Source organism: Sarcophilus harrisii, chromosome 6 (assembly GCF_902635505.1).
Source record: "Sarcophilus harrisii chromosome 6, mSarHar1.11, whole genome shotgun sequence".
NCBI lineage: Eukaryota > Metazoa > Chordata > Mammalia > Dasyuromorphia > Dasyuridae > Sarcophilus > Sarcophilus harrisii.
The window spans coordinates 245,942,414-246,086,592 of record NC_045431.1 but is presented as its reverse complement, the minus strand read 5'-3'; the positions used below and the strand labels follow the sequence as shown (position 1 = coordinate 246,086,592).

General features: G+C 34.9%; 5 protein-coding genes and 1 pseudogene across 5 annotated transcripts in view; 1 reads left to right on the top strand and 5 right to left on the bottom strand.

The window, feature by feature from the left end:
* Nucleotides 1-33,382: 33,382 nt before the first annotated feature.
* LOC100923287 (olfactory receptor 14I1-like) lies at nucleotides 33,383-34,336 on the bottom strand. The gene has a single exon (XM_003773999.1). It carries the CDS (start codon nucleotides 34,334-34,336, stop codon nucleotides 33,383-33,385), a length of 954 nt encoding a protein of 317 aa, XP_003774047.1.
* Nucleotides 34,337-42,640: 8,304 nt separating this feature from the next.
* On the bottom strand, nucleotides 42,641-57,691 carry LOC100923023 (vomeronasal type-2 receptor 26-like). Its single transcript, XM_012552737.2, has 6 exons — nucleotides 57,447-57,691; nucleotides 55,255-55,546; nucleotides 51,326-52,126; nucleotides 47,153-47,371; nucleotides 45,878-46,001; nucleotides 42,641-43,545 (listed from the first exon to the last, which is right to left on the bottom strand). The coding sequence occupies exons 1-6, from the start codon at nucleotides 57,689-57,691 to the stop codon at nucleotides 42,641-42,643; spliced, it is 2,586 nt and encodes an 861-aa protein (XP_012408191.2).
* A 5,551-nt stretch (nucleotides 57,692-63,242) lies between these two features.
* On the bottom strand, nucleotides 63,243-80,778 carry LOC100921727 (vomeronasal type-2 receptor 26-like). Its single transcript, XM_012552972.2, is given in 8 exon segments — nucleotides 63,243-63,407; nucleotides 63,409-63,651; nucleotides 63,654-64,159; nucleotides 66,683-66,806; nucleotides 71,320-72,120; nucleotides 76,705-76,989; nucleotides 77,165-77,199; nucleotides 80,550-80,778. Coding segments are annotated over 8 exon segments (2,388 nt in total).
* A 6,522-nt stretch (nucleotides 80,779-87,300) lies between these two features.
* LOC100921466 lies at nucleotides 87,301-104,570 on the bottom strand (annotated as a pseudogene).
* Nucleotides 104,571-108,362: 3,792 nt separating this feature from the next.
* Nucleotides 108,363-135,268, bottom strand: LOC100921989 (vomeronasal type-2 receptor 26-like). Its single transcript, XM_031943668.1, is given in 8 exon segments — nucleotides 108,363-109,330; nucleotides 111,710-111,802; nucleotides 111,805-111,832; nucleotides 112,986-113,201; nucleotides 117,730-117,938; nucleotides 117,941-118,526; nucleotides 132,799-133,090; nucleotides 135,024-135,268. Coding segments are annotated over 8 exon segments (2,637 nt in total).
* A 6,088-nt stretch (nucleotides 135,269-141,356) lies between these two features.
* Nucleotides 141,357-144,179, top strand: part of LOC116420101 (vomeronasal type-2 receptor 26-like) — a 15,552-nt gene continuing 12,729 nt past the window's right edge. The window contains 1 exon segment of the mRNA XM_031943666.1: nucleotides 141,357-141,500. Coding sequence (XP_031799526.1) covers nucleotides 141,357-141,500 — 144 coding nt within the window.

Below are 144,179 nucleotides of genomic sequence, written 5' to 3'. Positions count from 1 at the left end.
TGCCAAATGTTTCACATTCTATCCAAAAATATTAATGTAAAAGTGTATATCAAATACAACAGATTAAGCAAATATTTATTAATAATTTACTACATGAAAGACACTGCTCTTTATTCTGGGAGAAGAAAATTCAAAATGAAAAGCAGTCCATTCGTTCAATAAAACTGCCCTTTATGTGAAAGATTCAACTTATTTACAGGAAAGAAGATAGACGATAATTTGAGAAGTAAACAAAGGAAAAGTAGAAATGTTTTAAATTATAAGATAAAAATTGAGAAAGAAACACCCCTAACATTTAATATAATAACTGATGGTCATTTATAATTCAGCAAAAATTCTCAGGATGATATTAAGTAATATGTTTGCATAAGACCAACCAATATTTGCAGTGCTTATTTGACTCATAAAGTCAAATAGTGGATTAATATAGTGTATATAGATAATCAGAATACCCAACAACATAGAATATACACATTAAAGATATATAAAATTGTTAAATATGATAAGAGAAACAGAGTGTGAGAATCACAGGGATTTCTATTCAGTTCACTAAATTGATTAATGTTCTATAATGTGCATAGGATAAAATTAGAGAATTTATCTGCTTTTAAATAGCTCCTGTTTGATCAAGAAAAACCCAGCATGAGTATGAGGTGTTATAATGGAAAAGACCCTGATAAGAGGCACAAAATTTTTTTTTCAAGGTGTAGGAAAAAATGATTTTAAAGTTTAATGTTCATGGAAATCTTTGAAGAGTTCACACTTTAAATGCCTGTTGAAAAATAAAGTTTTATAAATAGATGAATTTAATGGAATAACTGACAAATTTTTGAAAAATGTGAGCAAATAATGTGAGAAAAACATAGAATAGTTTTAAATTAATGTCTTTCACATTGATTCTGATGTCACATTTTGGTATCATTTTCCTTTCCTGTCATATTAGCAATCTTATAGATAAGAGTTGGTATCTCAGAGGAAACTTTTTCTAATCAAAAGTGATTATTTATCACTTAGGAGATGACTTATATTCTTATAAATTTGACTCATCTCTCTCTCACTCTAGATAGATTTTAATTTAATCAAAATTCTTCATTTTACTTTATGTAATCCCTTGTATTAGAAACAATGTCTATATTTTTATAATTAAAACTTCAAATTGTGCAAGTTGAAACACACATGATCACTTCAAAAGAGCTATTAGTTGTAATAATTGACTTAACTGTATGCTATTAGAAAGGGAATCCACCAGGAGAGAAAAGGCATTTATACTTCTAGATGCAAAAGTAAATGCAGGAAACATGAAGGGAAAAATATATATCTAACAGATGTACACATTTGTTTATACATATACATATACATACATATACATATACATACATAGATTCACAGTCATATATGTATATAATCGTTCCCTGGGAAATTAAACTCTTTGTTCCTCAATTTGCTCAACTATAGTCAAGTAAACGACAATGAAGAAAAGTTAGGAAGAAAAACAAAAGCAATTCAAGAAATTGAATTTCTTATGAAAAGAAAGCTAATTAATTGGAAAAAGCAATACAAAATATATATTTTTAATAGCCTTTTATTTACAGGTTATATGCATGGGTAACTTTACAGCACCAACAATTGCCAAACCTCTTGTTCCAATTTTTCACCTCTTACCCCCCCACCCCCTCCCCTAGATGGCAGGATGACCAGTAGATGTTAAATATATTAAAATATAACTTAGATACACAATAAGTATACATGACCAAAACGTTATTTTGCTGTACAAAAAGAATCAGACTCTGAAATATTGTACAATTAGCTTGTGAAGGAAATCAAAAATGCAGGTGTGCATAAATATAGGGATTGGGAATTCAATGTAATGGTTCTTAGTCATCTCCCAGAGTTCTTTTTCTGGGCATAGCTGGTTCAGTTCATTACTGCTCCTTTGGAAATGATTTGGTTGATCTCGTTGCTGAGGATGGCCTGGTCCATCCGAACTGGTCATCATATGGTATTGTTGTTGAAGTATATAATGATCTCCTGGTCCTGCTCAAGAAATACAAAATATTAAGGAAGAAAACAACTCCTTGAAAACCAGAATTCAGCAAGTAAAATCAAAAGATATTACTTAGAAATAATAAATCTTACATATCTGACATGTCAAATATTTATTCTTCAGCATTTTTAAGTTTTCAAGGATGAATATTTCTTGAGATAAAATATTTTCTTAATCATTTTGCCCATGGCAGCTGTGACCTTCTTGTTCCTCAGACTATAAATAAGCGGGTTCAACAGTGAAGGCAGTGTTGTGTAGGCCATTGCAGTTAAAAGGTTTTGGATAGGTGATGTGTCTGATGTGTCCCTGAAAACTGCCATCATTGAAGAAGAGAGAAATAACATGATGATCATCAACTGAGGGGAGCATGTGGAAATGGCCTTGTAGCGTCCTTCCACAGAAGGAATCTTGAGCACACTGGAGAAGATGCGAACATAGGATGCGATTAAAAAGGCAAAGCAAAATAACAAAAAACATGAACTTGCTACAATTAATACAAACTCCGTATTAAACACATCAGAGGCTGAGACTTTTAAGACATGAGGAATATCACAGAAAAACTGGTGGATCACATTGGATCCTGAGAAGGGCAGGCGGAACATGTTCCCTGTGTGTACAGCTGAATAAAGAAGCCCACTGAGCCATGAGCCAGCTGCTGCCCAGAGACAACGTGCTGGAGTCATGATGATGCTGTAATGGAGGGGCTGGCAGATGGCCACAAAGCGGTCATAGGACATGGCCACCAGCAAAGCAAACTCTGTGGCTGCAAAAAGGATAAAGAAGAACATCTGGGCAGCACAACCCAGGAGGGACAGGGACTGAACACCACATAAGGAATTCACGATGAATTTAGGAAGCGTGACGGAGATGTTGCCGATATCCAGCAGGGATAAGTTACTCAGGAAAAAATACATAGGACAGTGAAGGTGTGGATCAGTGATAATTGCAGCACAGGTGAGAAAATTCCCCAGAAGGGCTGCCAGGTAAATCAGCAGGAACAGCACAGCGTGTAAGATCTGCAGCTCCCGTGTGCTAGAAAATTCCATGAGGAGAAATTCAGTGATGATTGAGAAGTTGCTCATCCTGCTGCTGTGCTGTAATTTAACTGAAAATAAATGAAAATTTAAGTATCAGGGAGGCCCAAAGTGTTGAAAAGAAGAAACAATTAACATACTTGTTCAGATAGAATTGGAAACTATTTTGTCCCATTAAACCTGAACAAAAGCAAAATTACATTGTAAGGTCAAAATTAACTGAAAGTAGAGCTTACAGCAGAAACAATGAGGTTAATTCCAATAGTCCCCAAGCAGAGTTTTAAATATTTAACCTTGCAGTGTGAAGACTGAGTATTTTAAAATCAGCCGGAGTCAGGAATTCAGGTTAGGGGAAAATTGTCAGTCTTTATTTTCAGTGAAGAAAGATCAGAGGCGGAAGAGAATGGGCAATAACAATGTATGTAGCTGAGTCAAGAAGCTAGCTAGACCAGCAGCCACATGACCAGCAGCTAGGAGTATGGAACCCAGGGTCCATCTCTCCCAGCTTCTCTTCCTGTCTCTCTCTCTGCCTCCACCCACCAAAATTGTCATTTCTTATACAATACATCAGGACTTGTACAGAGAGTGGGGGGGGGCATTCTTTATCCAATCATGTATATTAATAGAGTATAGACCAATTACTATTTAGCCTCATGTGCTTGGGATCTCAGTGCATCAACTCAAGCCTCAGCCCATTACATTGCAGAATGACCAGAGGAAATTAAACATGGTAAACATTAGGAATGTGAATTCCTACAAAGATAATAGAGAGAACATCACCCCAAAAGGAGAAATAGATTTTGTACAATGTACATACACACAGATATATGTGAGCATATATATATATACATGTATATATATAAATACATGCAGTTGTTTACATAAATCTCTATATAGCTTTCTATATATATATAATATATACTTCTATACCTATACATTTATCTATATATAAATCTTAATTTGAATGAGAGTTTGAAAGAGTAATATAGAGAGAAAACAAGAGAGAGAAAGACGAGGGGAAGATTATCTTTTTAATTAATATTCCATAAACTTGTTTTCACAAAATTGTTTTCAAAGCACTCAGACTTTATATACAATTAAGTTCATATTATTGGTAGTATTGTTCACAGGATAATAAAGCAAGGCCCAAATTGATTCAGTTATTTTGTACAAAGTATCTGAAACCATTATTTGTAAACTCAGAACTTGAAGCCAGTTATATCTCTAAATGCATTTTCCCTCAAAAAGTAAAAAAATACTAACAGTTATATTGATGTTAAGTCATTTTTCAATTGTCTCCAACTCTCTATGTTCCCATTTGGGTTTTTGGAGGCAAAAATATTGGAGTGGTTTGTCATTATCTCCTGTAAATATAAAAGATAAGGAAATAAGGTAAACATATTTAAGTGATTTGCTCAGGATCACACAACTAGTAAATATCTGAGGTCATATTTGAATCCATGAAACTGAGTCTTCCTCATTTCAGGCCAAGCACTCTTTACAGTACTCTCCATCTGCTCAATTACTTTGTCTCCCAATTCAAACATTTAATATATATTGTTTAAGATTTGTGTCATAGGCTTAAATTAAAGAGAAATTCACACAGTAGAAATGTCATTTCTTCCAAAATGAGTCTCATATATTTGTTTCTTTTGTTAACTCATTTCTCTAGTTCCGCCTTTTATGCACTTGATGGGCATTTCAAAGGTTCTGATTCTGAGTTTACACATAAACCATTTTACTGCTCGGTTGTGTCTCTTCATTCTTGCTAAGACAGTCCACATTAGGGACATGACTTTCTGAAAAATCAAGCAAACAGATGTCTCATTTCTGCTCCCAAACTTGAAGTGTCATCTTCAGCAGGTATTTTGTTCATCAGGTGAAAAATGCCCAGCTGAATAAATTCCCCTTTTATCCTCACTTCGAATCTTTTCTGTGACTGAAGTGGGTAAAATTTCTCCTTGTTCTTATGAGAGCATCTTTCCCCTAGTTAGAGAAAACCTAGGGAAAGGCTACCATGTGTTTCTGTCTGGATCAATGATGAGAAGATAGAAAAGGGAATTCAAGAAATATGATTTTCACAGTTAATTTTACCCCTTCCTAAGAATTTCACTGCTACTCTTTCATGTTTCTCTCAGCACCAAATTAAGCATCTAGAAAATTAACAGTCTTGACAATATAATCTGCACTGCCCCTACCAAAGCCAACATTTATGACTGTCATTATGTCTGTGTGATATTTCTCAATGTGTAAAAGGAATCTATTTCCCCAGGTCAGTTCTATGAAGATGAACTAATTTACTTTGTGATTTTATGTCTATATTAGGATTAAGGACAGTGATGGAGAGAATCTATGTTTATCAATGCAGATGGACAAGACATGAGAGGATGATAGGATAGAGATTAAGAGAAATAGATATAGGACTAGACATGTGGATATAGAAAAACACTATGGAGAAAAATATAGAGAGAGATAGATAACAGAGAAATAAATGGATACATATATAGAAATATATATATTACTGTATAAAGTTAGATATATGAAATAGTATTTACATACTCATATATGTATGTTTATATATATGAATATTGTAACTAAGTGGTGATTGATAAATTATATAGATGATTAGATAGGCAGGATGAAAGATGGATAATAAATTGATCAATCCGTATTAACCTTCTACTTCACAAACATACTTCTAGATCTCAGCCCCTTTCCCAAATCTTTGTTCCTAAGTCAACATTAGAATTCATTCTCCAAACTTCAAATACCCCATCATTTACTCTCAGAATTCCACCATTTAGACAGTACTGCCAAAATTCAGTACCCCTGAATTCAGTGACTATCTCACCTCCTGTCCTATAGGTATAACTATAGTCATTGACCTGTAGCAGACATACAGCTATGCACAATCATACACACACACACACACACATACACACACACACACACACACACACACACGCACACACACACATACACACACACACACACACACACACAAACACTCAAACACACTCTCATCAATACATAACCAAAATACATACTGTTGTGCGTCAGGCTTTTCTTTTCCTCATTATAACTAAAAGTGTAACAAAACCCACAGCCCCAGAATTCTTAAAAATAACATGCTAAAGCACAAATGTACAATGTTTCAGGTCATATGAACAGTCTATAAATTTTAATTTTCATTGAGAAATGAGTAATATTTATTTTATTTCATTCACATTTAATTGTCTATTTTCCATTCAAAAATTAGGAATTCTAGCATGTCCATCAAGGCAATGAAATATGGTTTTTATTTGAAGCAATTATTGAAGGTCTTATATCTTTGAAAAGATCTGGGGAATTCCTGAAATCCTCAGTTAAGTCCATCCTCTTTATTTAAATATCTCTTTCAAATATGACCATAGGAACAGAAACCCAAAGTTGGAAGGAAGCTTAGAACTCACATATCCAAGTATTTTATTTACAAAGGAATAACAGAAACATTCAGTGATTGACTCTAAATTCTCCAGTTTGTAAATCACAAAGCCACGTTTAAATAATTGTCTTCTGCTTCCATATTCAGCACTCCCTCCAGTAAATTTATTCAAAAGTCCAACCCATCTTTTCTGCAACAAAAATTAAGTTAAAGATGAGGGGATGAAATAGATGTCAAGTTAGAACTAACACTTACTTCCCATGTCCTTCAGTAATTTTTGAAGTGCTCCATCATAAAGATTAAGCTACAGATAAACAAAGTATAGCAAGGAATTGTCCCTCTTACCTAGCATTCCTTGTGATCAGCTTCAAAACTTTGCAGTTAATTAAAGGTAGAACTGGGGTCTATTATTATAGAGCAAAAACATAATTTTGACATTTTTATAAGATTTTTTTATATTCTCAAGATATGTTACATATATCATCTCTGATAAGTCTCAGCATGACTTCGTGAGCTACAAAGATAATACTATCTACATGTTACAACTATGTTAAGGAGGCTCAGAGAGGCTGAGGCTTATAAATAGTCATGTTACAGTAAGTTAAGAAACACTTCTTAAGTCCTTATTTTGTGCCAGACAATGTGGTTAGCACTGGCCTCTCAAAGAGAGGCAAAGAGTCCTGACCTCCACAAACTTACTGTCAATTGGGAGAGAAAAGCAAGTAAGTAAGAATGTCCTAATGATATAGACAGAAACAATTGGACGTACTCTCGGAAGGAAATCAAAATCACAAAAGATCCAGAAGCAGAACTCAGATTAAAGTCTTGCTTAATTCCAATCTACCATGCTGTCCACACCATGATGTGTAGACTATCTCTTAGAAACTCTCTCTCAGAAAAAAAAAAGAATTACTGAAAAATTATTCCCATGATTTTGATTTCAAACATGAAGTATCTGAACAACCTACCAGTCACAAAGAAAAATAATCATAACCAACATAAAAATGACAATACCTGAGTTATTTTTTCTGATGTGCATCATTTTCAGTATATGTTGTCATTGTCCATTGGGTTCTCAAACCTCTAAATGTTTCTAAAAATAATCTGAAGACTATCTCTTTCCTCACCAATTCATTCCATTCTAACCAGAAGACTCAAAAAGTATGTCAAGACAATCAAACTCTAAATCTGTTAATCTGCAAGCATTGTAAAGCTTTTTGGTGATTCTTATGTCATAGAATTATGTGAAATATATTGTCCAATATTTTTGGTGATGGTGTTAAGAAATCACTAGAGTATTCAAGGTAAATATCATTATGCCTTTGGTTTCTATGGATTCTCTGACCCATCCTTTGAGAATAATTAGATATGGCACAGTCTTTTTCATAAACAACACAGTGAAAACTTTTCTCCCTTAATCTCATTAACTATCAGTCAGCAAAATGTTTGCAGCAGCTCTTTTTGTAGTTACAAGGAACTGGAAATTGAGTGGGAAAGCCTCATTGGGTAATGGTTGAATAAGTTATGATATATGAATGCAATGGAATATTATTTTTCTATAAGAAATGAAAATCAGGTTGATTTCAGAAAAAGTTGGAAAGACTTATATGTACTAATACTTAGTGGAATTATCAGAGCCAGGAGAACATTGTACATCATTAATGGCAACATTGTGTGAAGATCAACTCTTCTCCAAGATAATTACAATTGATTTGGGATGGAAAATGTCATCCATATCTAGAGAGAAAACTATGGAGACTGAATAAAAATAAAAATGTTTCATCTTTCTATTTGCTTTTTATTTCTCATGGCTTTTTCCCTTTTGGTCTGATTTTTCTTTCACAACATGACAAATGTTGAAATATGTTTAAAAGGATTGTATATGTTTAATTTCTATCAGATTGCTTGCTGTCTTAGGGAAAAGGAAGATAAGAAAGGAAGAAAAAACTGGAACACAAAATCTTAGAAAAAGAATGTTGAAAACTAGATTTGCATGTATTTGCAAAAATAAAATATTTTTGAAAAAATATATTTCTCAGTCCATGAACTGAGTCTATTGGAAGTCTCTCAGATCTTAGTCAATAGTCAATAAATCGAATGTCTACTATATGCTAGACATTCTATTAATTGTAAAGAAAAAGAGGGGAGGAAGAAGGTATACAGGCCCTAGCACAAAAGTATGAGGGGGAAATACAAAAACAGATCAGGTAGAAAATGAAGAGAAGACTGTGTTGTTCTCCCACATTAGATGAAGGACTTGGAGATTATGGCTTTGTCTTCCAGTTAGGAGGTCCAATTAGAAGAACAGAGACTAATAATTAACATATGAGTTTTATGATTTATTCAATTTTACAGGATAGTGTGATTTCACAATAGTTGTTTTTTAATATTTTTATTTTCCCCAGTTACATGTAAAACATTTTTTTAAAATTGATTTTAAAATTTTGGGTCCAGATTCTCCCTTTCCTCCCCACATTCACTCCATTGAGAAGATCCATGTGAAGTTCTGTAAAACATTATCATAAAAGTCATTTTGCAAAAAAAAAAAAACTCTCCAGAAAAAAAAAAGTTGAAAATAATGTGTGTTTCAGTCTCTATTCAGACATGATCAGTTCTTTCTATGGTTAGGCTGAGTTGCTTTTTTAAAAAATTAATCTATTCATTATTCATAATTCACTTTTAAAAATTTTATTATTTTACATTACATATTTTTGGATCTCTATCTCAAACTGATCGAAGAAAAGGTAAAGAATTTATGCATATAAAATATTTATAGAAGGTCTTTATGTCATGGCAAACAATTGGAAACTTGGGGAATTCTCATTAATTGAATAATGACTGAACATACTGTGGTATATAATTGTGATGGAGAACTATTGTGTTATGATAAATGATGAAGGGAATTCTTTCAGAAAAACAATGAAAGACATATATGAACTGAAAAGTGAAGTGAGCAGAACCAGGATGTGATTTTACATAGTATCAGCAATAATGCCATTATAACTATGATAGACTTAGTTATTCTCATCTATACAATGATTCAAGAAAATTTCAAAGGATTCCTGATGAAGGATGTTATCTACTTTCAAAGAAAGAAGTGATAAATTTTGAAAGCCAAGCTATATACACATTTTACATGATTTCACATGTATAACTGAGATCATGTTGCTTGCTTTCTAAATTACCACTGAAGAAGTGGGAAGAAGAGAATTTAGAACTCAATTTTTAAATGTTAAAAATAAATAACATAATGTAAAATATTTTAAATACCTGTTTTCCTGATTACCTTCCATTCCCTTTGAATTATTTTGTGTGTCTCTTTTCTTTTTTCCTGAAATTTTCTTTTTTTTTCTTTTTAAAAAAATAATTATAGCTTTTTTATTGACAGAGCCCATGCCTGGGTTATTTTTTTACAACATTATCCCTTGCACTCACTTCTGTTCTCACTTTTCCCCTCCCTCCCTCCACCCCCTCCCCCAGATGTCAAGCAGTCTTATATATGTTAGATATGTCACAGTATATCCTAGATACAATATATGTGTGCAGAATCGAACAGTTCTCTTGTTGCACAGGAATAATTGGATTCAGAAAGTAAAAATAACCCGGGAAGAAAAACCAAAATGAAAACAGTTTACATTCATTTCCCAGTGTTCTTTCTTTGGGTGTAGCTGCTTCTGTCCATCGTTGATCAACTGAAACTGAGTTAGATCTTCTCTTTGTCAAAGAAATTCACTTCCATCTTCCTGAAATTATCTTAATAACTTCTTTGAGCACAATAGTATTCCATTGCAATTCAATACAACTTGTTCACGTTCAGCCATTCCCCAATAATGGGCATTCCATCAATTTCTAATTCTTCACCATTGAAAGAAAGCTGCTATGAATATTTTTGTACAATTCAGTTCTTTACATTTCCTTTTTTTTTGTCATATAGCTCTAGAAGTGGTCTTGCTATTGTATAGACCCTTAAACATAATTCTAAATTGTTTTCTACTATTCGTGGAGCAGTTTACAATTCAACCAGTGGTACATTAGTGTCCCTATTTTTCCAGTTCCCTTCCCTTGTTATTTTGCTTTTCTGTTACATTAGTTAGCCTGATAAACATGAAGGGAATTGGGTTTTAAATCATTTTTTTCTAATCAATAGTTATTTATAAAATTTTTGTAAGACAATACTACAAATGACTGAATAAAAACAAAGCTTAATTTGTCATTTTTACAAATACACAATTCACCATTTAAAAAAATACTTGACAAATATGAATTTTCCATTATTTATAGTTACAAATATATCATCTTGCCTTGTATTTTCCTGAGAGCTATGTGTCAGGGAAGCTAGGTGGCATGGGAGATATAGTGCTGGGCCTGGAGTCAAGGAGTCTCCATATTTCTCAGTTAAAATCTGGCCCAGACATTTACTCTCTCTGTGAATCTGAAAAAAATCACTTAACTGTATTTGCCTCAGTTTCCTCATCTGAAGAATGAATGCTTAAAGAAATGGCATATCACTCTAGTATTTTTGCCAAGACATCCCTAAATAAGGCCACAAAAGTATGACAATTAAACAACAACAATTCCCTTGTAGTAATAGGGATAAGGAAGGAATCTCCAATTTTATTTGAGACAGAGAACTTTAAGCTGAAGAAAGTCCTTCTGCTAATGCAAGGCCACAGCTTCTTTGCAACTTGTATATTTAAGGTGTTTTCTAATGTAATCAAGGTCATATGGCCAATAAGAGTCAGAGGCAAAACTTCATTTCAGGTCTTTCTAGCTTCCATAGCAGTTCTTTTATACTTCACCACATTGCCTTTGTGTTACAAAGAATGATTAAAAATGAAAGAGCTTGGGGGAAAAACATAGTTTAACCAAACTAAGGAGCAAACCAGTTGTATCTGAAAATATATTCTATATTCATAATCCTCTACTTCTTAAAATAAAAGGCAAAACATTGCATTTTCCCACTTTTCTCTTTTTAAAGAAAATGCAATCCTTACAGTGATCCAGAATTCAATTTCAGTAAATTTGGAGCTTTGGGGTGGTTCAGTGTATAGGATGTGTGACTTTCAAGTAGAAACACTTCATCTTTTTACATTCAAATCTGGCCTCAGACACTTAGCAACTGTATGAACAAAAAACAAGTCATTTAACCCTGCTTACCTCAGTTACCTCATAAGCTGGAGAAAGAAATGGAAAACCATTCTAAGTTATTGATAATTTAAATTCAAACTAGATATTTCCCTTGAACTGGAACCAATTTGTATATTTTTACAATTGCAAGATCAAATTATGCCAGATGAAAAATACATGATCACTTCAAGAGAGCCATTATTTGTATCAATTGACTTAACTGTATGCTACTGATCAGGTAACAGAGCATCCACTGGGAGAGGAAAGGCATTTGTGCTTCTAGGTGTAAAAAAAAATGCTAAAGTAAAAAAAAAGATAAATAATGTAGAAAATTTGAGGTAATGAAAGATGACTTACAGCTTGAGGGATGAGAAAAGATTTTGTGGAAAATCATAACATCAAAATACAGGTGGAAGGATTGTAGTAGTCCCTCTCCCCCCAATTTGCAATTGAGTCAACTGAAAAACAAAGATTTTAACTTCCCATGGAATTACCATGTACATATTTGAATGTGTGTATAAATGTATGTATATCTGTGTATATGTATATATTTGTAACTATTAGATATATATTGAAAGGATGAATAGATTTTCAACACGCAAAGAAGGAGGAAGACATGACCATCATAAGTATGACAATGAGAAGGCAAGAAATGTGTTGAAGAGAAGGGAGGGAACAGCACAACAGATAGCTGCTTTTGATTAAGCTTATCTACCAATGCTCACCTATAGTAGATGTTCCATCTACTCTTTTAATGGCACAGTTGCCCAAGGCAATGGACTGGTGTCATGATAATTCCACTATAGACAGCAACCACTTGGAGAGATGGGGGTCTATTTTATAGAAAAGTTAGTAATGGATTCACTCCATCCCATGTAACATTTCATTTAGAAAGCTTTTTTCCTGGGTCCTATTATTTTTGGGGCCATTTCTCCCTGTTTCAGGCTACTTTATGTGTTACCTTACACATTTTACATGCCAAATACATATTCTTCAGTGTTTTTATGTTTTCATGGAATAAGATACCTTTCTCTAGAAAAAACACCCTCTTGATCATCTTGCCCATGGCAGCTGAGACCTTCTGGTTCCTCAGGCTATAGATGAGAGGATTCAGCAGGGGAGGTATTGTTGTATAAGCCATTGCAACTAAAAGATTTTGGATAGGTGATGTGTCTGATATGTTCCTGAGGACTGCAATCATTGCAGAAATGAGAAATAACATGAGAATCATCAACTGAGGGGAGCATGTGGAAATGGCCTTGTAGCGCCCTGCCACAGAAGGAATCTTGAGCACACTGGAGAAGATGCGGGCATAGGATGCAATTAAAAAAACAAAGCAGAATAACAATAAGGATGAACTTGCCACAATTAATAGAAACTCAGTATTAAACACATCATAGGCTGAGACTTTTAAGACATGAGGAATATCACAGAAAAACTGGTGGATCACATTGGATCCTGAGAAGGGCAGGCGGAACATGTTCCCTGTGTGTACAGCTGAATAAAGAAGCCCACTGAGCCATGAGCCAGCTGCTACCCAGAGACAACGTGCTGGAGTCATGATGATGCTGTAATGGAGGGGCTGGCAGATGGCCACAAAGCGGTCATAGGACATGGCCACAAGCAAAGCAAACTCTGTTGTTCCAAAAAAGAGAAAGAAGAAAATTTGTGCAGCACATCCCAGGAGGGACAGGGACTGAACGCCACGCAAGGAATTCACAATGAATTTAGGAAGCGTGACGGAGATAGTTCCAATATCCAGCAGGGATAAGTTACTCAGGAAAAAATACATAGGACAGTGAAGGTGTGGGTCAGTGATAATTGCAGCACAGGTGAGAAAATTCCCCAGGACGGCTGCCAGGTAAATCAGCAGGAACAGCACAGCGTGTAAGACCTGCAGCTCCCGAGAGCTGGAAAATTCCATGAGGAGGAATTCTGTGATGATTGAGAAGTTGCCCATCCTGCTGCTGTGCTGTAATTTAACTGAAAATAAATCAAAATTTTGTCAGAAATGGACAAAGTGTTTTAAAAAAGAAAGAATTAAAATACTTACTTAGATAGAACTTGGAAGCTAGTCTGTCTGAACCTGAACAAACTTAATTTTAAAATCAAAAACAGCTGAAGACAAAACTTACAGTACAAACAATGAAGCTAATTCCAATAGCTCTGGAACAGAGTTTTAAATATTTGGCCCTGCAGAATGATCGGAAGAAGTCGAAAGTGATAAAATTAGGAAAATAAATCCCAACAAAGATAATAGAGAGAACATTACCATCAAACCTAGAAATGAATTTTGTGCAAATGTGCCTACACAAATGTGTGCTGAACACATACATATATAAATAGATCTATTTGTGTACATAAATCTATCTGTATAGCTTTTTCCATATATATATACATATATATTTCTTTATACATTTATCTATGTATTTATATCTATCTATAAATCTTAATTTGAAAGAGACAAAGAGAAAGAGATGGGGGGGGGAAGCACAGGGAGAGGGAGAGGGAACAAAGAGAGAGGGGGAGATGAAGATCAGGGAAAGATTGTAATTTTAATTCACCATAGAGTTGTGTTCACAAAATTGGTTTCAAAGCACTCAAACTTTCTATACAATTAAGTTAATATTATTGGTAATATTGTTTCACAGAATGGTAAAGCGAGGCCCAAATTGCTTCATTTTGTACAAAGTAACTAAGACAATTAATAGTAAAGTCAGAATTTAAAACAATTATTATGACTATAAATGCAGTTTCCCTCATAAAGAAAAATCTAAATACAAATAGCTATGTTGATATATTAAGTCATTTTTCAATTGTTTCTCATTTGGATTTTTGGAGGCAAAAATACTGGAGTGGTTTGTCATTATCTCCTGTAACTCAGTTAACAGATAAGGAAATAAGGCAAACAGAGTTAAATGAATTGGTCAGGATCACACCACTAGTAAGTACGTGAGGTCAGATTTGAACCCGTGACATTGAGTCTTCCTGATTTCAGTCTAAGCATTCTATAGTGCTCTCCAGCTGCTCACTCAGTCCCCTAATTGAAATAGTTAACATATATTGTTTGAGATTTGTATCATAGACTTAAACTAAAGAGAATTTCACAGAAAAGAAATGTCATCTCTTTCAAAATGACCCTTATATATTTATTGGTTTCTTTCCTTTGCTAATGTTATCTCTGTAGTCCAACCTTTTATGCACTTGACTGGCATTTCAAGAGCTCTGATTCTGAGTTTACAAGTAAGTATTAGTCACCACTTTACGGCTCAGATGTATGTCTTCTTTCTTGCTAAGACAGTCCACATTAAGGACTGGGCTTTCTGGGAAAAATAAAAACAACAACAACAAAAAGATGTCCCCTTTCTGCTCCCAAACTTGAATGGCCATCTTCAGCAGGCGTTTTGTTCATCAGGTGAAAAATGCCCAGCTGATTAAATTTCTCTTTTATCCTCACTTTGAATCTTTTCTGCAATAAGGTAGGTAAGATTTAACATACCTTAGGGCATCTTTTCCCTACTTAGAGTAAACCTAGGCAGAGGCTAGCACATGTCTCCTCTCTAGTTAGTTCAATGATCAGAATGTGGAACTGGAAATTCAAGAGATCTACTTTTTAGAGTTAATTTGACTTCCTCCTAAGAATTTGAGTGTTGTAATTATGTCTTTCACTCTTAGCTTCAAGCCAAGCTTCTAGAAAATAATTGACAATATAATCTGCACTGTCCCTACCAGAGCCAAAATTTATGATTACTATAATCTCTGCATGATATTTCTTATTGTGTAAAAGGAATCAATTTCCCCAGGTCAGCAGCTATGAAGATGAACTAATTTACTTTGAAAAGGTATCAGTAATGACTTCTTGATTTTATTTCTATAGGCACCTGATGAAGAGAATCTATGTTTACTAATACAGATAGATAACACATGAAAGTCTGATGGAGAGGCTAGAGATTAAGAGAAATAGACATAGAACTAGATATATGGATATAGAAAAGACATATATATATATATGTATATATATATGAATGATAGAGAAATAAATGAATAGATATATAGATGGTTGCAACAGACTGCATTAGAGCTATTGATCAAATGACATAGAAATATAAATATGTTGAAGAATGTATCTATATAAACATATATGTGTGACATATATTTATATATATAAATCATGTATAAATTTAGATAAATGAAATAGTGTTTATATACTCATATTGTGTGTTTATGTGTATGGATGTAGTAACTGAGAGGTGATTGATAGATTAGCTAGCTAGCTAAATAAATAGATAGAGCAACCTGTATTATTACATACTTCTAGATCTCAGTCACTTTCCCACCATTTTCCACAAAACTTTATTCCCAAGTCAACATTAGAATGCATTCTCCAACCTTTCAATTATCCCATCATTTATTCTCAAAATTCCACCATTTAGACAGCATTGCAAACTTCACTGCCCCTCAATTCAATGCCCCTCAACTGCCAAGTATAATCTAACATCCTGCCCTATTGGTGTAAATATATTCTTTCACACACATACACACATACGTACACATGCATGCACATTCATCCATACATAAACAAATTATATAGTGTTGTGCTCCAAGCATCTCTTTCTCTCACTATAACAAAAGCCCCAGTCCTAAAATTTTCAAAGGATAGCTTGATAAAGCACAAGTGTTGAGGGTTTCAGGTAGTACCAGCAGTTGATTAATTTTAATTTTCATTGAGAGATGATTGACATTTATTTTATTTCCTGCATATTTAACTGTTGATTTTCCAGTTATAAGAAATTAGAAAATTTAGCATCTACGATAAGCCATTCAAAAATGTTTTTTAAAGGAGTTACTGAAGATCATATATCTTGGAAAAGAGCTGGGAATTCACGAGATCATCAGTGAAGTCCATCCTCTCTATTTGACTATTTCTTTCAAATATGATCATAGGGCCGGAAACTCAAATCTGGAAGGAAGCTTAGAGTTCAATTATTTAATAATAAAGACATTCAGTGATAGACTCTTAAGTTCCCCAGTTTATAAATCATAAAGCCAGGGTTAAATAATTGTTTTCTGCTTCCAAATTCAGCACTCCCTCCAATTAATTTATTCAAAAGTCCAACCTATCTTTTCTTCAACAAAGATTAAATTAAAGATGAGGGGATAGAGGAAACAGAGAGGAAGTTAGAACTGACACAGAGTTTCCATGTCCTTCAGTAATTTTTGAAGCGTTCCATCATAAAGGATAAGCTACAAATAAACAAAACACAGCAAGGAATTATCCTACTTGCTCTGCACTCCTTGTGTTAGCATTAAAATGTTGCAGTTAATTAAAGATAGAACTGAGCTCTGTCATCATAAAGCAAAAACATACTTTTGACTCATGTTTCCATAAATTTTTGATATTCACAATGTATGTTATATATATTATCTTTGATGAGCCTCAACATGATTCTGTGAGCTACAAAGATATTATTATGCACATGTTCCAGCTATATAAGGGGGCTCACAGAGGCTCAGGCTTGTGAATAGTCAAGTTACAGTAAGTTAACAAGCACTTATTAAGTGCCTATTCTGTGCCAGACAATGTGGTTAGCACTGAAGTTTCCAAGAAAGGCCAAGAGCCCTGACCTCCATAAACTTACTGTCAATTGGGAGAGAAAAGCAAGTAAGAATGCCCTAATGATATAGACAGAAACAATTGGACTTACTCTCAGAAGGAAATCAAAATTACAAAAGAGCCAGAAGCAGAACTAAGAACTAAAGTCTTACTTAATTCCAACCTACCATGCTGTCCACACCATGATGAGTGGATTATCTCTCAGAAACTGTCTCTCAGAAAAAAAAGAATTACTGAGAAATCATTCCCATGATTTTGACTTCAAACATGAAGTGCCTGAACAACAGAAAAACAATCATAACCAACATAAAAACGACAATATCTGAGTTATTTTTTCTGATGTGCATCATTTTCAGTATATCTTGTCATTGTCCATTGGATTCTCAACCCTCTAAACATTTCTAAAAATAATCTGGAGACTATCTCTTTCCTCACCAATTCATTGCATTCTTACCTGCAGACTCAAAACTATGTCCTCAAAATCTAACCCTCTGAACCTGCAGGCATTGTGAAGATTTTTGGTGATTTTTATATTATAGAACAACAATGTGAAATATATTGGCCAGTGTCTTAGGGAGAAGGTGTTGTGAAATTACCAGAGTATTCAAGGTAAACATCGTCATGCCCTTGGTTTCTATGAATTCTCTGAACCTTCCCTTGAGAATAATTAGACAGGACACAGTCTTTTTCATAAACAACAAAGTGAAAACTTTTCTCTCTTAATCTCATTAAATATCAGCCACAACAATGTTTTTAACAGCTCTTTTTATAGTGACAAGGAACAGGAAATTTAGTGTGTGTCCATCATTGGAGAATGGCTGAATACCTTAGGGTATATGAATGCAATAAAATATGATTTTTTATTTTTAAAGCTTTTTATTTTAAAAAAGTATGCATAGTTTTCAATACTCACCCTGACAAAACATTGTGTTCCAAAATTTTTTTTTCTTTTATTTCTTCCCATCCCCTTCCCTTAATGGCAAGTAATCTGATATATGTTAAATATGGGCTATTCTTCTATTCATATTTCTACAATTATCATTCTGTACAAGAAAAAATCAGATAAAAAAGGTGAAAGAAAACAAAATGCAAGAAAGTAATAACAAAACATGAAAATGCTATGTTGTGATCCACATTCAGTCCCCACAGTTCTCTCTCTGGATACAGATAGCTCTCTCCTTCACAAGACCATTGAAACTGGTCTGAATCAATTTGCTGTTGAAAAGAGCCACATCCATCAGAATTGATCATCATATAATCTTACTGTTGCTGTGTACAATGTTCTTTTGGTTCTACTCACTTCACTACTCATCAGTTCATGTAAGTCTCTCCAGGCCTTTCTGAAAATCATCATGCTGATCGTTTCTTTTAGAACAATAATATTCTATAACATTCATATACCATAACTTATTCAGCCATTCTTCAACTGATGGATGTTCATTCACTTTCTAGTTCCTAGCCACTACAAAAAGGGCTGCTACATACATTTTTGTACATGTAGGTGCTTCTCCCTTTTTTATGATCTCTTTGGGATACAGGCTCAGTAGAGACATTGCTGGATCAAACAGGATGCACCACTTGATAATTTGGGCACAGTTTTGTTGTTTTCAGACTAGCTCTTTGGAGGATCTCGGAACAAGCCCAAGTCCTTGGTCTTAGAAGAAGAGTGATAAGGTGAGACTCACGTGGATGGTCAAACATGGAGTCCATGTATTTTAAATTCTCTCACCCTTATGTACCCTAAGACCCTTATATAACGAAAGCAAAACTGTGCATGTATTAATTATATACTGTGCATGCAGGATCACACAAACAATTTGCTATTGTGTGTAGATGACTCTTTGCCACTTAGTATCACTCTGTTTCAACTACAACACAGGTTGTCACTGCCTTTTGATTTCTCAGGAAGGCTGAGAACCCTTAGGAGAGATGAGAGCCAAACCAGACATTGTCAGCAGGTTTCCTTTGGGCTGAATGGGCGTATACCTCACCCAGAGTTCCCCTACTATCTGTGATCCTCTACATCTCTCCCTTTCTTTTGTTTTAATAGAAGCAGGTATACATCAGTGGTTAAGTCCATCAGCATGGGAGGAATCCCACAAACAAGTAGTAAAATAACAAACAATATGAATAACCAAGGTACGGTGAAAGACTTCCATGAGTTCCAGAAGGAAGGCATAGAAAGTAACTATCAATTCACAACCACACATACACCTCCTTCAAAAGCCAAGAAATAGTCCAAAGCCAATTTATTGTCTCATCACTTCATGTGTCAAGGAATCCAATGCTTCCTGCAGGTTTTGAAGTCCTGCATCAGTCTCACTAATAATTATTTTTATGGTAATGTTCATGAGTTAATTGCCATACACATAGGGTTACCTGTCATGTTCTTCAGTGGTAGGCACAGTCAGATATGGAACCATCTGATGTTTCTTGGGTCTTCTCCTTCATTTCAAGGGTCTTCTCTTTTTCTATCTCTCTCCAATGGACAACATGGATTTGGCTCATTAGCATCCATCAGATTCCTTCCCCATCCACAGAAACACAAGCAAACCCTCTGCCCCAAGCAGTTAGTCTATCTGGTCCCTTCCATTCACCACTTTTTGGATCTCTCCATATCACCTGGCAATTATCTAAAGATACTGGAGCTGCTCTCACTGGTCACTGCTCTTCCAGCAGGTTATAAAACCTATCTGCTGGAGTCAGTGTGTCCTCATGTGTCCTCATCAAAAATAAAAAAAATTAATAGTATAAAAAGTTAAGTTTGGAAGTTTTCTAGGGTTGCTGGTGGCAGTATAAAGGGTTACATTTAGAAATTCTCCAGGATTACCTGTGGCAGTATAAAGGGTTAAGTTTAGAAGTTCTCCAGGATTACCTGTGGCAATATAAAGGGTTAAGTTTAGAAGTTCTCCAGGGTTACCTGTAGCAGTATAAAGGGTTAAGTTTAGAAATTCTCCAGGATTACCTGCAGCAGTATAAAGGGTTAAGTTTAGAAGTTCTCCAGGATTACCTGTGGCAGTATAAAGGGTTAAGTTTAGAAATTCTCCAGGATTACCTGGGGCAGTATAAAGGGTTAAGTTTAGAAATTCTCCAGGTTACCTGGGGCAGTATAAAGGGTTAAGTTTAGAAATTCTCCAGGGTTACCTGTGGCAGTATAAAGGGTTAAGTTTAGAAATTCTCCAGGGTTACCTGTGGCAGTATAAAGGGTTAAGTTTAGAAATTCTCCAGGATTACCTGTGGCAGTATAAAGGGTTAAGTTTAGAAGTTCTCCAGGGTTACCTGTAGCAGTATAAAGGGTTAAGTTTAGAAATTCTCTAGGATTACCTGGGGCAGTATAAAGGGTTAAGTTTAGAAGTTCTCCAGGATTACCTGTGGCAGTATAAAGGGTTAAGTTTAGAAATTCTCCAGGGTTACCTGTGGCAGTATAAAGGGTTAAGTTTAGAAGTTCTCCAGGGTTACCTGGGGCAGTATAAAGGGTTAAGTTTAGAAATTCTCCAGGATTACCTGGGGCAGTATAAAGGGTTAAGTTTAGAAATTCTCCAGGGTTACCTGTGGCAGTATAAAGGGTTAAGTTTAGAAGTTCTCCAGGGTTACCTGTAGCAGTATAAAGGGTTAAGTTTAGAAATTCTCCAGGATTACCTGTGGCAGTATAAAGGGTTAAGTTTAGAAGTTCTCCAGGGTTACCTGTAGCAGTATAAAGGGTTAAGTTTAGAAATTCTCTAGGATTACCTGGGGCAGTATAAAGGGTTAAGTTTAGAAATTCTCCAGGATTACCTGTGGCAGTATAAAGGGTTAAGTTTAGAAATTCTCCAGGGTTACCTGTGGCAGTATAAAGGGTTAAGTTTAGAAGTTCTCCAGGGTTACCTGTAGCAGTATAAAGGGTTAAGTTTAGAAGGTCTCCAAGGTTACCTGTGGCTCCCCCTCTTTTATTTCTGGAGGAGTGCCTTGATGTTTCTGTTCCTCCTCTCTACAACTGCCGTTCTTTACGATTGAAGGATATTCCCATGGTGTGTGAAATATGATACTGGGAACAAAAGTGAGTGAAATGTTTAGAAGTATATGCAGGTCAATTATCTGTGTTTTTTTTTTTTTTTTTTTTTGCTTATGGCACACCCATAACTGCAAAAGCTTGTATAAGGAATTTAGTGACTGTTAAGGACCGTGCCTAGGTGAAGGGGTAGGTCAATTCTCCTAGAGCCTCCACAGCTGTGAATCATAACACTTGGAGAAGTTGCAAAACAGCCTTCACAGATGTTCCTCTTTGTGGACTGGGAATGAAATAAATTGGAGGCAAGAGGGAAGAGGAGGAAGATCAGAGAACACAACTGCCTCTCAGTCTCCTCTTCCTCCTTATCCTCTCACATGAAGAGATCCATTCTACGGGTCTGCGTTAGACCTCCAGCAGCCACTGGCAGGTGGCTCCCATATCACAAGTGATCACTTGGGCCATCTCTTTTGTTGCTGGTACTGCAAAAGTAAATCCTGAAAAAGTGTCCTCTATGACATGGATAAAAGACAGATGACCAAAAGATTTATAATGGGTTATATCCATCTGCCAAATTTCATTGGATCTCCAACTACAAAGCTTCTTCCCTGGAGGGAGCATGGGAGTGTGAAAAAGAAGGTAAGCTATACAGGCTTTTACTATTCTCCTAGCTTCCTCTTTTGTTATCCCAAATTGAAAATGTAAAGCTCATACAGCCTGATGATATTTAGAATGAGATTCTTGGGCTGCCTGAAATAGGGGAGTATAAGCCAATATGGGTTAGAAGGCCATCTGTCTTTGAGTTCCCATAAAAAGTAGGTCCTGGAAGACCAGTATAAGAGGGGATATGCAAGAAGTAATACTTACTTGGGCAGTGTCTCACTTGCTGCTGAAGTTCCTTAAAAAGCTGATATATGTTAGAGGATACAAATTTTATTTGGCCCTGGAATTATTTGAACTACACCTACTGAATAGGCTGAATCAGATATTATATTTACATCTCCTGGGTAAAAAGTAAGAGCTACCATAATTGCATACAATTCATTCTGCTGAGTAGACTGAAAGGAAGTTCTGACTATTCTTTTTATAGTTAAGTCAGGAGAATACATAGCACAAATGTTATGTTTGAATGCATCTGTAAAGATGGTTGGCCCTTTAAGAGGAACCTTAGAACCTTTTTCTTCAAAAATCCATGGTCAATTATGCAATAGCCAGGTTATCTTTAAAGGAGACCTATGTGTAAAATTTGGAACTGTGGCCAGTAAAATTTGCTACCCTGGATAGTTTCACAACATACTTTAATTTGTGCATTAGTATAAAAGGTGTATATCTTGTCAGGTCCTGTTCTGGATAATTATACTGCTTGCTTAATGGCCTTTAATAAGATTCTAGCCACAAGCACTGGGTAAGGAGGAAGGCTTTGTTCTGGTTGTTCTGGGAGGTTCACCCACTCTATCACACTGTCTCATTGGTGAAGGACTGCTGTGGGTGCCTCTTGTGTAGCAAAAACTGATATTTCCAAGGGTTTTTGAGTGACTCTTTCAATTACATCAGATAAAGTCAGTTCAACTTCTCTCAGAGCCTCTTGGGCTTCTTTTGTAAGCTGAGTATGGTGAGTTTAAAGCAGTGACTCCCTTAAAATGTCATATAATGGTTATAATTGATAAGTAGTTAAGCCTAACACTGGATGCATCCATTAGGTATCTCTTATCAATTTCTGAAAGTCATTTAAAAGGTGTTCAACTTCTCTGTTTTTAATGAATGTTTTTGTGCCATAAGTACCTTGGGATGTACTTCATATCCTAAATATTGAAAAGGAACATGCCTTTGAATTTTTTCTGGAGCTATGTGTGCAATTTGTAGTTCCTTAGTGTTTCTATGGTCTTTTGTAAACATGCTTCTAACATTTGTTCCTCAGGTGCACATCCCAATATATCATCCATGTAATGTAATAACATTACTTTTGGAAATGTTTTTCTTATTGGAGTAAGAGCAGCAGCTACATACATTTGACACATGTATGGGCTATTTTTTATCCCCTGTGGCAAAACTGTCTATTCATATCTTTTATAAGGCTCAGCTAAATTAACTTTGGACACTGGAAAAGCAAATCTTTTCATATCCTCCTCATCCAGAGGGATAGAATAGAAACAATCCTTAATGTCTATAATCCAAAGAGGCCATTCCCTAGCCAGGGGTCCTCAAACTGTGACCCATGGGCCAGATGCGGCAGCTGAGGACGATTATCCCCCTCACCCAGGGCTTTAAAGGCCCACAAAACAAAAATTTTTGTTTTTACTATAGTCTGGCCCTCCAACAGTCTGAGGGACAGTGACCTGGCCCCCTATTTAAAAAGTTTGAGGACCTCTGCCCTAGGCAATTGAATAGGAGTTGGAAGTCCAGGCTGAAGAGTTCCTATTGCTTCCATCTGTTCATTTACTTTTCTCAAATAAGTCAACATCCTCCATTTTCCATATATTTTTTTTAACAGCAAATACAGAGAAGGCCCAAGGACTTAGAGAAGGGTGTAGATATCCTTGGTCAAGTTGTACTATATCTAATAAGGCCTGAATTTTTTTCACTGATTAAGGGCCACTCTTCCATTCACACTGGTGTATTAGTTTCCCATTAGATGAAGATAGGTGTAAGGGCTGCCAGGCTTTCATCAGCAGCTCTGCCTAAAAAGCCAAAGTACTCTATAGTAATCCTAACTGCAGTAAAATGTCTTTTCTCCTTTGCCTTGCACATGCGGGACCACATAAACAACTTGCTGTTGTGTATAGATGTCTCTTCATCACGTGGTATCCCTCTGCTTCAATTACAGCACAGCTTGTCACCACCCCCTGACTTCTCAGGAAAGCCGATTGCCCTTAGAGGATAAGGAAAGCCAACTCAGATGTTTTCAGCAGGTTCCCTCTGAACTGAAGGGTCTTATACCTCACCCAAAGTTCCCCCACTATCTGTGGCCCTCTGCACAGTTCCATATTGCTTTCCGGAATGCTTGGATCAGTTCACTACTCCACCAATAATGTGTTAGTGTCCCAGTTTTCCCACATCCTCTCCAACATTTATTGTTATCTTTTTCTGTCATCTTAGCCAGTCTGAGAGGTATATAATAGTACCTCAGAATTGTCTTAATTTGTATTTCTCTGATCAATAGTGCTTTAGAGCATTTTTCATATATCTAGAAATGGTTTCATCTTCATCTAAAAACTGTCTGTTCATATCTTTTGACTATTTATTAATCAGAGAATGGCTTGTATTCTTTTAAATTTGAGTCAGTTCTCTATATATTTTAGAAATGGTGCCTTTATAAGAATCCCTGGATGTAAATTTCCTCCCCCCCCCAAATTTATTATTTCTCTTCTTATCTTGTCTGCATTGGTTTTGCTTATACAAAAACTTTTCAATTTAATATAATCAAAATTTACTCTAATTCTTCTCTGGGCAAGTATCTTCTCCACAGATCTGAGAAGTAAACTATCCTGTGTTTTTCTAATTTGCTTATACCATCACTATTTATGTCTAAATCATGAACCCATTTTGACTTCATGCTGGTATAGGATTTTGGGTGTAGATTAATGTCTAGTTTCTGCCATAGTATTTTCCAATTTTGTTGGCAAAATGAATTCTTATGGCAGAAGCTGGGGACTTTGGGTTTATCAAACATTAGATTACCATAGTCATTGACTATTGTGTCTTGTGAACCTAATCTACTCCACTAATCATCTACTCTCTTTCTTTCTTTCTTTCTTTCTTTCTTTCTTTCTTTCTTTCTTTCTTTCTTTCTTTCTTTCTTTCTTTCTTTCTTTCTTTCTTTCTATTATAGCTTTTTATTTGCAAGATATATATATATATGTAATTTTTCAGCATTGACAGTTGCCAAACCTTTTGTTCCAACTTTTCACTTTCTTCCCTCCATCCCTTCCCCCAGATGGCAGGTTGACCAATACATGTTAAATATGTTAGCGTATAAGTTAAATACAATATATGTATACATGTCCAAACTGTTATTTTGCTGTACAAAAAGAATTGGACTTTGAAATAGCCTGTGAAGGAAATAAAAAATGCAGGTGGACAAAAATAGAGGGATTGGGAATTCTATGTAGTGGTTCATAGTCATCTCCCAGGGTTCTTTCGCTGGGTGAAGCTGGTTCAGTTCATTACTGCTCCATTGCAACTGATTTGGTTCATCTCATTGTTGAAGAGGGCCACATCCATCAGAATTGATCATCATATAGTATTGTTGTTGAAGTATATAATGATCTCCTGGTCCTGCTCATTTCACTCAACATCAATTCATGTAAGTCTCTCCAGGCCTATCTGAAATCATCCCTCTGGTCATTTCTTACAGAACAATAATATTCCATAATATTCATATACCACAATTTATTCAGCCATTCTCCAATTGATGGGCATCCACTCAGTTTCCAGTTTCTGGCCACTACAAAGAGGGCTGCCACAAACATTCTTGCACATACAGGTCCTCTTTCCCTTCTTTAAAATCTCTTTGGAATATAAGCCCAGTAGTAACACTGCTGGATCAAAGGATATGCACAGTTTGATAACTTTTTGAGCATGACTACTCTATTTCTTAGCCAATACCAATGGTTTTGATGAACACTACTTTTTAATATAGTTTTAGGTCTGATACAGCAAGGGTGTCTTTATTTGCATTTTTTTCATTAATGGAAATAATTTTCTTTTTTTAAATAATAATAAAAAATTTAATGTTTGCTTCAATCTGCATTCAGATTTCATCAGTTCTCTCTCATTTTTTATTATAGGTCCTTTGGAATTGTATTGGATGATTGTCTTAATCAGAGGAACTAAAACTTTCACAGTTAATCATCTTTAGAATATTGCTATTACTCTGTACATTCTTCTCTTGGTTCTGCTCATTTCTATCTTAATTAGTTCACATAAGCCTTTCCAAGTTTTTTTTTCTGAAATTTGGATGCTCATTGTTTCTTCTTTCCCCCTTTTCCTCTTCTCCTCTACCTCATTTCTTTGACTTACAGAGTTATGGCTGGATCAAAGGACATGCACAATTTTATAGCTTTATAAAATGCTCGAGTCAGTCCACTGCTTTGCCAATAGTACAATAGTGTTCCAATTTTCCCACATTCCCTCTAACAATTGCCATTTCCATTTTCTGTCATATTTGCCAATCTGACAGATGTGAAGCAGTACCTCAGAGTTGTTTTAATTTTTATTTCTCTAATCAATAGTGATTTAGATCATGTTTAATCTGACTATAGAGAACTTTGATTATGCTCTTTTTTAATAGGAATGGATGTTGGATTTTATCAAATGCTTTTTCTGCATCTATTGAGATGATCATATGGTTTTTGTTTATTTGGTTATTGATATAGTTTTCCTAATATTGAATCAGCCTTGCATTCCTGGTATAAATCCTACTTGGTCATAATGTATTTTCCTGGGGATGATTTTCTGTAATCTTTTTTCTAATATTTTATTTAAGATTTTTGCATCTATGTTCATTAGGGAGATTGCTCTATAATTTTCTTTCTCTGTTTCCGTCCTACCTGGTTTTGGTATCAGTGCCATGTCTGTGTCATAAAAGGAATTTGGTAGGACTCATTCCATTCCTATTTTTTCAAATAATTTATATAGCATTGAAATTAATTGTTCTTTAAATGTTTGCTAGAATTCATGTGTAAATCCATCTGGTTCTGGGGATTTTTTCTTAGGGAGTTGATTAATAATAGCTTGTTCTAATTCTTTTTCTAAAGTGGGACTTTTTAACCAATTTATTTCTTTCTCTGTTAATCTGGACAAGCTATATTCTTGAAGTTATTCATCCATTTCATTTAAGTTATCAAATTTATTGGCATAAGTTGGGCAAAGTAACTCCTAATTATTTCTCTAATTTCCTCTTCATTAGTGGAAAGTTCTCCCTTTTCATTTTTAAGACTAACAATTTAATTTTCCTCTTTCCTTTTTCTAATCAAATTTACCCAAGGTTTATCTATTTTGTTGGGTTTTTCATAGAACCAACTCTTAGTTTTATTTATTAATTCAACAGTTTTTTTTTTACTCTAAATTTTATTCATCTTTCCTTTTGGTTTTAGAATTTCAAGTTTAGTGTTTGATTGGGGGGTTTTAATTTGCTCTTTTTCTAGCTTTTTTAGTTGCAAGCCTAATTCATTGATTTTCTCTTTTTCTATTTTATTCAAGTAAGCATCTAGAGATATAAAATTTCTCCTTATTACCATTTTGGCTGCATCCCACACATTTTGGTAGGTTGTCTCATTATTGTCATTCTCTTGGGTGAAATTATTGTGTCTATGATTTGTTGTTTCACCTATTCATTCTTTAGGATGAGATTATTTAATTTCCAATTACTTTTGGTCTATTTTCCCCTGGTTTTTTATTGAATGTAATTTTTATTGAATTATGATCTGAAAAGGATGCATTTACTATTTCTGCCTTTTTGCACTTAATTTTGAGGTCTTTCAGTTCCAACACACAGGAAGTGTGTTTCCTGTAAACAATATATTGTAGGATTCTGGCTTGTAATCCAGCCGGCTATCTACCTCTGCTTTATGGGGGAGTTTACCCCATTCACACTTATAGTTAAAATTACTAATTCTGTCACTAATTCTGAACTAATTAAGATTGAAATGAGCAGAACCAAGAGAAGAACGTACAGAGTAATAGCAATATTCTAAATATGATCAGTTTTTGTATAGGTTCCATGAACTGCCAAGAAAAAAGTGTATTCCTTTTTGTCTCCATTTAGTTTTCTCCAAAGATCTATCATGTCTAACTTTTCTAGTGTTTTATTTACCTCTTTAACTTCTTTCTTATTTATTTTGTGCTTTTATTTATTTAGTTCTGAGACTGCAAGGTTAAGATCTCTCACTATAATAATTTTGCTATCTATTTCTTCTTGCAGCTCTCTTAAATTCTCCTTTGGGACTTTAGATGGTATACCAGTTGGTGCATGTATGTTTAGTATTGATATTGCTTCATCATCTATGCTACTCTTTAGCAAGGTATAGTGCTCTTCCTTATCTCTTTTAATTAGATCAATTTTTGCTTTTGTTTGGTCTGAGATCAGGATGGCTACTCCTGTTTTTTGACTTCACCTGAAGCATAGTAGATTCTGCTCCAGCCTTTTACCTTTACTCTGTATGTATTGCTCTGCTTCAAGTGTGTTTCCTGTAAACAACATATTGTAGAATTCTGGCTTTTCATCCAGCTGGCTACCTACCTCTGCTTTATGGGGGAGTTAGCCCATTCACACTTATGGTTAAAATTACTAACTCTGTATTTTCTGCTATCTTGTTAACCCCAGATTAAGCTTTTCTTTTTCCTTTCCTTTCCTCCTTACCCCCCTCCCTAGTATTAAATTTATGAGCACCACTTGCCTCACGAAGCCTTCCCTCTTTAGGATCCCTCCCTCCCCCTGAGACTCCCTCCCTTTTTCTTAAACCTTTCCCTTACAATTTTTATATTCCTTTGTATTTAGCCTACCCCTTCCCTTTTTGCTTTTCCCATATCACTTTTCAATAAGGTGAGAGAAGTTTCTCTAAAAACCAAATATGTCTAATATTTTATCTTTGAGCCAATTCTGATGAGAATAAGATTCACACTATGTTCACCCCTTTCCCTTCTTTCCCTCATATATAATAGCTTTCCCTTACCTCTTCGTGAGAGGTGCTTTTCTCTTTTTCTGGTACAATTCCCTTTTTCCCTCTAGATCTTTCTTTTAGATAATAACAGTAAAACCAAATTATAGTATTTTTTATCTATATCCTTTTCAAGAGGTGTTTTTACCTTTTTATGCTTTTTTAAAGTCCTATATTTGGAGGTCAAACTTTTTGTTTAACTCTGTTTTTTTTCTTCAGAAATAAATGGAATTCACCTATTTCATTGACTGTCCATCTTCTTTCCTGGAAGAAAATGCTAAGTTTGACTGGGTAAGTTATTTTTGGCTGCATATTTAGTTCCTTTGCCTTTGCCTTTCAGAATATCAGATTCCAGGCCCTTTAATCCTTTAATGTAGATGCTGCTAGATCCTGAGTAATCCTTATTGTGGCTCCTTGAATTTGAATTGTTCCCCCCCCCCCCTTTGGCTGCTTGTAGTATTTTTTCCTTGATGTGATGTTTCTGGAATTTAGCCACAGTATGTCTTGCAATTTTAATTTTAGGATATCTTTCAGTAGGCGATTGATGAATTCTTTCAATATGCATTTTACTTTATGATTCCATAACATCTGGCCTTTTCTCTTTGATGATTTCCTGAAAAATAGTGTCTAGGTTCTTTTTTTCATCATGATTTTCAGAGAGTCCAGTAATCCTTAGATTACCTCTCTTAGATCTATTTTTCAGGTCTGTTGTTTTCCCAAGTAGGTATTTAACATTTTTTCCTATTTTTTCATGTCTTTTTTTTTTGGTTTTGCTTGACTGATTCTTGCTGTCACCTCAAATCATTTCCACTTGTTCAATTATGATTTTTAATGAATTATTTTCTTTATTTACTTTTTATTTGTTTTTGTAATTGTCCAATTGAGTTTTTAAATGAGTTGTTTTGTTCTATGGATTTTTTTTTCCATTTCACCAATTTTATTTTTTAAGCAGTTATTTTTTTTTCCAATTCACAAATTCTGTTTTTCAGGGAATTGTTTTCTTTTTCCACTCTATCTTTTAATGATTTATATGCCTTATCCAGATCCTCTTGCAAAGATTCCCTTTCCTTTCCCCAGTTTTCTTCTAGACCTCTTTTAAGAGCCTTTTTAATTTCTTCTATGAGAGCCCTATATTGTGGGGAGCAGCTCATATCCACTTTTGAGTTTTCATCCAGAGACAAACTGGGGTTTATTTCTCCTCAGGATTTGAAATATGCTCTCTTTCAGTATAGAAGCTATCTTAAGTTAGAGTCCTCTTTACCTTTTAACTCATTCTAACAACAACAACAGAAAGCTACAGTCTGCTTTTGGGGTAATGAGGGGTTACTGAGCTTAAACAGACAATATCAAGTGGCAGCGAAGCAGCAGCTGTGCTGGGATCAGCATCTTCTCTAGGATTAGTGGTTGCATGCTGATATTGTGTTGAGTTCCTCCTGGTGCTGGATGGATGTGGCCAGGTCCTAAGAGACTCTAGTGTTTTGGGGTTATAGTCTTTACCCTCTGCATTTATAGCTTCTCTCCTGATTTACTGGCTTGCTGCCAGGGCAGAGTAGCCAACACTGTGGTAGAGTTCTCCCTGCAAATTTTCTTCTGGGGAAGACCACATACTGCCCCCCCTCCAGTCTACTCAGTGTGAGTTGTTTTCCATGCTCTTACTGCCAACTGCTTGAGTCTGCATCTTGTCTAGACCCATTTCCTCCCCATGAGCAAAACCCGAACTTTTCTGGTGAATTTCAAGATTATGTTCTGTTGGTAATGTGTTGTACTCCCAATATTTGTGGGTTCTGACAGTTAAGCATTAATTCAGAGGCTAGGTTTTGTAAATAGTTTGAGGGTAGATGAGAGCTCAGAAAGATTCATGTGTCCTCTCCACCATCTTGGCTCCGCAAGTTGTTTGTATTTTAGACCAGAGTCACCATATTATACCACAATATCATTGCCCCAAAATTCACATGATCCTGGATACATATACACCAGACTTCAGATTTTTGTTTTTTCTCTAATATTTCATTTTCCCAATTACATGTAAAAACAATTTTTTAACACTGGTTTGAAAAAAAAATTGATTATCAATTCTTTTCCTCCTTCCCTTCTTTCCTCACTCTCTGAGATGGTAAGCAATTTCATATAGTTTATATATTTGTGATAATGAAAAAAATATTTTATTGTTTATAATGTTGTGAAAGAAAATTAAAACCAAAAAAAAGGACAAAAGAAATAAAGTGAACAATTGTCTACTTTGATCTGCATTAATTTCTTTCTTTCGATGTATATTGAATTTTTATCACATGTCCTTGGGAAATTGGCATGGATCTTTGTATTGTTGAGATGATGATCATCTTATATTAGTCCTCTTAGTGTGTCCAATGTTCTCATGGTTCTGTTCACTTTACTTTGTATTAGTTCATGTAAGTATTTCCAGATTTTTCTGAGATCATCCTGACTCACTATTTCTTTTTACAATCGTACACCACAAGTTGTTAAATCATTCCCCTTGATGGGCATTTCCACTTCTTTGTCAACACAAACAGAGTCATCATAAATATTTTTGTACAAATAAGTCCTTCCCTTCCTCCTTTTAAAAATCTTTTTTTGGATATAGATCAAGTAATGGTAATAGTAGAGGAAAAATGCATGTACACTTTTATAGTCCTTTGGAAATACTGCCAAATTGTTCTCCAAAATAGTCATATCAGTTCAAATTTCAGCTAACAGTAAATTAATAATGTCTTCTTTTTCTCCCTACATCTACATTTTCCTTTTCTGTCACAAGTCAATCTATGAAATGTTAAGTGGTATTTCAAAGTTATTTTAATTTGCATTTCTCTATGTAATAGCGATTTAGAACATTTTTCATAAAACTATAAATAGTTTTACTTTCTTCATGAGAAAACTACCTATTTATATCTTTGACCACTTGTTAATGGGGGAAGGATGTGTATTGTTAATTTGATTCACCTCTCTCTATATTTTAGAAATGAGGACCTTAACAGACATAAAAATTATTTCCTATCTTTCTTCTTTCCTCATAACCATGTTTGCACTGGTTTTGTTTGTGCAAAATAGTTTTAATTTAATATAAATTGTCTATTTTGAATTTCATAAAGTTATCTATCACTTGTTTGATCATAAAGTCTTCACTTCTCCAAAGATTTGACAAGTAAAATATACCATACTTCTATAATTTGCTTATGGAATTACCCTTTACAATTTACCCATTGTCCCTTTTTCTTGGCATATGATGTGAGATGATGTTCTATAATTAGTTTTTGACAAAAAAAGGCTTTTCAATTTTCCCAGAACTTTTTGCTAAATAGTGAGTTCAAAACCTAGAAAGAAAATAATCAATCCAATAGCCCATTGTTTGGTTTCCAGAGTGCAGTCTACACTGCACTACAGGCCTGACCATCACTTTTGTGAGACAGATCTTTCCTGCAAAACTCCACTTTAAAGTTTTTGGAGGGGAATTTGCAAGAACTAAAGGCAGTGCCTACCTTTACTTTACCATTTAATAAAGGCCCATCTATTAATCTAAGTATTCATAATCCAATCTCTCTCCTGCTCTCAATCTCTCACTCTTCTACAATTAGTCAAGTTTTCATAAGTGGTCTCCCATGAAAGAGATGTCATGTTAGCTGGGAGTGGTAGATATCTATAATGTTAAATCTGTGCCAACTGAAATTCACATGAGTACTGCAAGAGAATTAATATTTGTACCATTTGACCTAACTGTATGCTTGTGGAAAGTGCACAGAGAATTCACCAGGAGAGATAAGGCATTTATTCACTTAGGTGTAATAGAAAATTAAATGTAATAAGCATGTAAATAAAAAAAATAATGTATAAATGTGTAATGAATATTAATTCTGGTTTAAAGCATGAAAAAAATTTTTTGAAGCAAATAGATCATAAAGTCACCCCATCATTTTACAAATGAGCAAACTGAAGAACAAAGAGTTTAAATCCCACCCAGAAAATAAAAAAAGCATACACAAACATGTGTGTGCACATGTGTATGTATGTAAACATGTATTGTTGCATGAATGAGAATGTGTGTTTGTGTGCCTATCTATATATATTTGGAATCAGGAATATGTCTTCAACATGCCAAGAAAGAGAAGATCATTACCATTATAAAGATAAAGGGAAGCAAAAACATGAAATGGAAGTGACAAGACAAGATACATGTTGAGAGTAGAAACAACACAACCATCTTGATGGCTGTTTTTGGTTAAGTTATTCTACTATTGCCTCAGGGGAATCAATGAGTGTTCTATTCATTCCTCTGAGGGCACAGTTGCTCAAAGACATGGGCTGGTGTCAGGATTATTCCACTATAAACAATAACCACTTACAGGATTGTTCAAAATTACACTAAAATAATTGACTGATTCCTTCTACCCAATGTAATATTTTATCTAAAGGGGCATTTTCCTGGATGATGCAGTTTTTGGTTTCATTTTTTTTTCTTGTTAGCTTGCATATTTTACTCTTCATCATTTTACTATTTTCAAGGAAGTGAAGGGAAAAACTATCCTCTTGATCATCTTGCCCATGGCCGCTGTGACCTTCTGGTTCCTCAGGCTATAGATGAGAGGGTTCAGCAGGGGAGGCAGGGTTGTATAGGCCATTGCAATTAAAAGGTTTTGGATAGGTGATGTGTCTGATATGTTCCTGAAGACTGCAGTCATTACAGAAATGAGAAATAGCATGAGGATCATCAATTGAGGGGAGCAGGTGGAAATGGCCTTGTAGCGTCCTTCCACAGAAGGAATCTTGAGCACACTGGAGAAGATGCGAGCATAGGATGCGATTAAAAAGGCAAAGCAAAATAACAAAAGACACGAACTTGCTACAATTAATGCAAACTCAGTATTAAACACATCAGAGGTTGAGACTTTCAAGACATGAGGGATGTCACAGAAAAACTGGTGGATCACATTGGATCCTGAGAAGGGCAGGCGGAACATGTTCCCTGTGTGTACAGCTGAATAAAGAAGCCCACTGAGCCATGAGCCAGCTGCTGCCCAGAGACAACGTGCTGGAGTCATGATGATCCCATAGTGGAGGGGCTGGCAGATGGCCACAAAGCGGTCATAAGACATGGCCACAAGTAAAGCAAACTCTGTAGCTGCAAAATAAAGGAAGAAGAAGATCTGGGCAGCACATCCCAGGAGGGACAGGGACTGACTGCCACACAGGGTATTCACAATGAATTTAGGAAGCGTGACAGAGATGGTCCCGATGTCCAGTAGGGATAAGTTACTCAGGAAAAAATACATAGGACAGTGAAGGTGTGGGTCAGTGATAATTGCAGCACAGGTGAGAAGATTCCCCAGGAGAGCTGCCAGGTAAATCAGCAGGAACAGCGCAGCGTGTAAGACCTGCAGCTCCCGTGTGCTGGAAAACTCCATGAGGAGGAATTCTGTGATGACTGAGAAGTTGCCCATCCTCCTGCTGTTCTGTAATTTGACTAAAAATAAATAACTCAATGAGTAGCAGGGTGGGTGTTGAAATGGAGAAAGAATTAAAATATTTACTTAGACCTTGAAAATGATTGTGTCCCTTTAAGCCTGAACCAAAGCAAAATTATAATCAATGTATTTTAAAACCAAGCTCAGCTGAAGACAGAGCTATATCTAATAGTTCTGGAACAGAGGTTTTAATATTTAGTTCGGTACAATGACCAGAAGAAATAATATATCATGAACATTAGGAAAGTGAATGGTACCACTACAAAGATAATGAAGAAAGTTATTACCACCAAGAGTGGGAAAACATCTTCATACATGTGTGCACACATGTGTATGATCATATATGTATATATTTATACACATATATGTGTATGTATAAATACATATATTTGTATATACACATTAGTATATATGTAACTAAATACAACATATATTAATGTCTATATCTATAAATGTAGTTATATACAGAGAAAATGGAAAATCAGAGTGAGGCAAAGTTTCATACTTTTATTGCATATTTCATAGAGTTGTATTCAAGAAAGTAGTTTGGACACATTCAAACATTGTGTAAATTAAGCTAATTGTATTGATGATATTATTTCATAGGTTGGTAAAGAAGAGCCTGGACTGAGTCAGTGTAATGTCTGAACTAACAAAGTCCATTAGTAGTAAAGTTAGAACTTGGAATAGATTATTCTTACTCTAAATTTAGTTTTCTTATTATTTTAAAAATGAAGATGTCTATAACACTAGTAACGGTGATTATTGATTTTAAATCATTTTTTACTCCTGATTCTCTGTGGCCCCATTGTAGGTTTTCTGAACAAAGACAATGGGTTGGTTTGCCATTTCCTTCTCCAGTTCATGTTACTAAAAAGGAATTGAGGCACACAACATTAAGTGATTTGCCCAGGATGACATTGCCAATTAAATGTTTAAGGTCAGATTTGAACTCAGGAAATTAAGTTTTCCTGACTTCAGGTTCAGCACTCTTTACAGTGCTACCTCGCTGCTCAATTTCTCTATCCCATATTCAAATAATCAATATATGTTGTTTAAGGTTTATGTCATAGGCTTAAACTTAAAAATAATGTGAAAGAGTGGAAATGTCATCACTTTCAAAATATTCATCACATTTTTATTTGTTTTCTTTGCTAAACTCATTTCTGGGATGGACTCCTCTATGTCCTTTCCAGGCATTTTGAAATCTCTGATTCTGAGTTTAAAAGTAAGGAATTGGTCAACATTTTACTATTCCAATGGTATTCCTTATTCTTGTAAGACTGTCCCCCATTGTAACTTTGCTTTTAGAAAAGCAACAGATGCCCCATTTCTGTCCCCAAACTTGAATGGCTGGCAGAAGCCTTTTTTGTTCTTCAGGGTGAAAAATTCTTCCTTGAATAAATTCTCTTTTTATCCTCACTCACTGAGCATCTTTTCTGGAAATAAGCTGGATAAGGTTCTCCTTTCTCTGGGAGAGCATCTTTCCCCAAGTCACAGAATACCAGACTTACCTGGATCCTCCATCTGCTTTAATGAGTTCAATGATCAGAAGATGGAAGTAGGAATTCAAGAGATCTGATTTTTAGAGTTGATTTTATTCCTTCCTAGGCATTTCACCCTTAGTGTCACCCTTTCATCTCTCCCTCTTGGCATCAGGCTGAGCATCTATAAAATTATCCAGATTATATTTTGAAAATATAATCTGTACTCCCCTTACCAGAATCAATATTTATGATTGTTATAATCTCTATATATTATTTCTAGAAAGTAATCTATTTCTCCAGGTTGGCTAAATAACTTTGAAAAATGATTTGGAATGGTGCAGTGATTTTTATTTCTAGAGAGATGTCTTGAAGAGAAAAGTATGTCTACTAATATAGATGAGCAAGACAGAGATAGAGATACAGGTACAAATAGAGAGATATGAGTAGAGATGGAAGTAAAGATAGAGATAGATATATGGATATATGTTATGGGCCAGAACTCTGAACTTGAAACAAGGATTTTTACAAGGTGCTAAGTCAATGGAATTAATAAGACAATGGTTACCTAGTTTAGCAAGGTGAATGATAGTTCTCTAGTTCAGTACATGTACTTAGTACATGTAGAAAGATTCACACCTACGATGATTTCTTTTAGAGTATATAACAACCAGCAGGGACCCAGAGACAGATTCACTTCATCTCACACCACTGTGGTGGCTGGCCTCCTGTACTTCCCCCACTGAGATCAAGGCTGGTCTGAAAGGCTTTCCAGAAAGCTGCCCAGCCCCAGGCAAGGAAACAGTAAAGAATCTGGACTTTAACACCTGGCTATTCTTGTGGTAATTACTCTACTGAAATGAAGGCTGCCCTAGAGACTTCCAGAAAACCAATAAGAATACTACAGCATATACATGCTGAGAGAGAGATGAAAGAGAAATAAATGAATATAGAAATAGATGGATTCTACAATCAACCATAGAGATATTGTGGGAGTGATATATTGATGTACATATATGTCTCTATCTGTCTATATACACATGTGTATTTTACATATATAAGTAAATATAAATTGTATTTTTCTAGAGATGACATAATGTTTATATACTTATATTTATGAATATATGCATATATAGAAGTGATCAATAGATAGACAGATGATAGATATACAGAGAGACAGATAGATGATAGATCTATATACTTCCACTCTTCTAGACCTCAGCCTCTTTCCCAACTTCTCCCCAAATCTGACAACATTAGAATTAATTCTCCAGTCTTCCAAATATCCCACCAGTCTCACAATCCAACCATTTAAACAGCATTACTAATATTCAGTGACCTTGAATTCAAGGATCTAGCATAATCTCACCTCTTATCCTATAGACAGATCCATGTACATTCACTTTTAATAAGCATAAACCTATACACATTAAAATGCTCACAGACATATAAACAAAATATGTATTATTGTGATCCAGGTTTCTCTTTATCCCTCTACAGCAAAAAGTGAGAAAGATGTCAGAGACCTAGAATTCTCAGAAGACAATATTATAAAATACATATATAGAGGATTCCAGGTCATATCATCGGTCTCCTAATTTTGATTTTCACTGAGAAATGAGCAATATTTGCTTTATTTCCTGCACATATAAATAACCATATTTCACTCAGAAGAAGCTAGGAAATCTACTAGCTAGCATCTACTTCAAGGCATTCAAAAGTGGACTCTACTGATAAGAACCACAGAAGGTCATTCACCTTATTTGAAAATAGCTGGGGAATTGCTGAGGGCCTCTGTCTGAATGTCTCCTTCAAATATGATCATAGGAGCAGAAACTCAAAACTTGAAGGAAGTGCAGAGCTCAATTTTCCAAGTGCTTTATTTAAAAGAAGAACAGAGACATTCAGTGATTGACTCTAAATTCCCCAGTTTGTTAATGACAAATCTAGTGTTAAACCAATTAATTGTCTTTTGCTTCCAAATTTAGCCCTGCTCCAGTGAATTTATTCAAAAGTCCAACTTATGTTTTTTTTTTTTTTTGGTAGCAAAATAATTTATAGATAAAAGGGTGGAGGAAAGCAAGATATAAAGTTAGAACTGACATGATGTTCCTACATCTTCCAGGTTTCTTGTGAGTACTCTATCATAAAGACTATGCTACAGCCAAATAAAATGCAGCAATGAATTGTCCCTCTTACCCAGCTGTCCTTGTGATCAGTAGAACAAATTTCAGTTAACTGGATGTAGAACAGGGTTCTATAACCAGAAATCAGAACAATAATTATGAAACATGTTTCCATAGAACTTTTGATAGTATGTTTATAGGTCATCTTGATGAACATCAATATGGTGAGTTGCAAAGATAATGCTATGCACATAAAACAGGTATGTTTAAAGGGCTCAGAGGCTGAGACTTATGCAGGATCAAATCACAGTAACTTTACAAGTATTTATTGTGTCTACTATGTCCTACATCACAGTATGGTAAGTATGGGGTTGCCCTCCAAGAAGACAAAGAGAGCCCTAACTTTTATGAACTTAGAGTCAATTGGAAGGAGGAAGCAAGTAAATAAGCATGTTCAACTGATACAGCAAGAATTGGACATAATCTCAGAGGGAAGATGAAAAGATTATACAACTCAGAAAAGTCAGAAGTAAAATTCAGATTAAGGTTTTACTTATTTCTAACCCACCACACTATCCATAGTACGATAGAAAACTGTGTCACAGAAAAAGTATCAGAGAGTGATCATCTCTGTGATTGTTAGTTCACACAGTAAGCACTTGAGCATCTGGGTCACAAAGAAAAATAATCATAATCGCAATGAAAATACCTGAGTTATTTGTTCTGATGTGCATACTTTCCAGGATATGTTGTCATTGGCACTGGATTCTCCATCTATCTACTTTTCTTAACATAATCTGGACATTATCTCGTTCCTCATCAATTTATTCCATTCTGATGGGCAGACTCAAAAATATGTAAAGATGCTCAAGTCTAAACCTCTGAACCTGCTATCACTATGGAGATTTTGGTGATTTTTATGTTACAGAACTTGGTGAAATATATTGCCCAATGTATTTTGTAGAAGGTGTTGTGAAATCACCAGAGTATTCAAGATCAACATCATCATGCTCTGAGTTGCTATGGATTCTTTGTCCCATCCCTTGAGAATAATTAGGGCAGAATCTATTTTATAAACAATCCAATGAAAAAAATTCTCCCTTTAGTCTCATTAAAATATCAGCCACAAAAGTATAGACTTTGGGGATTCTCTCAATCCAAAAAGGTCTTAGGTAATAGTCAATACTGAATGCCTATGATGTGGTAGGCATTTTGTTAAGTGTAAGAAAATGAATGGGACAAGATGAAAAGGAAATAGCACTTAGCACAAGGAGATAAAAGAAAAGTGCAAAAGCAGTGAAACTGGTAGAAAATGGAAAAAAGACTGTGTTGGATGCCCCCATTAAATTGAAGTTTTAGGGGTTATGACTCTGCTTTCTAGTCAGAAAGTCCAATCAGAGGAATAGAGGCAAATAATAAGATATGATAGTATGATGGACTCAATCTCACAGGATAATTTGATGTCACAACAAATAGACTTTTTAAATGTTTAATCATTTATTCATAATTCATAATTCATTTAAAATTTTGTTATTTAACATTCCTTTTTTTTCAATCTGTACCCCAAAGAGATCAAAGAAAAAGGAAATGAATGTATGTGTACCACAATATTATAGAAGCTCTTTTTTGGTAGCAAAGAATTAGAAATTGGAGGATAACCATTTATTGAGGAAAGACGAAACAAATTCTGGTTGTAATTGTGGTGGAGAACTGCTGTGCTATGAGAAATGATTTTCTGGTTCTGCCTATTCATTTCTTAGCTCAATCATTGTTTGTTTGGTTGTTTGTTTATTTTACATTTAATCTTATTAATTTCACCTTTGATTTTCAGAATTTCAATTTGGTGATCAAATAGGGATTTTTAATTTTTCTTTTTCAAGTTTTTTTTTAGTCATATACCCAATTCATAGATTCTTTTTCCAATTAATTGCAATAAGAATTTAGAAAATCTTTCTCTAAACATTCCTTTGGCAATATCCTATATGCTCATTATTTTTTTTACAAGTAGATGACACAACTTGTTCAGCTATTCCTCAAATTATGAAAGTTTCCAATTCTTTGTCGCTGCAAAAGGTGCCTCTATATTATTATTTTAAAACAAATATGTCCTTCTCCTCACCCTCTTTTGTGGAGTGTTATTGCTAGATTAAAAGATTTGTACAGTGTCCTAGGCTTTTAGGTTATGAAATTGCTCTCCAAAATTGTAATGTTTGGGCTAGCCTTCTGGAGGACCTTTGGCCGGGCCTTGGTCTTTCGGTGAAGTGATGAAGTCAGGAGAGCCACCAGGAGAATGGTCAAAAATGGAATGTCCCATTAACTCATTCATCTTCTCCTTTAAAAATTTAAATTCTATACCCCCCAAACCCATACATTTAATATTGATATTATTTATTGTCTTTTAACAAGATATAATTTATTTACGTATCCTTTAGCATCAGATATAGTTTTGCTTTTGCTTTGAGATCATGATCGTTACCCCTGCTTCTTCTTTTTTAAAACTTCAGCTGAAGCATAATAGATGTTTTCCACCTTCTTGTCTTTATCTCTGTGTTTCTCTAGGTTTCAAATGTGTTTCATTAATTGATATATTGACCTTCTAGTGAATAGTATGAATTAATTTCATGAAAAATTGGCATATTTGAAATCTTTGCTTTCCAAGGGACTCTGAAAAATCTTCTCCAGCATCACAGTGCAAAAGTCAAATATGGAGAGTCAGCTTTCCTTCCATTTAACTTTCAATACCTAAGTATTACTGACTTCACTGGTTTCTAATTTTTTCCTTTCCTTATTCCACTGATTCACATTTCTATTTTCAACAAATGTTTAACTAATTAGGTATCTGCTTTTTAAAATATAGTTTGAGATCTGTGAATCGCATTCTTTCCCTTTCATCTTGACATTGCCTTCTGTGAGAAATGGATGGCTATATGTTTGGTATCCATAATTGTAAAGTTTGAATTGGAGAAATGGACATAAATTGGAGGGTTAAAACCCACAGGGAAATTAGTGAGGGTCAGAGTGAAGGTTATCTCCCCCCAAAGAGTGTAGAAATGTAAGCTCTTTAGAAGCAAGGACTGGGTTTTATGATCGGAGTGGTGGGCTGAGATTTGAAAAGAGGTTTTTTGTTCTTTGTCCCTAACTTTTTATTATTGAAGCCTCCTCAGTACATTCACATTCTTGCATCACATTTTCCCTTGTGAGTCAAGATAAGGGAAGGGTGAGGCCTCAAGTTTCCCACAAACAAAACAAAACCAAACCCCCAAAACCCAGTTTCTTCTACCTTGTTTGCTTCCTGGACCCCCTCCCTGCTGAGCAAATACCTTTGTATTACACTTTTTTGCTGGGGAAAATTCTCAATAATCTCTAAAGCCCTGCTAATGTGAAGAAGAGCCAGGGGGTGGAGGGGGGCGGCTTCCACTTTATGGTCTATATAAACTTGCTGAGAACTGCTCATCTTTGTACTCCTTTGCTGATGCCATTTTGGTCAACCCTGGATATGTCCTTTCTCATGAGAAAATAATAAATTCCTTTTTGCCTCTCCTAAGACAAGTCTCTAATTGATTAATTGAAAGGGGGCAGTGACCCTTACCACGCACCTATATATTCCTTATCTATCATTCCTTCAAATAAATTTAATTGATTTGAAAAATATTAGGTTCTGGAATTAATAAATCAGTGACTCAGAGTACTGAATGGACTTAACAAAACTTAGAATCAGAAATTGGGCACTTGGATTTTTAAATTCACTATTATTTTAAATCCTAATTCATATATTAAGTGTATATCACATATAGGATAGTTCAAAACAACAAAGAACTTAAGTCTACTTTTGAAGTGAACTATCTTCCTCCATCAGTAAAAAGCCCAAATACTGCTCATATAGAAAAATATGAAGTCAGAGTCTGTTGTTAATTCATTGATTGGGTCTCCAATCTAGTCAACACTGATGGAACTTAGTTTTCCCAGACTGTCTTATTACCATAAATTAAGACAGCCATAACTCCATCCACCATAATTGCACACAAAAAGAAAGCTAGGTTTCCCAGGCTCTTGTGACTGGCATATCTTTAGACTGGTCTGGGACCTGGTTCACCTGGTGCATTCTATTTAGTTCTTTGACCCTCCTTGATTTTTGAAGCCTTATGCCTGAGAAACCCCAAGGCTATATTTCCCCTAAAAATATCTAGTTATGATGAAGATCTTTGCTAAGTCTTTTTCAGGACTAAACTTACCATGACATCACTCTTTCTCCCTGATAATAATGTCTTCCCTCTAATAGCATCTTTCTCATTCTCTGACTAATTGTGGTTAGTCTAACTATATGCTTTCCCAACTCTGTTTCATCATACTTACTATTCCTTGTGACTATTGTATTCCTTCACTTTGTCTGTAATCTCTTCCTCTAAATAATCTATCTTTTGCCAAAGAGAATGACCATTGGGAATTTGTCACCTGTTTATTTTGAAGTAGCTGCCAATAATCCATTACCTCTGTTCAGAAATCAGCAATATGATAACCTTCAAAATGCTATTTGATTCAAAAGAAAAAGAGATGATGGTACAGAAAATAGAAGGCAAAGTTATACATATAGATTATTTTATTAAGACTACAGCAGCTAAGGAGCTACGTCACTATGAAGGGTGAGGAAGAACCTGGTACATCCTGGCTTCTCAGGAAGCACCTTTCCTTTTCAGGATCTCCAGGGTATTTCTGTCTGACCTCAGAAGGATCACATAGCACTTGGGAGCAAAGATGCAAGTGAGAATCCCGGCACTGGAGGTCAAGATGGCAAAGGCTTCCAAGGCCACAATGGCCTTGCCCTTGGAGCTCTGGTACGAGGGCAGGAAGGAGATCCAGACGCTGCAGAACACAAGCATGCTGAAGGTCAGGAACTTGGCTTCATTGAAAGTGTCCGGCAGGTTCCTGGCCAGGAAAGCCACGGTGAAGCTCGCCAAGGCCAGCAAGGCCATGTAGCCCAGGACACAGTAGAAGGTGAGGAGGGAGCCCTCATTGCACTGGATGATAATGGAGCCAGGCTCAGAGTGGATGTCCATCTCCAGGAAGGGGGGGGATGTCCCAAGCCAGATGCCACAGAGACACATTTGGATGAGGGTGCAGGTGACAATGAGAGAGTAAGATGCTGTGGATCCCAGCCACCTGTGGAGCCTGCTCCCTGGTTTGGTGGCCCTGAAGGCCAGAACCACAGTGATGGTTTTAGCCAAAATGGAGGAAACGGCCACTGTGAAGACAACCGCGAATGTGGTTTGGCGCAACAGGCAGGTGGCTGTGGTAGGATGGCCAATGAAGAGCAAGGAGCAGAGAAAGCAGAGGCTGAGGGAGACCAGCAGAGTGTAGCTGAGACTGCGGTTATTGGCTTTGACTATGGGGGTGTCCCTGTGCTTCAGAAAGACCCCCAGGACCAGCACAGTGAGGAGGGAGAAGCAGATGGCTATACAGGCCAGAGTCATTCCCAGAGGTTCCTCATAGGCCAGGAACATCCTAGTCCTGGGAAGGCAATGATCTCTTTCCATATTAGGATATTGATCTTCAGAACACTGCAGGCACTGCTCTGCATCTGTGAACAACAGTAAAATCATGCTATATCTCAGACTGATCACATTTTTGTCTCCTATAAAGCACAGTATCATTCATTTCACATTGAGCTCCGTCTCATTTTTGGACTCCTCTAAGTAAAAAGGAAAAATATTCTAAAGGCTGAATAAAATAAAGATACATTTCAGTATGTTCACTTCTCCACATATGGATAAAATAATGTGTTGAAAGTATTTATTTCATATCATAGATTTGCTAAACAAAAATTCAAACTCCCTGCAATCTGTTTTAATTGAAAACCACTTACAATGAGTCTGGAAGGATCCTTTTATGCATAATCTAATACTTTAAGAACAAAAATGAAACATTTCCACCATAGAGAAAGGCCAAGAATTAGTTTTTAAAAATTAGGTTAAAGAGACTTTTTGTTGTGTTTCTCTGAATGTAAGGTCATAGTTACAAGCCATTCTCTAATTGACACATGGTCCAAGAATATGAACAGACAATTTTCAGAAGAAGAAATTAAAATCATTTTTAGTCATATGAAAAAAATGCTCTAAATAATATAGATTAGAGAAATCCAAATTAAGACAACTCTGCTTCACACTTCACAGATTGGCTAAGATGACAGGAAAAGATAATGAAGAATATTGGGGGAGAAGTGGGAAAACTGGAAAATAATACATATTTGATGGAGTTGTAAACTGATCTAGCCATTCTGGAGAGCAATTTGGAACTATGATGAAAAGGTTATCAAACTGTACATGCAGCAATGGATCTACTATATCCCAAAGAGATCATAAAGAAGAGAAAAACACCCACATGTATAAAAAATATTTTAACATTTCTTTTTGTAGTGGCAAAGAACTGGAAACTAAGTAGATGCCTACCAGTTAGAGAGTGGCTGAATAAATTATGGTATATGAATGTAATGGAATATTATTGTTTTATAAGAAATGATCAGTAGGCTGATTTCAGAAAGGCCTGGAGAGATTTACATGATCTGATACAAAGTGAAGTGGGTAGAATCAAGAGAACACTGTACCCTGAACCAGGTTCCATGTGATGATCAATTGTGATGGACTTGGCTCTTTTCAACAATGAGACATGATAGAGACAGCCATTTACATTCAGAGAGAGGATTATGGGGACCGAATGTGGATCACATAGTATTTCCACCTTTTATTGTCATTATTTATTGTCATTGAAATTTTCTTTTATTTTTCCCTGTTGGTCTGATTTTCTTGTTCAGCATAATAAACATGGAAATATATTGAGAAGAAATGCATATGTTTAACTTGCATTGAATTACTTGCTGTCTAGGGAAGAAGAGAGATGAAGAGGGAGGGAGAAAAATTTAGAACACCAGGGTTTTTTTTTTTGCAAAGATGAATGTTTAAAACTATCTTTGTATGTATTTTGACAAATGACAAGTTATTATTATAAAAAAGAAAGCCTTCATAATAAATACTACACATTATGTTCTGAAAAATAATTGTAATTGGAAAAAAAAACTAACTGAAATAAGGCAAGGAATAGTCTATTTTGGGGGCTTATCCATACCAATATAAGTAAAATGAGAATAAAAATCCAATTCCAAAGGACAACATAAAGAGTCAGTGTTATGTAAACAAAATAAAAGAGTTAATAAAAGGAGAAAGATAAACTACCAAAAAAATCCCCCAAAGCTTAAGCTTTCAAACATACTATTTTTACTGATCAATATCAAGTACAAAGCAAATCAAGATGAGGCCTCATCAGCTTTGACACTGAAATAGGTTTGAGGATGATCAATTTTTATTCAATTTTTTTGTGAGCCAAGTTTCCTTGAGTTGGGACTCCATCCTCCAGAAAACAAATCTTTCAAATAATCTCCCTTGAGAACTCTGATCAATCTTATCCAAGGGACATTTTCATGAAAACTGAATCCAGAGGCCAGACTTCTGCTCTTCAACCAAATGCATCTGTGCTTAGAAAGTTTTTAGAATTAAGTTTTTTCCTATTAATTTTTCCCTTAAGAGGGAGGAAGTTTAGAACTGTTTTAGATTAAGCTTTCCTGCAGGAATGGGGAAGATTCCAATTAGGCTACAAGGTCAGGGAAGTATTAGGGATTCCCATGGTAGTAAAATCCTGATGGGTTCTGCTTGGAAAGATTTTTGGTATCTTGAACCAGGGGATGCTTCTAATTATAAGAATGATCACAAAGCACATTGAATGAAAAGGACTGAATAAATGCAATGTTATTTCAACTCAGAAATTATTATTTTGCCAAATACAAAGCACATCAGTTTAAGATTAATAAATGAGAATGTCTATTACTTTGGGAGAAGGACAGTTTATCTTTAAGAACCCACCTGTCTGGTTGGAAATTGTCCCTTCAGGACATGGGGTGCAAGCATAGCAACAGTTGGGCTGGCTTTCAAGAGCTGTCTTTTGGAATCCAGGGCCACACTTCAGATTGCACCTAGAAGTTGGAGTCTATATTTCCACCAGAGAAAGGGAGAAAATGTTGTTGAAAAAACAACTGGTGAAAGATGGATGAATTGAGGAAATTGTGATTTCAAAGTTCTCCTATAGAAGACAGGTAGAATAAAGTATTTGCAATTCTGCAGGACAAGAATGATCTAATTCTCAATGGAAAACTTTTATCTAAATCTTCCACTTCAGATCATCTTATCCCCAATGAATCCACACAAATTGATCAGTAGGTACAATCAAGCTCCTTGATATTTTTTTTAATTATAATATCTTGTTGGCTTAGTTTTTCCCAAGTACCAATTTAACTCTAAACTTCATTCCATTTTAGGATTGATAACGCTGAAAAATTGTTGACCAGACAAGAGGAAATATATTGCATTAATTTCCAACCCACAAAAGTTTTGGTTTTTTATGTTTTTATAAATTTGTAATTTTAAACATTCTACCCAGAATGTTTCAGGGAATCATAATTTTAGAGAGTATGTACTAAAATAAACTAATTGCTCTGTTCAGCTTGATTGAATCGAAGAATAAGGTGATTTTACAGGCTAATCTTATTCTCAGGCTGACATATGAAATCTCTTCTTAGGACTATTGTAAAGGGTAGCATGGAATTTATCCAATTATACACAGATGAAATTGTATAGAAATGCATGTTTAATATCAGCAGAGGCTATGGCTGCAACATTTACATTAAAGATCTCTAAAGCCATTGTGTCTTTAAAATAAAACACAGCTTGTACAATTGTACCCAACTCAAATACAAACTCGGATTAATTTATTTGTCTATACAAATCCCGATATTGTGCAATCTATAAATAAATCACTTTGGGGGATGATTTTTCTTTACGCTGTGCCCTATTGTTATTTTTCAAACTTACTCACTTAATCTGGGATATATCAAGATTCTCTTAGTATGAACAATTCAGATCATTATTTAACTTAGCTGGAAAGAATGTGCAAGTGGGACTGAAAAAAGAAAATCATAGAACTCTTGATCAGAGCAAAACAGAAGAGTAAGTGGATATAAGTAGCCTATCACACACATTTCCAGTATCTGTAAGAAACATCCTGGTAGCAATGAAAAAACAACCAGTGTCCAGGAAGCTAAAGAAACAAAGTGATAAAGTTCATATTCATTGGCCCCTTACCTGATCGAAATATTCTGGCCAATCTATGTCTTCTTCCTTGATGGTGAATCTCTGAGCAAGAGGATATACTTCTCCAACTTTGACCAGTGTCTCTATCTGGTCAGGAAAGGATTTATAATTCAGTATATCATATATCTCAGCATCTGACTGGGCTCCATCCTCATGTGACTCGTTAATAGCATTATTCACAGAATTGATGGATTTCAGAATGTGATGGAGCTGAAAGCAAGGACAGGTGGTAAGTTAGTCTTTGGGGAAAGAAGGATTCATGCCCATGTCCCAGAATTGACTATTAATTAGTCAATTAATGGAAACCAGGCTCTGGATTTGGAGCTTCCAAAAGTTGTCATTCTTCTTCTTGAGCTACTTTTAGAGTTCCACACTCTTTTTCTCCTTTCTCCTTGAAAACTAAGGACAAATAAAAACTAACAAAGCTGATAACCAATTATTTTCTACAGATATTAAACTTACTTCAAAAGATGTATAATCATCAGGCCAATTCCAATGGTCTTGTGATGGAAAAAACCATCTGTAGCCAGAGAGAGGACTGTGGGGACTGAGTGTAGATCACAACATATTTTGTATTTTCAATTTATTTGTTTTTTGATTACATTTTTTTTTCGCTTTTTGATCTGATTTTTCTTGTGCGGCATGGTAATTGTGAAAATATGCACAGAAGAATTGCAGATGTTTAACATATATTGGATTACTTGCTGTCTAAGGGAGGGGATCAGAAGAAAAAATATTTGGAATGCAAGGATTTGGAAGGGTGAATCTTTAATACTATCTATGCATATGTTTTGAAACCAAAAAGCTTTAAAAAATAAAAAATGTAAAAAATAAAATTAATGCAAAAATATCATCTTCCATTCAGCAAATCAATAATTCCTATTTTCATGGTGATTACTCTGCTAAAATGAAGGCTGGTCCCAAGACCTCCAGGAAGATAACCAGAACATTACAAGTTCCAGTTGTTTAGTGATGAAGAGAGCCATCTACTCCCAGAGAGAGGACTGTGGGAAATGAGTGTAGACCACAATATTGCATTCTCACTCTTTCTGTTGTTGTTTGCTTGCATTTTGTTTTCTTTCTCAGGTTTTTTATTCCTTCTTGATCCGATTTTTCTTGTGCAGCAAGATAATTGTATAAATATATATATATATATATATAAATTGAATTTAACATATATTTTAACACATTTAACATGGAATACCTGTCATCTAGGAGATAGGGCTGATGGAAAATCTGGAACAGAAGGTTTTGCAAGGGTAAATATTAAAACATTACTCATATATAAGTATTGTAAATAAATTTTTTAATAAAAAAAGGGGAAAAGGGAAAAATAAAATTGTCTAATATAAAACTCAGAAGTGGATAATAAGGTCAATTTAGGAATAAAGGAGAATTTGCTATTCACTGTAATGCAATTCCAGGTTAAAGTAAAAGCAAAAACAAATGATAATGAAATTAAACCTTCAGCAAAATCATTCCTGAAAAATATAGGAAGGAGAATAACTACAATGGAACAAATTATAAATGAAAATTTTAAAATTACCCATACACATGTGTAATTTTACAGCACTGACAATTGCCAAACCATTTGTTCCAACTTCTCTCTTCCTTCCCTCATCCCCTTCCTCAGATGGCAGATTGACCAATACATGTTAAATATGTTAAAGTATAAGTTAAATAAAATATATGTATACATGTCCAAACAGTTATTTTGTTGTACAAAACTTTGAAATAGTGTACAATTAACCTGTGAAGGAAATCAAAAATTCAGGTGGACAAAGATAGAAGGATTTCGATGTTCATACTATGTTCATAGTCATCTCCCAGACTTCTTTCGCTGGGTGTAGCTGGTTCAGTTCATTACTACTCTAGTGGAACTGATTTGGTTCATCTCATTGCTGGAGATGACCACGTCCATCAGAATTGATCATCATATAGTATTGTTGTTGAAGTATATAATGATCTCCTGGTCCTGCTCATTTCACTCAGCATTAGTTCATGTAAGTCTCTCCAGGCCTTTCTGAAATCATCCTGCTGGTCATATAAATAAAATTTTAAAATGACAAAGTGTAAGAAAATGAAACAATAATTCAATCTGAGAAAGATTTGAAACAGAGTTTTCATTAAAAGCTAGAAATTCATTTGGGTCACTCAGGTTGTGTTTTTCATTGGTCAATGGAAAATATTCAAGAAAATTTCCCAGAGAATTACAAAATATAGAATGAGAACATTGAAAAACAGAAATTTAATCTACATTGTTGTCACTGAGAAATTTAATGGTAAGACCTTATTATTTTAGAGAAAAGAAAAAAAATCTAATCGGACAGATTAAATAGAACACATTTGTTGTTCAGTCATTGAGTTCTGTCCTACTCTTCATGACCCTATGGACCATAGCCTGCATTGGCCTGCTATGCTCTACTGTATCTCAAAGTCTGTTCAAGTTATATTAATCGTTTCCATGACACTATCTATATTAAACTGTACCATTCTTTGTTCCTTTTATTTTCAATTGTTTCCAACAACAGGGTCTTTGCCAAAGGGTCCCATCGTCATATTATGTGGCCAAAAGTTTGAACTTCTGCTTCAGGATTTGAACTTCCTGTGAAAAGTGGGGATTAATTTAAGTATTGACTAATTTTATCCCCTGGTTGACCAAGAGTCTTTCTACAGGCTTGTCTAGCAGCACTATTATTCAACATAATCAGTTGTAAAGCACTTATTTTTCCTTTTAGTCCAAATTTCACAGGCAATATTGTTTCTTGAAAACACAGATACGAATGAGAGAGCAAGAGCGAGAGCAAGAGAGGAGAGTTTTAACTACAGAAACCTTTGTTAATAAAGTTTAATTCTAGTAATCATCACATATATAACTGTGGAAAAGAATCACTTAGGAGAAATAAAGTAAACGCTATAATCTATAAAAATGTGCAAAAAGCAGTACTCGGCTATGGAATCAAAAATAACAGGATGATTTCTGTCGGAATCCAAGGAAAATCGTTCGGCATTATAATACAAACATATGCTTTTCCCATTGGTGGGAAAAAGCCCAAAGTTTGTCACTTTTTTGAAGACCTGTAATGTGTTCTACAAATAACTCCTATACATACAAATCATGTCAAATTTTTCAAAGGAAATGAAAAGAATAATGTAATTAAGCAAGATACAATTAGAATAGCAGAAAGATTTGGATTTTTACTACAAAGTGAAGAAGAGCTTCATAGAAGAAAGCCACTTTCTACAAATTTTCAAATTGAGTACATTAAGTAAGAAAAGTACATATAATATAAAAATAGAAAATTGAGGGGATGTCCATCAATTGGGAAATGGATAAATAAATTTTGGTATATGTTTTTTTTCTGGAATATTATTGTTCTATGGGAAATGATGAGCAGAATGCTCTCAGAAAAATATTTTGGAAAATCTTCCATGGACTCAAGCAAAGTGAAATGTACTATATACATAGTAATACCAATGTTCTGTGATTACCAGCTGTTCTCAGTAGTATAAATGATCCATGAATACTCTGAAGAATTGTGTGATTTTAAAAAAATCTTTCCATACCCAGGGAAGAAAATGAATGTGTCACATTGATGTATTCTCTCTCTCTCTCTCTCTCTCTCTCTCTCTCTCTCTCTCTCTTTCTCTCTCTGGCTTTGTCTGTCTGTCTCTCACTCCTGCTCTGTTTCTTGTTCTCTTTATCTCTCTCTCTCTCTCTCTCTCTTTTACTCTCTCTCAATTTATTTTTGTAAGTTTTTAAAATTAGGTTGAGAGGTCTCTTTTCTTTAACAACATGCTTTTATGGAAATGGTTTGCATAATTTCACATATGTTTTCTTAAAAGGAACTGGAGTGGGAACAATGGAGAGAATCTGTAACTCAAAAGTTTTAAAAACAAACACAAAAATTATTTTAAATGTAACTGAGGAAACTATTAAATAAATTATTTTTAAAAAAATTGTTATATAAGATTTGAAATAAATAAATATGAAGTAATTTCATTTTTTCCACCCAGAATGATGACTTGAGTTATTCCTTTATATATTTTTTCAGTTTTTCCCCTTTGTGATTACATGTAATTCTGGGTCTCTAGAACAAATCATTATCAACAGAATGTTGTGAGTAGCCTGTGCTAAGGCCAATTTTTGAAGCGATATGTTACCTTCCAAGGAAGATCTAGGTTTCTTGCAAAGTCTGATGCCTCCTTTACCTCAGAATGGAGCATTTGATGGAGAGCATGGGCCACTAAATACACTGCATTGTAAACATTTGGAATCGGTTCCATAAGGGCCATGCCATTATCCATAGAAGGCAAATCTTTGATCGAAAGATCTTTTAAGCACAAAGGATAGAATATTTCTATATCACTTTTTTTGGACAATCTACAATGAAAGGCACTCTCCCAGAAAGATTTGCGGAAAATGTCCTTAGGGTCCACACTTGTATTCAGGCTTCTTACAAAATCTGTAAAACCAGGAATCTCCATCTTGGTATAAGAAAATAATATTGTACCATGAAAAATGGGGAACACTTCAGAATTAGAATCAATAAAAAAATCCCAGGAAGATTCGGTAATAAACAATTTCCCGTAAGGTTTAAAAGTTATGAATACTGTGGGAAGTTCATGAAGAGAATCAGCATCTCCATAGATGAAAATCACATTTGATGATGATGAAATAATCCTAGAAAATAGGTCAAAATCTTCTCTATCTCTAAAATTTTGGGGCACTCTTTCCTTGAAAGTCACACACAAATTATTCCTGACCATTTCTTCTTTCAGATCCTGGAAGAACCTTTCCCCTCTTAGATTATCAGAAAGAAGCAGTCCTATCCAAGTCCAATCAAAATGCAGCATCAATTGGATGAAGGCCAGGTGAAGAGCAGATTGCTCTTTCCCCATCTGATATACATAAGGATACTGGACTTTATCATTCAGTAGAAGATCAAATGAACCATAGCTAATCTAAATGAAACATAAAGAAGACAATGAGTTCCTTCACTGCAGGAATTTGACTTTTATATTTGTATATTAAACAACTATTAATGAGTGTCACAGAGCAGATAATTTGCTTGTAAATTTTATAGTTTTAGATCAGAAAATTATGTTGTTTTGGAATGGAAGAGTTGGAAGGAAAATCTGAAACTGCACCCAACCAAGAATCCTTTTTCCAATGTCTCCATGAAGTAATTTCTAAGTTTCTGCTTGTAGCATTTAAAGAAGGAAAAAATTCTCCCCAAAATGTCTTTACCCCTTTTAGATAACTTGACTAAAAGATAGAATTTTTTTTCTTAACTTTGTAGCTAAATCAGTCTCTTTGGAACATTGACTTGTTCCTATTTCTTTTCTGTATATTCAAGTAGAACATTTTTGTGTCTCCTGCATGAAGTTGTTAATTAAATAGTTAAGCATAGTTACATGTCTTCTCTAACTCATCTTACTTCTCTTTCAGTTCAAATATCAACAATTGTATTACTGAGATTTTCTATAGTATACATAGGGGGAATTTTATTTCTCTGAACAGAATCTGATGGAATGAAATCACTCTCCTGTTCAAAATAGACTAAAAAATTCAAGAAAGGTCAATCTCACTAGGGTGAAAGGGGCATTCAGTCCAGGTTAGATAGACTTGGGAAAGGCAGTGAGAGGAGCTTAAAACAGCAAACCAGCAATTAATACCCTTAGTCATGACAAATTAGAGGAGCAAATCAGTAGAGCAACTTCCAGTCCCAGCTCAGAAGACAAACTCTGGGAAACCAGACCCTTTCCTGACTAGAGCAGGCAATGCTAACCTTGCAAACAATTTTCAGATGACAAAATTAAAGCCATTTATAATGATATGAAAAAATGCTCTAAATCACTATTGATTAGAAAATTGAAAATTAAAACATTTCTGCAGTACTATCTCATACCTTTCAGATTGGCTAAGGTGACAGGAAAAGATAATGATAAATTTTGGAGGGATGTGGGAAAACTGGGTTATTCATGCTTTATTTGAGGAGTTGTGAACTTATCCAACCATTCTGGAGAGTAATCTGTCCTATGCTCAATGGGCAATAAAACTGTGCATGTTCTTTAACCCAGCAGTACCATTACTGAGTTTGTAGGAAAGGAATCATAAAGCAGGGAAAAGGAAGTATATCTGCAAAAAATGTTTGTAGCAGGTCTTTTTGTGATAACAAAGAATTGGAAAAAGGGTGGATTCCCTTCAACTGGTGAATGGCTGAATAAACTTTGGTACAGGAAGGTAATGGAATATTATTGTTCTATAAAAATGATGAACAAGCCGATCATAGAAAGGCCTGGAAAGATTTACATGAATTGATTCTGAGCAAAAGAAGCAGAACAAGGAATAAATTGTTCACAACAACAGCAAGAATGTGAGAAAATAATCTATGATAGTCGTGGTTCAGAGCAGTTCAGAGATGCAAATCCCAATATGTTATGGGCCAGAACTCTGAACTTGAAACAAGGATTCTTACAAGGTGCTAAGTCCGTAGATTGATAAAGACAATGGTTATCTAGGTTAGCATGGTGCTTAGTAGTTCTCTAGTTCAGTACATGTACTTAGTACTTGATATACTTCCAAAAGATTCACACCTATGATAATGGAGGATATAACAACCTGGAAGGACTGGACCAAATTCAATTGTATCTTCATCAGCCTCATGGTGGCTGGCCTGGCCTCTTGCATTCTTTCACTGAGACCAAGTCCTGTCTGCAGGCCCTCCAGAAAACTAGTGGAGCCCTAAGTGAAGGAGATAGGACTTCAAAGGAGACAGTAAAGACTTTTGGACTTTAACACCTGGCTATTCTTGTGGTGATTACTCTGCTGAAAGGAAGGCTGCCCAAAAACCTCCAGAAAACCAGCACAACATTACACCAATAGACTTTGCACATAAAATGCCATCTGCATCCAGAAAAAAGGTCGAGAAGACTAAATGTAAATCAACACATGCTTTGTTTCCTTGTTTTTTCTATTTTTAAATCTCTCCCATTCTTTTCCCTTTTGGTCTAATTTTTCTCGCCCAACGTAATTCAAAAATATTGTGTATTAAAAACAAAAAAACTAACAAAAAAGAGAGAAAGTATTGCCTAATTCCAACATGCCTCATGCCATAAAGTGGGAAGGTAGGACAATAGTACTTTCTCATCCTTTAACATATAGTATAACAGGCTTAAATGTGCACTAAAATGTATAAAATATGACCCACAATCATGTCACTTTTTTCCTTTAGTAGAGAAATTATAAAAAGACACTCTCTTATACCCCCAGTGAGAAAGCAAAAACATTTTAAAATAAATTAGCTATGGTTCTAACTAGGTTAGTTTCTACATGAGTATCCTCTCATTCATTAAAGAAATGTAAACTAAACTAACTATGAAATACTATCATAAAGGTATTAAATTGTTTGAAAGGGGAGAAGGAACAAAGGACAAACAAAAGAGAGGGGATTTAGAAAAACTGGGATACTAAGACTTTTGTTGGAATTGTGAACTGATTCAACCAGTTTAAAGACCCATTTAAATTACACCAAAAATAGTATACAACTATCTTTACCATTTGATACATTAGCATCATTATTAGGTATATTTCCCAAGGAATTGACTGATTGAAAGATCTCAGTAAACCCAGAATTCGATGCTCTTTGTTAGTACATTCTGATGGAGACAAATACTAGAGCTTCATGCTTTTAGGGAAAATACTGAAATCAATTTCAAAATGAATAGGAAGAGAGACCTCTCCATGGGAATTTTTGGAGGTGAGGATAAAGAAATCTTTCTTCTAGTTAAAGTCTTCAGAGTTCTATACAAGTACTAAATGTGAATTAGAAGTATAGTAATCTTTAGATTTTTCCCTGGTTCAAAATCATCAGAGCATCACCTCACCTAGCATACAGAATGATTTCTCCGATGGAAAGAACCATTTCCTCCTTTTTTATATCTCCTTTTGTCAGAACATGTTGGAAGACTTCTCAATATTTGGTTATTGACTTATTGACTCTATATCACAACAGATTATAAAGAATTTGTGGCTTTAAATATAAAGAACATATTGGATGAAAATGAGTGACTGTACTGGTCTCTCTTACCTGTGGAACTTTATACAGTTTGAGGATGGTGGCCATAGCCATGGAAAGTGTAGCTGACATCCCTCCAATGACAGCCACAGAATTGGACTGTTTATCACAGCTATAATTTGGGATAATGGGACCTCTCCCTGACAGCCATATTAAGGAACTCTCCACAGCTAGTGTCTCCAGATGGAAATTATTGAGCAACTGATATCCCAAGGTTGTGTTGGGCAACAAATCGGGGTTCTTGTTGATCTCATCAACAGCATATTGAAAAGCAAGGAAATGGTGATATTGTTTGAACATTGACCTAAAGTGAGAGAAGAAATAAAAAAAAAACAGGCAAAACTCTATATGCAAAGAAACAGCAAATTTTCATAGTGGGAAGGGTGTCAAATATGGAATCAGATAGTCTTATCCTAAATCCTGTCCCTATAATTGACTAAAGTTGTGGTCCTGAGCACATTATTTCACCACCATGAGTGTCAGTGTCCACAATTGTAATATGACAGACTTGACCTATATCCTGTAAGATTCAAAACCACACAGAATAAAATGCAAACACATTCACAAACACACAAATACACAGATGATGATATACTTTAGACATTAGAATATATCTCACTTTGAAAAAGAATTAAACAATTCATGCATTCTGATTATCCTTAACAAAAATAGAAGAATGGATTTCTAATTCTCAAATTGCAATGAGGAGATTACTATGCAAAGCATGTTAGGTAGGAATATACGATTATATTGGTGAAATAGCTTCTGAAGGCCTTATAATGATTTTTAACATTATACACTGGAAAGTAAATGGAACACATATATTTCAAAAGATTTTCATGAGCATGTAATGGGTAATACTGAAAGATTCAAGGTTCAGTACTAATTTGACTCTAGATGAAATAGCTACCATACTCATCGGGATAGAAAGACAAAAGAAAGAAGAAAAAATACCTCTCTTCTTTTGGCCAGAAAAGAAAATGTATCCCTATCTGAAGTAGATATTTGGGACAAAGTTGATGAAATATGACTTGGAGAAAGTCATCAATAGTTCAGGCAGAGCAGAAACATCTTCATATCAAGTGAGTTGAATTTTAAATGAAAATAGGAATTCTGAGACATGGAACTTAGAAGAGATTCCATTCCTACAATGGGGGACAGCATTGACAAAAGCATAAAAATGAGAGATGGAGTGTGGAACATAGAAAGTGGTTTGGTGGTCCTTTTGGTTTTATTTAAAATGTCACAAAAATGACAAGGGATAATAAATGTCGAAAATTTCCCTATACTTTATATTTACTAGACATAAAATGATGAAAAATCTCAGTGCAAGTATTGGATTTGTCAGTAGTTTGATATACATGGCACCCGTTGACATTGTAATGTTCATATTTTTGGGTATTTTTGATGTATTGTGATATTATTCTGATATTGGTAAAACATCAATATGGAATCATTTACATCAAATGGTCCTAACACCCATCAAAGTTTTAAAGTTAAGTTAAGTAAAGTAAGTACTACAAAGTTAAGTAAAGATAAGATATGTCGTTCCTTTTGTCTAGCAGCTCTCTGGTAGCAAGCTAAGGCTTGAAGCTTTGGATTAGATAAAACTGGACTTAGTGGAGTATTCTGAACTTGTTCTGTTTTCTGATGCTTAAGATAATGAATATTAGATTTTCCCCCACCCCATTTTATGTTGTTATGATTTAGAAACACTCTTTACCCAAATCTTACTGAAGCCAAGCATACATAAATGACCTTGAGATTTTCATCACATATCATCACAACTGTGAGTATTTCCTCCCCTATTAAGAACAAGTAATCAGGTCTTACCCATGTCCATTCTTAGAGAATACAGTTTTGATACCTAAACTCCAATTTCGAGAGTAGGTCCTCCCTAATGTGTTTCACCCCTCCTTGTACTGGGTGAGTTTTTCTCACCAGTGGAGATGAATCTGTGATGGTTTATAATGCCATATAGAGTTGGGATGAATAGTCTCTCTATGTTTTCTGCACTGCACATGAACAACACTTTTAATTTATCAACTTCTTGAATATTAGATTCCCAGTCATTTTTGAACCCACATCTTTGCTTTATCCAAAGTTCTGAGAATAAAGAAAACACAACTCTACCAACAAACAATCAATAAGAAATATGGATTACTATTGCATATATTAGGGCGGGTGGGAAAGTAACTACTTACATTGGTAATGCATAAATCCTGAAGGGACTCATTGTGAAGAAAAATTTGTTCACTTGAATTTCTACCTTCACAAAAAGGGAGAGGAATCCAGCAATGATTAAGTCCCCTTCTTTTCTATATGTGGGATTGAAGCTTCTTTCTATGTGACAAGGATTCCTGACCATCTGGTACTCAGATAAGAAAATCTGCAAAATCAGAAATCCAAATAATATAGAGGATGAGAGTCTCAGTTTCCCCAAGGCCATGGTGAATGTCCCAGATCTCTAAAGAGCCAAGGAGTGATGGAGTATATGGTGATTGGAGACCGGAGTTCTTGCATTTATAAGCACATGCTCTGTTGTTAAACATTTGTCTTTTTTAATAGCTGCTCAAACTTTGTACAGTCTCTTCTCCTTGGGAAAGCAGAATGTGAGACATGAAGTGGGCCTCTATTTGGGATAAAGGCAAAAGTTTGAGTGAGCAGGACATATTTATTTGACATTTTTGCCTCCTGGATATTATTCATCTAGCTCCCTGCAGATGAATAAGGAAAAGTGGTTCTCATCTCTTGGGTGCAAGTCAAACAAATATTTTGATCAGAGTCTGAGAGTGAGTTTCTCCAAGGACCAGCTAGCCCAGCAATTCTGCACCTGTGTCCTTCATCTTAAAAAATTCTAAACTTATGGAAAAAAAAGTTTGTGAACATTCTTGCTTGTTTTCAGTCTCTGGAGCCTTCCCAGTTTTAATGGGATCTGAAATTCCCCAAAGACTCTCCTATCTTTTTCATCCTAGGTCAACCCAGAAATTCCCTCCTTGAGAGTACATCTTAAAATCAAAAGCGAATTATTAAACACTAAGAAGGAATGATAAAAAAGAATATTTTCAGAAAGAGCAATTATTTTGAATGGACTCTTCAGGAAAAAAATTCAGAGTCAGAGTATGATTTGAAAATATCTTCAAGAAAACTTCAAAGAAAAATAAACCTGGGCAGAAATTTGATTTCAATTTTACAAAGAGAAAAGGCATGATATTCTTACAGACCTGAGTTCTGAGATCCTATACATGCTACAAGCTTAGTCATGGGTATATCCTTGATTCACCGTTGGTGATGCTTCTTTCTGGGTCAGTCCCCAACCCAGGGTCTAACTGGTCTATATCTGGGAAAAAATCCCTAACTCTAAGCTTTTATTGACCAGGCTAATCGACAATTTAATTTGAGGGGTTATTCTAATGCTATTTGAAGGGTCATAGTAGAAGAACTTTGCTGTACTGTTCTCTTTGTTCTGCCATTTTGGCTAATTGGAATTCCTTGAAATACAATGTCCAGAAACCATTTTAGTCACAATTTTCTGGTGTACTAATAATGCCTAAGCCTTCTTTGATTAATATCTTAATGATTACTTTTGAAATATATATATTTTTTAATTTTATACTTATTAATTTTATTTTAAAATACATTAGTCTCACTGAAAATTTTCTGCATTCTAATTTTTAAGAATTTTTTCATATTATTCTAAGCTGAAGATTCTGCTTCCAATCCTTTGTTCTGTAGGCCACATTTATTTCTGCATTTTTCCACTATCATTCGCATTCAATTTTTAAAATCATTTTAATTTCTTAAAAAGACTTAATCCAGCATATTTTAAGCTAATCTAATGAAAAACAGTCTGAATTCAAAGTATTTATTAAACATTATATGTATTTTTAGTTTACATCTATAATGAGAAATTAAGTCAAAGATTTAAGCCAATTCCTTATCTGGAAAAGTCTCAAGAACAGATGAAGTAGGCAGTGATTTGAAAATTAATTTAACTCTTGAAGATGTAAAGAGAAATATTATATGGAGCTGGGAAAAGTCACCATTTGTTTTTTTTTTAAATACACTACTGCACATACACAGACACACACATTGAAATACATACCTACCAAAATATTGTTGTATATGTTGGGTGGGAAAGTAGAATATAATGTCTTAGAATTATTTTAATATTTATTTCACTAATTAATAAAAATTTACAGAATTTTTTCAGGCAACTAGTAATAATTTTAATTGATTTTTTCCTGAAAATCACCTATTCATATCTTCAGTCAATTTATTAACTGGAGAATAATTTGTATATGAGATGTTCTTCAAAGACATTTGGTGCAAATAGGTACATGTACACAAATATGTATTTTACTTTTTGTTGCTTTTCTTCTCTTTTTAGTTACATTTTAACTCAAATCGTTTTTAATTTCTTGTAATTTTTTTCATTAGGTTTCCTGTGATCCTTTTTATCTCTTGTTTGGTCATAAAGTTTTCCCTTATCCACAGATCTGACAGGTCTATTCTTCCATGCTCCTTCCATTTAAGTATATTAACACCCTGTATAAATCATTTATCTTTTGTGATGGTAACCTAATATTTGGTGTATTATGGTGGTCTATAGCTACTTCTGCTAAACTGCCTTCTAGTTTGGCCTATAAACTTTCTCAAACATTTTGTTGTATCTGGAAGACTAGGGTTTTTAAGTTTATTAAAGTCTGGACTACAAGTCCTTATTATGGTCCTTATTATGTATTGTGTACTACACACAATATGTGTTTTGTGTCTTTAATCTATTCCTTTGACTTAATACTTTATTTCTTAGCCACTACTACTTTGTCATATAGTTTATAATCTGCTATTGCAAAACTACTTTCATAGTTTTTTTTTTTTTTAACCATTGGATTGTTTGGATACTCTTGTCTTTTGTTGTTCCAAATGAATTCTTTGTGATTTTGTTTTAATCTCCATAAAATGATACCTTGGGAATTTCATTCATCTGGCACTCTTTACTCTCTCTAGTTGTGAGATTAACATGATATTTGGGTCATAACATACATTTTTATAGCTACTTTTTAATCTATTTTTTCAAATGTTTTATATAATATTGTGGTAAATTGTTCTAGAGAATTATAATAGAATTCACTTATAGAAGACAGCTGAATGGTACAGTGGCTAGAGCACTGCTCTTGGAGTCACAAGGACCTGCTTTCAAACCTGCTTCAGACACTTACCACTTCCCAGCTGTGTGGCTCTGGCAAGTCACTTAACACCAATTGGCTTCCAAATAAAAGGAAAATTTCCAACATGACAACTTAACTGCCTTTCCCAATCTTGCTCCCTACATTACTCCATGGACAAAATCAGGATAAATAGACACATGAGTCAGCAGCAGGTTCAACTCCATTGTACCTGAAATGAACAGGAAAAGGAGCTGATGAGGTAGGCTCCCTAAGAATCCCTACCTCCTCAGGTTTAAAGTTTTATTTCTTCCACTAATAAAATACAATAATAAAAATATAGCAAGGGGTCACCATATGCCTGGAACCAGCAAAATTCATATCCCTGAGTTCAAATGTGGCCTCAGCTATTTTCTAGCCATATGACTGAGGAAAAGTCATTTAAATTCAATTGGCCTCTCAAAAACTACAAACAACTCCCCCAAACCCACCCAAACAGAAAAAAAACCCACCACAAACAAAAGGACAACAACAACAACAACAAAACCCCACAAAGCAGGATCCACTGGTAAATGTAACTAGTGGAGGACATCTTGTCTTAAGAAATTTGTTAAAAGTTTGTTCAATTACTTTGCCCATGATACTGTTGCTGTTGTGGTGGATATTGTTATTGTTATACAGCTGTGTCTCATTCTGTGACTCAGACCATAGTACACCAACTCCTTCTCTCCTCCATTATCTCTCAAGGATTGCCCAAGTTCTTCTTTATCTCCATGACACTATCCATCCATCTTCTTCTCTCCTATGTATTTGTCTTTTTCCCTTCAATATTGCTCTATAGCAGCATCTTTTCCAGTGAGTTCCATCTTTCCATTGTGCACATTGATTTTTAAAGATTCTGCTTCAATATTTGCCCTTCTAGTGAATAATCTCAATTGATTTGTGGAACACTTGATTAATTTGCTATTTATTGTCCCAGGGAATCTCAAAAGTCTTTTCCTGACCCATAATTCCAAAGTGTCAATTCTGGAGGGCTCAGAATTCTTTATATTCAACGCTCAAAAGGTGAATTTTACCAAGTTCAACTAAATTTGGGTCTCCCTTTTTCTGTCATTGATTTACATTTTTATTTTTAACAAATGTCCAATGATTTCAATTTTTGTAGTTGATAATATGGTTTGAGCTTTGTGAATTTCATTTTTCCCCTTTTCTCTTGATATTTTCTTCCGCATTTCCCTTCATATTCCAGATCAGACATTTCTTCAGATGAATTGAGTTTAAATGTTATTAGATACTTGAGTATTTGGTAATTGCCCACCTGACTTTCCTAGTGTGGCCTTTACTTATTTACTCCCATATGACTCAAACTGCCAAAGTTTACTTCATACACAGATAGTATCACAGAATAAGTAAATAAATTTAAGTATTATCTTCACTGAATTATATTGATTGGTCTAATCATGAGCAATTAGCATTTATCCAGTTAATTAGATCTTTCTGTATTTGTGTGAATAGTTTTCTCAGACGCTCAAATGTTTTGTACTGTCTATAATGTTATTACTAGAAACTTGTCTTTCTAGGGCTTTCTACATCATTTGGTGATTAACAAACAGAAATGTTAATGATTTGCATGGATTTATCTCCTCCTGCCATTTTTAAATTAAATTTTTATTTTTATTTTATTTCTTCTATTTTTAATAGCCTTTTATTTACAGGTTTTATGTATGGGTAACTTTACAGCAATGATAATTGCCAAACCTCTTGTTCCAATTTTTCCCCTCCTTCCCCCCGCTCCCTCCCCCAGATGGCAGGGTGACCAGCAGATGTCAAATATATTAAAATATAAATTAGATACACAATAAGTATACATGACCAAACCGTTATTTTCCTGTACAAAAAGAATCAGAATCTGAAATATTGTACAAAGAGCCTGTGAAGGAAATCAAAAATGCAGGTGGGCAAAAATAGAGGGATTGGGAATTCAATGTAATGGTTCTTAGTCATCTCCCAGAGTTCTTTTGCTGGTTCAGTTCATTCCTGCTCCATTGGAACTGATTAGGTTCATCTCATTGTCGAGAATGGCCAGGTCCATCAGAATTGGTCATCATCTAGTATTGTTGTTGAAGTATATAATGATCTCCTGGTCCTGTTCATTTCACTCAGCATCACTCTCTCCATATCCTGCCATTTTTGCTGAAATGATTCCTTATTTCTACTTGTTTTTAAGTTGACTTTCTAGAATTTCTTCTACACAAAATCATATCATCTGCAAAAAAGTAGTAGACATATTGTGTCCTTTTCTTAATCCTCAGGAAGACCTGCACTTGTTATACTTAACATTGACACAGGGATGGGAAATCCTATGGGCCTACTTCTGAAAGCGACAATTAAGTTTTTCCCAGGCTAATGGGGATGGAGAATTTTCTGCCCTAGACAAGAGAATTTGGAACTGGAGAAAGCAGGAGTTCATGGCAAAGCATATCTTCTACTAGGTCTGGGAGTAAGATGACAATGATTTCTTCATTTCATTAAAGGTTAGGATTGGAAACCAGACAGTCATTTATTAAATCCCACAATTATATTTAAAAATGTCATTCACTTATTGTCTGCTATCCGTAAACTAATACAAAATAGGAAGTGATCTCATTCTACCTCTATTCTTAAATAAGGCAATAGAATGCTTGCATAATCCTGTTATATTCAAATAAAAACCAAAGATGAATATTAGAGAAAACAGAGGGAAATGAATAAGATGCCTTTAACATTTTATTATGACATTGGATCAAAGGAGTTCCTTGACTGTGATTGGTGAGCTTGAAAATATCTGGCTTCTTAGGGAGTAGCTTTCTTTTTAAGTATCCGCAGAGTATTTTGTTCTGCTCTTAGAAGGATCACAAAGCACTTGGGAGCAAAGATGCAAGTGAGAATCCCGGTGCTGGAGGTCAAGATGGCAAAAACTTCCAAGGCCACAATGGCCTTGCCCTTGGAGCTCTGCTGTAGAGGGAAGGAAGGAGATCCAGACGCTGCAGAACACAAGCATGCTGAAGGTCAGGAACTTGGCTTCGTTGAAAGTGTCTGGCAGGTTCCTGGCCAGGAAAGCCAGGGTGAAGCTCGCCAAGGCCAGCAAGGCCAGCAAGGCCATGTAGCCCAGGACACAGTAGAAGATGAGGAGGGAGCCTTCATTGCCCTGGATGATAATGGAGCCTGGCTCAGAGTGGATGTCCATCTCCAGGAAGGGGGGGGGAATGTCCCAAGCCAGATGCCACAGAGACACATTTGGATGAGGGTGCAGGTGAAAATGAGAGAGTAAGATGCTGTGGATCCCAGCCACCTGCAGAGCCTGCTCCCTGGTTTGGTGGCCCTGAAGGCCAGAACCACAGTGATGGTTTTAGCCAAAATGGAGGAAAAGGCCACTGTGAAGACAACTGCGAATGTGCTTTGGTGCATCAAGCAGGTGGCTGTGGTAGGATGGCCAATGAAGAGCAAGGAGCAGAGGAAGCAGAGGCTGAGGGAGACCAGCAGAGTGTAGCTGAGACTGCGATTATTGGCTTTGACTGTGGGGGTGTCCCTGTGCTTCAGAAAGACTCCCAGGACCAGCACAGCGAGGAGGGAAAAGCAGATGGCTACACAGGCCAGAGTCATTCCCAGAGGTTCCTCATAGGCCAGGAAGGTCCTAGTCCTGGGAAGGCACCGATCTCTTTCCCTATTAGGATATTGATCTTCAGGGCACTGCAGGCACTGCTCTGCATCTGTGAACAACAGTAAAATCATGGTAGGTCCCATACTGACCTGATTTTTTGTCTCCTATAAAGCACAGTGTTATTCATTTCATTGGGCTCCATCTCATTTTTGGACTCCTTCTAAATAAGAAGCATAAATGTTCTAAAGACTGAATAAAATAAACATGGATTTCAGTATCTTCCTTTCTCCCCATATGGGTAAAATAATGTGTTAAAAGTATTTTTTTGCATGTCATATGTTTACAGAACAAAAATTCAAACTCCCTGCAATCCATTTTAATTTGAAACCACTTACAATGAGTCCAAAAGGGTCCTTTTATACATAATCCAATACTTTAAGTCCAGAAATGAAACACTAAAACCTTAGAGGAAGGTCAAGAATTGGTTTTTAAAAATTAGATTAAAAAGACTTTTTGTTGTGTTTCTCTCAACATAAAGTAATAGCTACAAGCCATTCTTCAATTGGCACATGGTCCATGAATATAAACAGATAATTTTCAGAAAAAGTAATTAAAACCATTTTTAGTCATATGAAAAAAATGCTCTAAATCATTATGGATTAGAGAAATATAAATTAAGACAACTCTGCAGTACCACTTCACACCTCAAAGATTGCCTAAGATGACAGGGAAAGGTAATGATGAATGTTGGAGAGGAAGTTGGAAAACCGGAAACTAATACCTTTTTGGTGGAGTTGTAAACTGATCCAACCATTCTGGAGAGCAATTTGGAACTATGAGGAAAAGGTTGTCAAACTGTGCATCCAGCAGTGGATCTACTGTGTCTGTATCCTAAAAAGCTCGTACAGAAGAGAAAAACACCCACATGTATAAAAAATATTTTAACAGTTCTTTTTGTTATGCCAAAGAACTGGAAACTGAGTAGATGCCCACCAGTTGGAGAGGGGCTGAATAAATTATGGTATATGAATGTAATGGAATATTATTGTTCTATATGAAATGATCAGCAGGCTGATTTCAGAAAGGGCTCGAGAGATTTCCATGATCTGATAAAAATTGAAATGGGTAGAATCAAGAGAACACTGTACCCTGAACAGCTAACATGTGGTGATCAACTATGATGGACTTGGCTCTTTTCAACAATGAGACATGATAGAGACAGCCATCTACACTCAGAGAGAGGATTATGGGGACTGAATATGGATCACAACATAGTATTTCCACCTTTTATTGTCATTGCTTATTTCCTTGTTTTTTTTTTTTTCTTATTTTTTTCTATTGGTCTGATTTTCTTGTACAGCATAATAAAGCTGGAAATATGTTGAGAAGAAGTGTGCAAGTTTTACCTTACTTTGAATTATTTGTTGTCTAGGGAAGAAGAGAGATGAAGAAGGAGGGAGAAAAATTTAGAACACGAGGGTTTTTTTTTTTTGTCAATGTTGAATGTTTAAAACTATCTTTGTGAAAAGCTATTATTACACAAAGGAAAACTTTCATAATAAATACTACACATTATGTTCAGAAAAATAATTGTAATTGGAAAAAAAAGAAATACTAACTGAAAAAAGGGGAGAAATTGTGAAGTCTAGGTTAGTACCCTGGATGTCTGAGAATCAGCTGAAGCCAGGACAAGCAAGGGGTGAAGGGCCATATTCCAAGCCTATAGTAATATAGTAATGTCCAATCGATAATTCACCTTAAGTGCTCAGTTGTCTGATTCTAGTGCACCTATTCAGAGTTTTAGCCTTTAGAAGAAATAAGTTATTTTTTGGGATTGATTATAATGATATAAGAAAAATGAGAATAAAAATCCAATTCCAAAGGACAGATATAAAGAGTGTTATGTAAATAAAATAGAAGAGTTAATAAATGGGAAAAAAATCCCACAAAGCTTCAACTTTCAAACATACTATTTTATTGATTAATATCAAGTACAAAGGAAGTCAGGAGTAGGCCTCATCAGCTTTTACACTGAAGCCCAATACTGAGAGAGAGGTTTGAGGATTATCAATTTTAATTCAATTTTTTGTGAGCCAAGTTTCCTTGCGTTGGGATTCCATCCTCCAGAAAATAAGTCTTTCAAATAATCTCCCTTGAGAACTCTGATCAATCTTATCCAAGTGATATTTTCATGAAGACTAAATCCAGAGGCCAGACTTCTGCTCTTCAACCAAATGCATCTGTGCTTAGAAAGTTTTTAGAATTACGTTTTTTTTTCTATTAAAATTTCCCTTAAAAGGAAGGACGTTTAGAACTAAGTTTCAGGTTAAGCTTTCCTGCAGGAATGGGAAAGATTCAATTAGGCTACAAGGTCAGGGAAGTATTAGGGATTCCAATGGTAGTAAAATCCTGATGGGTTCTACTTGAAAAGGTTGTTGGTATGTTGAACCAGGGGATGCTTCTAATTATAAGAATGATCACAAAGCACATTAAATGAAAATGACTGAAAAATGCAATGTTATTTCAATTCAGAAATTATTATTTTTCCAAATACAAAGCACACCAGTTTAAGATTAACAAAAGAGAATGTCTATTACTTTGGGAGAAGGACAGTTTATCTTTAGGAACCTACCTGTCTGGTTGGAAATTGTCCCTTCAGGACATGGGGTGCAAGCATAGCAACACTTGGGCTGTCTTTCCAGAGCTGTCTTTTTGAATCCAGGGTGACACTTCTGATTGCACCTAGAAGTTGGAGTCTATATTTCCACCAGAGAAAGGGAGAAAATGTTGAAAAAACAACTGGTGAAAGATGGATCAATTGAGGAAATTGTAATTTCAAAGTTCTCCTATAGAAGACAGGTAGAATGAAGTATTTGCAAATCGGCAGAACAAGAATGATCTAATACTCGATGGAAAACTTGTATCTTCATCTTCCACTTCAGATCATCTTATCCACAATGAATCCACACAAATTAACCAGTAGATACAATCAAGCTCTTTGATATTTTTTAATTGCAATATCTTGTTGGCTTAGTTATTTTTACCCAGGTTATTTTTACCTTCTGAATCCAATTCTTCCTGTTCAACAAGAGAACTGTTTGGTTCTGCACACATATATTGTATCTAGGATATACTGCGACATATTCAACATAGATAGGACTGCTTGCCATCTAGGGGAGGAGGTGGAGGAAGAGAGGGGAAAAATCTGAACATAAGTGTATGCAAGGGATAATGTTGTAAAAAATTATCTGGGATTGGGTTCTGTCAATAAAAAAGTTATTATAATAAAAAAAAAGAAACAAAAAACTTTAAAAAATAAAAAAATGTAAAAAATAAAATTAATGCAAAAACATCATCTTCCATTCAGCAAATCAGGTATTCCTTACAAATATCTCTGATTGTCCTACATACCAAGTTCTTTGCTTAAAAAAAAGCTGGTCACAGAGAACTCAGTACATCTGATAAGCAGAAGCTTACTATTTCTTCATTAATCAATTTTGAGACCCCTTCATAAACTGAGATTTCTCATTGAACATTTTTATTGATAGAATTTAACATATGTCCTAATAGATAGTGGGTGCTTAAGAAATCTGTTATTCTAGACTGATATTTAGGGAAATTTTTATTTGTTGTTTGCGTTTTTTATTTTTAAAAATGTCCAGCATAACATAGTTCATGGAGAGTAATTTGCAACTATGCTCAACAAGTTATCAAACTGTGCATACCATTTGGCCCAGTAGTGTTTCTACTGTGCTTATATCCCAAAGAGATTTTAAAAGTGTCCATATATTCTCAAATGTTTGTGGCAGCCTCTTTTGTATTGGCAAAAAATTGGAAACTGAATAGATGTCCATCAGTTGGAGAATGGTTGGGAAAATTGTGGCATATGAATGTTATGGAATATCATTGTTCTGTAACAAATGACCAACAGGATAATTTCAGAGGCTTGGAGAGACTTACATGAACTGATGCTAAATGAAATGAGCAGAACAAGAACACGGCAACAAGAAGACTGTATAATGATCAATTCTAATGGTCTTGGCTCTCTTCAACAATGAGGTGGTTCAAAATGTATAGGGTAGAACTCTGGAGAAGTATACTTGAAAGAAGCTATTAACTCAGTAGAATTGGTAAGACAATGGTTATCTAGTTTAGCATGGTACTTAATAGTTCTCTAGTTCAGTTTGACTACTGAACTACAAGATTAACACCTACGATAATGTAATTATAATAGAGTATATAAGAGCCAATAAGGACTGGAAGAGAGAAACATTCCATCTTTGGTCAGGCTCTTGGTGGCTCTCCTTCATTTCTCCACAGAAAACAAGTTCCATATGAAGGCCCTCCAGAAAGATTGCCAGGCTCTAAGTAAAGCAGAAAAAATGTGAAGGAGACAACAAAGATTTTTGGACTTTATCCCTGGTTATTCTCATGGTGATTACTCTGCTGAAACGAAGGCTGGTCCCAAGACTTCCAGAAAGATACCCAGAACATTACAAGTACCAATTGGTTAGTGATGGAGAGAGTTATCTATACCTAGAGAGATGAGTGTAGACCACAATATTGCATTCTCACTCTTTCTATTGTTGTTTGCTTGCATTTTGCTTTCTTTCTCAGGTTTTTTTTTCTTCTTGATCCAATTTTTCTTGTGCAGCAAGATAACTGCTTAAATATGTATACATATATTGGATTTAACACATATTTTAACATATTTAACATGTATTGGAATACCTGTCATCTAGGAGATGGCGTGGGTGGAAGGAGGAGAAAATCTGGAACAGAAGGTTTTTTCAAGGGTATGTATTTAAAAAGTTACTCATGTATATGTATTGTAAATAAAAGAGCTTTAATAAAAAGGAGGAAATAGAGAAAAAATAAAATTGTCCAATATAAATCTCAGAAGTGGATAATAATCTCAATTTAGTAATAAAGGAGAATTTGCTATTCACAGTAATGCAAATTAAGGTTAAAATAAAAGCAAATACAAATGATGATGAAATTAAGCCTCTGGCAAAATCATTCCTAAAAAAATTAGGAAGGAGAATAACTACAATGGAACAAATTGTCAATGAAAATTTAAAATGACAAAATATAAGAAAATGAAACAATAATTCTATCTGAAAAAGATTTCAAACATAATTTTCAATAAAAGCTAACAATTTATTTAGGACACTCAGGTTGTGATTTTCACTGATCAATGGAAAATATTCAAGAAAAATTCTCAGAGAATTACAAAATATAGAAGGAGAAGGTTGAAAAACAGAAATTTAATTTACATTGTTGTCACTGAGAAATTTAACGTTAAGACGTGATTATTTTTGGGAAAAGAAAAAAATCTAATTTCACAGAATTAATAGTACACATTTGTTGTTCAGTCATTGAGTCCTGTCCTACTCTTCATGACCCCATGGATCAGAGCCTACATTGCTCTGCTAGGCTCTACTATATCTCAAAGTCTGTCAAATTAATATTAATCATTTGCATGACACTATCTATCTTAAACTGTACCATTCTTTGTTCCTTTTACTTTCAATCATTTCCAACAACAGGGTCTTTACCAATGGGTCCCATCTTCATACTATGTGGCCAAAGGTTTGAACTTCTCCCTTCAGGATTTGAACTTCCAGTGAATAGTGGGGATTAATTTAAGTATTGACTGATTTTATCCCCTTGTTGACCAAGAATGGTTTCTAAAGTCTTGTCCAGAACCACTATTATTCGATAGAAATTGCAGCACTTCTCTTTTCTTTAAATCCAAATCTCACAGACAAAAATTTTTCTTGAAAACACACATACGAGTGAGAGGGTGAGAGCGAGTGACAGAGAGAGAGAGAGAGAGAGAGAGAGAGAGAGAGAGAGAGAGAGAAAGAGAGGGAGAGAGATGGAGAGAAAGAGAAAAAGAGAGACAGAGAGAGAAAGGGAGGGGTGTGGAGTGGGGCGGGGGAGAGATTTAACTACAGCAACCTTTGTTAGCAAAGTTTAATTCTAGTATTCATCACATTTATTACTGTGGAAAAGAATCACTTAGCAGAAACTGAGTAATCAGTATAATACACAAAAATGTGCAAAAAGCAGTACTCAGCTCTGGAATGAAAAATAACAGAATGATATCTGTTGGAAGCCAAGGAAAACTGTTCAGCATTATCATGCAAACATATGCTTTAACCACTAGTGTGAAAAGGGCCAAAGTTTGTCACTTTATTGAAGACCTGCAATGTGTTCTACAAATAACTCCTATACATACAAACCATGTCAAATTTGTCAAAGGAAATTAAAAGACTAATACAATTAAGCAAAATACAAAATACTACAAAATGAAGAAGAGCTTCATAGAAGAAAGACAACTTCTTCAAATTTTCAAGTTAAGTACATTAAGTACAAAAAGCAAATACAGTATAAAAAAAGAAAATTGAAGGGATGTCCAACAATTGGGAAATGGATGAATAAATTTTGGTATATGTTTTTCCTGGAAAATTATTGTTCTATGGGAAATGATGAGCAGGATGCACTAAGAATAAAATTTTGGAAAATTCTCCATGAACTCAAGCAAAGTGAAATGTATTATATACAAAGTAATACCACTGTTCTGTGATGACCAGCTGTTCTCAGTAGTACAATGATCCATGACTACTCTGAAGAATTGTGTGATTTAAAAAAAATCTTTCCATAACCACAGAAGGAAATGAGTATGTCATGTGTCTGAATACAGATTCATGTATTCTCTTTCTGTCTCTCTCTGTTTCTCTCTCTGTCTCTGTCTCTCTATTTCCTGTTCTGTTTCTTGTTCTCTTTGTCTGTCTCTCTCTCTCTCTCTCTCTCTCTCTCTCTCTCTCTCTCTCTCTGTGTGTGTCTCTCTTTCTATTTTTGTAAGTTTTTTTAATTAGGTTGGGAGATCTCATTTCTTTCACAACATGACTTTTATGGAAATGATTTGCAGAATTTCACATGTTTTCTTAAAAGGAACTGGAGTGGGCACAATGAGAATCTGGAACTCAAAAGTTTTAAAAACAAACACAAAAATTTTTTAAAATATAACTGAGGAAACTATTAAACAAATTATTTTTAAAAGATTGTTATATAAGACTTGATATAAATAAATCTGAAGTAATTTCATTGTTTCTACCCAGAATTACATTTAATCACAAAGGGGAAAAAACTGAAAAAATATAAAAAGGAAAAATTCAAGTCATCACTCTCTAGAACAAATCACTAATAACAGAATGTTGTGAGTATCCTGTGCTAAGCCCAATTTTTGAAGAGATATGTTACCTTCCAAGGAAGATCTAAATTTGTTGCAAGCTCTGATGCCTCCTTTACCTCAGAATGGAGCATTTGATGGAGAGCATGGGTCACTAAATACACTGCATTGTAAACATTAGCAATCGTTTCCATAAGATTCATGTCAATATTCATAGAAGACAAATCTCTGAAGGAAAGATCTTTTGAGCACAAAGGATGGAACAATTCTTCCTCATTTCTTTTGGAAAATCTACAATGAAAGACACTCTCCCAGAAAGATTTTTGGAAAATGTCCTCAAGTTTTACGCTTATATTCAGGCTTCTTACAAAATCTGTAAAACCAGGAATCTCCATCTGGGTATGAGAAAATAGTAATGAACCATGAAAAGTGGGGAACTGTTCAAAACTAGCATCAATAGAAAAATCCCAGGAAGATGTGGTAATAAACAACTTTCCATAAGGTTTATAAATTATCAATACACGGGAAAGTTCATTAAGGGAATCAGCATCTCCATAGAAAAAAATCACATTTGATGATGATGAAATAATCCTAGAAAATAGGTCAAATTCTTCTCTTTCTCTAAAATTTTGGGGCACTCTTTTCTTAAAAGTCACGTATAAATCATTCCTGACCATCTCTTCTTTCAGATCATTGAAGAATCTTTCCCCTGTTGGAGTATCAGAAAGAAGCAGTCCTATCTATGTCCAGTCAAAATGCAGCATCAATTGGATGAAGGCCAGATGAAGAGCAGATTGCTCTTTCCCCATCTGATATACATAAGGATACTGGACTTTATCATCCAGTAGAAGATCAAATGAACCATAGCTGATCTAAGTGAAACATAAAGAAGACAATGAGTTCCTTCCCTGTAGGAATTTGGCCTTTCTATGTGCTTATCAAACAAGTATTAATCAGTTTCACAGAGCAGATAATTTGCTTGTAAATTTTAATTTATACTTTTAGATCACAAAATCATTTTTTTGGAGTGGAAGAATTGGAAGGAAAATCTGAAACTGCATCCAACCAAGAATCTCTTTTCCAATGTCTCCATCAAGTAATTTCTAAATTTCTGCTGTTAGCATTCCACGGAGGAAAAAATTCTCCCCAAAATGTCTTTACCCCTTTTAGATAACTTCACTAAAAGATAGAATATTTTTTTCTTAACTTTGTAGCTAAATCATTCTCATTGGAACATTGACTTGTTCTTATGCCTTTTTTATTGACAAAACCCATGCCTGGGTAACTTTTTACAACATTATCCCTTTTACTCACTTCTGTTCCAACTTTTCCCCTCCATCCCTCCACCCTATCCCCAGATGGCAAGCAGTCCTATACATATTAAATATGTCACAGTATATCCTACATACAATATATATGTGCAGAACCAATCAGTTCTCTTGTTGCACAGGAAGATTTGGATTCAGAATGTAAAAAATAACCCAGGCAGAAAAACAGAAATGAGAACAGTTTATACTCATTTCCCAGTGTTCCTTCTCTGGGTGTAGTTGCTTCTGTCCATCATTGATCAATTGAACATGAGTTAGATCTTCTCTTTCTCAAAGAAATCCACTTCCATAAGAATACATCCTCATACACTATCATTGTTGAAGTATATAATGATCTCCTGGTTCTACTCATTTAACTCAGCATCAGTTCCTGTAAGTCTCTCCAGGCCTCTCTGTATTCATCCTGTTGGTCATTTCTCACAGAACAATAATATTCCATAACATTCATATGCCACAATTTACCCAACCATTCTCCAATGGATGGACATCCATTCATTTTTCAGTGTCTAACCACTACAAACAGGGCTGCCACAAATATTTTGGCACATGCAGGTCCGGTTCTATTCTTTAGTATCTCTTTAGGGGTATAATCCCAGTAGTAGTACTGCTGGTTCAAAGGGTATATACAGTTTGATAACTTTTTGAACATAGTTCCAAATTGCTCTCCAGAATGGCTGAATGTATTGACAATTGCACTAACAATGTATCAGTGTCGCAGTTTTCCCACATCCTCTCCTGCAATCCACATTATCTTTCCCTCTCATTCTAGCCAATATAACAGATGTGTGGTGGTATCTCAGAGTTGTCTTAGTTTGCATTTCCCTGATTATGTCCCTATATCATTTCTGTATATTCAAGAGGAACATTTTTGTGTCTCCTGCATGACATTGTTAATTAAATAGTTAAGCATGGTTACTTATTTTCTCTAACTCATCTTACTTCTCTTTCAGATCAAATATCAACAATTATATTACTGAGATTTTCTATAGCATACATTTCCCTCCTCCCATAATTATAGAGGGATTTTTATTTTTCTGAAAACAAGAAATGTGCCGAGAGCTTGTTTTAGGAGCAAAAGTTCTCTATATCAAAATCAAGAAGGAATAGGAAATGGAGAACTCCTCATACTAAAATCTACTGCCAAGATTGGAATTCCACATTACTGATACCTTATGGATAAGAATTCTATAAGAGTTCATAGTAATGCTTAGTAAGAATTGTGATAAGGAATGGTTCATTCCATATTCAATGAGCACCATAATCCCTGATCTCTAAACACAATAACAACAAAAAATGGTCTTGTATGAGACCTTCAACCATGAGATTTGTCCAGGAGGCAAGAGAAAATTTCATATGCACTGTCTTTGTTACCAATCAGCCCCAGTTTTCTAAGAAGGTCATAAAATAACCAGCACTGAACTCTGACTTTAATCAGCGATCCAGTGATCCAATCAGCAAAGATATCCTCATCCAGATTCCCAAACTCTTGGCTTTGTGAGAGGAGACCCCTAAGGCCAAGTGTTTCAGAAAATATTGTCTTCATTTTTGTCCCCGGAGGTGGAGCCATCATGGAGGAATAAAGTAACAATGCTGCTCAAGCTCTCCCAATTTCCTCAAAAAAAAAAAAAAAAGTGTCTGAACAGAATCTGATGCAATGAAACCACTTTCCTGTTCAAGATAGAAAAAAAAAACTTCAAGAAAGGTCAGTCTCACTAAGGTGAAAGGGGCGTTAATGACTCAGTCATGACTCAGTAGAGGAGCAAATCAGTAGAGCAACATGCAGTCCCAGCTCAGAAGACAAACTCTGGGAAACCAGACACTTTCCTGAATACAGCAGGCAATGCTAACCTTGCAAACAATTTTCAGATGACAAAATTAAAGCCATTTATAATCATATGAAAAAATGCTCTAAATCAGTAATGATTAGAGAATTGAAAATTAAAACAGTTCTACAGTACCATCTCACACCTCTCAGATTGGCTAAGGTAATAGGAAAAGGTAATGATAAATGTTGGAAGGATGTGGGAGAACTGGGTTATTCATGCTTTATTTGTGGAGGTGTTAATTTATGCAAGCATTCTAAATAGTAATCTGCACTATGCCCAATGGGTAATAAAAGTGTGCATGCCCTTTGACCCAGCAGTATCATTAATGGGTCTATAGGAAAAAAATCAGAAAGGAGGGAAAAGAACCTACATCTACAAAAAAAGATTGCAGCAGGTCTTTTTGTGGTAACAAAGAATTGGAAAAAGAGTGGATTCCCATCAACTGGGGAATGGTTGAATATACTTTGGTACAAGAAGGTAATGGAATATAATCTTCTATAAAAATGATGAAAAAGCTGATTATATAAAGTCCTGGAAAGATTTACTTGAGCTGATGCTGAGCAAAACACGCAGAACAAGAAATACATTGTTCACAATAATGTCAGGAATATGAGAAGATCATCTCTGAAAGGCTTGGTTCTCAGCAGTTCAGAGATCTAAAGCAGTCCCAATATGTTATGGGCCAGAACTTTGAACTTGAAACAAGGATTCTTAAGAGGTGGTAAGTCAGTGGAATTGATAAAAACAATGGTTATGCAGGTTAGCAATGTGCTTAGTAGTTCTCTAGTTCAGTACATGTACTTAATACTTAATACAGTTCCACAAGATTGACACCTATGATAATGGAGTATATAACAGCCAGAATTGTATCTTCATCAGCCTCATGGTGGCTGGCCTGGCCTCCTGCATTCTTTCACTGAGACCAAGTAACGTCTACAGGCCCTCCAGAAAACTAGTGGAGCCCCAAGTGAAGGAGATAGGACTTCAAAGGAGACAGTAAAGATTTCTGGACTTTACCACCTGGCCATTCTTGTGGTGATTACTCTACTGAAAGGAAAGCTGCCCAAAGACCTCCGGAAAACCAGAACAACATTACACCAATAGCATTTGGACATAAAATGCCATCTGCATCCAGAAAAAAGGTCAAAGAGCCTAAATGTAAATCAATATATCCTTTGTTTCCTTCTTTTTTCTATTTTTAAATCTCTCCCATTTTTCCCTTTTGCTCTGATTTTTCTTTCCCAACATAAGTCAAAAATAATGTGTATTAAAAACAAATAAACTAACAAAAAAGAGAGATAGAATATTGCCTAATTCCAGCATGCTTCATACCATAAAGTGGAAAGGTAGGACAATAGTGTTTTCTCATCATTTAACAGATAATATAACAGGCTTAGATGTGCACTAAAATGTATAAAATATGACCCACAATAATGGCAATATTTTTTCCTTCAGTAGAGAAATTATGAAAAGACTCACTTTTATACCCCTAAAGAGAAAGTAAATATATTTTTAAATAAATTAGCTATGGTTGTAACTACAATATGCTAGGTAAGTATCCTCTCAGTGGTTAAAGAAATGTAAACTAAACTAACTATAAAATACTATCATAAAGGTATTAAATTGGCTTAAAGGAGAAAAGGAACAAAGGACAAAAAAAGAGAGGGCATTTAGAAAAACTGGGATACTAAGACTTTTGGTGGAATTGTGAACTGATTCAAGCAATTGAAAGAGCCATTTAAATTATACCAAACATAGTAAAAATCTATCTTTACCATTTGATACATTAACATCACTATTAGGTATATTTCCCAAGGATTTGTCTGATTGAAAGATCTCAGTAAATCCACAATTGGATGCTCTTTATTAGTACATACTGATGAAGATAAGTACCAAAGCTTCATGCTTTTAGGGAAAATACAGAAATCAATTTCAAAATGAATAGGAAGAGAGACCTCTCCATGGGAATTTTTGGAGGTGAGGAAAAAGAAATCTTTCTTCTATCTAAAGTCTTCAGGGTTCTATACAAGTACAAAAAGGTGAATTAGAAGTATAGTCATCTTTAGATTTTTCCCTGCTTCAAAATCATCAGAGCATCACCTCACCTACTGTACAGAATGATTTCTCAGATGGAAAGGACCATTTTTTCCTTTTTGATATCACCTTTTGTCAGAACATGTTGGAGGACTTCTTAATAATTGGTTATTGATTTATTGACTCTACATCACAACAAATTATAAAGAATTTGTGGCTTTAAATATAAAGAACATATTGGATGAAAATGAGTTTTGGTCTCTCTTACCTGTGGAACTTTATATAGTTTGAGGATGGTGGCCATGGCCATGGAAAGTGTAGCTGACATCCCTCCAATGACAGCCACAGAATTGGACTGTGTATCACAGCTATAATTGGGGATAATGGGACCTCTCCCTGACAGCCATATTAAGGAACTCTCCCCAGCTAGTTTCTCCAGATGGAAGTTATTGAGTAACTGATATCCCAAGGTTGTGTTGGGCAGCAAATAGCGGTTCTTGTTGATCTCATCAACAGCAAATTGAAGAGCAAGGAAATTCTGATATTGTTTAAACTTTGATCTAAGTGAGAGGAAAAATTTAAATAAAAAGAAGGCAAAACTTGATATGCAAAGAAACAGCAAATTTTTATAGTGGAAAGGGTGTCAGCGATGGAGACAGAAATTCATATCCTAAATCCTGCCTCTAAAATTGACTAAAATTGTGGTCTTGAGCACATCATTTTACCACCATGACTTCAGTGTCCACAATTGTAATATGGCAGACTTCAACTATGTCCTGTAAGATTCTTTCGAGACCATACACATTAAGGCACAAACACATTCACAAACACACACACACATATGATGATATATTTTAGACATTAGAATACGTCTCAATTTGAAAAAGAATTGAACAGATCATGCAGACTGATTATTTTCAACAAAACTAGAAAGGACTTCTATTTCTCAAATTGCAATGAGATTACCATGCAAAGCATATTAGCTAAAAATCGATGATTTATTTGGTAAAATAATGTCTAGATTCCTTATAATGATTTCTAACATTATACACTGGAAAGTCAATGGAACACACATATTTCAAAAGATTGTCATGACCATGTAATGGGTAATACAGAAAGATTGAGGGTTCGGTACTAATTTTACTCTAGCTGAAATAGCTACCTTAGTCAAAGAAGGAAGATATTCAAAACTGAGATTTTCACAGCATATCCATTGGCCTTGTAATCCACCCTTCTCTCTCATTCAGGCAAGGAAATATTATTCCTGTCTTAGAAGATGGATAATTGAGAACAGGTAATCAATCAATCAATCCTTATTAATCACTGCTCTGGGCTAGGTACTGTGCTAAGCAGTAAGGATACAAAATGAAGGGGAAAAGTTCTGTCTACAAAATGATTTTATTTTAATGGGAAAGACAGCTTATAAGCAGAGACAGAAATATAGCAAAATTGATAGAGACACACAGAAGGAAAAACAACAACAGAGAGGCACAATAACTGAGGGAAGCAGAAAAAGATACGGACAGGCAGGGAGCTATTTATTTAAGAGACATTGACCAGCTGAAACAGATAGGCCTTGGGAAAATCTTGGATAGATGTGGTGAAGGATAGGGGAGAATTTAGGGTCACTCCAAGGCTGAAGGCTAAAGGGCATCAGAGGATGGTATTGCATTCTACAGTAATAGGGAAAATAGGAGGATGGAGAGGTTAGGGACAAAAGATAATGCTTTACATTTTGGATATACTGAACTTAAGATGCCTCCTGGGCATTTAGTTCAAGATATCAGAGAGGCTATTGATGATATGAGTAGTAAGGACAGCAGAGACTTTAGATCAGGATAGATAAATCCGAAGAACATCCACATAGAGATACTAATTAAATCATGAGAGCTGATACAATAACCAAAGGCATGGATTGGACACATTGATGAGGGACATCTACAGCTGCTGTGTGATCTCAAGAGGATCCATCGAAGGAGAAAAAAAAGAGGATCCAGAAAACAAGAAACAAGAAAAACAAAAAAGAAAAGAATAAAAGGAGAAAAAACACTCCCTAAAATCTAAAGAGAATAGAATGCCATGAAGAAGAGATTCATCACCAGTGTCAGGAGAGAAGGCAATGATCATAAAGAAGAATAGCGAAAGAAATGATCTCCAACTCAGTGTAGTAAATGGAAAGACAGGAAGTAGAGTTCCCAAGCAGCAGATGTTGATATATTTAAGAATTTGTGTCAATGAGCTTACTAGCATTTATGAGGTCTCCTACTAGAGTTCAGGCATTTGCAAGTCATCAGGATAGAAAGACAAAAGAGAGAAGAAAAAAATAGCTCTTCTTTTGGCCAGAACAGAAAATGTATCTTTATCTGAAGCAGATATTTGGGACAAAGATGATAAAATATGACTTGGAGATAATCATCAATAGCTCAGGGAGAGCAGGAAAATCTTCATATCAAGTGAGTTGAAATTTAAATGAAAATAGGAATTCTGAGACATGGAACTTAGGAGAGATTCCATTCCGACAATGGGGGACTGCATTGACAAAAACATGAAATTGAGAGATGGGGTGTGGAACATAAAAAGTGTTTTGATGGTCTCTTTGGCTTTATGAAAAATGTCACAAAAATTGCAAAGTGTATGGCATAGAGATATAAGGTGAAGAACTTACAGGAATGTATGAATTCTTTTTCTCTATTTTATTTTCATTATTTCTGTGTTTCCCCTATGACTTGTATAATATGTGCAAGCTCACATTTACCTGAGCCTTGGCCAGCTAGAAACATATTTATTTAACCTGAGCTGATGAGATTTATCAATATCTGATATTTATCGATATTTAGTCAATTAGTTTGACCACTATCTCCTTGATATTGCCTGAAGGCCTGATTTTCTGTTTCCTAGAAATCAGGAGATTTGGGGGAAACAGAAACCTTCAATTCCAATCTCTCCTAATAGCAGCAACCAATTAGATGCCTCCCCCTCCCCTTCTCAAAGCTTTCTTACTTGTGATGTAACCTCTTGTATAAAAGCTATGTATCTTTATTACTTCTCTAGCCCTCCTACCACAAGTTTTTTTCTTCTTATCTTGTGATGGGACATCCTCCAAATGTTTTAATAAACAATTTTTCTGCTTTCTACTGAATGATCTCTGAGAAGTTATTTTGGGTAAGGGTCTTCTACATCCCTCCAAAGGGATAACTAATGTCAAAAATTGCCCTATACCTTATACTTTCTAGACATAAAATGATGAAAATCTTCAGTGCAAGTATTGGATCTTGTGAGTACTTTGATATATATGGCACTTGTTGACACTGTAAAGTTCATATTGTTTGGTATTTTTGATGTATTGTCATAATATTCTAATATTTTTAAACATCAATATGGAATCATTTAGATCAAATGGTCCTAACACTCATCAAAGTTTTTAAGTAAAGATAAGACATGTTGGTTCCTTTTCTCTAGCAGCTCTCTGTTGGGAAGATGTGGCTTGAAGCTTTGAATTAGATAAAAATGAACCGAGTGGAGTATTCTGAATTTGTTCTGTTTTCTGATGCCTAAGATAATTATTGTTTCATCATACACAACTTTTTTATGTTGTTATAATTCAGGAAACCCAAATCTTTACCCAAATTTCATCCAAGCCAAGCATTCATAAATGACCTTGAGAATTTCATCATGTATGAACACAATTGTGAATATTTCCTCTCCTATTTAGAACAAGTAATCAGGTATTACCCATGTCCATTCTGAGAGAATATAGTTTTAACACCTAAACCCCAATTTTGGGTGTAGGTTCTCCCTAATGTGTTTCACCCCTCCTTGTACTGGGTGAGTGTTTGTCATCAGTGGAGATGAATCTGTGATTGCTTATAATGCCATATAAAGTAGGGATGAATAGTCTCTGCTGCACTGCACATGAACAACACTTTTAATTTATCAACTTCTTGAATATTAGATTTCCAGTCATATTTAAACCCACATATTTACTTTAATCAAAGTTCAGAGAGTAAAAAAAAATACAACTCTACCAACAAACCAATCAATAAGAAATATGGATTACTATTGCATAAATTAGGGAAGGCTGGAAAGTAACTACTTACATTGGTAGTGCATAACTCCTGAAGGGATAAATTTTGAAGAAAAATTGGTCCACTGCATGTTGTTCCTTCAAAAAAAGGGAGAGGAATCCAGCAATGACTAGGTCCCCTTCTTTTCTATATGTAGGATTGAAACTTCTTTCTATGTGACAAAGATTTTTGACCATCTGGTGCTCAGATAAGAAAATCTGCAAAATCAGAAATATAAATAATATAGAAGGTGAGAGTCTCAGTTTCCCCAAGCCCATGGTCAATATCCCAGATCTCTAAAGAGCCAAGAAATGGGGGAGTATAAGGTGACAGGAAATAGTAGTTCTGGCATCTATAGGCACATGCTCTGTTGCTAAGCATTTGCCTTTTTTAACAGATGCTCAAGCTTTGTACATTCTCCTCTCCTTGGGAAAGCAGAATGTGAGACATGAAGTGGGCCTCTATTTGGGATAAAGGCAAAAGTTTCTGTGAGCAGGATATATTTATTTGAAATTTTTGCCTCCTGGATATTATTCATCTGATTCCCTTAAGATGAATAAGGAAAAGTTGTTCCTTCTCATCTCTTGAGTGCAAGTCAAACAAATATTTTGACCAGAGTCTGAGAGTGAGTTTCTCCAAGGACCAGCTAGCCCAGCAATTCTGCACCTGTGTCCTTCATCTTAAAAAATTCCAAACTTAAAGAAAAAAAAAGGTTTGGGAACCTCCTTGCTTGTTTTCTGTCTCTGGAGCCTTCCCAGCTTTGATGGGATCTGAAATGCCCAAAAGACTCTCTGATCTTTTTCATGCTAGGTTAACCCAGAAATTCCCTCCATGAGGGTAGATCTTAAAATCAAAAGTGAATTATTAAACAGTAAAATGAAATAATAAAAAAGAATATTATCAGAAAAAAGCAATTATTTTGAAAGCATTATTCAGGATACAGTTTCAGACAGAGTATGATTTGAAGACATCTGCAAGAAAACTTCAAAGAAAAATAAACTTGGACAAAAATTTGATTTCAATTTTACAAATAGAAAAGGCAAGATATTCTTACAGACCTGAGCTCTGATATCCTATACCGACTACAGCCTCAATCACAGGTATATCCTGGATCCACAGTTGGTGATGCTTTTTTCTGGGTTAGTCCCAACCCACGGTCTAACTGGTCTAAGACTGGGGGAAAAATCCCCAAATCTAAGCTTTTATTGGCCAGATCAATCCACAATTTAATTTGAGAAGTTATTCCAATGATATTTGAAGGGACATAGTCAAAGAACTTTTCTGTACTGCTCTCTCTTTTCTGCCACTTTGGCTAGTTTGGAATTCCTCCAAATATAATGTCCAGAAACCATTTTAGTTAGTTTTCTGTTGCACTAATAATGCTTAAGCTTTCTTTCATCAATGGCTTAATGGTTAGTTGTTTTGAAATATACATTTTTTCTAACTTTATTCTTGTTAGTTTTATTTTTAAATACATTTGTCTCACTGAGAAATTATTTTTGGTTTTACATTCTAATTTTCAATGAATTTTTTTTCATCCTTCGTATTCTAAGCTGAAGATATTCCTCCTAATATTTTGTTCTATAGGTTACATTTATTTCTGCAACTTTTTTCACTATCATTCTCATTCAATTTTTTAAATCATTTTTAATTTCTTAAAAACACTTAATCCAGCATATTTTAAGCGAACCTAATTAAACCAGTGTGAATTCAAATTATGTTTTAAACATTATATATATTTCTAAGTTTATATCTATAACAAGAAATGAAGTCAAATACTTAAGCCAATTCCTTATCTGGAAAAGTCTCAAGAATAGGTCGCATAGGCAGGGATTTGAAAATTGATCTAGCCCTTGAAAAAAGTAAAGGAAACTATTATATGGAGCTAGGAAAAATCACCGTTTGTCTTTTTAATATACTCCAACACACACATACACCCATATACCCCAAAATATAGTTGTATATATTGTGTGTGGTTGTGAAATATGATGTCTCAGAATTATTTTAATATTTATTGCACTAATTGATAATAATTTACAGAATTTTTCACATAACTAGTAACTATTTTTCCTGAAAATTGCCTACTCATATCTTCTGTCAATTTATTAACTGGGGAATAGTTTTTATATTCCTATATTTGGTTCAGTTCCCTATTTATTTATGAAATGAGATGTTCTTGAAAGACATTTGGTGCAAATATATGCATATACACAAATATATATTATATATATTACTCTTTGTTGCTTTTCTCCTAATTAGTTACATTTTTGTGCAAATCATTTTTAATTTCCTGTAAATTTTTTTTCATTAGGTTCCTATGATTCTTTTTATCTCTTGTTTGGTCACAAATTCTTCCCTTATCCATAGATCTCACAGGTATATTCTTCCACACTCCTTCAATTTAAATATATTAACACCCTTTAGGTCTAAATCATTTATCTTTTGTAATGTTACTTTTTTTAACTTCCTTTTTTATATATAACTTTTTGTTTACAAAATATATGCATGGATATTTTTTTCAGCATTGACAATTGCAAAACCTTTTGTTCAAATTTCTCCCCCTCCTTCCCCCCACTCCCTCCCCCAGATGGCAGGTTGACCAAAACATGTTAAATATGTTAAAGTATAAGTTAAATGCAATATGTATGTATATATATACATACATATTGCATTATCTTATATGCAATATATATATATATATATATACACATACATGCATATATATATATACACACACACATGTCCATACATTTATTTTCCTGTACGAAAAGAATTGGATTTTGAAATAGTGTACAATTAACCTGTGAAGGAAATCAAAAATGCAGGTGGACAAAAATAGAGGGATTGGGAATTCTATCTAGTGGTTCATAGTCATCTCCTAGAGTTCTTTCGCTGGGTATTCTGTTACCTTCATATTTGGTATATTATGGTGGTCTAAAGCTACTTCTGCTAAATTGCTTTACAGTTTTGCCTGCAAATTTTCTCAAATGGTGTGTTGTATTCTGAAAGCTAGGGTCTTTAGGTTTATCAAAGTCTGGATTACCCAGGTCCTTATTGTGTATTGTGTAATACACACATTATGTGTATTGTGTCTGTAATCTATTCCTCTGAGCTAGTATTTTATTTCTTAGCCACTACTACTTTGTCATCTAATTTATAATCTGCTATTGCAAAACTAGCTTTTGTAGTTTTTTTTTTTTTTTCCATTGGACTGTCTGGATACTCTTGGCTTTTGTTGTTCCAGATGATTTCTATGTGATTTTGTTTTAATCCCCCAAAAAATGTTACTTTGGAAATTTCATTCCTTTGGCACTGAAAAAATTAATTAACTTCAGAATTATCATCTTTTTATTAATATTTGGTTTTCACCTCTTTACTCTTTCTAGTTGTGGGATCAAAATTATATTTGGGTCATAAAATATATTTTTATAGCTACTTTTTAATCTATTTTTCAAATGCTTTATATAATATTGTGGTAAATTGTTCTAGAGAATTATAATAGAATTCACTTATAGGAGACAGCTGAATGGTACAGTGCTCTTTCCACTACTCTTGGAGTCACAAGGACCTGAATTCAAACCTGGATTAGACACTTACCACTTCCCAGGTATGTGGCTCTGGCAAGTCACTTAAAACTAACTGGCTTGCCAATAAAAGGAGACTTTCCAACATGACAACTTAACTGCCTTTCCCAATCTTGCTCCCTGCACTACTCCATGGACAACATCAGGATAAATAGTCACATGACTCAGCAGCAGTTTCAACTCCATTGTACCTGAAATGAACAGGAAAAGGAGCTGATGAGGTAGGCTCCCTAAGAATCCCTACCTCCTCATGTTTAAAGTGTCATTTCATCCACTAATAAAATACAATAATAAAAATACAACAAGGGGCCACCATAATCCTGGAACCAGCAAGATACATATCCCTAAATTCAAATGTGGCCTCAGAAATTTTCTAGGTATATGACCCTAGAAAAGTCATTTAACCTCAATTGGCCTTCAAAAACTAGAAACAACACCCCCCTCCCAAACAGAAAAACCCCCACAACAAACAAAAGGACAACAACAACAACAACAACAATAAAAAAAAAAACCCACACAGCAGGATCCACTTGTAAATGTAACTAGTTGAGGGGATCTTCTCTTAAGAAATTTGTTAAAAGTTTGTTCAATTACTTTGTCCATCATACTATTGCTGTTGTGGTGGTTATTGTTATTGTTATACAGTTGTGTCTCATTCTGTGACTTAGACCACAGTACACCAACTCCTTCTCTCCTACATTATCTCTCAAGTATTGCCCAAGTTCTTCTTTATCTCCCTGATACTGGCCATCCATCTTCTTTTCTCCTATATACTTTCTTTTCCCCTGCAATATTGCTCTATAGAAGCATCTGTTCCAGTGAGTTCCATCATTCCATTGTGTACACTGATTTTTAAAGATTGTGCTTCAATATTTGACCCTCTAGGGAATAATCTCAATTGATTTCTGGAATAATTGATATATTTACCATTTACTGTCTCAGGGACAATCAAAAGTCTTTTCTGACCCAGAATTCCAAAGTGTCAATTATGGAGGGCTCAGAATTCTTTACAGTCAACCTCAAAAGCTGAGTTTTACCAAGTTCAACTGAATTTGGGTCTCCCTTTCCCTATGTCATTGATTTACATTTTTAAACCAATTTCAAATGATTTCAATGGCTGCAGTTGATAAAATGGTTTAAGGTTTGTGAATTTCATTTTTTCCCTTTTCTCTTGATATTTTCTTCCACATTTCCCTTTATATTCCAAATCAAACATTTCTTCAGATGAATTGAATTTAAATAGTATTAGATATTTGAATATTTGGTAATCTCTACACTAACTTTCCTAGTGTGGCCTTTACTAATTTGCTACCACATCAATCAAGGTACCAAAGGTTATTTCATCCATTGGTAATTTCACAGAACAGTAGATTAATTTAAGTATTCTCTTCACTGAATTATATTGGTTTGTCTAATCAGGAACAATTAAAATTTATCCAGTTACTTAATTCTTTCTGTATCTGTGGGAAGAGTTTTCTCAGACTCTCAAATGTTTAATACTGTCTCTAATGTTATTAACAAAAATTTGTCTTTCTCTAGCTTCCTACATCATTTGGTGATTAACAAACAGAAGTTTTAATGATTTCTATAGATTTATCTCCTATCCTGCCATTTTGCTGAAATGATTCATTATTTCAAGTTGTTGACTTTCTAGATTTTCCTAGATACAAAATCACATCATCTGCAAAAAGTGAGCGACACATTTTGTCCTCTTCTTGAGCCTCAGGAAGACCTTGATTTACTTCTGAAAGTACGACAATTAAGGTTTTCCTAGGCTAATGGGGATGGAGAAATTTCTGGCCTACACAAGAGAATTTGGAACTGGAGAAAGCAGGAGTTTATGACAAAGCATACCTTCCACTTGGTGTGGGAGTAAGATGGCACTCATTTCCTGTCAAGAAAAGTACAAAGGACTGAATTCCAAAGTTTATAATGTGTAGAGGGCAAAGCAATTGTAGGTTTGTGGCATATTTGGGAATGAGAGGAGAGGAGAGCCAGAAACTCTGAGAATGTCTGGAGTGCCAGTTTGGGGACACTAGGTTCAGACACAGTTTGTAAAACTACCTAGGAATCAGTTGTTGAATTTTTGTCCTTCCTTTCTTCAGATTTTTACTTGTCTTTTATTTTATTTCTGGAAGAGCACTGACTTGTAAATTTCTCTATTATCAATTTCAGGAATCTCCTATTGCTTTTGAATGGAATATTCATTTTAGAAAAGAAAGAACAGAGATCTGAGCAAGGGAATTTTTGGACATCTTTTCTTTATTGAAGAAATAGTGTATTCTCAAAAGAATACCACATTCTATAGCCTGTTGTTGGTAGTTGTAGTAGTATCTTTTTAAAAAGAATCTCACAGAATTTCAGCCATCAATTTCCCTTTGAAATTTAGATATTTCTAAACCCAGAGAGTGCATTCAAAGATCTCAAAAAAACTAAAGAGATGAGAGGTTGCAATAATGGAGATGCAATAAATAAATAATATAACCATTTTAATATTTGATTTGAAATAGTTTTCTTGAAGAAAGAAAAGAATATTGTTACTCCTGCATTATTTTTGCCTCATTTTTATTATTCCATGACAATCAATTACTTATATGCCCAAGGTATTGTTACAAGATGTATTTGATGGAAATATAAAGCTTTGGAACAGATTTCTCCATCCAATGGCCACTCTACAATTATATAATTGATGGAGAAGTGAGAGGCTAAATGACTTCTAATACATATTCACTGGTTAGAAACCATTCTGTTCAGCAAATTAATTAGCATTCTCGCACAAATCTTCTCTCAGGGCTATTTTCAATAAGCTCAATAATAATTGTTAATGATATAATTCAAGCAACCTGGGGGAAAATTAAAGTTCTGATATTCCAAGTAACAAATCAATGATTCAGAATGCTGGGTGGACTTACTAAAAATTAGAATTAGAAACCAGTCATTTACTTAAATTCCACAATTATTTTCCACCAATATTTAAAAATCTCATTCATAGATTGTCTCCTATCTCTAAACTGATTCAAAACAGCAAGTGATTCCATTCTACTTCTATTCTTAAATCAGGATGCTTTCAAAATGCTATTATATTCAATAAAAAACAATGAAGAATATTATGGGAAACAGAGGCAAAGGAATCAGATGCATTTAACATTTTATTATGATTATCTGATCAAAAGACTTCTTTGACTGTGTCCAGGGAGCTTGAGAGTACCTGTCTTCTCAAGAAATAGCTTTCTTTTTAAATATCCCCAGATTATTTTGTTCTGATCTTAGAAGGATCACAAAGCACTTGGGAGCAAAGATGCAAGTGAGAATCCCTGCACTGGAGGTCAAGATGGCAAAGACTTCCAAGGCCACAATGGCCTTGCCCTTGGAGCTCTGGTACGAGGGCAGGAAGGAGATCCAGACACTGCAGAACACAAGCATGCTGAAGGTCAGGAACTTGGCTTCATTGAAAGTGTCCGGCAGGTTCCTGGCCAGGAAAGCCAGGGTGAAGCTCGCCAAGGCCAGCAAGGCCATGTAGCCCAGGACACAGTAGAAGATGAGGAGGGAGCCCTCATTGCACTGGATGATAATGAAGCCAGGCTCAGAGTGGATGTTCATCTCCAGGAAGGGGGGGGATGTCCCAAGCCAGATGCCACAGAGACACATTTGGATGAGGGTGCAGGTGAAAATGAGAGAGTAAGATGCTGTGGATCCCAGCCACCTGCGGAGCCTGCTCCCTGGTTTGGTGGCCCTGAAGGCCAGAACCACAGTGATAGTTTTAGCCAAAATGGAGGAAATGGCCACTGTGAAGACAACTGCGAATGTGGTTTGGCGCAGCAGGCAGGTGGCTGCGGTAGGGTGGCCAATGAAGAGCAAAGAACAGAGGAAGCAGAGGTTAAGGGAGACCAGCAGAGTGCAGCTGAGACTGCGGTTATTGGCTTTGACTATGGGGGTATCCCTGTGCTTCACAAAGATCCCCAGGACCAGCACAGTGAGGAGGGAGAAGCAGATGGCAGCACAGGCCAGAATCATTCCCAGAGGTTCCTCATAGGCCAGGAAGATCACAGTCCTGGGGAGGCAACGATCTCTTTCTCTATTAGGATACTGATCTTCAGGGCACTGCAGGCATTCCTCTGCATCTGTAAAAAGCAATAAAATCATGGTATATCCCAGACTGATCAGTTTTTTGTCTTCTATAAAGTAAAGTGGTATTCATTTCACATTGGGCTTCATCTCATTTTTGGACTCCTTCTAAGGAGGAAAAATATTCTAAAGACTGAATGAAATAAAGATACATTTCAGTTTCTTCATTTCTCCACATATGGATAAAATATTGTGTTGAAATTATTTATTTCATATCGTAGGTTTACAGAACACAAATTCAAACTCCCACCAATCCATTTTAATTTGAAACCACCAACAATGAGTCCGAAAGGGTCCTTTCTTCATATTCCAAGACTTTAAGAACAGAAATGAAGCTTTGGAACCATAGAGAAAAGCCAAGAGTTGATTTTTAAATATTAAGTTAAAAAGACTTTTTGTTGTATTTCTCTGAATGTAAGGTCCTAGTTACAAGCCATTGTCCAATTGGCACATGGTCCAAGAAAATGAACAGACAATTTTCAGAAGAAGAAATTAAAATCATTTTTAGTCATATGAAAAAAATGCTCTAAATCACTGTTGATTAGAGAAATCCAAATTAAGACAACTCTGCGGCACCAGGTCCCACCTCACAGATTGGCTGAGATGACAGGAAAAGGTAATGATGAATGTTGGAGGGGAAGTGGGAAAACTGGACACAATATTTTTGGTGGACCTGTAAACTGATCCTACCATTCTGGAGAGCAATTTGGAAGTATCAGGACAAAGCTATCAAACTGTGCATCCAGCAGTGGATCTACTGTGTCTGTATCCCAAAGAGATAAAGAAAAAGAGAAAACCATCCACATGTATAAAAGTATTTTAACTGTTCTTTTTGTAGTGGCAAAGAACTTGAAACGGAGTTGATGCCCAACAGTTAGAGACTGGCTGAATAAATTATGATAAATGAATGTAATAGAATATTATTGTTGTGTAAGAAATGATCAGCAGGCTGATTTCAGAAAGGCCTGGAGAGATTTACATGATCTGATACAACGTGAAGTGGGTAGAATCAAGAGAACACTGTACTCGGAAATAGATACCATGTGATGATCAACTGTGAAAGACTTGGCTGTTTTCAACAAGGAGACTTATGATAGAGACAGCCATCTACATTCAGAGACAGGATTATGGGGACTGAATTTGGATCACAACATAGTATTTCCACCTTTTATTGTCATTGTTTATTGTCATTGGATTTTTTTTTCTTATTTTTCCTTGTTGGTCTGATTTTCTTGTGCAGCATAATAAACATGGAAATATGTTGAGAAGAAATGCATATGGTTCACCTGCATTAAATTACTTGCTATCTAAGGAAGAAGGGAGATAAAAAAGGAGGGAGAAAAATTTAGAGCACAAGCTATTTTTTTGCAAGGATGAATGTTTAAAACTATCTGTGTATGTATTTTGACAAATGACAAGCTATTATTATAAAAAAGAAAGCCTTCATAATAAATACTACACATTATGTTATGAAAGATAACTGTAATTGGAAAAAAAAAGAAACACTAACTGAAATAATGTGAGAAATAGTCTATTTTGTGGGCTTGACCATACGGATATAAGTAAAATGAAAATAAAAATTCAATTCCAATGGACTAACATAAGGAGTAAGTGTTATCTAAACCAAGTATAAGAGTTAATATACAGAGAAAGATAAAGTACCAAAAAAATCCCCCAAAGCTTAAGCTTTCAAACATACTATTTTATTGATCAATATCAAGTAAAAATCAAATCAGGATGAAGCCTCATTAGCTTTGACACTTAGATAGGTTTGAGAATGATCAATTTTTATTCAATTTTTTTTTTTGTGAGCCAAGTTTCCTTGAGTTGAGACTCCATCCTCCAGAAAACAAATCTTTCAAATAATCTCCCTTGAGAACTCTGATCAATCTTATCCAAGGGATATTTTCATGAAGACTAAATCCAGAGGCCAGACTTCTGCTCTTCAACCAAATGCATCTATGCTTAGAAGTTTTTAGAATTAAGATTTTTTTCTATTAATTTTTCCTTTAAGAGGGACGAAGTTTAGAACTAAGTTTTAGATTAAGCTTTCCTGCAGGAATGGGAAGATTACAATTAGGCTATAAGGTCAGGGAAGTATTAGGGATTCCCATGGTAGTAAAATCCTAATGGGTTCTGCTTTGACAGATTTTTGGTATGTTGAACCAGTGGATGCTTCTAATAATAAGAATGAACACAGAGCACATTGAATGTAAAGGACTGAATAAATGCAATATTATTTCAATTCAAAAATATTATTTTGCCAAATACAAAGCACACTAGTTTAAGATTAATAAATTAGAATGTCTGTTACTTTGGAAAAAGGACAGTTTATCTTTAGGAACCCACCTGTCTGGTTGGAAATCGTTCCTTCAGGACATGGGGTGCAAGCATAACAACAATTGGGCTGTCTTTCACGAGCTGTCTTTTTGAATCCAGGGCCACACTTCATATTGCACCTAGAAGTTGGAGTCTATATTTCCACCAGAGAAAGGGAAAAAATGTTGTTGAAACTACTCTCTACCCTATTATTATTTTTCAAACTTACTCACTTAATGTGAGCAATCTTATCAATCTTATCTTATCAAGATTCTCTTAGTATGAACAATTCAGATCATTATTTAACTTAGCTAGAAAGAATGCGCAAGTGGGACTGAAAAAAGGCAATCATAGAACTCTTTTGATCAAAGCAAAAAAGAACAGTAAGTGGATATTAGTACCCTATCACAGACATTTCCAGCATCTGTAACATCCTGGTAGCAATGAAGAAACACCAGTGTCCAGGAAGCCAAAGAGACAAAGTGATAACGTTCATATTCATTGGTCCCTTACCTGATGGAAATCTTCTGGCCAATCTATGTCTTCTTCCTTGATGGTGAATCTCTGGGCAAGAGGTTGCACTTCACCCACTTTGACCATCGTCTCTATCTTGCCAGGGAATAATTTATAATTCAATATATCATATGTCTCAGCAGCTGGCTTGGTTCCATTTTCACATGACTCATCACTGGCATTATTGACAGAATTTATGGATTTCAGAAAGTGGTGGAGCTGAAAGCAAGGACAGGTGGTTGTTAATATTTAGGGAAAGAAGTATTCGTGCCCATGTCCCAGGATTGACTATTAAAGGAAAACAGGCTCTGAATTTGGAGCTTCCAAAATTTGTCATTCTTCTTGAGCTTCTCTTAGAGTTCTGAACACCTTTTCCTCCTTTCTCCTTGAAAACTAAGGACAAATGAAAAATAACAAACCCGGTATCCAATTATTTTCTACAGATATTAAACTTACTTCAAAAGGTATATCACCCTTACTTCAAAATATATATATATATATATATATATATATATATATATATATATATAATCATCAGGGCAGTTCCAATAGTCTTGTGATGGAGAGAGTCATCTGCAGCCAGAGGACTGTGGGACTGAGTGTAGATAACAACATAGTTCATCTTTTCAATTTATTTCTTTTTTACTTACATTTTTTCACTTTTTGATCTGATTTTTCTTCTGCAGAATGATGTTTGTGAAAATGTGCATAGAAGAATTGCAGATGTTTAACATATATTGCATTATTTGCTGCCTAGGGGAGGGAGTCGCGAGAAAAAATATTTGGAACACAAGGTTTTGGAAGTGTAAATCTTTAATACTATTTATACATATGTTTTGAAACCAAAAAGATTTAAAAATGAAAAAATGTAAGAAATAAAATTAATGCAAAAATATCATCTTCCATTCAGCAAATCAATAATTCCTTACAAATATCTCTGATTGTCTTCATTCCAAGTTCTTTGTTTAAAAAAATAAAAAGCTGGTCATAAAGAACTTCGTACATCTGATAAGCAAAAGCTTATTATTTCTTCATTAATAAATTTTGAAAGCCCTGAAGAGATTTCTTATTGAACTTTTTTATTGATAGAATTTACCACATGTCCTAATACATAGTGGGTGCTAAAGAAATGAGTAATTATAGACTGATATTTAGGGAAAATTTTATTCCTTGTACAAAACTGTCTTTTATTTTTAATAAATGTCCCATATAACATTGTAGGTGGAGAATAATTTGGAACTATGCTCAACAAGTTATCAAACTATGCATACCCTTTGACCTAGTAGAGTTTCTACTAGGATTATATGGCAAAGAGATTTTAAAGGGACTCATCTATGCAAAAATGTTTGTGTCAGCCCTTTTTGTAGTGGCAAGAAACTGGAAACTGAATCGATGCCAATCAGTTGGAGGATGGCTGAATAAGTTATGGTATATTAATGTTATGAAATATTATTGTTCTGTAAGAAATGACCAACAGGATGATTTCAGAGAGTCTTGGAGAAACTTACATGAACTGATGCTAAATGAAATAAGCAGAACAATAACACGGAAACAAGACTGTATAATGATCAATTCAAATGATTTTGGCTCTCTTCAACAATGAAATGATTCAAACCAGTTCCTGTAAAGGGTAGAACTGTAAAGGGTAGAAATATACTTGAAAGAAGGTATTAACTCAGTGGAATTGGTAATACAATGGTAATCTAGTTTAGCATGGTGCTTAGTTCTTCTCTAGTTCAGTACATGTACTTAGTACTTAATATAGTTCCAAAAGATTGACACCTATTCTATAGATTGAAACCTATGATCAAGTAATTATAATAGAGTATATAAGAACCAACAGGAACTGCAGGAAAGAAACATTTCATCTTTGATCAGGTTCCTGGTGGCTCTACTTCATTTCTCCACTGAAAACAAGTCCCATCTGAAGGCCCTCCAGAAAGCTTGTCAGGCCCTAAGTGAAGGAGACATCCTGTGAAGGAGACAACAAAGAGTTTTGGACTTTATCCCTGGCTATTCTCATGGTGGTTACTCTACAGAAAGCAATGCTGGTCCCAAGACCTCCAGAAAGCTAACCACAACATTACAAGTACCAGTTGTTTAGTGATAGAAAGAGCCATCTACACCCAGAGAGAAGACTGTGGGAAATGAGTGTAGACTAATAATATTGCATTCTCATTCTTTCTGTTGTTGTTTGCTTGCATTTTGTTTTCTTTCTCAGGTCTTTTTCCTTCTTGAACCAATTTTTCTTGTGTAGCAAGATAACTGTATAAATATTTATACATATATTGGATTTAACATATATTTTAACATATTTCACATGTATTGGACTACTTTCCATCTAGGAATTGGAGTGGGTGGAAGGAGGAGAAAATCTGGAACAGAAGGTTTTGCAAGGGTCAGTATTAAAAAATTACCCATGTATATATATATTATAAATAAAAAGCTTTAATAAAAACGAGGAAAAAAGGAAAAAATAAAATTGTCTAATATAAATCTCTGAAGTGGATAATAAGCTCAATTTAGCAATAAAGGAGAATTTGCTATTCACAGTGATGGAATTGAAAGTTAAAATAAAAGCAAATACAAATGATAAAGAAACTAAACCTTTGGCAAAATCATTCCTGAAAAAAATAGGAAGGAGAATAGCTTCAATGGAACACAATATGAATGAAATTTTAAAATGACAAAGTATAAGAAAATGAAACAATAATTCAATCTGAGGAAGATTTGAAACGGAATTTTCAGTAAAAGTTAGAAATTTATTTGGCACACTCAGGTTGTGGTTTTCATTGGTGAATGGAAAATATTCAAGAAAATTTCCCAGATAATTACAAAATATAGAATTAGAAGGTTGAAAAACAGAAATTTAATCTATGTTGTCACTGAGAAATATAAAGGTAAGACCTCATTATTTTAGGGAAAAGAATAAAACCCTAATTGGACAGAATTCATAGTATACATTTGTTGTTCAGTCATTGAGTCCTATCCTATTCTTCATGACCCCATGGACAGTAGCCTACTGCTATACTCTACTATATCTCAAAGTTTGTTCAAGTTAATATTAATCATTTGCATGACACTATCTATCAGTCTCAAACTGTACCATTCTTTGTTTCTTTTACTTTCAATTGTTTCCAACAACAGGGTCTTTGCCAATGGGTCCCATCTTCATATTATGTGGCCAGAGGTTTGAATTTCTGCTTCAGGATTTGAACTTCTGCTGAACAGTGGGGATTAATTTAAGTATTGACTGATTTTATCCCCTGGTCTTTCTAAAGTCTTGTCCAGCACCACTATTATTCAATAGAATCAGTTCTGCAGAGCCTATCTTTCTTTTAAGTCCACATCTCACAGACAAGTTTTTCATGGAAACACACATACAAGAGAGGGAAAGAGTCAGAGCTAGAGAGAGAGAGAGCGAGCGAGAGTGAGAGAGAGAGAGAGAGAGAGAGAGAGAGGAGAGTTTTAACTACACAAACCTTTGTTAGCAAAGTTTAATTCTAGTATTCATCACACATATTACTGTGGAAGAGAATCGCTTATGAGAAATGGAGTAGTCAGTATAATACAAAAAAGGGTAAGAAAAACAGTACTCGGCTATTGAAGCAAAAATAACAGGATAATATCTGTTGGAATCCAAGGAAAACTGTTCAGCATTATCATACAAACATATGCTTTAACCACTGGTGGGAAAAAGGACAGTTTGTCACTTTTTTGAAGACCTGTAATGTGTTCTACAAAGAACTCCTATACATACAAAACATGTCAAATTTGTCAAAGGAAATGAAAAGACTAATGAAATTAAGCGAAATAGAATTAGAATAGCAGGCAGATTTGGGTTTTTACTATGAAACAGAGAAGATCTGCATAGAAGAAACTCAACGTCTATAAATTTCATTACATATGAAATGCAAATAAAATATAAAAAAGGAAATGGGGGGATGTCCATCAATTGGGAAATAGATGAATAAAATTTGACATATGTTTTTCATGGAATATTATTATTCTATGGGAAATAATAAGCAGGATGTTCTCAGAAAAAAATGTTGGAAGATTTTCCATGGACTCAAGCAAAGTGAATTGTGCTACATATAAAGTAATACCAATGTTCTGTGATAACCAGCTGTTCTTAGTAGTACAATGATCCATGATTACTCTAAAGAAGGTGTGATTAAAAAAAATATTTCCATACCCAGAGAAGAAAATGAGCGTGTCAGTCATGTGTCTGAATAAATATTTCTCTGTCTCTCTCTCTCTCTCTCTCTCTCTCTCTCTCTCTGTCTCACTTCTGCTCTGTTTCTCTATTTCTCTCTCTCTCTCTCTCTCTCTCTCTCTCTCTCTCTCTCTCTCTCTCTCTCTGTCTCTCTTGCTCCCTCTCAATTTAGTTTCGTAAGTTTTTTTTAAATTAGGTTGAGAGATCTCTTTTCTTTCACAACATCACATTTATTGAAATGGTTTGCATAATTTCACATATGTTTTCTTAAAAGGAACTGGAGTGGGAATAGTGGAGAGAATCTTTAACTCAAAAGTTTTAAAAACAAACACAAAGATTATTTAAAATGTAACTGAGAAAACTATTAAATTATTTTAATAGATTATTACATAAGACTTGAAATAAATAAATCTGAAGTAATTTCATTGTTTCCACCCAGAATTACATGTTATCACAAAGGTGGAAAAAACTGAAAAAATATATAAAAGAATAACTCAAGTCATCACTGCATCCTCTCTAGAACAAATCACTCACAACAGAATGGTTTATCTTTAAAATTTTGAAGAATATTTTTTCCAAGGAAGATCCAGTTTTTAAATTTGATGCCCCTTCCTCAAATGGGCATCTGTGGAACATGGTTCTTATACTGCATTTAAAACATTTGAATCAGTTCCAAAGGGCCATTCAAATTATTAAAGCAAATCTCCAAGGAAACATCTTTTAGCACAAAAGGATAGAACATTTCTATTTTTAAAATTACCCAAAAGGGAAAAAGATTTTAGGAAAAATGTCCTCGGGTTCCACATTTATTCAAACTTCTTAAAAATCTGAAACCAGGAATCTCCATCTGGGTTGAGAAAATAGTATTGAACCGAAAAGGGAAACCCTTAAAAATTATATCAATGAAAACCCAAGATGGTTATAACAATTTCCCATAAAGTTTATAAGTTAATAATCAAACAAATTCATGAAGGAATCACATTCCATAGAAAAGAACCCATTTATGATGATGAAATAATCCTAGAAAATATAAAATCTTTTCCTTTCTTTAAAATTTTAGGGCCTCTTTCCGTAAAGCTACACAAATATTCCCGCCATCTCTTCTTTCAGATCCTTCAAGAAGCTTTCCCTTTTGGATTATCAAACAAGACCTATCCATGTCCGTCAAAATCAATAATTGGATGAAGGCCGGTGAAGAGCATTTGTCTTTCCATCTGATATACATAAGGATACTTGACTTTATCATTCAGTAGCAGATCAAATGAACCATAGCTAATCTAAAGGAAACATAAAGAAGACAATGAGTTCAGGGTAGGAATTTGGCCTTCATATTTGTGGCCAACAATTAATGAGTTTCACAAAGCAAATAATTTGCCTGTAAATTTTAATTTATAGTTTCAGATTACAAATTATGTTGTTTTGGAATGGAAGAATTAGAAGGAAAATCTGAAACTGCACCCAACCAAGAATCGTCTTTCCAATGTCTCCATCAAGTAATTTCTAAGTTTCTGTTTGAAATATTCCAAGGAGGAAAAATTCTCCAAAAAAGTCTTTATCCCTTTTAGATAACTTGACCAAAAGATAGAATATTTTTGATTAACTTTGTAGCTAAATCAGTCTCTTTGGAACATTGACTTTTTATTCCTATTTCTTTTCTGTATATTCAAGTGGAACATTTTTGTGTCTCCTGCACGAAGCTGTTAATTAAATAGTGAAGCATAGTTACATGTCTTCTCTAATTCATCTTACTTCTTTCAGCTCAAATATCAACAATTTTTTGACTGAGATTTTCTATAGCATACATTTCCCTTTTCTCATAATTCTAGGGGAATTTTATTTCTCTGAAAAGAAGAAATATGCCTGAGAGCTTGTTCTAGGAGCAAAAGTTCCCTATACCCAAATCAAGAAGGAATAGGAAATGTTGAATTCCTCATACTGAAATCAACTGCCAAGATTGGAATTCCACATTACTGATACTCTAGGAATAAGAATTCTGTAAGAGTTCTTAGTACTTCTTAGTAAAAACTGAGATATGCAATGGTTCACTCCATATCCAATGAGCACCCTTATCTCTGATCTCTAAACACAGTAACAGCAAAAAATGCACTTGTATGAGACCTTCAATCATGAGATTTGTCCAGGAGGCAGGAGAAAATTTCATATGCACTATGTCTTTGTTATGCCACTTAGTCCCAGTTTTCTAAGAATGTCATAAAATAATTAGTGTTGACCTCTGATTTTATTCAGCTGTCCAGTAATCCAACCAGCAAGGATATCTGTAATAGTTTCTCTAAAATGTAATCTTCTCTTGTTGGGGTTTTCTTCGGGGTCTGTGGAGGCAAACCTTGTTTAAGTTCAGTAATCATCACATGAGTCCAGCCAGTGGTTAAAGTCCAAATCCTTTATTGTCCCTTTCCAAGTCTTGTCTCCTGTCCTGCGACCTGGTTGGCTTTCTTATATTCCAGACCCTTTATTGTCTCCTTCCTCAGGCTGGGCAGCTTTCTGGAGAGCCTTTCAGTCTGGCCTTGGTTCTGAGAGCTTGAGCTCCCACCTGCTTTCTCTGGCTTCTGAATCTCCCAGAACTCAAACCTGGCTGAGGCTCCTAGCTTATATATGCTCTCTTATCAAAGCTGTGAATCTTGTAAAACTATCATAAGTACTAAGTATATGGACTGAATTAGAGAACTGTTAAGCACCATGCTAAATAAGATAACTCTTGTGTCTATCAAATCCACTGACTTGGCACCTTGTTTCAAGTTCTGGCTCATAACAGATATCCTCATCCAGACTCTCAAACTCTTTGCTTTATGAGATGAAACCCCTAAGGCCAAGTGTTTCAGAAAATATTGTCTTTATTTTTGTTCCAGGAAGTGGAGCCAATATGGAGATATAAAGAAGCTGCTCAAGCTATCCCAGTTTCCTCAAATACCAAAAAAAAAAGTGTCTGAATAGAATCTGATAGAATGAATTCTCCACTTCAAAATAGACTTAAAAAACTTCAAGTAAGGTCAGTCTCAGTGGGTTGAAAAGGTCATTCAGTCCAGGTTAGATAGACTGTGGGAAAGCCAGTGACAGGAGCATAATCACAGCAAATCAGTATTTAATAACCTCAGTTGGGACAAAGTAGAGGAGCAAATCAGGAGAACAATTTCCAGTCCAAGATCAGAAGACAAATTCTGGGAAACCAGAACCTTTCCTGAATAGAGCAAGCAATGCTCACCTTGCAAAAAATTTTCAGAGAACAAAATTAAAGTCTTTTATAATTATATGAAAAATTGCTCTAAATCACTATTGATTAGGGAATTTAAAATTAAAACATTTCTGCAGTACTATGTCATACCTCTCAGATTGGCTAAGGTGACAGGAAAAGATAATGATAAATGTTGGAGGGTTGTGGGAAACTGGGTTATTAATGCTTTATTTGTGGAGTTGTAAATTTATCCAACCATTCTTAAGAGTAATCTATTCTATGCCCAATGGGCTATCAAACTGTGTATGTCCTTGGATCCAGCAGTACCATTACTGGGCCTGTATGCAAGAAATCATAAAGAAGGGAAAAGGACCTATATCTGCAAAAAATATTTGTAGCAGGTCTTTTTGTGAGAACAAAGAATTAGAAAAATAGTGGATTCCCATCAACTGGGGAATGGCTGAATAAACTTTGGTACATGAAGGTAATGGAATAATATTGTTCTATTAAAAATGATGAATAAAAATGATGAATAAGCTGATTATAGAAAGGCCTGGAAAGATTTACATGAAGTGATGCTGAGCAAAACAAGCAGAACTAGGACTACATTGTTCACAATAACAGCAACAATGTGAGAAGATCATTTATGAAAGGCTTGGTTCTCAGCAGTTCAGAGATGCAAAGCAATCCCAATAGGTTATGGGCCAGAACTTTGAACTTGAAACAAGGATTCTTACAAGGTGCTAAGTCAGTGGAATTGATAAAGACAATGGTTATCTAATTTAACAATATGCTTAGTACTTCTCTAGTTCAGTACATGTACCTAGTATTTAATATATAGTTCCACAAGATTCACCCCTATGATAATGAAGTATATAACAGCCAGCAAGGAATTGACCCACTTCAATTCCATCTTCATCAGCGTCATGGTGGCTGGCCTGGTCTCCTGCATTTCTTCCACTGAGACCATGTCCCATCTGAAGGCCTTCCAAAATTCTAGCAGAGCTCCTAATGATGGACATAGGACTTCCAAAGAGACAGTAAACAATTTTGGACTTTTAACACCTGACTATTATTGGGGTAATTACTCTTCTGAAAGGAAGGTTGCGCAAAGACCTCCAGAAAACTAAAACAGCAACATCACACCAATAGACCTTGGACATAAAATGCCATCTGCATCCAGAAAAAAAGATCTAAGGAGACTAAATGTAAATCAACACATGCTTTGTTCACTTCTTTTTCTATTTTCAAATTTCTCCCATTTTTTCCATTTTGTTCTGACTTTTCTTTACCAAAAGAATTAAAAAATAATGTGATTTAAAAACAAATAAACTAACAAAAGAGAGACAAAATATTGTCTAATTCCAACATGCTTCATACCATAAAGTGGGAAGGTAGGACAATAGTACTTTCTCATCTTTTAACGTATAATATAACAGGCTTGGATGTGCACTGAAATGTATAAAATATGACCCAGTCATGGCAATTTTTTACTTCAGTAGAAAAATTATGAAAAGGCTCTCCCTTATACCCCTGGTGAGAAAGTAAATACATTTTTAAATAAGTTAGCTATAGTTCTAACTACTTTCTGCTAGGTAAGTATCATTTAATTGATTAAAGAAATGTAAATTAAACTAAGTATGAAATACTATCATAAAGCTATTAAATTGGCTGAAAGGAGAGAAGGAACAAAAGAGAGGGAATGTAGAAAAGTTGGGATACTAAGGCTTTGGGTGGAATTGTGAACTGATCCAACCTGTTTGAAGAGCAATTTAAATTACATCAAAAATAGTACAAAGCTATCTTTACCAATTGATACATTAACATCACTATTAGGTTTATTTCCCAAGAAATTGTCTGATTAAAAGCTCTTCCTACACCCAGAATTGGATGTTCTTTGTTAATACATATTGATGGAGACAAGTACTGGATCTTCATGATTTTAGGGAAATTACAGAAATCAATTTCAAAATGAAATGGAAGAGAGACCTCTCCATGGGAATTTTTGGAGGTGAGAAAAAAGAAATCTTTCTTCTATCTAAAGTCTTCAGAGTTCTATAAATGTATTAACAGGTGAATTAGAAGTATAGTCATCTTTAGATTTTTCATTGGTTCAAAATCATCAGAGCATCACCTCACGTAGCATAAAGAATGATTCCCCAGATAGAAAGGACCATCTCCTCCTTTTTGTATCACCTTTTGTCAGAACATATTTGGATGACTTCTTAATAATTGGTTATTGACTTGTTGATACTATATCAAAACAGATTATAAAGAATTTACTGCTTTAAATATAAAGAAGATATTAGATGAAAATGAGTGACTGTATTGGTCTCTCTTACCTGTGGAACTTTATACAGTTTGAGAATGGTGGCCATGGCCATGGAAAGTGTAGCTGACATCCCTCCAATGACAGCCACAGCATTGGACAGTGTATCACAGCTATAATTGGGGATAATGGGACCTCTCCCTGACAGCCATATTAAGGAACTCTCCACAGCTAGTGTCTCCAGATGGAAGTTATTGAGTAACTGATATCCCAACGTTGTGTTGGGCAGCAAATCGGGGTTCTTGTTGATTTCATCAACAGCATATTGAAGAGCAAGGAAATAGTGATATTGTTTGAACATTGACCTAAAGTGTGAGGAAAAATTTAAATAAAAAATGTCAAACTCTAAATGCAAAGAAACAGCAAATTTTTATAGTGGGAAAATTGTCAGCTATAGAGTAAGAAAAACCTATCCTAAATCCTGCCTCTAAAATTGACTAAAATTGTGCTGCTGAGCGTATCATTTCGCCACCATGAATGTCATTGTCCACAATTGTAATATGACAGACTTGAACTATATCCTGTAAGATTCTTTCAAGAACATACACATTAAGACACAAACACATTTCCAACACACACACTCACACACACACATGTTGATATACTTTAGACATTAGAATATGTGTCATTTTGAAAAAGAGTTGAACAGGACATGCAGACTGAGTATCTTCAACAAAAATAGAAAGGACTTCTATTTCTCAAATTGAAATGAGGAGATTACCATGCAAAGATATTAGTTAAAAATCATTTATTTGGTAAAATAACTTCTAGATACCTTACAATGATTTTTAACGTTATATACTGGAAAGTAAATGGAACACATATATTTCAAAAAATTGTCATGACCATGTAATGGGTAATACCGAAAGATTGAAGGCTCAGTACTAATTTTACTCTAGCTGAAGTAGCTACCTTAGTCAAAGAAGGAAGATATTCACAACTGAGATTTTCACAGCATATCCATTGACCTTGTAGTCCACCTTCTCCCTTATTCAGGCAAGGACATATTGTTCCTCTCTTAGAAGATGGATAATTGAGAACCAGGCAATCAATCAATCAACCCTTTTTAAGCACTGGTTGGGCTGGTATTGCTAAGCGGGTAAAAAATGGAAAAGGCTTCTACAAAAAATATTTTAATGGGAAAGACAGCTTATAATCAGAGACAGAAAAATAGAAAAAATTGATGGAAAAAGAAAAAAACAACAAGGCCAATAACTGAGGGAGGGAAAAGATACAGAAAGGGGCTTATATTTAAGAGACATTGCCAAGCTGAAACAGATAGGCCTTAGGAAAATCTTGGATAGGTGTGTAGTTATAGAAATTTAGGTTACTAAAAGGCTGACTAAAAAGGGCCAGAGGATTATTCCTTCTACAATAAAAATAGGAGGACAAAGAAATTGGGGACAAAAATAATCTTACATTTGGATATACTCATAAATTCTCCATCTTTAGCAAATATCGAAACTATTGATGGCATATTTTGGGGAACAGAGGCTTTAATCAGGATATTAAATCTAAAACATCCACATAGAATCCTAATAAATCATGAAAACATAAATTCCAAAAATATTAACACATTGATAGGATATCTACAGCCATATTCTCAAAAGTCCATCAAGGAGAAAAAATAGGATCCAAAAAACAAAAAACAAAAACAAAAAAAGGGGAGAAAAAAAGAAAAACTCTAACAGAAAAAAACCAAGAAAAATTATCACCACGGCAGGAAAACAATATCATAAAAAAAAGTAAAAAAATCTCCAACTCATGTATAAATGGAAAAAAAACAGATTTAAAAGATTGGAAATTTTAAAATTATGTAAACTTACTAAATGACCCCCCAAATTGGGCATTTAAATCTCTCCTTTTGGGAAAGAAATAAAAAATATTTGACGGGACGGAAGTCATCAACAATCCCAGTGGGAAGGAAAATCTTCATATCAAGGATTAAATTGAAATAAAAAGAATTTGAACATAATTAAAATTCCATTTCTAAATAAAAGATTACAAAAGAAAAAAGGTTTTGGGAACTAGAAGGGTTTTGATTCTCTTTAGCTTTATTTAAAATGTCACAAAAATGGCAAAAGTTATCAAGAAGAAAGGTGAAAACTAAAGAATTATAATTCTTCTTGTCTATTTTATTTTCATTATTTCTGTGTTTTCCCTCTGACCTGTGTGCAAATATGTGCAAACTCACATTTACTTGAGCCTTGGCCAGCTAGAAACATATTTACTTAACCTGAACTGATGGCATTTATCAATATTTGATATTTATCGATATTTAGTCAATTAGCTTAATCACTCTCTGCTTGATTAAGCCTGAAAGCTTGAAAGCCTGATATTGTGTTTCCTAGAAATCAGGAGCTAGTGGGGAAACAGAAACTTTCAATTCAAATCTCTCCAAATATTAGCAACCAATTGGATGCCTCTCCCTCCCCTTCTCAAAGCTCTCTTACCTATGATGTAATCTCTTGTATAAAAGCTATGTGTCTTTACTACTTCTCTAGCACCCCCAACACAAGTTTTCTTTTTCTTATCTTGTGATGGGACATCCTCCAGAGGTTTTAATAAACAGCTTTTCTGCTTTCTACTGAATGATCTCTGAGAAGTCATTTGGGGTAAGGGTCTTCTACATCCCTCACAAAGGGATAACTAATGTCAAAAATTGCCCTATACCTTATATTTTTTAGACATAAAATGATGAAAAACCTCAGTGGAAGTATTGCATTTTGTCAGTACTTTGATATAGATGGCACATTGTAAACTTCACATTGTTTGGTATTTTTGTATTTTCATATTATTCTGATATTGGTAAAAACACCAGTATGGAATCATTTAAATCAAATGGTCCTAACACTCATCAAAGTTTTGAAGTAAAGATAAGACATGTTGGTTCCTTTTCTTTAGCAGCTCTCTGGAGGGAAGATAAAGCTTGAAGCTTTGGATTAGATAAAACTGAACCGAATGGAGTATTCTGAATTTGTTCTGTTTTCTGATGCCAAAGATAGTTATTGTTTCATCACACACACCCCTTTTATGTTGGTATGATTCAGGAAACCCAAATCTTTACCCAAATCTCATCCAAGCCAAGCTTTCATAAATGACCTTGAGAATTTCATCATGTATGAACACAATTGTGAATATTTCCTCCCCTATTTAGAACAAGTAATCAGGTATTACCCATGTGCATTCTGAGAGAATATAGTTTTAACACCTAAACCTCAATTTTGGGTGTAGGTTCTCCCTAATGTGTTTCACCCCTCCTTATACTGTGGGAGTTTTTGTCATCAGTGGAGATTAATCTTTGATGGTTTATAATGCCATATAGAGTTGGGATGAATAGTCTCTCTCTTTTTTCTGCACTGCACATGAACAACACTTTTAATTTATCAACTTCTTGAATATTAGATTTCCAGTCATTTTTAAACCCATATCTTTGCTTTAACCAAAGTTCAGAGAATAAAAAAAACACAACACTACCAACAAACCAATCAAAAAGAAATATGGATTACTATTACATAAATTGGGGAGGGTTGGAAAGTAACTACTTACGTTGGTAGTGCATAACTCCAGAATGGACTCTTTTCGAAGAAAAATTTGTTCCCTGAAACTTGTGCCTTCAAAAAAAGGGAGAGGAATCCAGCAATGATTAGGTCTCCTTCTTTTCTATATGTAGGATTGAAACTTCTTTCTATGTGACAAGGATTCCTGACCATCTGGTACTCAGATAAGAAAATCTGCAAAATTAGAAATATAAATAATATAGAGGGTGAGAGTCTCAGTTTCCCCAAGCCCATGGTCAATATCCCAGATCTCTAAAGAGCCAAGAAATGGGGGATTATAACATGGCAGGAAATAGTAGTTCTTGCATCTATAGGCACATGTTCTGTTGCTAAGCATTTGTCTTTTTTAATAGATGCTCAAGCTTTGTACATTCTCCTCTCCTTGGGAAAGCAGAATGTGAGACATGAAGTGGGCCTCTATTGGGATAAAAGTAAAAGTTTGAATCAGCAGGACTTATTTATTTGATATTTTTGCCTCCTGGATATTATTCATCTAGTTCCCTGCAGATGAATAAGGAAAAGTGGTTCCTTCTCATCTCTTGGGTGCAAATCAAACAAATATTTTGACCAGAGTCTGAGAGTGAGTTTCTCCAAGGACCTGCCAACCCAGCAATTCTGCACCTGCGTCCTTCATCTTAAAAATTACAAACTTAACAAAAAAAAGTTACGAACATTCTTGCTTGTTTTCTGCATCTGGAGCCTTCCCAGCTTTGATGGGATCTGAAATGCCCAAACGTCTCTTTGATCCTTTTCATGCTAGGTCAACCCAGAAATTCCCTCCTTGAGAGTAGATCTTAAAATCAAAAGTGAATTATTAGACAGTAAGAAGGAGTCATTAAAAAAAGAATATTTTCAGAAAGAGCAATTATTCTGAAAGGATTATTCAGGACACAATTTCAAACACAGGGTATGATTTGAAAACATCTTCAAGAAAACTTCAAAGAAAAATAAACTTGACCAGAAATTTAATTGCAATTTTACAAAGAGAAAAGGCAAGATATTCTTACAGACCTGAGTTCTGAGAGTCTATACTGACTACAGGCTCAGTCACAGGCGTATCCTAGACCCACAGTTGGTGATGCTTCTTTCTGGGTCCGTCCAAATCCAGGGTCTAACTGGTCTAGGGCTCGGAAAAATCCTCCAAACTAAACTTTTATTGAGCAGATTAATCCACAATTTAATTTGAGAAATTATTCTCATGATATCTGAAGGGACATATTAGAAGAACTTTGCCGTACTGCTCTCTTTGTCCTCCCATTTTGGCTGCATTGGAATTCCTTGAAATATAATGTCCAGAAACCATTTTAGTCACAATTTTCTGGTGTACTAATAATGCATAAGCCTTATTTCATCCATGTTTTAATGGTTAGATGTTTTGAAATATATTTTTCTACTTTTATACTTATTAGTTTTATTTTTAGATATATTAATCTCACTAAGAAATTATTTTTGTTTTTGCATTTTCATTTTCAAAGAATGTTTTCCATACTTGTTATTCCAGGGGTCCTCAAACTACAGCCCATGGGCCAGATGCGGTAGCTGAGGACATTTATCCCCCTCACCCAGGGCTAGGAAGTTTCTTTATTTAAAGGCCCACAAAACAAAGGTTTTGTTTTTAGTATAGTCTGGCCCTCCAACAATCTGAGGGACAGTGAACTGGCCCCCTATTTAAAAAGTTTGAGGACCCCTGTATCTAAGCTAAAGCTTTTCCTTCCAATACTTTGCTCTGTAGGCCACATTTACTTCTACAGTTTTCTACTATCATTCTCATTTAATTTTTAAAATCATTTTAATTTCTTAAAAACACTTAATCCAGCATGTTTTAAGCTAACAATGAAAAGCAGTGTGAATTCAAATTACTTATTAAATATTATATGTATTTTTAAGTTTCTATCTATAATGTAAAATTAAATCAAATACTTAAACCAATTCCTTATCTGGAAAAGTCACAAGAATAGATAGAAAAGGCAGGGATTTGAAAATTGATCTAACTCTTGAAGATAATAAAGAAAAATATTATATGGAGCTGGGAAAACTCACCTTTGGTTTTTTTTTTTTTTTAATACACTCCTACACACATACATACACACACACACCAAAATATATTTTGTATATGTTGGGTGGAGATGTGGAATATGATGTCTCTGAGTTCTTTTAATCTTTATTTCACTAATTAATAATAATTTACAGAATTTTTTCAGCTAACTAGTAATAACTTTAATTTATTTTTCCTGAAATTTGCCTATTCATATGTTCTGTCAATTTATTAACAGGAGAATACTTTGTATTTTCCTACATTTGGTTAAGTTCCCTATTTATTTATGAAATGAAATGTTCATCAAAGACATTTGGTGCAAATATATACATATACATAAATATATATCTATATATTACTCTTTATTGCTTTTCTTCCCATTTAAATTATATTTTTATGCAAATGTTTTCTAATTTCCTGTAATTTTTTTTGCTAGGTTTCCTGTGATCCTTTTTATCTCTTGTTTGGTCACAAATTCTTCCCTAAGCCATAGATATGATGAGTCTATTCTTCCATGCTCCTTCAACTTAAGTATATGAACACCCTAATTTATATTTTCTAATGTTACTTTAATATTTGGTATAATTTGGTGGTCTATATTTAGTTCTGTTAAACTGCCTTCAAGTTTTTCCTACACATTTTCTCAAATGGTGCATTTTATTCTGAAAGCTGAGGTCTTCAGGTTTATCAAAGTCTGTATTATCAAGGTCCTTAATGTATATTGTGTCTTTAATCTATTCCTCTGAGCTAGTATTTCATTTCGTAGGCAAAGGAATTATAGGTTTGTGGCATATTTGGTAATGAGAGGAGAGGAGATCAGGAACTCTGAGAATGTCTGGAGTGCCAGGTTGGGAACAGTAGGTTCAGGCACAGTTTCTAAAATTACCTAGGAATCAGTTCTTGAATTTTTATGCATCCTCTCTTCAGATTTTGATTTCCCTTTTATATTATTTCTGAAAGAGCGCTGACCTGTAAATATCATTATTATCAACCTGGGGATTCTCCTATTGCTTTTGAATGGAATATTCATTTAAAAAAAAGAAAAGAAAGAACAGAGATCTGGGCAGGGAAATTTTTGGAAATCTTTTCTTTATTAAAGAAATTTTAGTACATTTTGATAAAATACCACATCCTATACTCTGTTGTTGGTAGTCATAGTTGTGTTTTTTTTTTTAAGAGAAAGTCACAGAATTTCAGCCATCAATTTTCCTTAGAAGTATCTAAACCCAGAAATATATTCAAAGATCTCAGAAAAACAAAAGAAGTGATATATTATAATAATAGATAATGGAATGAATAAATAATATGAACATTGAAATATTCTAGTCGAAGACAATTTCTTGAAGAAAGAAAAGAATATTATTACTCCTGCATTATTATTGTCTCATTTTTATTATTCCATGACAATCAACTATGTATATGCCCAAGCTATTGTTACATGATGTATTTGATGGAAAAAATAAGGCTTTGGAACAGATTTCTAGATTCAATAATCACTCTACAATTCCGTAATTGATGGAAAATTGATAGTCTAAATAATTTCAAGTACATATTCACTGGTTAGAAACCATTCTATTCAGCAAATCCATTATCATTCTCCTATAAATCTTCTATCATAGATATGTCAATTCATTCAAAAATATTTGTTAATAATATAATTCAAGCAACCTGGGGGAAAATTAAAGTTCTCATATTCCAAGTAACAAATCAATGATTCAGAATGTTGGATGGACTTATTAAAGTTTAAGCTTGGAAACCAAAGGGTCATTTACTTAAAATCCACAATTATTTTCTACCAATATTAAAAAATGTCATTCACATATTGTCTGCTAGCTGTAAAATAATTCAAAATAACAAGTGATCCCATTCTACCTCATTCTTAAATCAAGCAATAGGATACTTGCAAAATACTGGTGTATTCAAATAAAAAAAAAGATGAATATTAGAGAAAACAGAGGCAAATGAATGAGATACATTCATTTAACATTTTATTATGGCTTCCAATTAAAGGAGTTCCTAGACTCTAATTGGTTAACTTGAAAAGACCTGGCATGTCTGGGAATACCTTTCTTTTTAAGGATCCCCAGACTATTTTGTTCTCATCTTAGAAGGATCACAAAGCACTTGGGAGCAAAGATGCAAGTGAGAATCCCTGCACTGGAGGTCAAGATGGCAAAGATTTCCAAGGCCACAATGGCCTTGCCCTTGGAGCTCTGGTACGAGGGCAGGAAGGAGATCCAGACGCTGCAGAACACAAGCATGCTGAAGGTCAGGAACTTGGCTTCGTTGAAAGTGTCTGGCAGGTTCCTGGCCAGGAAAGCCACGGTGAAGCTCGCCAAGGCCAGTAAGGCCATGCAGCCCAGGACACAGTAGAAGATGAGGAGAGAGCCCTCATTGCACTGGATGATAATGGAGCCAGGCTCAGAGTGGACATCCATCTCCAGGAACGGAGGGTATGTCCCAAGCCAGATGCCACAGAGACACATTTGGATGAGGGTGCAGGTAACAATGAGAGAATAAGATGCTGTGGATCCCAGTCACCTGCGGAGCCTGCTCCCTGGTTTGGTGGCCCTGAAGGCCAGAACCACAGTGATGGTTTTAGCCAAAATGGAGGAAACGGCCACTGTGAAGACAACTGAGAATGTGGTTTGGCGCATCAGGCAGGGGGCTGTGGTAGGATGGCGGATAAAGAGCAAGCAGCAGAGGAAACAGAGGCTGAGGAAGACCAGCAGAATGTAGCTGAGACTGAAGTTATTGGCTTTGACTATGGGGGTTTCCCTGTGCTTCAGAAAGACCCCCAGGACCAGCACAGTGAGGAGGGAGAAGCAGACGGCAACACAGGCCAGAGTCATTCCCAGAGGTTCCTCATAGGCCAGGAAGGTCACAGTCCTGGGGAGGCAACAATCTCTTTCTCTATTAGGATATTGATCTTCAGGGCACTGCAGGCACTGCTCTGCATCTGTAAACAACAATAAAATCATGGTGTATCCCAGACTGATTAGTTTTTCTTCTCCTATAAAATAAAGTGTTATTTATTTCACAATGAGTTCCATCTCATATTTGGACTCCTTCTAAGAAGGAAAAATATTCTAAGGGCTGAATAAAATAAAGATATATTTCAGTTTTTTTCATTTCTCCACATATGGATAAAATTTGTGTTGAAAGTATTTATTTCATATTGTAGATTTACAGAACAAAAATACAAACTCCCAGCAATCCATTTTAATTTGAAATCATCTACAATGAGTATGAAGGGGTCCTTTTATACATATTCCAAGATTTAATAACAGAAATGAAACATTGAAACCATAGAGGAAGGCCAAGTGTTGATTTTTGAAAATTAGGTTAAAAATTCTTTTTATTGTGTTTCTCTGAATATAAGGTCATAGCTACAAGCCATTCTCCAATTGGCACATAGTCCAAGAAAATGAACAGACAATTTTCAGAAAAAGAAATTAAAACCATTTTTAGTCCTATGAAAAAATGCTCTAAATCACTATTGATTAGAGAAATCCAATTTAAGACAACTCTGCGGTACCAGGTCAAACCTCACAGATTGGCTAAGATGACAGGAAAAGGTAATGATAAATGTTGGAGAGGAAGTGGGAAAACTGGACACTTAATATATTTTTGGTGGAGTTGTAAACTGATCCAACCATTCTGGAGAGCAATTTGGAACTCTCTCTTGTTCCAAGAGGAACAAGTTATGAGGAAAAAGTTATCAAACTGTGCATCCAGCAGTGGATCTATTGTGTCTATATCCCAAAGAGATCATAAAAAAAGAGAAAAGCATCCACATGTATAAAAACATTTTAACTGCTCTTTTTGTAGAGGCAGGGAACTGGAAACTGAGTTGATGCCCATCAGTTAGAGACTGGCTGAATAATTTATGATATATGAATGTAATGGAATATTATTGTTCTATAAGAAATGATCAACAGGCTGATTTCAGAAAGGCCTGGAGAGATTTCCTTGATCTGATACAAAGTGAAGTGGGTAGAACCAAGAGAACACTGGACCCTGAAACAGATACCATGTGGTGATCAACTGTGATGGACTTGGCTCTTTTCAACAATGAGACTTGTGATAGAGACAGCCATTTACATTCAGAGAGAGGATGATGGAGACTGAGTGTGCATCACAACATAGTATTTCCACCTTTTATTGTCATTGTTTATTATCACTGGATTTTTTTTTCTTATTTTTCCCTGTTGGTCTGATTTTCTTGTGAAGCATAATACACATGGAAATATGTTGAGAAGAAATGCACATGTTTAACCTACATTGAATTACTTTCTGTCTAAGGAAGAAGAGAGATGAAGAAGGAGGGAGAAAAATTTAGAACACAAGCTATTTTTTTGTAAGGGTGAAGGTCTAAAACCATCTTTGTATGTATGTATTTTGACAAATGACAAGCTATTATTATAAAAAAGAAAGCCTTCATAATAAATAGTACACATTGTGTTCTGAAAAATAATTGTAATTGTAAAAAAAGAAATACTAACTAAAATAATGTGAGAAATAGACTGTTTAAGGGCTTGACCATAATGATATAAGTAAAATGAGCATAAAAATCCAATTCCAAAGGACTGACATAAGGAGTAAGTGTTATCTAGACCAAATAGAAGAGTTAATAAATGGAGAAAGATAAACTATCAAAAAAATCCCCCAAAGCTTAAGCTTTGAAAAATACTATTTTATTGATCAATATGAAAACAAAGCAAGTCAGGATGAGGCCACATCAGCTTTGACCTTGAGATAGGTTTGAGGATGATCAATTTTGATTCATTTTTTTGTAAGCCAAGTTTCCTTGAGTTGGGACTCCATCCTCCAGAAAATAAATCTTTCAAATAATCTCCCTTGAGAACTCTGATCAATCTTATCTAAGGGATATGTTCATGAAGACTAAATCCAGAGGCCCGACTTCTGCTCTGAAACGAAATGCAACTGTGCTTAGAAAGTTTTTAGAATTAAGATTTTTTTCTATTAATTTTTCCCTTAAGAGGGAGGAAGGTTAGAACTAAGTTTTAGATTAAACTTTCCTGCAGGAATGGGGAAGATTCTAATTAGGCTACAAGGTCAGGGAAGTATTAGGGATTCCCATGGTAGTAAAATCCTGATGGGTTCTGCCTAGACAGATTTTTGGTATCTTGAACCAGGGGATGCTTCTAATTATAAGAATGATCACAAAGACCATTGAATGACAAGGACCATAAATGCAATGTTATTTCAACTCAAAAATTATTATTTTGCCAAATACAAACCACACCAATTTAAGATTAACAAATGAGAATATCTATTATTTTGGAAGAAGGACAGTTTATCTTTAGGAACTCACCTGTCTGGTTGGAAATTGTCCCTTCAGGACATGGAGTGCAAGCATAGCAACATGTGGGCTGTCTTTCACGAGCTGTCTTTTTTAATCCAGGGGACACTTCAGATTGCACCTAGAAGTTGGAGTCTATATTTCCACCAGGGAAAGGGAGAAATTATTGAAAAAACAACTGGTGAAAGATGGATCAGTTGAGGAAATTGTGATTTGAAAGTTCTCCCTGTAGATGACAGAAGACAGGCAATTCTGCAGGACAAGAATGGTCTAATTCTCAATGGAAAACTTGTATCTTCATCTTCCATTTCAGATCATCTTATCCCTAATGAGTCCACACAAATTAACCAGTAGATACACTTAAGCTCTTTGATATTTTTTAATTGTAATATCTTGTTGGCTTAGTTTTTCCCAAGTACCATTTAAACTGTAAACTTCATTCCATTTTAGAATTCGCAATGCTGAAAAGTCTTTGACCACACAAGAGGAGATATATTTTATTAATTTCCAACCCCTGAAAGGTTTGTTTTTTTGTGTTTCCATAAATTCAAACATTCTACCAGAATGTTTCAGGAAATCATAATTTTAGAGAGTATGTACTGAAATAAACTAATTACACAGTTCAACTTGATTGAGTTGAAGAATAAGGTGATTTTACAGGCTAATCTTATTCTCAAGGTGATATTTGAAGTCTCTTCTTGGAACTATTGTAAAGGGTAGGGATGGAATTTAGCCAATTATACGCAGATGTAATTGTATATAAATACATGTTTGATATGAGCAGAAGTTATAGCTGCAATATTTACATTAAAAATCTCTAAAGCCATTGTTTCTTTAAAGTAAAAGACAGCTTTGTACAACTGTACCCAACACAAGCACAAACTCATATTAAATGATTTGTCTATACAAAGCCAGATATTGAGTAATCTTCTCTAAATAAATCCCTTTGGGGGATAATTTTTCTCTACTCTCTACCCTATTATTATTTTTCAAACTTACTCACTTAATGTGAATAATCTTATCAATCTTATCTTATCAAGATTCTCTTAGTATGAACAATTCAGATTATTATTTAACTTAGCTAGAAAGAATGAACAAATGGAACTGAAAAAAGACAATCAAAGAACTGTTTTGATCAAAACAAAAAAGAAGAGTAAGTGGATATTAGTACCCTATCACAGATATTTTTAATATCTATAAGAAACATCCTGGTACCAATGAAGAAACAACCAGTGTCCAGGAAGCCAAAGAGACAAAGTGATAACGTTCATATCCATTGGCCCCTTACCTGATGGAAATCTTCTGGCCAATCTATGTCTTCTTCCTTGATGAATCTCTGGGCAAGAGGTTGCACTTCACCCACCTTGACCATTGTCTGTATCTCACCAGGGAAGAATTTATAATTCAGTATATCATATGTCTCAGCAGCTGGCTTGGTTCCATCCTCACATGACTCGTCACTGGCAATATTGACAGAATTGATGGATTTCAGAAAGTGGTGGATCTGAAAGCAAGGACAGGTGGTTGTTAATATTTAGGGAAAGAAGGATTCATCCCCATGTCCCAAGAATGACTATTAATGGAAAACAGGATGTGAATTTGGAGCTTCCAAAAGTTGTCATTCTCCTTCTTGAGCTTCTCTTACAGTTCTGAATGCCTTTTCCTCCTTTCTCTTTGAAAACTAAGGACACATGAAAAATAACAAACCCGGTAACCAATTATTTTCTACAGATATCAAACTTACTTCAAAAGGTATATCACATTACTTCAAAAAAATATATATATAATTATCAGGGCAGCTATCTGCAGCCAGAGGACTGTGGGATGAGTGTAGATCCCAACATAGTTCATCTTTTCAATTTATTTGTTTTTTTACTTACATTTTTTCACTTATGATCTGATTTTTCTTGTGCAGCATAATAATTGTGAAAATATGTATAGAAGAATTGCAGATATTTAACATATATTGGCTTATTTGCTTCCTAGGGGAGGGGGTCGGAGAAAAATATTTGGAATACAAGGTTTTGGAAGGGTGAATCTTTAATACTATTTATCCTCAAAAATGAAAAAATGTAAAAAATAAAATTAATGCAAAAATATCATCTTCCATTCAGCAAATCAATAATTCCTTACAGATATCTCTGATTATCTTACATTCCAAGTTATTTGTTTAAAAAAAAAGCTGGTCACAAAGAACTCTGTACATCTGATAAGCAAAAGCTTACTATTTCTTCATTAATAAATTTTGAGACCCCCTCAAGAGATTTCTTATTGAACTTTTTTATTGATAGAATTTACCATATGTCCTAATACATATTTGGTGCTTAAGAAATGAGTAATTATAGACTGATATTTAGGGAAAATTTTATTCCTTGTACAAAACTGTCTTTTATTTTTAATAAATGTCCCATATAACATTGTTGGTGGAGAATAATTTGGAACTATGCTCAACAAGTTATCAAACTGTGCATATCCTTTGACCCAGTAGGGTTTCTACAAGGATTATATCCCAAAGAGATTTAAAGGGACCCACATGTATAAAAATGTTTGTGGCAGCCCTTTTTGTAGTGGCAAGGAACTGGAAACTGAATAGATGCTCATTAGCTGGAGAACGGCTGAGTAAGTTATGATATATGAATGTTATGGAATATTATTGTTCTGTAAGAGATGACCAACAGGATGATGTCAGAGAGGCTTGGAGACACTTACATGAACTGATGCTACATGAAATAAACAGAACAAGAACACAGAAACAAGACTGTATAATGATCAGTTCTAATAGTCTTGGCTCTCTTCAACAATGAGATGATTTATACCAGTTCTTGTAAAGGGTAAAACTATGGAGAAATATACTTAAAAGAAGGTATTAACTCAGTGGAATTGGTAAGACAATTGTTATCTAGTTTAACATGGTGCTTAATAGTTCTCTAGTTCAATAATGTACTTAATATAGTTCAAAAAGATTGACACCTATTCTACAAGATTGACACCTACAATAATATAATTATAAGAGAATTTATAAGAACCAACAAGAACTGCAGGAGAGAAACATTCCAACTTTGATCAGGTTCCTGGTGGCTCTCCTTCATTTCTCCACTGAAAACAAGTCCCATCTGAAGGCCCTCCAGAAAGCTTGCCAGGCCCTAAATGAAGGAGACATCTTTTGAAGGAGACAACAAAGAGTTTTGGAATTTATCCCTGGCTATTCTCATGGTGATTACTCTGCTGAAAGGAAGGCTGGTAACAAGACCTCCAGAAAGCTAACAAGAACATTACCAGTACCAATTGTTTAGTGATGGAGAGAGCCATCTACATCCAAAGAGAAGACTGTGAGAAATGAGTGTAGACCACAATATTGCATTCTCACTCTTTCTGTTGCTGTTTGCTTGCATTTTGTTTTCTTTTTCAGGTCTTTTCCATTCTTGATCCAATTTTTCTTGTGCAGCAAAATAACTGGTCAATATACATATATTGGATTTAACATGTATTTTAACATATTTAACATGTATTGGACTACTTGCCATCTAGGAGATGGGATGGGTGGAAGGAGGAAAAAATCTGGAACAGAAGATATTGCAAGAGTCAGTATTAAAAAATTACCCACATATATGTATTGTAAATAAAAAGCTTTAATAAAAATGAGGGAAAAGGGAAAAAATAAAATTATCCAATATAAATCTCAGCAGTGAATAATAAACTCAATTTAGGAATAAAGGAGAATTTGCTATTCACAGTGATAGAATTCAAAGATAAAATAAAAGCAAATAGAAATGATAAAGAAACTAAACCTTTGGCAAAATCATTCCTGAAAAAAATAGAAAGGAGAATAACTATAAGGGAACATATTATGAATGAAATTTTAAAATGACAAAGTATAATAAAATGAAACAATAATTCAATGTGAGGATGATTTGAAATGGCGTTTTCAGTAAATGTTAGAAATTTATTTGGCACTCTCAGGTTGTGGTTTTCTTCAAGAAAATTTCCCAGAGAATTACAAAATATAGAATGAGAAGGTTGAAAAATAGAAATGCAATCTATGTTGTGACTGAGAAATTTAAAGGTAAGACCTGATTATTTTAGGGAAAAGAAAAATAATCTAATTGGACAGAATTCATAGTACATATCTGTTGTTCAGTCATTGAGTCCTGTCCTACTCTTCATGACCACATGGACAGTAGCCTACATTGCCTTGCTATACTCTACTATATCTCAAAGTCTGTTCAAGTTAATATTAATCATTTGCATGACACTATCTATCAATCTCAAACTGTACCATTCTTTGTTTCTTTTACTTTCAGTCGTTTCCAACGACAGGGTCTTTGCCCATGGGTCCCATCTTCATATTATGTGGCCAAAGGTTTGAACTTCTGCTTCAGGATTTGAACTTCTTGTGAACAGTGGGGATTAATTTAAGTATTGACTAATTTTATCCTCTGATCGACTAAGAATCTTTATATATATCTAAAGTCTTATCCAGGACCAATATTATTCAATAGAATCAATCAGTTCTGCAGCACCTATCTTTCATTTAAGTCCAAATATCACAGACATAAGTTTTTCTTGAAAACACACATACAAGAGAGGGAGGGAGGGAGGAAGAGAGAGAAATAGAGAGATAGAGAGAGAGAGAGAGAGAGAGAGAGAGAGAGAGAGAGCGCAGAGTTTTAAGTACAAAAATCTTTGTTAGCAAAGTTTAATTCTAGTATTCATCACACATATTACTGTGGAAGAGAATCGCTTATGAGAAATAGAGTAGTCACTATAATATATAAAAGGGTCAGAAAACCAGTACTCGGCTATTAAATCAAAAATAACAGGGTGATATCTGTTGGAATCCAAGGCAAACTGTTCAGCATTATCATACAAACATATGCTTTAACCACTGGTGGGAAAAAGGACAGTTTGTCACTTTTTTGAAGACCTGTAATGTGTTCTACAAATAACTCCTATACATACAAAACATGTCAAATTTGTCAAAGGAAATGAAAAGACTAATGTAATTAAGCAAAATAGAATTAGAATAGCAGGCAGATTTGGGTTTTTACTATGAAATGGAGAAGATCTGCTTAGAAGAAACAAAACATCTAAAAATTTCATTACGTATGAAATGCAAATAAAATATAAAAAAGGATATTGAGGGAATGTCCATCAATTGGGAAATAGATGAATAAAATTTGGCATATGTTTTTCATGGAATATTGTTATTCTATGGGAAATGATGAGCAGGATGCTCTCAGAAAAAAATGTTGGAAAATTTTCCTTAGACTCAAGCAAAGTGAAATGTACTATATATAAAGTAATACCAATGTTCTGTGATGACCAGCTATTCTCAGTAGTACAATGATCCATGACTACTCTAAAGAATGTATGATTTAAAAAAAAATCTTTCCGTACCCAGAGAAGAAAATCAGTGTCATGTGTCTGAATACATATTATATTGATGTATTCTCTCTTGTATTCTCTCTCTCTCTCTCTCTCTCTCTCTCTCTCTCTCTCTCTCTCTCTTTCTCTCTCTCTCTCTCCTCTCTCTGTCTCACTTCTGCTCTGTTTCTTGTTCTCTTGGTCTCTGTGTGTATGTGTGTCACTCTCTTGCTCCCTCTCAATTTATTTTTGTAAGTTATTTTTTTAATTAGGTTGAGAGATCTCTTTTCTTTTGCAACATGACATTTATGGAAATGGTTTGCATAATTTCACATATATTTTCTTAAAAGGAACTGGAGTGGGAATAATAGAGACAATCTGTAACTCAAAAGTTTTAAAAAGAAACACAAATATTATTTTAAATGTAACTGAGGAAACTATTAAATAAATTATTTTAATAGATTGCTGTATAAGACTTGAAATAAATAAATCTGAAGTAATTTCATTGTTTCCACCCAGAATTACATGTAATCACAAAGGGGAAAAAACTGAAAAAATATATAAAAGAATAACTCAAGTCATCACTGCATCCTCTCTAGAACAAATCACTAACAACAGAATGTTGTGAGTAGGCTATGCTAAGCCCAATTTTTGAAGAGATATGTTACCTTCCAAGGAAGATCTAGGTTTTTTGCAAGTTCTGATGCCTCCTTTACCTCAGAATGGAGCATCTGATGGAGAGCATGGGCCACTAAATACACTGCATTGTAAACATTTGGAATCAGTTCCATAAGGGCCATGTCAATATTCATGTAAAGCAAATCTCTGAAGGAAAGATCTTTTGAGCACAAAGGATAGAAGATTTCTACATCACTTTTTTGGAAAATCTACAACTAAAGAGTGACTCCCAGAAAGATTTTAGGAAAATGTCCTCAGGGTTCACACTTGTATTCAGGCTTCTTACAAAATCTGTAAAACCAGGAATCTCCATCTGGGTATGAGAAAATAGTATTGTACCATGAAAAGTGGGAAACCCTTCAAAATTAGTATCAATGGAAAAATCCCAAGATGTGGTAATCAACAACTTCCCATAAAGTTTATAAGTTAATAATACAGTGGAAAATTCATGAAGGGAATCAGCATCTCCATAGATGAAAATCACATTTGATGATGATGAAATAATCCTAGAAAATAGGTCAAAATCTTTGCTTTCTCTAAAATTTTGGGGCACTCTTTCCGTAAAAGTCACACACAAATCATTCCTGACCATCTCTTCTTTCAGATCATTGAAGAAGCTTTCCCCTCTTAAATTATCAGAAAGAAGCAGTCCTATCCATGTCCAGTCAAAATGCAGCATCAATTGGATGAAGGCCAGGTGAAGAGCAGATTGCTCTTTCCCCATCTGATATATATAAGGATACTGAGCTTTATCATTCAGTAGAAGATCAAATGAACCATAGCTAATCTAAATGAAACATAAAGAAGACAATGAGTTCAGTGTAGGAATCTGACCTTCATATTTGTGGCCAACTATTAATGAGTCTCACAGAGGAGATAATTTGCTTGTTAATTTTAATTTATCATTTTAGATGGCAAATTATATTCTTTTGGATTGGAAGAATTAAAAGGAAAATCTGAAACTGCACCCAACCAAGAATCCACTTTCCAATGTCTCCATCAAGTAATTTCTAAGTTTCTGTTTGAAATATTCAAGAGGAAACATTCTCCAAAAAGAGCTTTTACCACTTTTTAGATAACTTGACCAAAAGATAGAATATTTTTGATTAACTTTGTAGCTAAATCAGTCTCTTTGGAATGTTGACTTTTTGTTCCTGTTTCTTTTCTGAAATTAGGAAATTAAAAAGTAAAACATTTCTGCTGTACTATCTCACACCTCTCAAATTGGCTAAGATGACAGGAAAAGATAATGATAAATGTTGGAGCGATGTGGGAAAACTGGGTTATTAATGCTTTATTTATGGAGTTGTAAATTTATCCAACCATTCTTAAGAGTAATCTGTACTATGCCCAATGGGCTGTCAAACTGTGCATGTCCTTTGACCCAGCAGTACCATTACTGGGCCTATATGAAAAAAATCATAAAGCAAGGAAAGGGACCTACATCTGCATAATAATGTTTGTAGCATATCTTTTTGTGGTAACAAAGAATTGAAAAAGAGTGGATTCCCATCAACTGGGGAATGTCTGAATAAACTTTGGTACATGAAGGTAATGGAATAATATAATTGTATAAAACAAGTGAATGAGCTGATTGTAGAAAGGCGTGGAAAGGTTTATATGAATTGCTGCTGAGCAAAACAAGCAGAACAAGGAATATATTGTTCACAATAACAGCAACAATGTGAGAAGATCATTTATGAATGGCTTGGTTCTCAGCAGTTCAGAGATACAAAGCAATCTCAATATGTTATGGGCCAGAACTCTGAACTTGAAACAAGGATTCTTACATGGTGCTAAGTCAGTGAAATTAATAAAAATAATGCTTATCTAATTTAACAATGTGCTTAGTAGTTCTCTAATACAGTACATGTACTTAGTATTTAATACCGTTCCACAAGATTCACACCTATGATAATGAAGTATATAACAACCAGCAAGGAATAGACCCAATTCAATTCCATCTTCATCAGCCTCATGGTGGCTGGCCTGGCCTCCTGCATTTCTTCCACTGAGACCAAGTCCCATCTGATGGCCTTCCAGAAAACTAGCAGAGCCCAAACTGATGGAGATAGGACTTTGAAAGAGACAGTAAACACTTTTGGAGTTTTAACACCTGGCTATTCTTTGAGTGATTACTCTTTTGAAAGGAAGGTTGCAGAAAGACCTCCAAAAAATTAAAACAGCAACATTATAGCAATAGACTTTGGACATAAAATGCCATCTGCATCCAGAAAAAAAGATCCAAGGAGACTAAATGTAAATCACCACATGCTATGTTCACTTCTTTTTTCTATTTTTAAATCTCTCCCATGTTTTCCATTTTGCTCTGACTTTTCTTTCCCAAAAGAATTAAAAAATAAATTAATAAAAAGAGAGACAGAATATTCCCTAATTCCAACATGCTTCATACCATAAAGTGGGAAGGTAGGACAATAGTACTTTCTTATCCTTTTAACATATACTATAACAGGCTTGGATGTGCACTGAAATGTATAAAATACGACCCAGTCATGGCAGTTTTTTACTTCAGTAGAGAAATTATGAAAATGCTCTCTCTTATACCCCTGGTGAGAAAGCAAATACATTTTTAAATAAGTTAGCTATGGTTCTAACTACAATCTGCTAGGTAAGTATCATTAAAGAAAGTTATCAAACTGTGCATACCCTTTGATCCAGCAGTGTTACTACTGGGATTATATCCCAAAGAGATTATAAAGAAGGGAAAGGGACCTGTATGTGCACGAATGTTTGTGGGCAGCCCTTTTTGTAGTGGCTAAAAACTGGAAACTGAATGGATGTCCATCAGTTGGAGAATGGCTGAATAAATTGTGGTATATGAATATTATGGAATATTACTGTTCTGTAAGAAATGACCAACAGGATAATTTCAGAAAGGCCTGGAGAGACTTACACGAACTGATGCTGAGTGAAATGAGCAGGACCAGGAGATCATTATATACTTCAACAACAATACTATATGATGACCAGTTCTGATGGACCAGGCCATCCTCAGCAACGAGATCAACCAAATCATTTCCAATGGAGCAGTAATGAACTGACCTAGCTATGCCCAGAAAAAGAACTCTGGGAGATGACTAAAAACCATTACATTGAATTCCCAATCCCTATATTTATGCACACATGCATTTTTGATTTCCTTCACAAGCTAATTGTACAATATTTCAGAGTCTGATTCTTTTTGTACAGCAAAATAACGGTTTGGTCATATATACTTATTGTGTATCTAATTTATATTTTAATATATTTAACATCTACTGGTCATCCTGCCATCTGGGGGAGGGGATGGGGGGTAAGAGGTGAAAAATTGGAACAAGAGGTTTGGCAATTGTTAATGCTGTAAAGTTACCCATGCATATATCCTGTAAATAAAAGGCTATTAAATAAATAAAAAAAAAGAAAGCTAGGGTCTTTAGGTTTATCAAAGTCTGGATTACCAAGGTCCTTATTGTGTATTGTGTCTTTAATCTATTCCTCTGAACTAGTACTTCATTTCTTAGGCAAAGGAATTATAGGTTTGTCGCATGTTTGGTAATGAGAGGAGAGGAGATCAGGAGCTCTGAGAATGTCTGGAGTGCCAGGTTGGGAACAGTAGGTTCAGACACAGTTTCTAAAATTACCTAGGAATCAGGTCTTAAAATTTTGGTGCATCCTCTCTTCAGCTTTTGACTTCTCTTTTATATTATTTCTGAATGAGCTCTGACCTGTAAATATCATTATTATCAACCTGGGGATTCTCCTATTGCTTTTGAATGGAATATTTATTTTTAAAAAAAGAAAAGAAAGAATGGAGATCTGGGCAGGGACATTTTTGGAAATCTTTTCTTTATTGAAGAAATATTAGTGGATTTTAATAAAATACGACATCCTATACTCTTTTGTTGGTAGTCACAGTGGTGTTTTTCTTTTAAGAGCAAGTCACAGAATTTCAACCATCAATTTTCCTTAGAAGGATCTAAACCCAGAGATATATTGAAAGATCTCAGAAAAACAAAAGAGGTGATATGTTGTAATGATAGATGATGCAATGAATAAATAATGTGACTATTAAAATATTCTAGTGGAAGTCAATTTCTTGAAGAAAGAAAAGAATATTATTGCTCCTGCATTATTATTGTCTCATTTTTATTATTCCATGACAATCAACTATATATATGCCCGAGCTATTGTTACAAGATGTATTTAATGGAAATAATAATGCTTTGGAATAGATTTCTTGATCCAATAAACATTCTACAATTCCATAATTGATGGAAAAGTGATAGGCTAAATAATTTCGAGTATATATTCACTGGTTAGAAACCATTCTACTCAGCAAATTAATTGCCATTCTCCCATAAATCTTCTATCATGATATGTTCAATTCACTCAAAAATATTTGTTAATGATATAATTGTAGCAAACGGGGGGGAAATTAAAGTTCTAATTTTCCAAGTAACAAATCAACAATTCAGAATGCTGGGTGGACTTATTAAAGTTTAGGCTTGGAAACCAAACAGTCATTTACTTAAATTCCACAATTATTTTCCACCAATATTTAACAATGTCATTCACATATTTTCTGCTAGCTGTAAACTAATTCAAAATAACAAGTGATCCCGTTCTACCTCTATTCTTAAATCAAGCGATAGTATACTTGCAAAATACTATTATATTCAAATTAAAACCAAAGATGAATATTAGAGAAAAAAGAGGCAAATCAATGAGATGCCTTTAACATTTTATTATGACTGGATCAAAGGAGTTCTTTGACTGTGATTGGTGAGTTGGAAAATATCTGGCTTCTCAGGAAGTAGCTTTTTTTCGAAGTATTCCCAGAGTATTTTGTTCTGGTGTTAGAAGGATCACAAAGCACTTGGGAGCAAAGATGCAAGTAAGAATCCCTGCACTGGAGGTCAAGATGGCAAAGACTTCCAAGGCCACAGTGGCCTTGCCCTTGGAGCTCTGGTACGAGGGCAGGAAGGAGATCCAGACGCTGCAGAACACAAGCATGCTGAAGGTCAGGAACTTGGCTTCGTTGAAAGTGTCTGGCAGGTCCCTGGCCAGGAAAGCCACAGTGAAGCTCGCCAAGGCCAGCAAGGCCATGTAGCCCAGGACACAGTAGAAGATGAGAAGGGAGCCCTCATTACACTGGATGATAATGGAGCTAGGCTCAGAGTGCATGTCCATCTCTAGGAAGGCGGGATATGTCCCAAGCCAGATGCCACAGAGACACATTTGGATGAGGGTGCAGGTAACAATGAGAGAATAAGATGCTGTGGATCCCAGCCACCTGCGGAGCCTGCTCCCTGGTTTGGTGGCCCTGAAGGCCAGAACCACAGTGATGGTTTTAGCCAAAATGGAGGAAATGGCCACCGTGAAGACAACTGCAAATGTGGTTTGGCGCAGCATGCAGGTGGCTGTGGTAGGATGGCCGATGAAAAGCAAAGAAGAGAGGAAGCAGAGGCTGAGGGAGACAAGTAGAGTGTAGCTGAGACTGCGGTTATTGGCTTTGACTATGGGGGTGTCCCTGTGCTTCACAAAGACCCCCAGGATCAGCACAGTGAGGAGGGAGAAGCAGATGGCTGCACAGGCCAGAGTCATTCCCAGAGGTTCCTCATAGGCCAGGAATGTCCTAGTCCTGGGAAGGCAACGATCTCTTTCCCTATTAGGATATTGATCTTCAGGGCACTGCAGGCACTCCTCTGTATCTATGAATAACAGTAAAATCATGCCATATCCCAGACTGATCACATTTTTGTCTCCTATAAAGTACAGTGTTATTCATTTCACATTGGGCTCCATCTCATTTTTGAACTCCATCTAAGTAAGAACAAAAAAATGTTCTAAAGGCTGAATAAAATAAAGATACATTTCAGTATTGTCATTTCTCCACATATGGATAAAATTTGTGTTGAAAGTATTTATTTCATATCATAGATTTGCTAAACAAAAATACAAATTCCCTTAAATCTGTTTTAATTAGAAACCATTTACAATGAGTCTGAAAGTGTCCTTTTATGCATAATCTAATACTTTAAGAACAAAAATGAAACATTGCAACCATAGAAGAAGCCCAAATATTGGTTTTTTAAAAAATAGATTAAAGGGACTTTTTGTTGTGTTTCTCTGAATCTGAGGTCATAGCTACAAGCCATTCTTCAATTGTCACATGATCCAAGAAAATGAACAGACAATTTTCAGAACAAGAAATTAATACCGTTTTTAGTCATATGAGAAAAAATGCTCTAAATCACTATTGATTAGAGAAATCCAAATTAAGACAACTCTGCAGTACCACACACCTCACAGACTGGCTAAGATCACAGGAAAAGGTAATGATGAATGTTGGAGGGGAAGTGGGAAACCTGGACACTTAATACATTTTTGGTGGAGTTGTAAACTGATCCAACCATTCTGGAGAGCAATTTGGAACTATGAGGAAAAGATTATCAAACTGTGCATCCAGCAGTGGATCTACTGCATCCCAAAAAGATCATAAAGAAGAGAAAATCACCCACATGTATAAAAATATTTTAACAGTTCTTTTTGTAATGGCAAAGAACTGGAAACTGAGTAGATGCCCACCAGTTGGAGAGGGCCTGAATAAATTAAGGTATATGAATGTAATGGAATATTATTGTTTTATAGAAAATGATCAGCAGGCTGATTTTAGAAAAGCCTGGAGAGATTTACATGATCTGATACAAAGTGAAATGGATACAATCAAGAGAACACTGTACCCTGAAACAGTTACCATGTGATGATCAACTGCGATAAACTTGGCTCTTTTCAACAATTTGACTTGTGATAGAGATGGCCATCTACATTCAGAGAGAGGATTATGGGGACTGAATGGGGATCACAACATAGTATTTCCACCTTTTATTATCATTTTTTATTTCCTTGTTTTTTTTTCTTATTTTTCCTGTTGGTTTGATTTTCTTGTGCAGCGTAATAAACATGGAAATATGTTGAGAAGAAATGCATATGTTTAACCTGCATTGAATTCCTTGCTGTCTAGGGAAGAAGAGAGATGAAGATGGAGGGAGAACAATTTAGAACACAAGGGTTTTTTTTGCAAAGGTGTATATTTAAAACTATCTTTGTATGTATTTTGACAAATGACAAGATATTATTATAAAAAAGAAAACCTTCATAATAAATTTTTTGGGGTGGATTTTAATTTTAAAAAATTTTTAAAGGGTAAATTTTTTTCCCTTTTCGGGGTTTTTCAATTTGTTTCTTTTTTTTAATTATTTTTTGAAAACAAATTTTCCTTTTTTTTTTTTTTTTTTTTTTTTTTCCAATTTTTCAATAACAATTTTTTTAAATTATATTCTATTTTTTTATTTCCCCCAAAATCTAAATCCCTTTTTTCCCTTTCCCAAAAAAAAAAAAAAGAAAAAAATTTTTATTTAGAAAAAGAAAGGTTAAAATGAAATTTTCCTTTTTCCCCTTTTTTTTTTTTTTTCCCAAAGTTTTTTTTAATGTTTTCAAATTTTTTTGGGGCTTTCTTTTAAAAAAAAAGAAATTTTTTTTTTTTGATCCCCATTTTTTTAAATTTTAAATTTTATTTTTAAAAAAATCATTTAAACTTTTTGTTGGGAATTTAATTGCAAAAACCTCCCCAATTTTTCCCCTTTCCCCTTTTCCCTCTCAGGGGAGGAAAAAAAAAATTAAAAAAAAAAAAAATTAGGGAAAAATTTGGTTTGGAAAAATTTGGGTTTTTGGGAAAAAAATTAGCTTAAAACCCAAAGCTTTTTCCCCCAACCTTTTGGGAGGGGGATTCATTTCACCCTAAAGTAATTTGGGGATTTTGGGGGCCTTTCCAGGGGGTTTTCCCAAAAATTTTTTTTAAAACCCTTTTTTTTTATCATTTTGGAATTTTCCTTCGCCATTTTCAAAGTTTTTTTTTTTGAACCAAAACCCCAAAAACAAAAAAAGAAAGGCCACTTTTTCCCTATTTTTGGGGTGGGAATTTTCTTTTAAAGAAAATAAAAAAGGGGGCCCCAAACCAGGGGTTAATTTTTGGGTTTAAAAGGGGTTGGGGGAATTTTTTTAAACAAAAAAGCCCGGGGCCTTTTAAAAAGGGGAAATTTTCATTTTAAATAAAAAAATTAAAAAAATTTTTAAAACCTTTAAAAAAACCTTCCCTTTGGGTTTTATTTTAAAAATAAAATTTGGATGAAAAAATTTTCTCTTTAGGGAAATTTCCAAAAAAATTTTTTAAAAAAAAATTTGACAAAAATGAAATTTCCAAAAATTTTCCCTTAAGTTTGATGTACAGGAATTTCTGAAAATGATAGTAGGGCTTTCTTGTTTTATCCGGTATCTGCCAAGTTGAATCCCAATGGCAAATTGTGGAAAGTTTAAATGTGAGGCAAGCCTTCATACATTGAAGGGGCGCCCATTGGATCTTAACCAGGGAAAGAGCCCAAAAGGAGACTTTAAAGAAGGTCATTAAGTCCAATTGAAAGCAATTTCCCTGCCAGGAAGGCCAATGTGAAAGCCCAGGATACAGCTTGGACATGTGGGGTTTTGCACGGAAGAAATACAATGCCAAGCTGGGTTAGAAGGCCAAAAACCAGTCAAGATGACACATTCCGAAGATATAGGACCGTGGAAATCGGGTTTAGCCTAAAGGCTAATCATCCATTGATAAATTGACTTTAACACCAACCCTTTATGGAATTTGAATGCAGGCTTTTGATGTAATTGCCAAAAAGCCAAAACAATTTTAAAAACTTGATTAATTTCTTGTAATGTTTGACTTTGGTGGGTTTTAGATTAAGGTAAAAAATTACAAAGTCAACTCCATTTTGATGAATTTGTTTTTTGTTCCAAAAGTCATTTTGCCTAATTAATTAAAATTCGGACAATGTCTTTCAAATTTAACCAGTTTAAGTTAATCCGAGGAAATAAATTTGTTTTATGTAAGTTTTTAATTATATAATTCTTTATTTAATGGATTTGTAACCTAAAAATTTTCAAAATAAAATAATTTAACATTATATTCGAAAAGGATAAGGAAATTTATGTCTTTTTAAATTAATAAAAGAAATATTAAACCGTTGTAATAATATTTGGGAAATGGACAATTGACCATAATGGACTTTTTTAAAGAACCCATCTAAAGAAAAGGAATTATTTAAGTGGTCCAAATTGATTTTTAAAATTATTTAAAAATTTTTTTTTTCCTGGTTTTTATTTGGTCATTTTAATTGACTTGGTTAAATAAAAACCATTTAGAAAAATATATAGAATGAAAAATTTAAAATAGGTTAAAATATTCCCAGAAACCTTGTTCATATACTCTTAAAGAAGAATTAAGGAAAAATGAAGAAAATTGGGAAAAATGGACTAATGCATTTTTTTTACTAATTTTTTGGGATTTCTTTGAAAGATTATAAAGATTTGAGAATGGCGGTTAAATTGATCAAAAGGGGATGGAAGTAATATTTTAATTTTTTTCAGTCTAAAATATCCTTATTAATTATTTTAAATGTATTGAAGCCATAGAATTTATTTACCAGGGTATCGCAGTTAAAAAGTCGAATTCAAAGATAGACTAAATTTGGAAGTGAAGAATAGGAATGGGCGAAGGGACCGTGAAGGATCTTGAAGAGAAAGGGGCCATGGCAAGGATTATAGGTTGTCTAATCAAAGGGCTTTCAAAATTGGAAGGAAACCTAAAGATTTACCAATAAAATTTTTAATAGTTCCATCTTATCTGATTTCTTTGGAAGTGAAACCCATGTAAGGGAAAGTCAGTTTCCTTCATCTTATTTACTGAGGGCAAGGAAGTGGAAGGGGAAAAAACACAAGGTCCTTGCAAGTTGAAGCCCTGAATTTTCTTAAGATATTATAGTCCGCTAGGGACAAAGGAACAGGCACACTTGCTTCCAGCCTAGTTTTCCAGTGCAAACTCCATTAGATGCTCATTCCCGAAGCCTTAGAAGGACCAGGGCCCGGTTTGGCCTTGGGGGAGGAACCGTTGCCTCAGGCCCGGTAATCAAAAGGCCGACTTTATTTGGCTCGCACAACAGGTCTTGAAAACCTACGGGAGTTAAGCCTCAGAGGCCTTAAAAGAAGATAAAAAACCCAGCATCAAGGAACAATGATCAGAAAATGAAGGAAAGCCGCCCCCTGCCGTCTCGGCATTAAAGCCTAGGAGGAGTGGAGGCCTTGGAAGCAATCAAAAATTGGGGTAGGAATGAATTCAAAAAGGCAGAAGGAATCAAAAAAGGAAACAATAACTCATGAATTGCTGGGTCTGAAACAAATCAGGCCAAAAAAGGGCCAATTCAAAGCATTCTTAAAGCTTAAAAAAGGCGGAACCAGGTCGTCTTGGAAATATTAAAAACTTTGCAGCTCTGACGTTAAATAATTGTAAATAAAAATGTATCATAACATTAATAAATCTCAAAATTAAAACTCCAAAGTGGGAAAAATTACAAGCGGAAAAAAAAGTTTCATACCAAAACCAAAGGCAAAAATTGAAAAATTATTTGGTCAAAAAGGTTCTAATGAAAAAACCCAATTAACACAAAAAAAAGCCAAGCTAAGAAGAAAATAAACCTAAAGAATAATTTTAAGAAGCAAAAAAACTTTAAAACCATAAAAAAATTGGATCAAAAGCAAAAAAAAGTAAAACGAAATGGGAAAATAAATTATTAAAAAAAATGTTAAAAAAATTGGAATTGGAAAATAAAAAAATAAAAATTACTATGAAAAAAATAAAGCAAATTGAGAAATGTAAGAAATTCAGAAGAAAAAAATATTGGAAAATTCCAAACACTAAACAGGAGGAGAAAAAGAAAATAAAAGGGGAAATGTCAAAACCAAAGAAATTAAAGGAAAAAGAAAAATTTAAAAACATTTTGAAAAAATTAAATGGTACTAAAAAGTTGAAGCTTAATTATGGTTCAAGTTCCGAATTTTAACTGAAAGAAGAATAGATCAGAAGACTAACATCTACAAGCAAATTTTAAGGAAGAATGGGCCAAACTGTAAATTAATTAAGATCGGTTTAGGAAAAACAACTTCCAATACATTGTGATCCAACACAGATCTAGATTCAAGTTAAACAAATGAATTGGAAAATTTAGCCATTTTAAATCATTTCCTGGTTAACTGGTAATTTTCATTTATCCTTGTAATAATAATTATTATGAAAGAACATAGGTAAAATTTTAAAGGACACAAAAAAAAAGGAGAGAAGAAGGAGAAAATTAGAAGCAGGTTCATGGATGTTAATGGGAATTAATGGTAAAATTTGTTTAAAAGTAAACCTACAGGAAATGGGGATAAGAAAAAGGACCAATTTTAATCTTAGGTTCTCAAACCCAATTTTAACTAAAGAGGAAATTAATTTAAAAGGTAAGGAAGGTTACCCAATTCAAGACTTAATTCAAGTGGAAAGAAGAAGGTGTTAAAGAAGAAAAATGGGGTTTAGGTACATTGAAATATGGAAATATTAGGCACCAGGCAGATAATTTGCTTTGTAAATTTAATTATAGTTTAGATCGAAAATTATGTTGTTTTGGAATAGAAAGAGTTGGAAGGAAAATCTGAAACTGCACCCACCAAATCCTTTTCCCAATGTCTCCATGGAATTTCAAGTTTCTGCTTAGGCATTAAAGAAGGAAAAATTCTCCCAAAACTTTCCTTTTAGATACATAAAAGATGTTTTTCTAACTTGTGCTAATCGGTCCTTTGGAACATTTTTGGTTCCTATTTCTTTTCTGTATGTTCAAATAGAACATTTTTGTGTCTCCTGCATGAAGTTGTTAATTTAATAGTTAAGCATGGTTACATGTCTTCTCTAATTCATCTTACTTCTCTTTGAGTTCAAATATCACCAGTTCTATTACTGAGATTTTCTATAGCATACATTTGCCACCTCTGATAATTCTAGAGGGAATTTTATTTCTCTGAAAACAAGAAATGTGTCTGAGAGCTTGTTCTAGGAGCAAAAGTTCTCTATATCAAAATCAATAAGGAATAGGAAATGGAGAACTCCTCATACTAAAATCTACTGAATTAAATTCCAATTACTTGATCCTGAAAAAATTCTGAAGTTTAGTAATTCTGAGTAAGAACTGTGATAAACAATGGTTCACTCCATTTTCAATGTGTACAATAATCTCTGATCTCTAAATACAATAACAACAAAAAAATGCCCTTGTATGAGACCTTCAACCATGAGATTTTTAAGAGAGAAAATTTCCTTAATCTTGTGCTTTGTTACCAAGCCCATTTCAAGAAGATCATAAAGTAACTAGGATTGAACTCTGACTTTAATCAGCTCTCCAGTGATCCAATCAGCAAAGGTATCCTCATTCAGATTCCCAAACTCTTGGCTTTGTGAGAGGAGACCCCTAAGGCCAAGTGTTTCAGAATATTGTCTTCATTTTTGTACCCAGAGGCAGAGCCAAGATAGAGGGGAAAAGTAACTTAGCTGATCAAGGTCTCCAAGTTTCCTCAAAAATAAAAAAAAGTGTCTGAACGGAATCAGATGGAATGAAATCACTCTCCTGTTCAAGACAGACTAAAAAAACTTCAAGAAAGGTCAATCTCACTAGGGTGAAAGGGGCATTCAGTCCAGGTTAGATAGATTTGGGAAAGCCACTGAGAGGAGCTTAACACAGCAATCGGAATTAATACCCTAGTCATACACAGAAAGGCAAATCAGGAACCTTCAGTCAGCTCAGAGACAAACTCTGAACCAGACACTTTCCTGACTACAGCAGGCAATGCTAACCTTGCAAACAATTTTCAGATGACAAAATTAAAGCAATTCATAATTACATGAAAAAATGCTCTAAATCACTATTAATAAGAGAATTGAAAATTAAAACTGTTCTACAATACCATCTCACACCTCTCAGATTGGCTAAGATGACAGGAAAAGGTAATGATAAATGTTGGAGGCTGTGGGAAAACTGGGTTATTCATGCTTTATTTGAGGAGTTGTGAACTTATCCAACCATTCTGGACAGTAATCTGTTCTATGCTCAATGCGCAATAAAACTGTGCATGTTCGTTGACCCAGCAATACCATTACTGGGTCTGTAGGAAAGAAATCATAAAGCAGGGAAAAGGACCTATATCTGCAAAAAATGTTTGTAGCAAGTCTTTTTGTGATAACAAAAATTGGAAAAAGCGTGGATTCCCATCAACTGGGGAATGGCTGAATAAACTTTGGTACAGGAAGGTAATGGAATATTATTGTTCTATAAAAAATAATGAACAAGCTGATTATAGAAAGGGCTGGTAAGATTTACACGAACTGACTCTGAGCAAAAGAAGTAGAACAAGGAATACATTGTTCACAATAACAGCAAGAATGTGAGAAAATCATCTATGATTGGTGTGGTTCAAAGCAGTTCAGAGATGCAAAGCAATCCCAAAATGTTATGGGCCAGAGTCTGAACAAGGACTCTTACAAGGTGGTAAGTCCATAGAATTGATAAAGACAATGGCTATCCACTTTTGCAATGTGCTTAGTACTTCTCTAGTTCAGTACATGTACTTAGTACTTACTATAGTTCCACAAGATTCACACCTATGATAATGGAGTATATAACAGCCAGCAAGGACTGGACCAAAATTCAATTGGATCTTCATCAGCCTCATGGTGGCTGGCCTGGCCTCCTGCATTCTTTCACTGAGACCAAGTCCCGTCTGCAGGCCCTCCAGAAAACTAGCGGAGCCTCAAGTGAAGGAGATAGGACTTCGAAGGAGACAGTAAAGACTTTTGGACTTTAACATCTGGCTATTCTTGTGGTGATTACTCTGCTGAAAGGAAGGCTGCCCAAAAACCTCCAGAAAACTAGCACAACATTACACCAATAGACTTTGCACATAAAATGGCATCTGAATCCTGACAAAAAAGTCGAGGAGACTAAATGTAAATCAACACATGCTTTGTTTCCTTTTTTTTTCTATTTTTAAATCTCTCCCATTCTTTTCCCTTTTGCTCTGGTTTTTCTCTCCCAACATAATTCAAAATAATGTGTATTTAAAACAAATAAGCTAATAAAAAAGATAGAATATTGCCTAATTCCAGCATGCTTCATACCATAAAGTGGGAAAGTAGGACAATAGTGTTTTCTTATCATTTAACATATAATATAACAGGCTTAGATGTGCACTAAAATGAATAAAATATGACCCAATTTCATGGCAATATTTTTTCCTTCAGTAGAGAAATTATGAAAAAACTCTCTTTTATATCCCTAGTGAGAAAGCAAACACATTTTTAAATAAATTAGCTATGCTTCTAACTACAATATACTAGGTAAGTATCCTCTCATTGATTAAAGAAATGTAAACTAAACTAACTATGAAATACTATCATAAAGGTATTAAATTGTCTGAAAGGAGAGAAGGAAAAAAGGACAAACAAAAGAGAGGGGATTTAGAAAAACTGGGATACTAAGACTTTTAGTGGAATTGTGAACTGATCCAAACAGTTTAAAGACCCATTTAAATTACACCAAAAATAGTACAAAACCATCTTTAAAATTTGGCACATTAACATCATTATTAGGTATATTTCCCAAGGAATTGCCTGATTGAAAGATCTCAGTTAACCCAGAATTCGATGTTCTTTGTTAGTACATACTGATGGAGATAAGTACTAGAGCTTCATGCTTTTAGGGAAAATAAGGAAATCAATTTCAAAATGAAAAGGAAGAGAGAACTCTCCATGGAAAATTTTGGACGTGAGGAAAAAGAAATCTTTCTTCTAGCTAAAGTCTTCAGAGTTCTGTAGAAGAATAAAAAGGTGAATTAGAAGTATAGTCATCTTTAGATTTTTCCCTGGTTCAAAATCATCAGAGTATCACCTCACCTAGCATAAAGAATGATTTCCCAGATGGAAAGGATCATCTCCTCCTTTTTTGTATCACCTTTTGTCAAAACATGTTGGAGGACTTCTCAATATTTGGTTATTGACTTATTGACTCTACATCACAACATATTATAAAGAATTTGTTGCTTTAAATATAAAGAACATATTGGATAAAAATGAGTGTACTGGTCTCTCTTACCTGTGGAACTTTATACAGTTTGAGGATGGTGGCCATGGCCATGGAAAGTGTAGCTGACATCCCTCCAATGACAGCCACAGAATAGGACTGTGTATCACAGCTATAATTGGGTATAATGGGACCTCTCCCTGATAGCCATATTAAGGAGCTCTCCACAGCTAGTGTCTCCAGATGGAAGTTATTGAGTAACTGGTATCCCAAGGTTATGTTGGGCAGCAAATAGGGGTTCTTGTTGATCTCATCAACAGCATATTGAAAAGCAAGGAAATGGTGATATTGTTTGAACATTGACCTAAAGTGAGAGAAGAAATTAAAAAAAACAGGCAAAACTCTAAATGCAAAGAAACAGCAAATTTTCATAGTGGGAAGGGTGTCAAATATGGAGTCAGATATTCCTATCCTAAATCCTGCTCTTAAAATTGAATAAAATTGTGGTCCTGAGCACATCATTTCACCACCATGAGTATCAGTGTCCTCAATTGTAATATGACAGACTTGAACTATATCCTGTAAGATTCAAAACCACACACAGTAAGATGAAAACACATTCACAAACACACAGATGATGATATACTTTAGACATTAGAATATATCTCACTTTGAAAAAGAATTAAACAATTCATGCAGACTGATTATCCTCAATAAAAATAGAAGAATGGATTTCTAATTCTCAAATTGCAATGAAGAGATTACCATGCAAAGCATATTAGCTAGGAATAGATGATTATATTGGTAAAATAGCTTCTAAATGGCTTATAATGATTTTTAACATTATATACTGGAAAGTAAATGGAACACATACATTTCAAAAGATTGCCATGACCATGTAATGGGTAATACTGAGAGATTCAAAGTTCAGTACTAATTTTACTCTGGCTGAAAGAGCCACCTTAGTCATCGGGATAGAAAGGCAAAAGAGAGAAGAAAAAACAGCTCTCTTCTTTTGGCCAGAACAGAAAATATGTCCCTATCTGAAGTAGATATTTGGGACAAAGATGATAAAATATGACTTAGAGAAAGTCATCGATATCTCAGGCGGAGCAGAAACATCTTCATATCAAGTGAGTTGAATTTTAAATGAAAACATGAATTCTGAGACATGGAACTTAGAAGAGATTCCATTCCTACAATTGGGGACAGCATTGACAAAAGCATGAAAATGAGAGATGGGGTGTGGAACATAGAAAGTGGTTTGGTGGTCTCTTTGGCTTTATTTAAAATGTCACAAAAATGACAAGGGATAACAAATGTTGAATATTTCCCTATACTTTATATTTACTAAACATAAAATGATGAAAAATCTCAGTGCAAGTATTGGGTTTGTCAGTAGTTTGATATACATAGCACCTACTGACATTATAATGTTCATATTGTCTGGTATTTTTGATGTATTGTCATAATATTCTGATATTTTTAAACATCAATGTGGAATCATTTAGATCAAATAGTCCTAACACCCATCAAAAATTTTAAGTAAAGATAAGATATGTTGTTCCTTTTCTCTAGCAGCTCTCTGGTGGGAAGATAAGGCTTGAAGCTTTGGATTAGATAAAACTGGACCCAGTGGAGTATTCTGAATTTGTTCTGTTTTCTGATGCCTAAGATAATGAATGTTTGATCACACCCCCACTTTTTCTGTTGTTATGATTCAGAAACACTTTATTCAAATCTCAGGCATCTGAGAGGCCTAAGATTTCCTCCCCCACCCCATTTTATGATGTTATGATTCAGAAACACTCTTTACCCAAATCTTGCCCAAACCAAGCATACATAAATGACCTTGAGATTTTCCTTATATATCAGCACAACTGTGAATATTTCCTCCCCTATTAAGAACAAGTAATCAGGTCTTACCCATGTCCATTCTTAGAGAATACAGTTTTGACACCTAAACTCCCATTTCGAGAGTAGGTCCTCCCTAATGTTTTTCACCCCTCCTTGTACTGGGTGAGTTTTTGTCATCAGTGGAGATGAATCTGTGATGGTTTATAATGCTATATAGAGTAGAAATGAATAGTCTCTCTCTGTTTGCTGCACTGCACATTAACAACACTTATAATTTATCAACTTCTTGAATATTAGATTTCCAGTCATTTTTGAACCCACATCTTTGCTTTAACCAAAGTTCTGAGAATAAAGAAAACACAACTCTACCAACAAACAATCAAGAAGAAATAAGGATTACTATTGCATATATTAGGGCTGGTGGGAAAGTAAGTACTTACGTTGGTAGTGCATAAATCCTAAAGGGACACATTTTGAAGAAAAATTTGTTCACTTGAAGCTCTACCTTCACAAAAAGGGAGAGGAATCCAGCAATGATTAGGTCCCCTTCTTTTCTATATGTGGGATTGAAGCTTCTTTCTATGTGACAAGGATTCTTGACCATCTGGTACTCAGATAAGAAAATCTGCAAAATCAGAAATACAAATAATATAGAGGATGAGAGTCTCAGTTTCCCCAAGGCCATGGTGAATGTCCCAGATCTCTAAAGAGTCAAAAAGTGATGGAGCATATGGTGATTGGAGACCGTAGTTCTTGCATTTATAGGCACATGCTCTGTTGTTAAGCATTTGTCTTTTTTAATAGCTGCTCAAACTTTGTACAGTCTCTTCTCCTTGGGAAAGCAGAATGTGAGACATGAAGTGGGCCTCTATTTGGGATAAAGGCAAAAGTTTGAGTGAGCAGGACATATTTATTTGACATTTTTGCCTCCTGGATATTATTCATCTAGCTCCCTGCAGATGAATAAGGAAAAGTGGTTCTTCTCATCTCTTGGGTGCAAGTCAAACAAATATTTTGATCAGAGTCTGAGAGTGAGTTTCTCCAAGGACCAGCTAGCCCAGCAATTCTGCACCTGTGTCCTTCATCTTAAAAAATTCGAAACTTATGGAAAAAAAAAGTTTGTGAACATTCTTGCTTGTTTTCAGTCTCTGGAGTCTTCCCAGTTTTAATGGGATCTGAAATTCCCCAAAGACTCTCCTATCTTTTTCATCCTAGGTCAACCCAGAAATTCCCTCCTTGAGAGTACATCTTAAAATCAAAAGTGAATTATTAAACAGCAAGAAGGAATGATAAAACAGAATATTTTCAGAAAGAGCAATTATTTTGAATGGATCATTCAGGAAAAATTTCAAAGACAGAGTAAATTTGAAAATGTCTTCAAGAAAACTTCAAAGAAAAATAAACCTGGGCAGATTTTTGATTGCAATTTCACAAAGAGAAAAGGCAAGATATTCTTACAGACCTGAGTTCTGAGATCTTATACATGCTATAAGCTCAGTCACAGGTATATCCTGGACTTACCGTTGGTGATGCTTCTTTCTAGTTCAGTCCCCAACCCAGGGTCTAACTGGTCTATACCTGGGAAAAATCACTAACTCTAAGCTTTTATTGACCAGGCCAATCAACAATTTAATTTGAGGGGTTATTCTAATGATTTTTGAAGAGGGATATTCTAATGATAATAGAAGTACTTTGATGTACTGTTCTCTTTGTTCTGCCATTTTGGCTGATTGGAATTCCTTGAAATACAATGTCCAGAAACTATTTTAGTCACAATTTTCTGGTGTACTAATAATGCTTAAGCCTTCTTTGATTAATATCTTAATGGTTAGTTGTTTTGAAATATATATATTTTTTCTAATTCTGTACTTATTAGTTTTATTTTTAAATACATTAGTCTCACTGAGAAATTATTTTTCTGCATTCTAATTTTTAAGAATTTTTTCATATTATTCTAAGCTGAAGATTCTCCTTCCAATCCTTTGTTCTGTAGGCCACATTTATTTCTGCATTTTCTCACTATCATTCTCATTCAATTTTTAAAATCATTTTAATTTCTTAAAAAGACTTAATCCAGCATATTTTAAGCTAACCTAATGAAAACCAATGTGAATTCAAAGTATTTATTAAACATTATATGTATTTTTAGTTGACATCTAAAATGAGAAATTAAGTCAAATCCTTAAGCCAATTCCTTATCTGGAAAAGTCTCAAGAATAGATAGAGAGGTAGGATTTGAAAATTTATATAACTCTTGAAAATAGTAAAGAAAAATATTTTATGGAGCTGGGAAAAGTCACCATTTTTTTTAAAATACACTATTGCACATACACACACACCCACTGACATAAATACACACCAAAATATTGTTGTATATGTTGGGTGGGGAAGTGAAATATGATGTCTTAGAATTATTTTAATATTTATTTCACTAATTGATAAAAATTTACAGAATTTTTTCAGGCAACTAACAATAACTTTAATTTATTTTTCCTGAAAATCGCCTATTCATATCTTTGGTCAATTTATTACCCGGAGAATACTTTGTATATTCCTACATTTGATTTAGTTCCCTATTTATATATGAAATGAGATGTTCTTCAAAGACATTTGGTACAAATAGGTACATGTACACAAATATATATGTTACTTTTTGTTGCTTTTCTTCTCTTTTTAGTTACATTTTAATGCAAACCATTTTTAATTTTCTGTAATTTTTTTCATTAGGTCTCCTGTGATCCTTTTTATCTGTTGTTTGGTCATAAAGTTTTCTCTTATCCATAGATATGATACGTCTATTCTTCCATGCTCCTTCCATTTAAGTATATTAACACCCTTTATATCTAAATCATTTATCTTTTGTAATGGTACCTTAATATTTGGTGTATAATGGTGGTCTATAGCTACTTCTGCTAAACTGCCTTACAGTTTGTCCTACAAATTTTCTCAGTTTGTTGTATTTGGAAAGCTAGGGTTATTAAGTTTATTAAAGTTTGTATCACCAAGGTCCTTATTATGTATTGTGTACTACACACTATATGTGTATTGTGTCTTTAATCTATTCCTTTGAGGTAATACTTTATTTCTTAGCCATTACTACTTTGTCATCTAGTTTATAATTTGCTGTTGCAAAGCTAGCTTTCTTAGTTTTTTTTAACCATTGGATTGTTTGGATACTCTTGTCTTTTGTTGTTCCAAATGAATTCTTTGTGATTTTATTTTAATCTCCATAAAATGATACTTTGGGAATTTCATTCATCTGGCACTCTTTACTCTCTCTAGTTGTGAGATTAACATGATATTTGGGTCATAACATACATTTTTATAGCTACTTTTGAATTTATTTTTTCAAATTTTTTATATAATATTGTGGTAAATTGTTCTGGAGAATTAAAATAGAATTCACTTACAGGACACAGCTGAATGGTACAGTGGCTAGAGCACTGCTCTTGGAGTCACAAGGACCTGCTTTCAAACCTGCTTCAGACACTTACCACTTCCCAGCTGTGTGGCTCTGGCAAGTCACTTAACACCAATTGGCTTGCCAATAAAAGGAGACTTTCCAACATGACAACTTAACTGCCTTTCCCAATCTTGCTCCCTACACTACTCCATGGACAAAATCAGGATAAATAGACACATGACTCAACAGCAGTTTCAACTCCATTGTACCTGAAATGAACAGGAAAAGGAGCTGATGAGGTAGGCTCCCTAAGAATCCCTACCTCCTCAGGTTTAAAGTGTCATTTCTTCCACTAATAAAATACAATAATAAAAATACAGCAAAGGGCCACCATAATCCTGGAACCAGCAAGATACATATGCCTGAATTCAAATATGATCTCAGGCATTTTCTAGTCATATGACCCTGGAAAAGTCATTTAACCTCAATTGGCCTCTCAAAAACTACAAACTAGGGGTTTGAAACAAAACCCCTGCCCAAACACCAAAAAACCACCACCAACCAAAGGATACCACCACCACCAGCAACAACAAAGACCCACAAAGCAGGATCCACTTGTAAATGTAACTAGTGGAAGGAATCTTGTCTTAAGCAACTTGTTAAAAGTTTGTTCAATTACTTTGCCCATGATACTGTTGCTGTTGTGGTGGATATTGTTATTGTTATACAGTTGTGACTCATTGTGTGACTCAGACCACAGTACACCAACTCCTTCTTTCCTCCATTATCTCTCAAGGATTGCCCAAGTTCTTCTTTATCTCCATGACACTATCCATCCATCTTCTTCTCTCCTATATATTTGTGTTTTTGCCTGCAATATTGCTCTATAACAGCATCTTTTCCAGTGAGTTCCATCTTTCCATTGTGCACACTGATTTTTAAAGATTCTGCTTCAATATTTGACTTTCTAGTGAATAATCTCAATTGATTTGTGGAGCACTTGATATATTTGCTTTTTGTTGTCCCAGGGACTTTCAAAAGTATTTTCCTGACCCATAATTCCAAATTGTCAATTCTGGAGGGCTCAGAATTCTTTATATTCAACGCTCAAAAGGTGAATTTTACCAAGTTCAACTAAATTTGGGTCTCCCTTTTTCTGTCATTGATTTATATTTTTAACAAATGTCAAATGATTTCAATTTTTCTAGTTGATAATATGGTTTGGGGTTTGTGAATTTCATTTTTCCCCTTTTCTCTTGATATTTTCTTCCACATTTCCCTTCATATTTCAGATCAGACATTTCTTCATATGAATTGAGTTTAAATAGTACTAGATACTTGAATATTTGGTAATGTCCCACCTGACTTTCCTAGTGTGGCCTTTACTTATTTACTCCCATACGACTCAAACTGCCAACGTTTTACTTCATGCACAGATAATATCACAGAATAAGTAAATAAATTTAAGTATTATCTTCACTGAATTATATTGATTGGTCTAATAATGAGCAATTAGCATTTATCCAGTTACTTAGATCTTTCTGTATTTGTGTGAAGAGTTTTCTCAGACTCAAATGTTTTGTACTGTCTATAATGTTATTACTAGAAATTTGTCTTTCTAGGGCTTTCTACATCATTTCATGAATAACAAACAGAAATGTTAATGATTTGTATGGATTTATCTCCGATCCTGCCACTTTTTAATTAAATTTTTATTTTTATTTTATTTTATTTTTTAAAATTTTAATATCATTTTATTTGCAGGTTTTATGTATGGGTAACTTTACAGCATTGACAATTGCCAAACCTCTTGTTCCAATTTTTTCCCTCCTTGCCCCCACTCTCTCCCTCAAATGGCAGGGTGACCAGTAGATGTTAAATATATTAAAATATAAATTAGATACACAATAAGTATACATGACCAAACCATTATTTTGCTGTGCAAAAAGAATCGGACTCTGAAATATTGTACAATTAGCTTGTGAAGGAAATCAAAAATTCAGGTGGGCATAAATATAGGGATTGGGAATTCAATGTAATGCTTTTTAGTCATCTCCCAGAGTTCTTTCTCTGGGCGTAGCTGGTTCAGTTCATTACTGCTCCATTGGAAATGATTTGGTTGATCTCCTTGCTGAGGATGGCCAGGTCCATCAGAATTGGTCATCATATAGTATTGTTGTTGAAGTATATAATGATCTCCTTGTCCTGTTCATTTCACTCAGCATCAGTTCGTGTAAGTCTCTCCATATCCTGCCATTTTTGCTGAAATGATTCCTTATTTCTACTTGTTTTTTATTTGACATTCTAGAATTTCCTCTATACAAAAGCATATCATCTTCAAAAAAGTAGTAGCCACATTTTGTCTTCTTCTTGATTCTCAGGAAGACCTGCACTTGTTATACTTAACATTGACACAGGAATATGAAATCCTATGGGCCTACTTCTGAAAGCAAGACAATTAAGTTTTTCCCAGGCTAATGGGGATGGAGAATTTTCTGCCCTAGACAAGAGAATTTGGAACTGGAGAAAGCAGGAGTTCGTGGCAAGGCATATCTTCTACTAGGTCTGGGAGTAAGATGACAATGATTTCTTCATTTCATTAAAGATTAGGATTGGAAAGCAGACAGTCATTGATTAAATCCCACACTTATATTTATAAATGTCATTCACATAATGCCTGCTATCTGTAAAATAATACAAAATAGGAAGTGACCTCATTCTACCTCTATTCTTAAATCAGGCAATAAAATGCTTGCAAAATGCTATCATATTCAAATAAAAAACAAAGATGAATATTAGAGAAGACAGAGGCAAGTGAATGAGATGCCTTTAACATTTTATTATGACTTTGGATCAAAGGAGTTCCTTGACTGTGATGGTGAATTAGAAAATATCTGGCTTCTCAGGGAGTAGCTTTCTTTTTAAGTATCCCCAGAGTATTTTGTCCTGATCTTAGAAGGATCACAAAGCACTTGGGAGCAAAGATGCAAGTGAGAATCCTTGCGCTGGAGGTCAAGATGGCAAAGACTTCCAAGGCCACAATGGCCTTGCCCTTGGAGCTCTGGTACGAGGGGAGGAAGGAGACCCAGACGCTGCAGAACACAAACATGCTGAAGGTCAGGAACTTGGCTTCGTTGAAAGTGTCCGGTAGGTGCCTGGCCAGGAAAGCCACGGTGAAACTCGCCAAGGCCAGCAAGGGCATGTAGCCCAGGACACAGTAGAAGATGAGGAGGGAGCCCTCATTGCACTGGATGATAATGGAGGCAGTCTCAGAGTGCATGTCCATCTCCAGGAAGGGGGGGGGATGTCCCAAACCAGATGCCACAGAGACACATTTGGATGAGGGTGCAGGTGAAAATGAGAGAGTAAGATGCTGTGGATCCCAGCCACCTGCGGAGCCTGCTCCCTGGCCCTGAAGGCCAGAACCACAGTGATGGTTTTAGCCAAAATGGAGGAAACGGCCACTGTGAAGGCAACTGCGAATGTGGTTTGGTGCAGCAGGCAGGTGGCTGTGGTAGGATGGCCAATGAAGAGCAAGGAGCAGAGGAAGCAGAGACCAGCAGAATGTAACTGAGACTGTGGTTATTGGCTTTGACTATGGGGGTGTCCTTGTGCTTCAGAAAGATATCCAGGACCAGCACAGTGAGGACGGAGAAGCAGATGGCTACACAGGCTAGAGTCATTCCCAGAGATTCCTCATATGCCAGAAAGGTTCTAGTCCTGGGAAGGCACCGGTCTCTTTCCCTGTTAGGATATTGATCTTCAGGGCACTGCAGGCACTGCTCTGCATCTGTGATAACAGTAAAATCATGCTAGATCCCAGAACGACCAGATGTTTTGTCTCCTATAATGTATAGTGTTATTCATTTCACATTGGGCTCCATTTCATTTTTGGACTCCTTCTAAGTAAGAAGGATAAATGTTCTAAAGGCTGAATAAAATAAGCATGGATTTCAGTATCTCCATTTCTCCACATATGGATAAAATAATGTGTAGAAAGTATTTATTTTGTGTGTCATAAGTTTACTAAACAAAAATTGAAACTCCCTGCCAATCCATTTTAATTTAAAACCACTTACAATGTGTACAAAAGGGTCTTTTTACACAAAAGCCAATCCTTTAAGACCAGAAAAGGCACATTGAATCCTTAGAGGAAGGACAAGAATTGTTTTTTAAAAGTTAGGTTAAAAAGACTTTTCTTGTGTTTCTCTCAACATAAGGTCATAGCTACAAGCCATTCTTTAATTGGCACATGGTCCACAAATATAAACGACAATTTTCAGAAGAGGAAATTAAAACCGTTTTTAATAATATAAAAAAATGCTCTAAATCACTATGGATTAGAGAAATATAAATTAAGACAACTCTGCAGTACCACTTCACACCTCATAGATTATCTAAGATGACAGGAATAGGTAATGATGAATATTGGAGAGGAAGTGGGAAAACTGGAAACTAATACATTTTTGATGGAGTTGTAAAATGATCCAACCATTCTGGAAAGCAATTTGGAGCTATGATGAAAAAGTTATCAAACTGTGCATCCAAGTGGGTCTACTGTGTCTGTATCCCAAAAAGCTCATACAGAAGAGAAAAATACCCACATGTATAAAAAATATTTTAACAGTTCTTGTTGTAGTGGCAAGGAATTGGAAACTGAGTAGATGCCTACCAGTTGGAGAAGGGCTGAATAAATTATGGTATATGAATGTAATGGAATATTATTGTTCTATATGAAATGATCAGCAGGCTGATATCAGAAAGGGCTCGAGAGATTTCCATGATCTGATACAAATTGAAGTGGGTAGAATCAAGGGAACACTACCCAGAACAGATACCCTGTGATGATCAACTTTGATGGACTTGGCTCTTTTCAACAATGAGACTTGTGATAGAGACAGCCATCTACATTCAGAGAGAGGATTATACAAATTGAATGTGGATCACAACATAGTATTTCCACTTTTTATTATCATTTTTTTCCCTTGGTTTTTTTTTCTTATTTTTTCCTGTTGGTCTGATTTTCTTGTGAAGCGTAATAAACATAGAAATATGTTGAGAAGAAGTGTGCAGGTTTTACCTTACATTGAATTACTTGCTGTCCAGGGAAGAAGAGAGATGAAGAAGGAGGGAGAAAAATTTAGAACACAAGGGTTATTTTGGCAATGTTGAATGTTTAAAACTATCATTGTGAAAAGCTATTATTATAAAAAAGAAAACCGAGCGGAGCCAAGATGGTGGAGAAGGGACAGGCGACTTTCTAAGCTCCTCTTATTCCCCTCATAACCAGCTATTTTATCCAGCCTCAGAAATAGCTCTTCACTGTTTAAATTCATGAAGATTAGAAGCATACAATTTACCAGCTGAAGTCAATCTGGAAGATCTCCAGGAAAGGTTTGTCCTGAGGGGCCAGAAACAGACTAGCACAGGCAGTGAGAGACTAGCATCCTGAGCAGACCAGGGGCGGGGGTGATCTCTGTGGCTAGAGAAGTTATAGAGACCACTCTGCTATAGGCTAACTGGTCTGCCTTGATTACAAGCAGTAAACTGGCAGAGAAATTAAAGCCTGGAACAGAGGGTACTCTAAAAAACACCAGAACCAAACACTGGCTGTAGCTACTCAAACCTGGAAGTGACTCAAGAGACTGAAAGGCAGCCCTGCATCCATATCCTGCAGTTCGGTGCCTTTGCGGGGGCAGTTACAAACCCATACGGCAGGGTGGCACAGCCTGCACAGCCTCTAATCGGCATACTGGGGGGCTCAGCCTGGGGCAATAGAACTTCCCCAACAGGACTGTGCTTCCAGGAGCAGAGACACTTCCGGTCCCTGAAAATCCATTCACTGCTCAACTGCTAATACCCACAGCCCCAGGGCGGGATTTGGCTTGGGTAGTGAAACTCTCACTGCTCAGGGTCTAACTCCAGGGCACTCATTATCTCACACAGCAGGGGTTCTTTACAGGGCACTTTCCCAGCTCTGCTCTGCAGGCCTGAGTTACTTCCAGGTGCAGAACTCTTTCCCAGACCACTCCAGTACCTCACTGCTTTTTGCAGCCTGCTAGCAGGACAGCTACCGGTCCATACATCTCTCATTGCTCTGCAGAGGAAGCTGGTAACCTCCTGGCCCTGAAGGCAGACCCTAAAGGCTTTAACAAAATGAGTAAGAAAATCAAAAGGACAATTGATAGTTTCT

Coding starts and splice junctions, on each gene's coding strand:
- LOC100923287 (XM_003773999.1), bottom strand. CDS start 34,336: ATGGGCAACTTCTCAGTCATCACAGAATTCCTCCTCATGGAGTTTTCC.
- LOC100923023 (XM_012552737.2), bottom strand. CDS start 57,691: ATGGCCTTGGGGAAACTGAGACTCTCATCCTCTATATTATTTGGATTT. Junction 52,127..55,254: donor AACTGTATAAAGTTCCACAG/GTAAGAGAGACC, acceptor TGTTTCATTTAG/ATTAGCTATGGTTCATTTGA. Junction 47,372..51,325: donor ACCTAGATCTTCCTTGGAAG/GTAACATATCGC, acceptor CCTTGCTTTCAG/CTCCATCACATTCTGAAATC.